General features: G+C 42.2%; 3 long non-coding RNA genes across 13 annotated transcripts; 2 read left to right on the top strand and 1 right to left on the bottom strand.

Moving 5' to 3' along the window:
• Positions 1-48352: 48352 nt before the first annotated feature.
• LOC125753638 (uncharacterized) lies at positions 48353-93169 on the bottom strand. Of its 9 annotated transcripts, XR_007405923.1 has the most exons (11): positions 92914-93169; positions 91936-92014; positions 87032-87156; positions 86583-86648; positions 73078-73614; positions 72766-72941; positions 71451-71497; positions 59627-59685; positions 58648-58811; positions 57917-58039; positions 48353-48568 (listed from the first exon to the last, which is right to left on the bottom strand). It is a non-coding gene; the product is annotated as an uncharacterized LOC125753638 (long non-coding RNA). The 9 variants fall into 9 exon arrangements; XR_007405924.1 differs by lacking the exon at positions 59627-59685; XR_007405925.1 differs by lacking the exon at positions 71451-71497.
• Positions 93170-93207: 38 nt separating this feature from the next.
• Positions 93208-119327, top strand: LOC125753639 (uncharacterized). 3 transcript variants are annotated; one of them, XR_007405931.1, is made up of 7 exons: positions 93208-93336; positions 94196-94334; positions 99335-99575; positions 112542-112581; positions 113345-113396; positions 114733-115348; positions 116030-119327. It is a non-coding gene; the product is annotated as an uncharacterized LOC125753639 (long non-coding RNA). The 3 variants fall into 3 exon arrangements; XR_007405930.1 differs by lacking the exon at positions 116030-119327 and having other exon boundaries at positions 114733-116023; XR_007405929.1 differs by lacking the exons at positions 94196-94334; positions 116030-119327 and having other exon boundaries at positions 114733-116023.
• A 10658-nt stretch (positions 119328-129985) lies between these two features.
• LOC125753677 (uncharacterized) lies at positions 129986-140233 on the top strand. Its single transcript, XR_007406045.1, has 3 exons — positions 129986-134047; positions 137270-137901; positions 139452-140233. It is a non-coding gene; the product is annotated as an uncharacterized LOC125753677 (long non-coding RNA).
• The last annotated feature ends 3946 nt before the right edge of the window (positions 140234-144179 follow it).

Genomic DNA, 144179 nt, shown 5'->3' with positions numbered 1-144179 from the left:
TCAAATATTGTAGGATATGTGGTTACATATATATGAGATTAGAAAACGTTTTTCTATCAGTGCTTCAAGTAAGATGAAAAAATCATACTTAGGCTAAATTGATAAGCTCTTATTTTTTTGCCATACGTGAAATAATAAAATATTTTCAGATGTTTCCTCATCTCAGAATAGTTACCCTGTCATACTTGTGGAGGCTGAGCTGAAGGTTTGTGGGAAAATCCGTTACTCTGTCCCAGTCACAAATCAAATGTTCTGTATCAGTTCTGGGGTTCAGACATGATTTGAATGGACAAATCATGGAAAAAGGGCCAGAGTATTGGTCATAACTGGCATGGAAAATACTCAGGATAGAAGTCAAGCTGCCCAGCAGCTTGTTTTACTAAAGTCAAAATGATTTTTTAAGTAGTCTTGTTCAGAGAGGATGATCCTCTAATTTAAACTCCAAAACATCTAAAGTCTTATTCTATATAGTCTATACTTAGGGATAAAAACCAGAATACCAAATTCATGTGGATATTATGATCTCAACTTCCTAAACTAAAAAAAAAAAATAAAAAAAAATAAGGATTCACTCCTAATGATTATAGATATTCAACACAACAGTTGGGAGTATCACAGAAGGAGAGAGTACCAGCTATTGTCTGACTCCTGATGGAATAACACACCACCACTAAGAAGTAGTTTCACCCAAAATATCAAAACAATCTCATCAAGCCTCTAAATTCATCTACCAACTTACAGGGACTCAGAAGCCACCTTAAATGACACAATGGAGGTGAAAGGAGAAAAATCCAAAATTCAAAAAAGAAACCAAACAAATAATACAGTTCCTTCAACAAATAAATTACAGAGTAGTGGAGATAAAAGAATGGAGGGGGATCCTCTGAACGACAATAATCCTAAGGGATGTACAAGGAGCCAAGGACCTGCACGTCAGACAAAGAGAGAGTAATGGGGGTGGCCTTGCTAAAATCAACAACTATAAAGCTGTCCATGGTTCAATATTTTTGGAGAAATAAAAGCTAATATAATTTTTTAAAGTAGACACTCTCTACAATAAATGCCAAATGAAGTTCTTCATGTTTGAAGGAGCTGATTCCAGAGCATGGATTTATAGGAAGAACACTGAAAATGGTAAATAAGTGTCCAATTGTATATGTGATCTTCTTCCCTTCTCTTAATTTCTTTAAAAGGCAACTCATTGTTTAAAGCAAAACTTAGGGGCATCTAGGTGACTCAGTGGTGGAGCATCTGCCTTCAGCACAGGGCATGATCCCAGGGTCCTGGGTCAAGTCCCACATCGGGCTCCCGACAGGGAGCCTGCTTCTCCCTCTGCCTATGTCTCTGCCTCTTTGTGTGTGTCTCATGAATAAATAAATAAAATCTTTTTTAAAAAAATAAATAAAGCAAAACTCACAACATAGTATTGCAGGTTTTGTAATATGTGTAGAAATAAGATACCTGATATAGTAACAGAAAGGACAGTCAGGGCAGACTGTATGTGGCGGGTGGAGGGTATGTCCACAACAGTTAGTGTCACATGTTCTTCCAGATGGTCGATGCTTCTTGCAAAAGTTGGAGTCTAATGACCTTCTCCTTGAACATGAGCAGGACTCTGGGACTTCTTTAAAAATTGGAATGTGGGGAAAACTATTGTGTTAATCACAGTTTTTATTTTATGATGTTTTGATATCTTGGGATACCTTGTTGGCTGGGGAGAGACCACTTCCCCAAGAACTAGCTAAGTCCCAAGATCATACAAAAGTCACTCAGAAACATGTACTTTGTATGTAGACCAACTGCTACTGAGACCATGTCCTGAAAAACTTTTAACCTAACTCTTTCACCTTGCCCTGGATCACCTCACGGCCAGGTACGGGGGCAAATGGAAATCACCCTGGAGCCCACTGATATTATGCAAACCATCCAATCCTAAACTCTGCCCCTAGCCTACCTTGTCTTTCCTACAGAAAACACAATAAAAGTCCGTAGCCATGCTTTCTCCTTGCTCCTGCTTCTGCCTCCTGGACAAACTTGGTGCTTCCCCCCTGTTGCCCTGAATGGCATGGCATGCTTCCTTCTCTCAGAAATTGTAAGGAATAAATTGTATTTTCAAGGGCATTGACCTCTTTACATCATCACTCAGTCACCTCTATAAATTAAAATCCTATAGATGCAATCGTTGATATGGATATGCTCCAAGACTTCCAAAGTTAAGTCATAGAAGGCAATATGCCTTTCACCAGGTTTTTTCTCTCTTGGGATGCTCACTCTTGAAACCCTTGGAACCATGTTGTAAAGAAGCCCAGGCCACCTGGAGAGCCCACATGTAAATGTTTCAACTAATAGATCCAGCTAATGTCCCAGCCAAGAACCAGCATCAACTGCCAGGCATATGAATGAATGATCTTTTAGATGTTTCCAGGCCCCAGCTTTCAAGTCCTCTGGCTGAGTTCCCAACATTGAGAAGCAAAGACCAGCCATCCCCACTGTGTCCTGTCCAAGTTCCTGACCCACAGAATTCATGAGTATAATAGGCATTGCTTTTGCTCATGCAACCAAATTAACTAGAACAGAGAGTGCCATACTTTGTAATATACAAAATAAACAAACAAATTAAACCAAAACACGTGGGAGTGGCTCTGGAATCAGTCAGTGGGTAGAAACTGGAAGGACCTTGTGGAGGGTGTTAACAAAAGTGTGAAGGGCCTCAGAAACACTGTTAGCAGAAATCTGATGACTCTTGAGAAAATATGTCAGTAAGTTTTAAAAAAAATGGAAGAAATATTATTGGAAATATTACTGGAAATTGAAGAAAAAGGACTTTGTTATATATTGGTAGAAAATTTTTCAACAGTGTTGCCTAGGGCAATGTGCAAAATATAAAGTACACCTAATAACCTGGATGCTCTTTGTAAGGAGAATTCCAGGTCAGGCATTGGAGGTGCTTCGTGGATCCTTTAATTCCCTAGAGTAAAATGAGGGAGGAGAAAGATGAACTACAAAATGAATTATTCCATTTTTAAGTGAAACTTATAGAAAATGTGAAGGATCCAAAATCTTCTAGGTTAAAAAAAAAAAATCTGGGGACATCTGTCAGTCAGTTTAGGATCTGACTCTTGATTTCAGCTCAGGTTATGCTCTCAGGGTCATGACATCAGGGCTCACAGAGGGCTCCGTGCCCAGCAGGGAATCTGCTTGAGATTCTCTCCCTGTCTCCCTGTGCCCCTCTCCCTCCTTGCACACGCATGCTCTCTCTAAAATAAATAAATAAATAAATAAATAAATAAATAAATAAATAAATAAAATCTTAAAAAAAAATCTGTTTCTCATTCCTAACATGTTCAAAATACAAAATTTAGAAAAGGTATCGGAACAAAGATCAAATCTAGTGTGCAATTACATGATCATCTATTAAGACCTCAGAAAGGTCTAAATAGTTGCCTCCAAGAACTATTCCATGAGACTAAAAGTTCTCTGAGGATACTAACTGCATGCCACAAAAATTTTCCTGTGAAATAAAGTTTTCAAGAATTTTAAGGATTTTGACCCTCTGCAACCTTATAGAAATCCCAAAAGAGAGAAGAATTTATCTCAAAGAAATTTCTGGGTACGGCTTTTGTCTAATGTGATCTCATATGAATTCATAGAAAGATCTCAAAGTTTTAAAGAGAATTGCAGTAATGAAAACACTACCAGCTTGAATAAAAGAGACAGAGACAATATGAAATAAAAAGAAGCCCTTGGACCTCCAAACTACTACCAACAGGAAGCTGCTAAAAATACTACAACTGCAAACACTGGACATTTCTTATGAAAAAGAAAGGATGACATAGAGGATAGAACAAAGAGCTGAGGGGAGGGTAGAACCAAGAGTCATGGAGAACTATTCCCAGAAAGAGGGATCAAGACCTGATCAAGGGACTGGAAACACGTATCTGACTAGATTTCAATACCATGGACCAGTTACTCTTGTGCACCTCCTGCATCCTCTCCTCTTCTGAATGTCAGTGTCTATACTCCTTATCATATGTCTGTCCCATCACCATTTGTTTGGTTGGGGGAAGCCGATAACTTCTCTCTTTAGTTTACAGGCCTTCAAATGGAAATATGATTAGCTGGATGGGAAGTGTACACTCAAGTTGCCTCATCCATTGATGGATTTGATTTAGATGATGACATCCTATAGACATTGAGACTGAGCTTGATGCCATCAAAGGATGAGACTTTGGGAAGGCATAGGGAAGAAATGAACATATTTTACATGTGAGAGGGATGTTTTACATGTGGCCAGAGGGCAGACTGTTCCCAGGTGTATTTTTTCAAAAAAGGCCAAGAAATCCTTCTGGTTCCATAGTTGCTCCTTGACACTCCTTCCAGAAAAGAGTGGAGTCTAATTCCCTTCTCCTTTAATATGGCCTGGGCTTTGCAGCAGCTGCCTTGATGAGGAGAATGTGGCAAAAGATTCACTGAGTGACTTCCAAAGCTAGGTCATAAAGGGTAGTTAGGCTTCCATCTGTCTTTCTCTCAGATGCTCCTCCTGTAATGCAGCCCTCATATTGCTACAAAGCCCCATAGAGAGGCCATGTGTAGTTCCAGCTGATAGATCAAGACAACCAGAATCAAGTGCCAGAAATAGAAATAAATGAGCCTTTGGATAATTCCTGCCCCGGGGTTCAAGTCTTTTAGCTGAGTTTCTGGATATGAACGAATAGAAACAATTCATCTGCACTGTGCTCTGTCCAAATTCCTGACCCACAGAATCCACAAGAATAATAAATGTTTGTTTATGTCACTGAATGTTGAGATCACTTGTTCAGCAGATGTAGTAACTAGAACAATCACAGCAAATGGAATTATGCTGTTGTAAGATATTTATATTTTATGTGAAATTATACAATATTAACCCTAAGTAGTCTATGATAAATGAATGATGTATATTGTAATCCCTAGAGTAACCACTAAAAATATTTAAATATACTAAACAGTATTTGTAAAAAGCCTAATAAAGAAATTTAAAATGGAGGGGGGATCCCTGGGTGGCCCAGCGGTTGAGCATCTGCCTTCGGCCCAGGGCATGATCCTGGAGTCCCCGGATGGAGTCCTGCATCAGGCTCCCAACATGGAACCTGCTTCTCCCTCTGCCTGTGTCTCTGCCTCTCTCTCTCTCTCTCTATGTCTATCATGAATAAATAAATAAAATCTTTTTTTTAAAAAAAAGAAATTAAAATGGAATACTAAACAAAATTTGATTTACTCAAAAGCAAGCAGGAAAGGAGAGATAGAGGAAAAATAAATAATAGACTGAACAAATAAAAAACAAATAATTATCTTAGATTTCAATCCATACCATGTAAATAATATCATTAAATATAAATGGATTAAATATTTCCATTAAAAAACAGATGTTGTTGGACTGGGTTTTAGAAATCAAACGAAGTACAAATTGTCTGCAAGATACATGCATTTACCTATAAACATAGAGATAGATCATATCATAATGAGATAGGTCACTTAATAATACTATTTTTTGATGTGTGACTACTGATAGATTGCAAGCCCCACTTTCTTCCTTTTGTCCCACATACAGGCAAATCTACAAGAAAGCCCACAGGTTTCCCCTTTGGCACTGCTAGAAGTCAAACCACATAAGGCCCCCACTCTGGCCTGCTCTCTAACCATACCAAAAAAACTCAAATCCACATGCCACTCACTCTCCTCTTTCACTCAAGACAGTCAGGACCTGGTTGTGTATACACTGCTTGCCCCAGAAAGTCCTATTAGGTGAGTCATAAATCCTTTCATACCCTCTTGGTGTGTATGGCATCTTTAGTCTTGACACTCAGACCTATTTTTGGTAGGATATTAATGCTATATGCTCTCTGGGGCAGCCACAGAACAATTTTGCTGGAGGTGAAAAATGGAAAAACCACTTTGAAAACAGTATGAGATTTTCTTATAAACTTCAACATACACTTTCCCTATGACAGAACTATCCCATTAGTAGATATTTATCCAAGGAAAATGAAAATATATGTCCATTGGGACACCCATGTGGCTCAGTGATTGAGCGCCTGCCTCTGGCTCAGGGCGTGAATACTGGGGTCCTGGGATTGAGTCCTGCATCGTGCTCCCCTATGGGGAGCCTGCTTCTCCCTCTGCCTATGTCTCTCCCTCTCTCTGTCTCTCATGTATATATAAATAAAATCTTTTTAAAAAAAGAAAATATATGTCCATAAAAAGACTTGCATAAAATATTTTATAGCAGCTTTAATCATGTGTAAATATTATGTGCCTATGTGTCTGTAAATTTTATGTGTATGTGTACATTTTATTCCGATATTTTAAAAATGGCATATCAACTTCGTATTATTTCTAAACTTAATGTGGATCCAGATTATTATTAAATATGTCATTTTTTAGGCAATTGAAAATTTGAATACTAACCGGATATATGGTAATACTATAGAATTACTGTTATTTACGGAAGTGATGATGGTAATGTATTTATATTTTTTAAAGATTAGTTTAATCTTTTAGAGATACAAATATTTTTAGATGAAAGAAAAAATAAAGTTGATGAGAAAGACTTTAAAGAGGGATGCCTGGGTGGCTCAGTCAGTTAAGCGTCTGCCTTCGGCTCTAGTCATGATCCCATGGTCCTAAGATCAAGCCCCGAGTCGGGCTCCCTGCTTAGCTAGGAGTCTGCTTCTCCCTTTGTCCCTCCTCCTCATTCATGCTCTCTCTCTCTCTCTTAAATAAATAAATAATTTTTTTAAAAGAAAAAGAAAAACTGTAAAGAAACACCACAAAGAAAACACTAGAAGGAATTATATCATTCTTAGGATGATATGATTGTGGGTGGTTTCTGTGCTTTTGGGTTCTTTCAAAATCATCTGTAAGAAACGCATGTTATTTTGACAAAACAAAAAATAAATATACAAAACTAAAATTTAAAAAGCAGAGGGATAGACACAATTAGAGGTCAGTAAACCTTTTTTGTAGAGATCCAGATAGCAAATACAAACAGGCTTTCTCTGTCACAATACTCAGCTCTGTTGTGCAAAAGCAGCATTGACAATATATAAAAGAATGGACACAGCTATGTTCTAATAAAACTTTTTTAAGGCAAAACTGGACAGCTGGGACATTTACAGGGATCAAGCTTAAAAATAATTAGTTAATTTAATTTAATAGAAACGGCAAGGGAAAAAAATGCCTAAATGCTGGCAGAAAAATAAAAAAAAAATTGAAAAACAGGGCAAGTTCAGGTGTGACAAAGTAAAGCATTAACATTAGAGGAATTGCAGTTACCGGTAAAAACATTTTTAGATTTAAAAAAAAGAAAAAGAAAAAAAATAAAACCAGAAAAATATATATATATTAGGAGATTGGGACATGGCAACAAAAGTTTTGGGGGAATAATGGAGATGCAGGCAGAGCAGAGTGCTTGTTCTGGGAGATTATCCAAGAAGCATCAGATGACCAGCTAGTGACTAGGACTCTTAGTCTTCCTACCACAGAGGAAGGAGCTGGTAAGAGCTAGGCAGGAAACCAGGACCATTGCCAAGACTTTTGCTTTGTATCAAAACCAAGCTTCTTTAGGGAGCTTGAAGCAGTAGGTAGCAAAACTATGGAAAATAATCCACGACAGGATCCCATGTGTGGATTAAGCCAACACTGGGAGAAAGGAATCCTGTGTAGTGGAAGTTGGGCTGGCACCCTGGGCTTGCTCCTCATAGAGTGGGTTGGATCCTAGGGGTAGAGATGTGGATACCCTTCTTGAGTTAGGCCCAGATTTAAGAATGGAAACCAGCTCCAAGTAGCTAGGAGCTAGGAAAGATAAAGTCCAGGGAAATGAGGTAGAGAATGACACCATGTATCATTTGGGTAAATGTGCATATGATAAGTTTAAAACTAAGCCTCAAGGGGTGCCTGGGTAGCTCAGTTGGTTAAGTGTCTAACTTTGGCTCAGGTCATGATTTTGGCCTCTGTCAGGCCTCTCACTTAGTGGGAAGTTTACTTCTCTTTCTCCCTCTTCCTCCGCCCCTCCCCCCACTCATGCTTGCTCTCTCTCTCTCTCTCTCTCTCTCTCAAATAAATTAATAAAATCTTAAAAAAAAAAAAGACTGAGCCTCAAGAGGAAGAAAAATGTAATTCTGGAAGGAGACACAGCATAAAGGGGAACTGGAAATGTCCATGAGAAGAAAACTTCCTCTGTGAATCCCCAGAGTCCTGGAAGAGTGAGTAATGAAGGAAGTCACAAGGCACCCAAAAGAAGAATCTAGCAGGAGAATGATCCCAGTAATTTTAGCTGGAGAACAGGAGAGAGAGAGAGAAATGAAGGACAGACATCAGAAGAAAGCACGGATCTCTCTTTAACCCTAAAAATCTCCCTCTTCTTAAGCCATCATCAGTTTGGGCACAATTCAATATGGCATTTTGAAATACGTGAGGCTTTGATTTGTTATATTCCTCCCTTTTTAAAGCAATCTCTTTCTTTTCTAATCTCTTTCAATCTCTTTCTAAAGCGTGTAATGCTACTACTTGCAAGTTGTATATTCAGTCATTGAGTGCAATGCATTTCCCAGGTGTCTGATCGGGAATTCTGGTCAAGCAAAGTATGACAGTAGATGTGGTGGCCCACCATGGTCCCGAAACAGATGTCTGCTTGGTCCATTTGCCTGGGTTTTTGGCCTAAATTCCCAGTTCCCATGCCTTTCTCCTCATTTACGTAACCCCAAGGTCCATGTCCTGCATTGAACCTAGCCTGGTTGGCTGTGTCCCCAGCACCTTTGTCAGCTCTCATCATTCCTCTGAGTGTCAAAGCTCACTGTATATGACCTGCTTTCCCTGGCTTTTGGAGGGTATTGTCATGAGTGTACGCATAATCCTCTAGCTGAAGCCATGGATGCCTGGCACCTGGAATCTCTAACTGTCATGCACCACTCCCTGGATTGGATGTCCAACTTTTGATTCTTAGAATGAAGCCTAAGCTTGCCATGCATCTAGAACCCTACAACTTACACTGCGTGCCCAGATTTGATGGAATGGCCTCTATAACTGGGCCAGTGCTCCTACCCAAATGATAACCTACAGCTGTGGAAAGGCAGAGTCTCAATACCAGCTCACCCTCACCTCTGTGGTTTTACCCACCTCCTTCCAGCATGCTTTGTTCTGGATCTCAACCAAACCATAACACAAGATTTCACTTAAATAAATGGTTTTCTTTAAAACAACTCAGGAGTCCTGATTGTTCCCAATTTTGTAGTGTCTTCTGAAAATAAAAAATATTCTCAGAATAATGAACAAATGCCACCGATAGAGCTGTGAGTTATTTTTTCTGATGCGTGGCGCTCAAGGTCAATTCAACCCAGCGCGTTGGCAAAAGAGCACCACCTAGCGGGAAATGAGCTGTGTATCAAGGAGATGCAGGAACAAAACCGAAAGGACAGAATGACACCTATTAAGGATACCAGAGATGTTTGAAAATCCCACGAGGACAAATTACCCTGCAGAAAACAGGAAATAGTGGGAGTGAATGGGTGACGGGCACTGGGTATTATTCTGTATGTTAGTAAATTGAACACCAATAAAAAAAAAAAAAAAGAAAAAAAAAGAAAACAGGAAATAAAGGGACTTGCTTGGAGACAGAAAATCATTTGTGTGAAACTATTTTGGCACCTTTTCAGAAAGAATATATGAATATGTTTTCAGAGAGACAATTAAGTACCTTGTTAGGATATTGTATCACTGAACTTTACACTCCCTGTTTTTAGACAGATGTGCAAATAACAGGTTAGGAACTAATAATAGTTCTTTACTGAAGGAAATTATATCCAATATATGCCAGAGAGTCAAAACAATTTAGACTCAATCTACTTTCTATGGCTTCTGTACAGTGAATTTAATGCTCACAGCAGTGAACTAAAGTAGTCATTCTTAGGTAGTGCACATAAGAACCACCTTTTTAAACACAGAGTGTATTTTTAAATTCCTAGTCTCTAATTCCAACAGCTCAGATTCACTGGTTTGGATTGGGGCCCAGAAATTTGCATTTTTTACAAGCACACTAAGTGATTCTAATGCACATGGTGTCTTAACAGGCTTGAAGAGATGATTGAAGACACCCTAAGATGCCACAGTTCTTCTGAATCATTAAAGAACAATGAAATTATGTGTATTCGAATATGCTTTAATGCTTGGAAAGCTAGTAACTACCCCGTGTGAGTCACAGGTAATAGCTCTTTGCAATCAACATACTTGATGATACAAAACAATTCAATACCTGAGCAGGTTAAGTAACAGGTAACTCATCCCTAAGGCTCAGAAACACCCTGGCAACTCTAGTCTGCTTTCAGTCTCTGGATTCACCTATTTTGGATATTCCATGGAAATGGAATCCTATACAGTGTGTCACTGCTTGTGCCATGACTGTTTGTCGTGGATTACCCATGTTGTAGCATATGTGGGTATCTCAATCTTTTTATAGCTGAATAATACTCCAGCGTGTGGATATACCACATCTTGTTTGTCCAGTCACCAGTTGGTGGACATTTGAGTTGTTTCCACTTTGGGGCTATTGTAAATAACGCCACTATGAACATTCATGTACAAATTCTTCCTTGAATATCTGCTTTCAAATCTTTCAGCTGTATACCTGGAAGTGGAAATCCTGGATCATGTGGTAACTTTGACTTTTGGAGGATCTGCCAAAAGTTGGAGGGGCTGCATCACGTTATATGATCCTTCTAACAATATTCTAATTCCTCCACATCCTTACCAAAACTTGTATTTCCAATTCCTTTTTTTATTACAGCATTATAGTAGGTATAAATTGATTTCCTTTGTGCTTTTGATTTGCATTTCCCTTATAATTAATGTTGGTGAGCATCTTTTCATGTTCTTGTGGGCCATTTGTCTATCTTTTTTGGAGAATTGTCCTTTCAAATCCTATGACCATTTTTTAATTGGCTGGTTTGTCCATTTGTTGTTGAGCTGTAAGAGTTCTGCATATATTCTGATGTATGATGTATGATTTGCAAATATTTTGTCCCATTCTATAGAGGGTCTTTTCATTGTCTTGATGGTGTCCTTTGACACACAGTTTTTTATTTTTGATGAAGTCTGATTTACCTATTTTTTTCCTTTCCTTCACTTTGGTTTTCATGTCATACCTAAAAATCCATTGCCAAATCTTAGGCCATAACAATTTATCCCTATGTTTTCTCCTTGGAGTTTTATCATTGTGTCTTTACATTTAGGACTTTGATCCATTTTGAATAAATTCTTGCATATGCTGGGTAAGCATTGGAATTTTTTTAATTTTGTTTAATTTTAAATTTTTTATTTTTTAACTTTTATTTATGTATTCATGAGAGACAGAGACACAGAGAGAGAGAGAGGGGGAGGGAAAAGCAGGCTCCATTCAAGGAGCCTGACATGGGACTCAATCCCAGGACACCAGGATCACACCCTGGGCTGAAGGCAGGTGCTAAACCACTAAGCCACCCAGGCTGCCCAGATTTAAATTTTTTTTTAATTTGTAATGATTCTAATGGCAGCCAAGGCTGAGGAAGAATGACTGGAGGACACCTGCATATGTTTATTTAAGGAAGTGTGATAGAATTGGGCTGAAAGGCAGGAGCTCATACTCTCCAAATTGGTCAGCTCTCTAACCTTTCATTCATTTCACAGATGTTTTTAAGTGCTTACTATGTGCCAGACAGTGTTCTAGGCCCTTGGGAAAATGGAAAATGGCGGACAAGGTTCCAGTTTGCATATGACTTAGGGGTAAAAGACAGATAAACACATTAATTTCAAATGATGATGACAGCTGTGAGGACAGCCATAGAAGATAAAGAGTAGACAATATGATAGCATTAGAGTATGGGATGGGCAGTGTGGCACAGCAATTGTATACAATGATCAGGGGCAACATTTAAGCTGGGGTCTGGGCATTAAAAAGCTGGGCAAGTGAACATCTGAGAGAAGAGCATTTCACGCTGGGGCAAGCAATGGGGAGCCACACATTCTCTGCCTCTCTTCCCATTGATAGATGGGATCTTTGACTCTAGCTGAATCCTCTGAACTATCTGGGCTCTGTGTCTGCTTTGACCAATAGAATATAGCAGGACTGATGCTCAGCCAGTTCCAGGCCATTAGAGATAGGCAGCTTCCACTTCTTGTCTCTTGGGACCCTTATTCTGGGACCCTTGAGCCACCATGGGAGAACTCAGACTCCTGAGAAAGGCTTGGCCTTCCAGAACCTTCCAGAGCCCTCCAACCATCCCTGCCCAGAGACTGACATATGAGTAAAGTTATCTTAGACCTGCCAGACCAGACCAGCCACCAGTTGAATACCAGCATAGGACTCACATCAACACCAGGAGGAACAGAACTGCCCAGATGAGCTCAGTCCAAATTTCTGACCCACAAAATCATGACAAATAATAAAATGGTGGTTGTTGTAAACTACTAAATTGCAAGGTAATCTGGTAGCAGCAACAGATAACTGGAACTCAGTCCAAGGGAATGACAGATGCAAAAGTTCTGAGGCAAGAGCAACTTTTGAAGTGTTCAAGAGACCCAAATAAAGCCAGTATGGCTGAAGCTAACACAGAGGTAGAGAAGAGTAGCAGAGGAGTTGGAAGCATTGAGAAGGGCCAGACAGCATGACGCCTGGTAGGCCATGCAGTGGACGGACACTGAAAGGATCTGAGTAGATGAGTGCTATGCTCTGTATTACAAAAGTCCTTTCTGGCTGCCATGTGGCAAATGGACCATAGTGGGGCAATAGTAGCTGGCGAGCAGCCAGTTAGGAAGCTGTTGCAATCGATGACTTTTCCTGGTTGGGAATCTGACCCAAGATGTAGAAACTTACCCTGCAACACTGTCACTGACTTCCTGATCTTTGTTCCAGTTCAAGCAACTGGACCTCTGCCTTATTTCTGTAATTTGTCCTTCACATTACATTGCACTTCTACCAATGGTGCCTCTCTCTTGCTATGTGTGTCCCCTGTTAACAGAAGCAAGAAGAAGGAGCATCTCCATCCTCCTTCTGTTGGGTCCTTCTGTGTAGAAGACCCACTTGTATGTACTTGGGGAGGAGGGTATTTATTGGGGAATAAACATGTTGAGCATACAAAACTCAGCACCCCACTGCCCACAGAACAAGTCCTCTCTACTTTCTTCTATGTGATGAAATAGTCCCATCCCCTATAGAAGAGGCCCAGGGTGGCCAAGTGTTGCTGTGACTAAGGAGTAAGTCTGCCTGATTCCAAGATTCAGTATTAGGTCGTTCCCTCCCCTACTGACATAAGCCATTCTTCAATATCAGCTTCATCAATAAGAAAGGTAATATTTTGGCCTCTGTTGGCTGATTTCCATATTTTAATTGGATTCAAACTCAAGTAGAGAAAAGGTGCCTATTTATTGAGATCCTAAGGACACCTAAGATCCTTCATCAATAATTTGCCAGGTAGTCAGGAACCTTGCTTTGCTCACTCGTGCTCCCAGGAATAACCTGTCCTAGGCTCCTCTGTCCATGACCACCCGGTTGTCTAGCTGTATTTTCACATATTTCTAGTTCTTAGACTTTTCCTTTGCCACCCATTGGCCACCTGTCCCCAAGGCCACCCATCACCTCTGGCTGGATTTCCCAAACCAAGTGGCCCACTTCCCAGTCTATCACAGGTCACCTAACTCTAGAACTGGGCACAGACTTCCCTCCATTACCATTGGCTAGGCCTGCTTCATTAGATCTGTCCCTATGTGGACTACAATAGATGTGTTTTATTCACACATCTGATCCCCAATCCCCACTGACTGAATCCACAGCCTACAGACCTAGGAGCTTCCATCTTTACGACATGGATAAGAGAGGACAAGAGTGTTGAGAGTTCTAGAGTTCTATCAGATTCTATCTGTATGTCATTTGACTAATTTCTTAATCTCTATGCCTCAGTTTCCTCATCTGTGAAATGGGGATAGTGATTATAGCATCTACCTACTCCTGTGAGAACTGAAACAATACCTGCAAATAACTGTAATAATATCATCTCTAGCACATAATAAGAACTTGCTAAATATTAACTGATCCTGGACAAACCATCTCCTCCTGCACTTCCAGAGTTGGTTTCAAATACGGGCGGAAAGAGGTGGCAGGAGAGCAAGGAGGTCAAGAATCCCTGAAGAAGAACACAAATGTCCCACTAGGACCTGAGGCAAGTTCATTGAGACCATGGGCTGATTTTTAGTTTTTGTATCTCTGATTTGTAGCTTGATGCTGAACACACAGTAGGCGCTCAATAAATAGTTGTTGAATGAGCATACACCAAATGATGGGTCATGACTAGGGAAAGTCACTTCACAAAAACTCCGGGGACATTTGGCCAGATGTGTGGGTCTTCAACTCCTCTAACCCTTCTAAGATCAATGAAGGCAGACTCAAGAACTTTCTCCAGCCCCCTGCCTCGCCTCCCCCCTCCAGGCCACTGTGGCCCTGCGTTTGCAGATCTGGGCTGGGCCCAGCCTGTGAGGCCAGCCTTCTGCCCAGGAGGCCAGCCCCATGCTGGGCACCTCCTGGGGCAGGGCAGCGCTGCAGGCCAAGCTCTGTTCCCGCACGGCTGAGGCTGGCATCGTAATGAGCGCTGGAAACCAGAGACGTGGTGAAGATACACCAGGCCTTCAAATTGGAGGAGCTGCTGCGGTGCCCACTGGGCAGCCATGGCCGTGAGAGATAAGGGCTGGAATCTGAATTGCTTTTGTGCCTCCCTCTGCAAGTATACTAGAGGTTTTTCTGTAGACTCCTCTGTAATACCAGGTGGCAATAATTATGGTGAACTCAGAATTGGTGAATAATGAAGCTCTTCCTTTCTCACTGGTTCCTGTTTAACTTGGGCTTTCCTTCCACCAATAACGTCCACCGTTTGATATCAACAGAAGCACAAATGCATGAATAGAGAACATAGTGGTGAGAGTCTCAGGCTCTGACTCCTCAATCCTACAGCCAGCCTGCTGCTGGAAGCCCTGAACAAATCGTCACTCACCCACACCTCCACCTCTGCCCTGGGGACTGACTCAGTTTCCCTCTCTTGGAACCCAGAGTTTGTAATACACCTGTCATTCCCTCTTTCTGGGTGATAGGACTTTGTGAGCATCTCAGAGACGCACAGAAGCAGGAAGCAGTCTGCCTGGGAGTGGGGGGGTGGGCGGTGCAGCAAGGATAAATTGATACCTCCTGTTTTTAGTTATGGGCCTTGTCTGCTCATCTAGATGATTTCCTCCCGAGAGCTGTACCATCCTGCCTCTCCCTCCTTACAGTGTGTGGTCCCAGAAGAGTACCTGCAGCAAGATGGTAAGATCGCCCCCAGCTGAAATCTAGCACCCTCAGCTGAGCACCAGCTTCGAGGTCCCCAAGCCATTCCCTAATGCCTCCCCCAGCGCTTGAGGTGAGCATGCTTCTTTCCCCAGCTTCACGGAGCTATAAAGAGAAACAAAACAAAAACAAAAACCCTGTATATGATTAGTGTACACAATTTGGTGAGTCGGAACATAAGTATACACTCATGTCACCATCACCACAATCAAGTTAAAAAAAAGCATACACATCACCTCCCAAAGCTTCCTCATGTCCCTTTGTTGTTGCTGTGGGGTTTTGTTTCCTTTCACTTTGTGGTAAGAACACTTAACACCAAATTTACCCTCAACAAAATTTTAAGTACACAATACCTCATTGTTAACTCTCAGCACTGTGCTGTACAGCAGGTTTCTGGAACTTGCTCCTCTTGTATAACTGTGGCTTTAAGCCCATTAAGCTACTCCCTATCCCCCCTCCTCCATCCCTCAGTAACCACCATTGTATTATTAATCTGGACTATTCTGGATACTTTGTGTAAGTGGAAGCAGGAAGTACTTGTCCTGCCACTGGCTTATGTCACTTAGCATGTCTTCTAGGTTCATCCGTGTTGTAGTATGTGACAGGCCTTCCTAAATAAGGCTGAATAATACCCCACTGTATGTATGTACCACATACATATTCCTTATCCTTTCGTGTGTCAGTGGACATTTGGATTTCTTGTCTACTCCCAAATCAACCCTGCCTCCCACCCGCCTCTCGCTGTCACCTCTGGAACTTACTCGAGTCCACGTTGCCTGGTGGGGACAAAGGCAGGAACATAGCACCTGCCCAGAGAAGGAGCAGTGCAGGGACTTTCCTTTCAAATGCTGCCAGACATGGCTGGGCATGGAGCCTGCTTGAGGTTCCCTCTCTCCCTCTGCCCCTCTGCCCCCTAAAAAGAAAATTCTACAAGACAGCAGAGTGGGCTGGAAGTCACCCTTTGCAGATCACTTTCAGAAGTTGGGGTGCAGTGTCAGAGGCACTGGCCAGGCACATAATTCTGGGGGCTCTGCTTCCACTGGGAAGTGGTGGCTGCGTTTAGAGGTCTACTCCTCTCCTATTGGTCAAGACCACAAACCAAAATCATTGGAGGAAACTCTGTAGCTTCTATTAGGACCCAAGTTTGAGGTGGAAGCTTATCTTCCCCACCAGCCCCCCACCCACCTCCACCACGGATTACTTGACGGACTTTCTTCAGTCAGAATCTAGATAAGTCAGCTCAGATTATGCTAGAACTCATCCATCTTCATAAAGACGGTTTCTTCTATGGACGCCTAAGCTCCTTCATTACATTTCTTCATTAATTTTTGTTTCATTATAAACATTGAAAGGAAACAAAAGGGCAGAAAGAAAAAAAAAAAAAGTATCCCTAATCTCACCACCGGGAAATAACTTCCCATTAGGCTCTTGTTTTTCCCTTCTTTTTGCTGGGTACATTGTTTTATTCCATTAAGATTCTGCAGTATATAAAATTATACATCTTAAATTTTAAACACCATTTTTTTTTAAGATTTTATTTATTTATTCATGAGAGACACACACACAGAGAGGTAGAGCCACAGGCAGAGGGAGAAGCAGGCTCCATGCAGGGAGCCCGATGTGGGACTCTATCCCGGGTCTCCAGGATCACGCCCTGGGTTGAAGGCAGGAGCTCAACCACTGAGCCACCCAGGCATCCCTAAACACCATTATTTTAACCAAAGAAATAATATATATTTCCTGTAATAAGAAAAAAGTTTTAAAATCTTTTAAAAGGGAAAATAGCAATCATTTGAGTTTTGTCACCCAGAACTAATCACGGTTAGCATTTTGGTTTATTCCCCTAAAATCTCTTTTTTTTCTGACCATTCCAATCAAATGTTACTCCTTCAGCTTTCCTGAATATATGTATGTATGACCACCAATACGTTTCCCATTTGTTTTTCTTTTTACCTTTTGATTTCTTTCACTCATTTCTCCCATCTGCACACTTAAAATGTATTTTAATGTTACCATATAAATTTGTTTTTCAATGGTTAATATAGGAAGATGCACAAGTCCTAAGATGGACAATAATAGAAAGAGGGGTTTAATCATGTAGAAAAATATGTATTTAAGTCCCTAAACTAAGATATAAACGGTGACCGTCTCCTGCTGGTAGGATTATGAAGTGGTTCTTACTTTCTTCTTTTCACTTGTCAAGTTTCCAAATCGTCCACAATGAATACTAATTTAGTAATAAGAGAAATAAAACAAAACTATTTAAGTGACAGTCATCTCAATTTACAGATGTGTTTTCAAGGTTTGCTTCTCTTGGTTTTCCTCACTCCTAAACCCCTTCTTTCTTCCTCTTCTTCCTCTTTTCTGGAAGTGGGTCTTTGGCCAAAGACCCTGGCAGCCTCAATATGTCTAAAGCTTGCAGGGAAAGGAGGTGAGTAGTGCCAGGAAAAGGTCCATTGTCTCAGGGATGAGTCACCCTAAAGAATCGGAAGGGCTTGATGTCTCTCCAATGACAGGCTGGGCTTTAGGGTCTGATGCTGCCTCCACACCCATACCCAGGAGGGGCCTTGGATGCTGGAAGGGCAGTAGAAGAGTCAACAAGGCCATGGCATGAGAGAACAGAGGGCATAGAGGGAGGACACCCAGGGAGAGTGAGCATTTAGAGGCCTAGGAGGAATGAGCTCCACAGGGGCAAGTGAGTGACAACACGGGATAAGCAAATCAGTGTTTTATACCCCTGAGCTCCAGCAGTCAGCAAATAGGTTAGCTATATTAAGAAAAGGAGGAACATAACGACCACCAGGTGGCATATTAATTTGTCAAAAGTAAAACAAGTTAAAATAAATTTTATCAGCAAAACAGAAGAGGATCCCAGAAAAACCCACATAAATATGATTAACTGATCTTTGACAAAGGACCAAAAACAAGGCAATAGAGCAAAGATAGGCTTTTCAACAAATGGTGCTGGAACGCTTGGACATCTATATGCAAGAAAATTAATCTAGACACAGACCTTCCGCCCTTCACAAAAGTTAACTCAAAATGGATCACAGACAGAAATGAAAACACAAAAGTATAAAGCTCCTAGAAGATGACATAAGAGAAAATCTCGATGACCCTGCATTTGGCAATGACTTTTTAGATATGATACCAAAAGCGAGATCATGAAAGGAAAAAATGATGAGCTAGACTTCACTAAAATTAAAATGTTCTGCTCTGTGAAAGACAATGTCAAAAGAATGAAAATACATGCCACAGACTGGGAGAAAATATTGCAGAAGACACATCTGATAAAGGACTGCTGCCCATAATATACAAAGAACTCTGAAAACTCAACGGTAAAAAGACAGACAATTTGACTAAATGGGTCAAAAGCCTTAACAGACACCTCGCCATAGGAGATATACAAAGGGCAAACATATATAGAAAAAGATATGCCACATCCTATGTCATCAGGGAAAACGCAAATTAAAACAACATCAAGATGCCATCACACATCTAGTACAATGGCCAAAATCCAGAACACCAACACCACCAAGCGCTGGTGAGGATGTGAAGCCACAGGAAATCTCATTCATTATTGGTGGGAATGCAAAATGGTACAGTCACTTTGGAAGACAGTTGGGCAGTTTCTTTAAACATTCTCTTACCATACAATCCAGCAATTGTGCTCCTTACTATTTACCCAAAAGAGGTGAAAACTTACCCACACGATAACCTCTACATGAATATTTATAACAGCTTTATTCATAATTGACTAAACTTGGAAGCAACCAAGATATCTCTCAGTAGGTGAAAAGATAAATCATGGTACATCTGGCAATGGAATATTAGTCAACACTAAAAAGAAATGAGCTATCAAGCCATGAAAAAACATGAAGGAAACTTAAATGCATATTTCTAAGTAAAAGAAGCCCATCTGAAAAGGCTACAAACTGTCTGATCCCAACCATATTACATTCTGGAAAAGGCAAAGCTAGAGACAGTAAAAAGATCAGGGGATGAGGGAGGGAAGGGATGAATAGGCAAAGCAAAAAGGGCAGTAAAAATACTCAGTAGGATACTATAATGGGGACACATGTCATTATATGCTTGTCCAGACCCATAAAATGTTACAACACCAAGCATGGACCCTCAGGTAAACTATGGATTTTGGGTGACTATAAAATGTTGCGGTTGGTTCAAAATTGCAACAAATGTCCCACTTCGATGGGGGATGTTGATAATGCAGGAGGCTGTGTGTGTCTAGGGACAGTAATCAATGAGAAATCTCTATATCTTCCTCTCAATTTGTGAAGCTAAGACTTCTCTTAAAAAATTAAACCTTAAATTAGAAGTCTTTAAAAATCAAAAAAAAATTTAAAATTTAAAAATCAAATTAATTAAAATACAAATTAACAACTTCTGTAATATGAGTTCTTTAGATGCAGAAAATTATTATCTTGGTCTATGCAACTTTGCCAAGAGGATATGGGGGGAAAGTGAATTTTTCCCCCAATTATCTTAGCCCAAAGTCCAAACATGCAAAATAAAGCCATTTTTAGGTAGAGTGTATCAGTTTAGGTTGTTACTTTCAGTGGTCATAGCAAAACATGCTAACCATGGGTTTCTACCCATGGATAGGAAGGAAGAAACCCATTTCCTGGCCCTGGAGAGGACTTGAAGCAGAGGAGGAATGTCTGGGGAAGAACTGGCACATTGAGCTTTGTGTCCAGCCTAGAGTACTCACCTGGAAGCATGCAGTCCAGATGGTTTCCTGAGGTCAAGCCTAAACTAAGAAAGTTCTTCACCTGGAGGTTTTGTGTTTTTGTTTTGTTTTATAGGATAACTTACGCATGCTTGAATTCTTAATTTTGATTTATGCTTAAGTTGGCAGTACTAAGCAATTTTTCTCAAGAAGAATACATGGTTAGTATATTTTGTGAGCTCTACATAACAAAGAATATCTCTATCTTACCTTCTCACATGAAGAAAATTTTACAACATACAAAATTCTCAGAATACTATTGTTGCTGATACTCTTTTTCTGACATTCCATTCTGCAAAAGAAAAGTCTGTGACCAGTCTAGTTTTATCTGGTCTAAAGACAAAACCCTTTTAAGACATCAGTTTTCGAGTCCAAAAAAATACAAGATACTTTTCATTATCATTCAAAACTTTTTCCTTGAAGTGAGATGCTGTTTTCAAAGACTCAATTTGAAACACAATTCTTTTTTATTTCAACACTTAATGGTTTTTTCTTCCAAGAAGCTTTCTTCAATTTCATCTTTGATTATTATTTTAGTTTGAATTGTTCTGTTTTTTAAGGAGTTGACATAAACCTTGGGTTGGATCTCCAAACTCTGTTATCCATATCTATTATTTTAATCATCCCTCACAGTGGTCTTTTTTCTTAGTTTCTCAAGAGCTTTTCAGATGTGTTTCCCACATCATTGCTTTAGCTTATCCACTATGCCAGCTCCATCCTCTGCTGCTTCACATGGTTTTAATGATACTCCAATTACCTTCTCGATTTTCAGCAGTCATCAAAGGCAATTATTCAAAAATTCTGACTCAGTCCAACTTACACAGTAAGAAAATCTATTATTTCACCTATCAAGGACTTCTCAGACCATCACTTGTATGATGTTACATAGCTACTAATCCAATTTTCATTTTCATCCACTCTCTTCGAAGGACTCAAATGGAATCCTCTCCCACTTCCACTGCCTATTTCTTGGATTTAATTATCAATTGAAATATATGAAAAGAGAATCCTAGAGACCTGCCACCAGGACTTCCCGACTTCGCCTGCAGGATTTCTTTGAGGGAACTTGATTGTTCTTTCCAGGATGAACCAGGATGCAGTGGGAGTTCTCCCCAACATCAACTCTTCCCCGCCCCCTGCCCCCCCCCCAATACACACACATACTTCCTATCCATCTCTGAGAGCTGCACTCATTGTATAGAGCTGTTCTGAACTGCAGTAATACAAGGCAAGGGTTGAGAATGGAATTGTGATAATGTCGTAGTTGGCTCAGAGAGCAATCTTAGAGCGATGGCTTCACCATTCTTTGGTTTGATTCAAGCCTTGAGGGGTCTTTGTTTGTTTGTTTGTTTTTTTAATTCCAGTATAGTTAACATATAGTGTTATATTAGTTTCATCTGTAGAATATAGTGATTCAACAATTCCATACAATACACAGTGCTCGGGATCCCTGAGTGGCTCAGCGGTTAAAGCATCTGCCTGTGGCTCAGGGCATGATCCCAGGGTCCTGGGATCGAGTCCTGCATAAGGCTCCCTGCATGGACCCTGCTTCTCCCTCTGCCCCTCTGCCTCTCTATCTCTCTATCTCTCTGTGTCTCTCCTGAATAAATAAATAAAATCTTTAAAAAAAAATGCACAGTGCTTATCACAAGTGCCCTCCTTAATCCCTATCACCTATTTCACCCATCCCCCCACCTTGAGTTTTTGGTCTAGAATAAGGACTAAGAGGCATGCACACTTATTTCAAGTTAGCAGCAGACTAAGCATGAGTGGTTGGTTCATTGATTTACTTTCAGTGTGATTCCTGTGACCTGTTCTTAGTAGATGCCCCTTCCAAATTCAAGCATTAGTCTGGCTGTTGATACTAGTTTACGATATTAGCCAAGTTTTGGTCCTTTCCTGTGTCCACATAGATATAGACTTTATCTTTATAAAGATATCTTTATCTTTGCCTGAACGTGCACTATTCATAAGGTATGGTACCTTTCACAAAAATATTCACCCCAAATTCCCTTTTCAAATCTAAAATTGGCTATAGGAGATTTGCATACCTAACCCAGTGAGCAGATTCATTAAGGTCGTCCTGAGTCCAGGTTACAGGATGCAGTGCATCATCACCCTCCTCACTCTCGGGATGAAGTCCTTCATGATTTCCATGTTAGATTCCCCAGGTTGAGGGCACTAACAACCTGGGCCTAATGCAGACAGAAATTTTAATGCTTTGGACATATCATTATTGACTTATCCTGCAGTATATGTCCCCTACGAGGTTTGGAGGGAAAACAAAATTAGAACTGATATAGTTCAGTAATGTCACGTATGTCCCACAAAGAGACCCACTAATTGAGTTCATTAACTATTATGCAACTGAGGCTTTACTGAGGCTTCAAAACGCTTTATTTAGATTTTTTTTTTAAGATTTTATTTATTTTATTTATTTATTTATGAGAGACTCAGAGAGGCAGAGACATAGGCAGAGGGAGAAGCAGGCTCCCTCTGGGCAGCCCGATGTAGGACTCGATCCCAGGACCCCAGGACCCCAGGATCATGCCCTGAGCCAAAGGTAGATGCCCAACCACTGAGCCACCCAAGCTCCCCTTTATCTAAAAGTCTTAACGGGGTTTTGTATAGGTGTTTAAGAGTATCTTGGCAAGTCTTTTTTAATTTTGAGAAAAAAAGATAGTTGAGGTTTTAGGTGATGAGGAAAGCACTATTACTTTTCCCTCTTAAAAAAATTAAGACTCCAACTCTCTAAAAACTTGTTAGTCAGCACATTCTCAAGAGTTAGATTTAGATACCAAGGGGTGGCTGTATTTCATTGGGAAGTTGGGAACTCTGTCAAGTGCTCCTGGCCAATGGCATTTCCCTTCCCTTGCTTGACCTGCTCTCCCTTCTCCTTTCTTCCTTCCAGACCATTGCAAATGGACGTGGCCCAATTTTTATCTCTGCAATATCTTGGAACTCTAGGGCTACATTACTGTCAACCTTTGTCTCTAATGACTGACCACAGCAGCCAGCCAATTTTTCTTCTGGTGGAGGAGTCTACAGGCCAAGCATGAGTAATAAATAATGGCGGTCTGCAGATTGCACAATGAAAAACTGAAGCAAAGCAAAGATTGGATTAGTGCCTGTGGAAAAGGAAAGACGCCCCTTGTAGTCCCTCACACCACCTTCTCTCTCCCTCTCTGATACACGCATGCACATGCACATGCACACACACACACACACACACACACATGCATGTGTTTGTCATGCTACAAACAGCAAAAAGAATTAAATAACATCAAAGAAACTAACCCATCCTCCTTCTCTTCAAATCCTCCAAGGCCTGGCAGCTAGGAAAGGTTATTCTCACAGGCATCATGTGTCAGTGATAACCGAAATGATCTCATTATTTCCTCATCAAAATAGCATTTTCTCACATAACCATTGGCAGGAATTGGCTTTAAAAAAAAAAGGAAATTGCGCTAATCTGACAATATCTGATTTATTTTTTCAATCAAATAGCTAAGCTTAGACCAAATACATTATTTTTGCAACCCCTTTTCCTTACCCCCTCCCAAAAAAAAAAATCCTGCCATTTTATTTTTAAAAAATATAGGGATATAGAAAAGTGCTTTGTTTATATATAAAACATTTATTGTCATTCATTAGCCCAGAGAATGGCAAACTACAACTTGCAGGCCAAATCTAATCCATGAACTGTTTCTGTACAGTCTGCAAGCTAAATATAGTTTTTACATTTTTAAATTGTTGGGGGGGATCAAAAGAAGAACACTTTGTGACATTTGTAAATTACATAAAATTCAAATTTTGGTATCCATATTATTAACTGGGACTCAGCTATGCCCATGCATTTATATACTGTCTATGGCTGCTTTTGCACTACGACAGCAAAATTGAATAGTTGTAACAAAGATCAAGTGGTCCACAAAACTTAAAATATTTACTATAGGTCCTTAGAAAAAAATCACCACCTCCTATGTTAGCCCATTAAAATAAGCAAAGAAAAAAAAATAAAAATGTTGCTAACATGATATTATTAGGATAAATTGCACTATTAGTGTTCAAAGTAACTGCATAGCACAGAGCATAAATGATTGTAAATAAAGAATCCAAGGAATAAGCACCCTCGTTCTTGATATTATTTACCTACAAAGGAACCCAGAGATGTCTAGCAAAAGCTGGTGAATCAAAACCTTAGAGAAATCAGAAGAAATCAATGAGGTTGAAAACTCTGTCTGGTGCACTTAGAGATGCCAGGAAAGTCTACATCTTTGTTTTCCAAAACTGTCGCTCCACCCTTCCTTGGAGTAGCAAAGGCTGGAAGCTGGTGAAGGAGTATTTAAATATATCTCAGTCTTATTTGAGTTTCTTTGATCTCTTCCAGGTAAAATCACTTTTCAAAATTTCTGGCCCCCTCCCACCACTGCCTGCCCTTCAGTTATCATAGGAAAAAGCTTTTCATGAGCTTAGCCACAAGAGGAGAATCTCAGATCAAAGTGTGGGTCCTTATACAAGAGTCAAAGTTTCTCATCCTACCCAATCTTGAGTGCTCTGCTCATATCTCTCCTCCCAACTTCTCCATCTTGGTTCTATCTGGCTCTCAATGGTGTTGCAAGCGCTCTGAATCTTGACAGTGTCCTGACCTGGCTGTCCACCCACAGCCTCTACTAGGTCCCTGCTGCCATAGGAGGTTTCATAGCAAGTCTCTTGCTCTCAATTCAGCTACTTTTTACATTTTCCACCAGGAGCATGCAAGACCATCTGGACTCACTTTTTTATGCCAGACAGGAACCTAGAAACACTTGCAGGGTGAGGGGGGCATTATCCCTGTCCTCTCTCTGTCTAGGTCCTTCATTCGGCGCTTTCTAACTCACCAAGACACCATGTTGGACTTGACATTTCCCCAGTCTAAACCTGGAAAGGCAAGGGAAGCCACTGCTCTGGGATTCACCCAAACTACCTCGATGTTTCTAACATGGCCTTCCTTCAGGGGATGGAGCCAGGACGCAAGTGTCTGATTATTTTCCTCTTCTTGTCTGGTTGGCACCCCCTTTATGAAATAAATTGCGTTCTCTCTACCTAAGGTTTATACGTCTAAATGCCAGCTTTAACTTTCCATAATATAAAGAGAGCTTTTAAAATTCAGAAAATAAACATTTTCCCTCTCCATAAAGCCTGGCTTTTACAACTGTAACTCAATATGGAATCCACAAAGTCAGCTTTTGAAAGTCAAAGCTCATCAATGGCCTTTTTATTCCGGGCACTAACCCACCCTCACCTTCCCTGCAGCTTATGGCTTCACATTCATGGTGGAAGGCTGTGGGGTTACATGATTTACAAGGGTATGAAAAGTATGTCAGTTTAATATTTCAAAATATTATTCCTGCTACCTTTGCTAAATGAAAATTCTTTCTAAACATTTTCATTCTTAAAAAAAAAGGTTATATATACCTCAGTAGAATCATACCTGTACGTGATATTATACCTTACAGTACATGACATCTTATGCCTTATCGTACATTATACCGTATATTATCCCTCAGCTTTGGACTAAGCTGTTGTATTCGTTTTCTTGGGCCACCATCACAAAATACCACAGTCTGGGTGGTTTAAACAACAGATATTTATTTTCTCACAGTGCTGGAGGCTGTAAGTCTACGATGCCAGCGGGGTTGGTTTCTCCTGAGACCTCTCCCCTTGGCTTGCAGAGAGCCATTTTCTCTGTGTCCTCACATGGTCTTTCCTCTGTGTGAGTCTATGTCTGTGTCCTAATCTCCTCTTCTTATAAGGACACCAGTCAGATTGGATCAGGGCCCACCCTGGTGATTTCATTTTGACTTCATCACCTCTTTAAAGGCCCTCTCTAAACACACTCACAACGGAGGTCAGGGCTTCCATGTATGATTTTGCCTGGGACACAGTTCCAACCATAATAGTCAGCAAAGCCAGTATCAAATAAAGATTTTATATTTTTGCTGCTGGCACGCTTTCTGCCAAAGGATTACAGAAATACAAACTTCAGTTGATGGACGCAGGTAGGTCACATGAACTTTCACTCACATGGCAGGTTCTTCATATTGTCTAAGCCCAGGGTTCTCCCCGGTGAGCGACAGTGACACAATTCACCTTAGAGCAGTGGTGCTTACCCTGGCTGCTCACTAGAATCACCTCCAGAGCTTTAAGAGCCATGACTTGTAGGAGGTAAGAAAGAAAGGAAAGAAAAAGAAAAGCCTTTATCTTGATGGCTGCTACAGAGTTCCTCTTGGAGGAGGGACCTTTCTGCTTAGGAAAACATGTTGCAATATAAAAAAGGGCAACCAGGGTAACAGCCTCCAAAGGCCAAGATTAGAGGACTGGGAGCAAAGAAGTAGCTAACTGCCATGCATGAGAAATAAGATGGAACTGGGAGACAGGAGAGAAGGGAAGAGTAGGGACAAGAAGGGAGGGGGAGGAGAAGAGCCAGATGTCAGAGGAGGAGGAGGGAGCCTGAGGTGGAAGGCATGCTGGATGGGGGACAATCCCAGTGATAAGTGGATGTATTCGTCTGAGAGGGCTGCCATGACACAGTCCCACACCCTGGGTGCCTTAAAAGAAATATATTTCTCACAGTTCTGGAGGCTACAAATCTAAGATCAAAGTGTCGGCCCGGTTGGTTCCTTCCAAGAACCATGAGGGAAAATGTTCCAGGCCCCTGTCCTTGGCTCGTAGATGGCTGTCTACATGCTCCCATGATGTTCTCTTTGTATGCATGCCTATGTCCAAATTTCTTCTTCTTATAACCACACCAGTCATATTAGATTAGGATCCACCCTAATGACCTATTTTAACTGATTACTTCATATTCTAAATGGGCTAGGATTCCAACATATCTTTTTTGGAGGAACACAGTTCAGCCCATATCAGTGGCCAAAGAATACACAGTGGTGTCTAACATTCAAGGCAGAGTTATTTGTGTTCTAAGAGTAAACCTCTATTTCTTTGGAGAGAAAACACTGGGGATAGAGAGGTTTGACAGCCAAGAGTGTCCTGCCCATGTCCACCCTCCACTGCCAGCCAAACAGTGAGGGGTGGTGATCAGAAGTAAAGCCCAAGCCTCCCACAGTTTAGCTGAGAGCCGCCCAGAAAGCACCTGCAAGGCCCAAAACATTTTTCCCCAAATAGATCATCTTGGAAAGAAGGGAGATAGCCATCAGACCTAACTACAGACAAACAATCAGGCCCAACCAGCACCACAGAATCAGAATCTGAAGAACCCAAGAGTTTCTAATCACCCCTCAAGATGATTCCAATGCCATGTTTTACAACCACTGCCATCACCTAAAGCAAAAAGGGTCAGGGTCACCCTTGTTCCATCCAGAATTATTTAGCCCTAACCTTGGCTAAATTCTACTCTCATTCCCTCTCAAGTTATAGAAATCTCCCAGGACTGATTAATATAGAGTTGACTTGACCCCATTTGCCACATGGTAGCCCTCTGTCTCTCTGAAATCACGGCTGAATTATTTGGGGGGTAGGGGGGTCATGTCTTTCAAAACCCATACCAGTCTTTCTTCTGATTGGACAGTTTCTCATAAAGTCATACCAGAGGATTCAAGCAGGTTTTAGATATCGCTAATCATTTTTGCAACATTTTGTATAACTGACAAGTGGCCAAGATCCGCCTGATATGTCATGCTGCACTCACTGATTTTTGTTTAAAGAGATGGTGCTGGAAAAGATGTAGACAAGCTGAAGAATCTTTCTATATTGGCAGGATGAACAAAGCCAGACTGAAGAGGCAGGGACAGATTTTCATCAGCAATATACCATTGCAGTAGGGAGACAAGTGCAGCATAAGTGAATTTTTATTTGTACAGAGGTGTCTGGGTGTTTTAAAGGGAGAATCAGGGGATAGGGATGAGGGTAGGGAGGGGCTTATAGAGTGGGGGAAATGAGAAGTTACTAAAAGCAGGAAGGGCAATATCTGGGTTTGCTAACTGGCACTCACACCTCCCACAGAGGCTGGGAGTGGGTCCTTATCTTTAGGTATTGGCTGGAACAAACATTAAAAAAAAAAAAAATTTGACAGTCTTGAGTTTTCTCAGGCTTTAATTTTTCTCAGATTTTAAGGAGGGTGGGGTCACCCTAGGGATGTGGCCTTGAGCTGTCAGAAACTATGTTAGTGTTTGGTCGAGCTTCTATAGGCCAAGGTTGAGGCCTGGTCAAGAAAAGGCGCTCAGGGGAGCCTGGTTAAGGTTTGGTCAGAGTCTTTGTCTCCAGCCCCTGATAACTTGTTCAGAGCCTCATGCCTGTGAACATCAGAGCAGTCAAGACTTTTTTTAAAGACCAAATTGACAGGTAAGTATTAAGGGGTAACAGGACTCAGTCTTAACCTCTCTGGTGTTTTGTTTTGTTTTGTTTTTTGAGCAGGGAGAGAGCCAGAAAGAGAGAGAGAGAGAGAGAGAGAGAGAGAGAATCTTAAGCAGGCCTCCTCACACAGAGTGGAGCCTGATGCAGGGCCTGAGATCATGACCTGAGCCAAAATCAAGAGTCAGACACCTAACCAATTGAGCCACCCAGGTGCCCCAATCTCTCTGGTGTTTTTAAGTTCACATCTAAGAGCAAGATACAGCCAGTTTGATGAACTGTGTGTATGGCTGCAGCCAAATGGGCGATGGGCAGCAGCCTTGCTCTGCTAATGGCATGGCTGTATTACTAGGAACCAAAATCAGCCTTAAAAACAACTGAACTTGCTCCTCAAGCCAGAACATTAACTTGGTTATTATAATTGCAACAATGCGAGAGAAAAATCTGTGTATGCTACTGTATATAACCTCGAAATGATAAAATCATAGAGCTAGTAGAGATTACTGGTTGTCAAAGGTTAGGGATGGTGGAGAGGGTATGACTCAGAAGAGCAGCAAGAGAAATACTGGCTCCCATGTTATCCCTTTATGGTGGGGGTGGAAATGTTCTAGATATGTCTCTGGTAGTGCTTACAGGAATCTCCACATGTGATACAATGGACCACAATCATATGCACACATTGCACCAAAGTTAATCTCCTGGTTTTCATATTGTTCTATACCCATATAGAATACACCATTAGAGTCACAAAAAGACAAATACTATGATTTCACTCACAGGAGGTACCTAGAGTGGACAAGTTCACAGAGTTGGAAAGTAGAATGGTGGCTGCCAGAAGCTGGGGGAAGGGAAATAAAGAGTTGGTTTTTAGTGGATACAGAGTTTCAGTTTTGCAAGATGAAAAGAGCTCTGGAAAAAAAAAAAAGAAAGAAAGAAAAGAGCTCTGGAGATAGGTTGCACAACTGTGGGAATGTACTGCTACTGAACTATATACACTTAAAAATAGCCAACATTTATTTTATGTGTACTTGACCTCAAAGAAAAATTGAAAAAATAATTAACTTTAGGGGCACCTGACTGGCTTCGTCAGAGGAGCACGCGCCTCTCGACCTCAGGGTCATGAGTTTGAGCCCCACATGGGTGTAGAGATTACTTAAATAAATAAAACTTTAAAAAAATAATAAAAATCATTAACTTAAAAAAATGAAATACTGGAGGAAATAGAGTGAAGATACCTTTCCATACTATCTCTGCCACTTGCTGTGAATCTATAATTATCTTTTAAATATAAAGGTAAAAAATCAATGTGTCCATATGTACTCCACATTCACCAGTGTTTGCCTATTACGTCATATACATTCTCTCTATCAACTAACTAGAGGGAGAGCTCATTTCTTCTGGTACATCACAACTTAGTGGCCCCTCAGTCAGATACTCTTCCAGGATTTTCACCAGGTTGTTTTATGGTTTGAGAGCTATTTTACTTACTTTAAAATATTTTTATCATAGGAAATGTGATAAATGTGTGTGTGTTAGTTGGTCTTATTCTACAGTTTAGAGGCAGTGAGTTAACACTCCAAGTACCCTTAATCATGCTGGCAGTTACCATGTACAGGACCCAGTAGCACATTCACTTGAACAGCTACTCCAACTATTTTTTTTTAATTTCCCTTTGCAATAGAGGGCTTATTAACTAGCATAGTGATGTTAAAAATTAATTTGGCGGTGCCTGGGTGGTTCAGTAGCTGAAGTATCCAACTCTTGATTTCAGCTCAGGTCATGAGATCCAGCCTCACATTGGGCTCTATGCTGGGTTTGGAACTTGCTTAAGATTTTCTCTCTGACCACCCCCGCCATGTGCATGCTCACTCACGTGTGCGCTCTCTCTCTCAAAAAAATATTTCTAATTTTAATTGATGAAGTATGTGGTATTCAAGACACATAGATTGGTTATATATACTGAATAGGCACCTTCACCTTTGCATGAACAGGAGGTAAGAATTTGGCTGCCCCAGAAGACTATGCCCTTTGGAATGGCACCCTGGCCTTCAAACTTTGTCAGAATCTGGGATAGACCATTAGCAGGGGGTTGTGACTCCTCATCCAACTGGAACACTGGTTGAAACATGTGACTCAAACAGCACTCCATCCCATAAACTTCATTAAAGTACAGTTGCAATGTAGGAAGGGACAGAGAGCAGCAACTTGGTCAAATTCACCCGTTACATGACTTTCTGTGCTCCTTGCTAGTAAACATCAATATGTATTGTAGAATTCAGTCTGACACGTTTTGCTGGAGCATACCACGTGACAGCAAGACTAAAGGGAGCACGCCTGTAGCTGCAACCTCCGAAGCTCCTGATCTCTACCAAAAAGACCTCATAATTGCAAGCAAGCAGGATGCCTGGGTGGCTTAGTGGCTGAGTGTCTGCCTTGGACTCAGGTCGTGATCCAGGGGTCCTGGGATTGAGTCTCGCATCGGACTCCCTGCAGGAAGCCTGCTTCTCCCTCTGCCCGTGTCTCTGCCTTTGTGTGTATGTGTCTCATGAATAAATAAATAAAATCTTTAAAAATAATAATTGCAAACAACCAAATTGGCTTATATGTATTCACAGTAGGTGCTCAGCCCTTGACATTTCTCGGCCTCAAACTGTCTTTTTCATGTTTCATGACACATGCTCTCACAGGGGTTTCAACTGAGTGTGTGTTAAAGAACTTAGTAGATTGACAGGTGTGTATAGGCCTGTGTGTGTAAATCACCCTCCACTCTCTACTCTGAGTAGCCTACCCAGAACTTTTTTGACTCAGTGTGACCATTCCTTCCTCTTCTGAGAAAACATCCATCACACTGCTTTGCCATATTTTGTTTGTCACTCTCTTCTGTTAGCTTTTGAACTCCTTGAGACCAAGGATTTTATTTATCTACGTGGAATCAGCTCCTAGCAAAGAGCCAGAAAGCATTTGAGTGAAGGAATACAGGAATAGGGATAAAATGTAATATTATCCAGGGGTCACATTATATTCTTCTCACAGTACAACAGCAGCTAAACTCCAAGGCCCCACATTACAGGTTGACATATGTCATTATTTATATAATTATAATTTCTAGAATTAATTTTAGCAACACGTTTTAGCCCATTTAAAGTCTTGTGGTATTACACACTCCCAAGACCTTGGGGCTAATCTAAGGAAGTATTAATATTAAGGGGGCAGTTGGTTAGGAAACAGTATCTATACTTTTTCTAGCCTTTTTTATTTAGAAGAAATCTAATATCTGGATGCTGTTAGCTAGATGGAGATCAGTCTGAAACAAGGATATGAATACAGCATGGCCCCCAAGTCCCACTCATGAGAGACCCAGGATTTACACTGGAATCAATCATTTTGTTGAATGCTGAAAATCCAGCTTTACTTTTGGGTGCCTGCCTAGATATGGTCTGATGACAATTTGTTTCGGATGCTCACACACAACCTTAAATCTAGGAATGGGTAATTGCAATGGCTAACGTTGATGACAGGAGCAAAATTCCCTAGCAGGCTGCACTGGCCAGACCATAGCAGTCAGTAGTGGTGACCAGTTCAGTAGTCTGAGGATTTCCTGTCTGAGGGGTGGGCTGTGTGAGGTTGAAAGCATAGGCAGTATTCGGGGTTGGTCAATAGCACTTCACTTCCAGAGATATATTCTCTCACACCTGGTCATCCGTCAGTGACTATAAGACAGAAATCCCTGATTCCCAGCCCCCACTGGGCCCAAAGCCTTCTTTTATAATAAATATTTTGTAATGGGCCCTTTACTAACCTAAAATGAAATTAAGAGTTATTTAAGCTACCAATGTATAATTGCTTAAGAAAAATAATGCCTTAACTTGGGAATAAAAAGGAGTGTAAAATATAATAAAATAATATGTACTTCAATATGTGAATGTGGGGACATAATTATATTAGGAAACATTAAAGTGTCAGATGCTTGTTGAATGTAGCTGACTGGCACATGTAAATATTTTTGATGATTCAAACACCACTCCCGGCTTTGTCACTGGTGATGGCAATTTTCCAATATGAGGAGCGACTCTTGGTAAAGTTTTTGATGAAGCAAAGGACAGAAACTACATGATTCCACTTATATGGGGTACCTAGAATAGGCAAATTCACAGAGACAAAGTAGATTTGAGGTTACAAAGGGCTCAGGGAAGGGGAGATGGGGAGCTATTGCTTAATGAGTACAGTGTCTGTTTGGGGTAATGAAAAAGTTTTGGAAATAGTGGTGACTGTTGTACAACACTGTGAATGGACTTAATGCCACAGAACTGAGCACTTAAAAATAGTTAAAAGGGGAAATTTTATGTGATGTATTCCTACCACAATAATAAAATAGGGGAACCTGTGTGACTCCGTGGTTGGGTGTCTGCCTTCTGCTCAGGTCGCAATCCCAGGGTCCTGGGATCCAGTCCTGCATCTGGCTCCTCAAAGGGAGCCTGCTTCTCCCTCTGCCTATGTCTCTGCCCCTCTCTCTGTGTCTCTCATGAATAAATAAATAAATAAAATCTTAAAAAATAATAATAAAAAAATACCTTTAAAAAAGTCTTGTTTATCCATAAAATAGAGTGAGAACTAGCTCAGATAATTAATAATAAATGTCCCTTCGCTTACACGAATGCCCTGCAAGACATTTGAAAGTCATGCAAGACCATTCTTTGTTGAGCAAGACTGTCCCACACTTTACAGGTGTCTAGCATCACCGGCCAACCTCACTAAATGCCCCCACCAAGTTCCAATTCCTCTCCTGGGAATCCCTGAGATGCAGGCAGGACAGCCGGGTAGGTGGTCTAGGCGGGGCCCAGGGGGTGCCTTGCAGCCCCGGTGGGGACTAGGGTGTTGGGCGAGGAAACCTGCAGAAACCCAGGTCTTGGATGGATCCGCGCGGAGCCTGGGGGGTGGGGGGGCGGGCGGGGGTGCTGGGGAGAAGCCTGCGGGAACTGGGAGCTGAAAGCGGGCTCCAGCTCCCCACCCTGCTCGCAGGCTCGGGGTCTCCGGGGCAGCGGGGCCATAGCCGTCCCCCCCCAGACGGTGGAGCTACCGAGCCTCGGCCGCCAGGTCAGGCAGGCGGACTCCGCCTCCGCGGACGCTGCAGCTGCAGCCGTGGGGCTCACTGTGACCCGGGCGACCGCTGCTGTTCTTTGAATCGTGTGCAAGTTCTTTACTGTCTTTTTCACGGCTTTCTTTTCTTTTTTTTTTTTTTTTTTTTTTTAGATTTTATTTATTTATTCATGATAGACATAGAGGAGGGGGTGCAGAGACACAGGCAGAGGGAGAAGCAGGCTCCACGCAGGGAGCCCGACGCGGGACTCGATCCCGGGTCTCCAGGGTCACGCCCTGGGCTGAAGGCAGGTGCCAAACCGCCGAGCCACCCGGGGCCCCCCCTCATGGCATTGTTAACACCCATTTATTACAGGTGAGAGAACGAGTGCAGCAGTCGCAAGGAGCTCAGGGAGCCGAGTCACGGGACCGAGGCAGGGGCGCGTCCCGGAGAGTCCTCCCGGACAGATGGTCCCCCTCGGCGGATCTCCAGGGGGGACCCCGGCGCCCTCTGCTCCCGCGCCCCCAACCCCCACGCCAGCGGGGTCCGCAGGTGCAGGGGCGCGGGGTCCAGCCCGGCTGCGCGAGGCGACGCGCATCCCGGTGCCCCGGGGGAGGGGGGGGCGAGGCGGGAGGCGGGGCTCCTCCCAGATGCTCCCGCCCGGGGGTCCCAGCGCCAGGAGGCTCCTCTCTGAGCCCCAGCTTGGGATCTCAGGCACAGAAGCAGGACCGGAGGCCTCCATGGCTGGAGGGGGGAGGGGGACACCTGATTCAGGGCCTCGGGGAGGACGCTTTGATGGGATCCCTCAACTTTAACCCTTTACCTGCACAGCCAGCACCTTCATTTTCTTTTCGGTGCCTGAGATCATTGTGGGCAGGGCCAGGTCTTCTATGTCCTTTTAACCTTCGCCCTGGCTCCACTGTAATTAATCAAATAATCGGGTACATAGCACTATTAATTAAGGCAACTAGCTTTTTTTTTTTTTTTTTTTTTTTTTTTCAAAACACTTTCACAGCACCTCATTTGATCCTCAGAACAACCTTGTTGGACAGATGTTATTGTTATTTCCATTCTGTGGATGGGGAAAGATGAGGCCTGAGTCACATGCCTGGAATGAGGCAGAACCAGGTCCTGAATCCAGGTCCCCTCCTTCCATGCCCGTGCCCTCAGCAGGAGAGTCATGTGCTGCTGTTGAGTCCTCTGAATGAGTGTCTGGAAAAATCGTTCTACTTGAAAGCAGTGTCCAAAGTACTTTAGCAGTTCCTTTAAAAAGTAGCAAGATTTTGTACTTGCTTGCAAAGCATTTAAATAACTTCGCACCCATGAACCACTTTAAAGCTACAGAATTTCAGTAAGACTGTAAGAGCCGGTGTTATGTTTCCTGTTCCACTGAGAGAGCAACAGAGAGGCTCATCCTTACCCATAGGTCCCATCAGGATCCCTAAGCCAGGAGGGTGATGGAGAGTCCAGCTGGGGAGGGCCCAGACCTGTTCTTGCCCCCAGTGTAGTCTTTGCAGCCAAGGGGTCATTATAAAAGGTGAGGGATACAGACTTTGGAGGCAACGTCGAAATTCAAAAAGGCAGGGCAAGGCAGGTGAGCCAAAATGCCAAGCCAAGCACACTGGAAATGATGGGGAATCAAAGTAAATCTATATATAGGACTTCCTGGAGTTAGAGGCCAGGAGTCCAGGAATTAGGCTCCAGGTGGGTGAGATTTGGTGTCCTCCAGGTCAGGCCAGCGCGGCTCCTGGACACTCTCCCCATGGTTTTGGTATTGTCAGAATAGAGAAGCAGATCCGCCAGCTTCATCACAGAAAGCAATGCCTAGAGCTAGAGGGAAAAGTCTAGAGGGAATCATGAATCCAAACAGAAAAAGCCAGGTGTGAAGGCAAACCAAAAGAAGCACCTGATTGATTTTCTCACGGGGCATGTCTATGGTGACCCAAGTGTGGATCAGTGGTTTCCCTTGCTGACGCAAAAGGAACACTAAATTCACACAACAAATAGGTGTAAGTGCCAATAAAAAAGAGTTCTAATCCCTTAACAATCAACTCAATTGCTTTCTCTTCTAGACCCCACTGATGCAGGCTGATTGGGGCAATTTATTAAGGAGGCAGCTGTCAGAATGTCCACATTCTGAATGGTTGGGGACCAATCAGAATATTGTTGGGGACACTCTATATTCAGACATTATTAGTCTTCCAATGAGTGGCACTATAGACTGGAAAGGTCTTTGGATCGCTTCTAGAATTTCGAACTGGAAATGTTCCCAGGGAGAAGATATGATCAACCCCATTTCTCTGGAAAATCCAAGCCCCCTCGCCAGAGTTCAGATGCACCTGCTGTGTGTGCAAAGAGGCTCTCAAAGCAGGAGCAAGCGTTTTCATACTTTTTACCAATAACCATTATTTTTTCTTAAATAAATGTCATTATAGATCAATTAAGGGAACACCAAGTAGAAGAAAAAATGGACCCACACTATCAACACTCCAGGCTGGACCGGTTTTTAGTTACTCAAATTTCTTTTCATTGCATAGGCATATGCCATTTTTACGTAGCTGAAATCATGGTCATGTATAATGTACCCTTTTTATCGCTTAAAATGAAGTCATAAGCACTTTTTTTTATGTTGTTATGGAGTCTTCATAATTGTTATTGACTCCATCTACCTCACACGAGGTTATACCACCTTGTTTACCAAATCACTTCCCTACCAGGGCTCTCTTAGATTGCTCTCGGCTTGCATGATCATGCCTAATGTGACGATGAACGCATTAGTGCAATACTGAGTCCAAAAGCCTAAGGGGAGATTGGGGGATAGGTGCTAGCAACTTTGCAGGCAACTCTCTGCGTGACATGATCCACAGTGGGGAGTGGGCCCGTTCTGGCTTCAGAGGGGTGGCCTTGGTGGGGGGGGGGGGTGACGGGGAAGATAAGAGAAATGGAAGATGTCTGGCCAGAGGCAATGGTTCTGATCTTTTGTAGAGACGGGGTGAATAGACAGGAACAGGACGTGTCTTTTGGATGAAAGGTTTATGAGACCCGGGAGCACCGTCACTTCCTGTTTCAGGCGTGAAAGACACAGTGACTGTCAGCCAGGGAGGCAGGGGACCTTGGCAGAGCTTGCCATGCTCTGGAAAATGGCCCAGATGCAGCCTTTTTGTCTGGATGGAACAGCTGGGGCAGGAGCACAGTGTCACCTGCCCGGGCTTACAGGTTGAGAACTTTCACAAACAGCTGGAGCAGGATGGAAGTGGATCTAGTCCTTAGCACGTGTGGGACACTTCAGGGGACTCTAAGAGCAGGGGCTTGAGATGGACCAGTTATGCACGTGGCCAGGAGTCCAAGGATGACAGACGTCAATGTTAAGGACTCATATTTGTACCCACAGACCAGACAGACAGGAAAGAATCAGGGGTTAGACACAACTTCCTTTGGGTTATTTCCTAGGAGAGCTTCCTAGAAGCAGGATGAGTGGGTTAAAGAGCACTGAAGCTTCATTTTTACCCCATGGGATAACCGGAGGCAGTTCTCAGGGCCAGCTACCATGTTCTTCTTTCCACCCTACCCCAAACCCAGGGGCTCAACCACTTATACTTTCTTTTTAGTGCCATCCCTTGTCTGCTCCCCGGGTTGATCCCCATCCAAGACCACCCCACCTCCTGCCAGCCCCCTCTTTTCTCACTGCCTCCAGAGACAAACCCATAGGTCCACTTCATTTTCAAGCATCCCTTACAAGAACACAACAACAAAATAACCAAGACAATTAAAATAAGGGAAAAAGTGCAAAAACTTTAGAAGTCTTACTAAGTTTAGTTAGTTATAAATCCTTACTTAGAATCCCTGCTTCTCTCTTGAAATAATTACCAGATACCCATTTAAGACATCAGATCCTCTCATCTGGGGACCACATTGAAGATTCAGGGGTCTAGGCCAGCCAGGGCCTGATCAGGAAAATGAAACCGCACCAGTTATTTTAACAGAGGGAAGTTAATGTAAGGAACTGATTGAGCAGGAGACAGTTTCCAACCTATGGCTGGGGATCATAGAAGCTTGCAGGATCCACAGAACTGGGACCCAGACCTCTGAGAAATCTTATAGATTTAATGGTGCTCCTCTCCCAGTATATTGAAGTCCTAACCCCAAGGACCTCTGAACATGGCCTTCTTTGGAAATGGGGTCCTTATTGGGTAATCAAGTTAAAATAAGGTCATTGGGAGGGGCCCTAATCTAATGTGATGGCATCCTTACAGAAAAGGGAGACATGGACAAACACAGACATTCAGAGGGAAGACAACGTGAAGACACACAAGAAGAAGACAGCCATGTGACTGGAGTGATGTCCCTACAAGCCAAAGAAGGCCAAAGATTGCTGTTAACACCCAAAGAGGCAAGGACGGATTCTCCCCTAGAGCTGTTGGAGGAGCACAGCCCCATGGACAACTTGACCTCAGACCTCTGACCCCCAGAACTGCAAGAGAATGAATCTCTGTTGCAGTCTCTCAGCTATAGGTACTTTGTTTGGGTAGGGAAGAAGAGGGTGCTGGCTGGAGCTATCTCTGAGGGGAGACCCTGAGGCTGATTCTGAGAGAATGGAAATAACTGGAAGCTAGAACCACGGCTACTAGAGTCACCTGCTACTGCCAGGCAGGAACACCATTGTTGGCCTGATGCTGACAGAGACAACAAGCAAACCCTAATCACATTCTCTCTCCTCCAGCTTTCCAGTCTCCCTCTTGATTGCTCCTTGGACGGTTTCTCTCAGGGAGAAACACGGTGTGCCAAACCCCAGCATTGCAGAGTTGACTCTGGCAGGTGGATGGGGAGCTGAGAGACGAGAGCTTAATAACCTGCATGGGGCATGTAAGCCCGGGTGGGAAAAACAGTCACATCTTTATTTTCATTGTCCTGTCTCTGAGAGCCAGCGTTTCCTTCTCTTATGAGTATGAGCCAAAAATAAATGGATAAAAACCACAGTAGGATGAGCAGTATCTGTAATTCCATCACCAGTGTTTTCATTGCACATTAGAGTTGCTGCAGATATTTCAAAATACCATTTATGTTTATCATCGCTTCTTCAAAATTATGGGTGTTAGACCCACTGCTAGACCTAGTAATTTCATGTGCTAATAAAGAAGCAAATATATTGCCAACATGATTTTGTTTTGTAATGTTTTCATAACTTGACTTATTATATTATTTCCTCTGTACTTTAGTAATCATGTATTAAAGAAAATTTATTTGGGGAAGATGCCCAAAGACTACATCAGACCAATGGAGGGGTCCATGGCACCATGAAAAGGTGAAGGATCATTAGAAGGAAGGAGGGATAAATAGACAGAGCACAGAGGATTTTTAGGGTAGTGAAATCATTCTGCGTGGTAGAGACATGACGTGATTCATTTGTCCAAGTGCAAAGAATGTACAACACTAATGAACTATGACTCTGGCTGACAATGATGTGTCAGTCAAGGGTCATCAACTATAACACATGTACCACTTTGTTGAGGGGTGTTGATAGTTGAGGAGGCTCTGCATGTGTGGGGTTGGGGTAAATGGACAATCTCTGTACCTTCCTCTCAATTCTCCTGTGAACCTAAAACTGCTCTAAAAAATTAAGCATATTAAATAAATAGGTAAATAAATAAATAATAAAATAAATTAAACATATTTTTAAAAATTGATGATCCTCTTGCATAGACCAATCCTTTCCCCTTTATTCCTGAAAGTAGGTCTCATACAATAGTGACACAAACATGGGATCAGTGGGTGGAGCATGGTATTCTTGTTCTAAACACAAGCACGAAGGAAGGGAATATCAGGACTAGTGGTTTGACTTCAGCTGTCTTTCGGGTGACTCCACACACAATTGCTGCTTTCTCGGGCATCCGTTAGTGGAGTGGGAGGTTTATCTTCTCACCCTTCCAGGGCTCAAATGTGGGTCACTGTTTCCAGGTAGGGCCAGCTCCACGGCTGTCTACACAGAGCTCCTCACTCCAACAGGCCTCACTTCAAAATCTGCTGCTGCTGTCTAAAATTCTGAACAATTTTAAGCAAGAGGCCCCTCATTTCCATTTTGTGTAGCCAGTCCCGCTGCTAGGAAGTGCACAGGCTGGGCTGTAGAATTCCAAATATTTAGGGTATAAGAATGTGCTTTCATTCCTCACACGAAATAATAATTCACTCCTGCTATTTACTAAAAGCCAAGCCTCATCCCCCTGACTTCCCCCCCAAAATTCTAATGATAGTTTGTTTTTCTACATAAAGAAAGGACAAATAGGTGAAGGAAGTGGGGTTATGTATTATTCAGATATGCTTGATTTCTTCACATCTTTCAGAACTCTTAATTGAGAAATGGATAATGTCTTCCAAGACAGCATTTGATATCACTCCCAAATATATGACAGATCAGAAACTTGAGACTTCTACACAATCCTCACATCCTTGTGTGGGGTCTGCTTGGCTTTTATTATTTTGGTGGAGGTTTTTGTTTTTTTTTTTTAACATTTCTGATTAGAGGTGCTATCAAAGTCCCAGAAACAGAACTTTCAAGGTATTAATGGTTCAGTCCCAAGGTCCAAGGTCCAAAGGTCTCAATCTTGTACTGTCCTCAGGAAGACCTGCCCCATGCCCACAGCAGCTTGGAAAGCTTAGTCCTATCTTCCTGCACCTGGACTGGGGGAAAAGACCAGTGGCAAGATAGCCAGAGCCCAATGGCAGCTGCTAACCCCACAAGCACAGTTTTAAAAGCTTAAAAAAAAAAAAAAAAAGTCATTGTCTTGTTTCATTGATTACTTCAACACATAACCGAGTTGCCAGCTGGAGAATAAAATCCCTCATTGGCCACATTTCTAGAGTAGCAGCGGAGGAAGATTCAAACAGCAACCACTTCCATTGTTTATGGGAAACCACAGGTGCTGGGCAGTCCCTCCTGTATCAGGGACTGTCCACCTGTTACTGAGCTGTCAGAGTTGGAGGTTGTGTGAAGCCACCAAGGAAACCCACAGGGCAGGGAACATTCCTCAGTGGGATTCTGATGTTGTGAGGTTTTTCTAACACCTGGGCTCACATGCTTCTCATTTAATCACTCAGAAGCATCGTTATGGGAGCATGTAGAGTACCTGGGAGCACGCTCTACAGCTAAGCTCTCTGGCTATACCAGCCACGAGCTCCTGAGTGAATTTTACTACACTGTGCTTTAGTTGTCTCGTTCATACAGTGTAAGTAATGGAGACACTTACCTCCCCGGGGTTGCTGGGAGGATTACCAACAGAAAGCGCTCAGAATAGAGCCCTGCATAACATAAGTACTCTGTAAGTGGTAGCTTGAAAATATGCCTGCAGTTTACCCACATCTTCTCTAGGGGCCCTGGGAAGTTCAAATCACAATCTCTGTCTTCCAGGGATATTGTATTAATATTGTGCTTCTTGGATCCTTGGAGGCTCCAGTGATGTATATTCATGATGGTTGAGAAAGGTGAAGTGTGGAGGATAGGGAACAGGCAGCCTTTAGCTCCTACCCCACTCAAGACAAGAATTTTTATCTAATGTATACATTGTGGTTTTCAGGTAAGATTTCATCTGAATAAAACATCCCAAGAAAGTCTATAAAGAGTTTGAAAACGGGTGGTGTTGGAACCAAGCTAGACCAAGGAAATGCACCCCGGAAGCGAGTAAGTAGTCCTATGTGACTGAATGTGATTAGGTTTTGTGTTGGTCAAGGTCATGGAAGGAAAGCAGTGGCACAACTCCAATGCATTGTTAGAAAAGGGCATCATGAGGAGACCGTTGGTGTAGGTAGGGTTTGGGGGAGCCATTACCACTCATAGAGACTGCTCTTAGGCAATAGGCTTGAGCAATGGAAACTTGGGCAAGCTAAAAGAGCCCACAAAGACCACTGAGCTGAATGCAAACAGGCTCATTAAATGATCCACCTCAAAAGAGCCGTAGGCCCTAACCAACCAATGGGATGCTGACAACCAGGCATAGACAGTTACCAAAAAGGAGAAAACTGCATGCTTCCCCATACTTCCTTACTCTGCCCTATAAATATAGCCCCTCATCACCACCTCATGGCACATGGTCTCTCCTTAGCTGTCCTGCCCATTATTCCCTTGCAGTGTATTCAATAAACTTCAATGCCTTTCATTCTGCTTCAGGTGAATTCTTTTGCTAACTGCACCACCAGCCCCACCCAATCAGAACATACCACAGGCCCAAAGAGAGGAAGGGAAGGAGTGTCTGGTTTCCAGAAAGGATGGACATTTAGAGAGGGTGCCTGATAGCAGTTGCTGTGTTTGTAGAGGGAGGCAGCCAACCTGTGGGAATCTGATAGGGATGGAGCCAGAAGAATTAATATTCTGACCACACTCTCTGCCCTTTCATCTGTAAGGGGCTCCCAATGGCCAAACTCAACCAGAAGTCACAGGCAAAGGAGTCTATTGATATACTGATGGAGCCGCAGTGGTGTGCTGGTAAATAAATATTAAACAACAAGCTCTGAGGTAGCTGTGTGTATGCCTATTTGTAGTGTTTGCCAATTTCCAATATGTAAATATTCCTACTATGGCCACCAAGCATGAATTAGGAAGAGATATACAAAATCAGCTTTTGCAGGCTCCCATATCACTGAAGTAGACCATATGGGTCAGCCTCCCAGGACGCAGAGCAGGTTGGGAAAGGATGGAGAGTAGACCTGGAAAGGCAAACAAGATATCCAGTGCTAGTGTCGCTGCCCATGCTGCAGCTGCCAACACCAGACCAAGGGTTCTGATATTTGGAACAAGGGCATTGGTGCCTCCATCCTCACTATCAACAGAACTGCCATCTGCAAGGCTAATAAAGAACAGTCTAATCCAATAATCATCTAGCAGGTCAATAATGTAGATGAGAGAGGGAATGAAACAGAGAATGAAAGGAGAGAGGGAGAAAGGGAGGTATAGATTCCGTTCTAGGCTGGGAAGTGTCTGCATTTCCATACATAACTATGTTGCTAATAAAGATAGAAGGAGGTGGAGGTAGGGAGTTGTACTTCTCAAACTTCGATTAACTTCACCTAATAGCTCAACCCTGTGGCCAGGTAGGCATGGATCCTGTAGGAAGGAGGAGTGATTCACTAGAAATGGGAGTCTTGGAGTGGAGCCAGGACTTAATATACCATGTGGCAGGAGCTCAAGGTCTTAGAGGTCATAGTACCATCCTGTTATCTGCTGGCAGGGGAATGGCTGCAGAGCCATTACTGACTGTTCTGAACCTCTGTTGGCCTATCTTACTGAACCATTGCTGAAGGGAGCAAGATTCTGTGATGCTTGGGCCCTTGTGTTATTCTTCTGTTAATGGCAGGCATAGCCTCAATCCTCAAGAATAGTGTGAAATAGGAGCTCAACCTCCAATCACTACCCTATCAGGAATGATCTGTCCCACCATCACCATTATCCACACCAATATATCAAGTTCTCCTTCCAGGAGGGCAACCAGGTAAAACCAGTGTGGAGGCTGGCCCAAGCAGAGAGACATGTCCCAAAGATGACTCTGTGACAAAAGAAATGATACGGAAGTGAAATCTTCCCTTCCTCTCCCCAGACCCACCTCTGCATCAACTGTTTCCATTTTCTTCCCAGAATGATGTACTGCTGGACAGATAATGTACATTTATGTTGACGATCCCTTCTCCTTATGATTTGAGAGGAGGATTCAAACAGCATCCACTTCCATTGTTTATGGGAAACCACAGGTGCTGGGCAGACTTCCCACCAGCCAGGGGGTCATTAACACCAACAAAACTGTCATGAGGCTTATGAAAATATCCTGAGACATAAAGGATGGAGAGCACAGCACAGTCTCAGCAAAGAGGAAGAACATACCCTTGAACACTGTTTAATACAGGAGACAGAAGAAAATGCTAGAAAACAGACTGTAAAACAAGATTTTAACAAAACTGAGGAAGGATAGAGATGTCAGTGACTCTGGCTAAAAGGCAGAGAAATAGAAAAGAAAATTGATGAGGCAGGGAAAATGAAAAGTGAAAAATCCTATTTAAAAAATTTAGATGCATTAGTATCAGAAATGAACAAGCACAAAGCTGCAGAAAACATAATCCAAATATAAAGAGTAAGTTTGCCAAATTCTATGATAATATAAAAGAATGACAAAATAAAAACTAGCATATATAAGAACTACATGAGAGACCTGCCATACTGACAATTGTCTTGTCTCTGAAGGAGAATCAGAAACCAAAGAAGCAAAAGCAAAATTGTAGAGATTATACAGTAAAAAAGATCTTTCTTTCCCTTGAAAAGAAATTGTATGGTACAGTGACTAAAAGCACAGACTCTATACGAGGTAGACCTAAGTTCCTATCCCAACTCTGTTGATGATCTCCTCTAAGTCCTTGAGCCTCAATTTCACCATCTGTAAATAGGGAGGGATAATAGCTGTCACCTTACAGTGTTGTCATAAAGTAATACATTACATATAGAGCACTTAGCACTGGATCTGGTGGAAGTTTCAATGTTTCAAAGGGACTCACTGAGTAAGCAAAGTTAATGACAAGAACCAACTCATAGACACATGTAATGGTATTTGTAAATATCAAGATTTGGGGGAAAAAACCTTATAAACATTCGAGGGAGAGGGAAAGGTAATCTAAAAAAGAAGAAAATTCACCTAACTTCAATATTCTCCTATAAAGCCACATTAAAATGCTAAAAGATATGTCAACTATTACAGTTTTGAGGGATTAAAATAGGTGATCAAGATTATGGACTCAGTCGAATCCTGTATAAAAACAACAAAGAAACAGTCTCAGCTGTTCAAAGACTCTGAAAACATTATCTGCTCTCTATATCTCTCCTAGACAAGTTCCAGAAGGCTTCTTACAGAAACCAAGACATTAACAACAAAGAAAGAACTCGATAAAGGCTAATTTATGTTGTAAAAGGATGAATGGTGAGCACTAACACCTGTTATATATTGAACGAAGCCTAACTAATTATTGGAAATATGATTATAAGATAGAATGCAAATGTCAAAAAAATTAATTATACCTCGATGTAATTTCAGATTATGCCAACAAGGATAAGAGTAAAAGTAAATGGAAGTAAATGCAGAGTAAGTTTTTCATCTCACTAAGGAGGGAATTAACAAATACTGTTTCATTCTTGTCATTGGTGAATATAGAACTATGAGTCAAGGGGGCACCTGGGTGTCTCAGTGGTTGAGAATCTACCTTCAGCTCAGGTCATGATTCCAGGGTCCAGAGATCAAGTCTTACAACAGGCTCTCTGCAGGAAGTCTGTTTCTCCCTCTGCCTATGTCTCTACCTCTTTCTGTGTGTCTCTCATGAAGAAAGAAATGAAATCTTAAAAGAAAAAAAAAAGGGCAGCCCAGGTGGCTCAGTGGTTTAGCACCACCTTCAGTCCAGGTCGTGATCCTGGAGACCCAGGATCGAGTCCCGTGCCGAGCTTCCTGCATGATGCCTGCTTCTCCCTCTCTCTGCCTGTGTCTCTGCCTCTCTCTCTCTCTCTCTGTGTGTCTCTCATTAATAAATAAATAAAATATTTTTTTTAAAAAGGCTCACGTAGACATAATAAAGCAAGAAATGTTGCTTAGCTGAATGCCTAAGATGAAGAGGACATGGATTCTGATGAAGACCAGCAGTTTGGTCGTCCAATTTTTGTGTTTCCTTCATCCTTCAGAGAGAAGGTACCCTCTTCCAGTATCAAAACTGTTTTAGTCAGACATCAGCCAAGAAAACAAAAAATGGTCTAGGATTTCAAATAAGGAATGCAGCAGAGAACTGGGTGCTTAAAGAATTGTTGGAAGAGTGAAGGAAATAGAGATCAGGGATATTGTGGTAGGCTGTTGGGAAATTATGATTTCTTAATGATTCTGCCCACTGAAGCATCAAAGCAAACATCATGCAAGATCTCACTGTGAAGCTGCTGCCAGCTTCATGTAACACAGAAACCAGGATGCCACAATCTGCCCACGTACCGGTCTGCCACTGGTGGTGGAGAAATAGACGTCTTCTCCTCCTCCACCTTCTTAATCTCACACGACTACTTTTCACCAGTAAAACCTAAACTGGAACCCTGATGGCAACTGATTCTGGTAAATGAGTGCTCAGAAGGGGATAAGGTGACAATGAGCTTACAGAAGACCATCTACATCATGGAGGAGAAATCCTTAGAAAACGTAGTACAGTCAAGTCTCACTATTTACAGTAGTTATGTTTTTAAAGTCATCCAAAAACAGTGAATTAGCACAATTAAGCTGCTGCTCCTAGGGCAAATATAGGGTTAGGTTCCTACAAGCTTCTGGTCATAATGTTTACATCAACTGATCAACACATGAATTTATCTTACTTGTTTCTGTTTAAAGAGACCTTTTAAATATATACTGCTGATTCATTAACATTAAACTCGCAGCCAGTAGCACCTATAACTGATGCCTGGGAATCTCTGGGTGGCTCAACGGTTTAGTGCCTGCCTTTGACCCGGGGCACGATCCTGGAGTCCCAGGATCCAGTCCCATACCCACATCGAGCTCCCTGCATGGAGCCTGCTTCTCCCTCTGCCTGTGTCTCTGCCTCTCTCTCTCTCTCTCTCTATCATAAATAAATAAATAAATAAATAAATAAATAAATAAATAAATAAATATTTTAAAAAAATAACTGATGCCTGAATGAAGCTTGTCTAACACAGTATTTTCTCAGTGAGGCACATCATAGTCTTCTTGTACTTAGAAACACCAAACATCACTTCAACATGATGCTTGGGAGTCATTTCACTTTTTTTAAGATTTTATTTATTTATTCATGAGAGAGACAGAGAGAGAGAGAGAGAGAGAGGCAGAGACACAGGCAGAGGGAGAAGCAGGTTCCATGCAGGGAACCTGACATGGGACTCCATCCAGGGTCTCCAGGATTGCACCCTGGGCTGAAGGCGGCAGTGCTAAACCGCTGAGCCACCCAAGCTGCCCTTGGGAGTCATTTCAAACAGTGAAATCACCACCAAAAGGCACAACAATGCAAAACCATGGCACGACTACATAAAATACCCTTGTTTGCAAAATGAGAACTGAAACAAGAAGCAAAGTCTCCTTGTTTGACCTCAGCTGGAAACATGTATGTCAGTTGATTCAAGTTTTTTACTGCTCTGTGCATGTTTATTTGTGACTGCAAAAATGTCTTGCATGTGGACTTTGAGATTACAAATCAATTTGCTTAGTAGATGAGTTTGCAACTACAGAACCCACAAATAATAAGGGTCATCTGTACATATAACAAAGCAGAAAGGAAAACAAAGAACTTAAATAAAAAAACAAAGATAAAATACACATTTAAAATGATCAGTGTAATCAGGAACCCCTGGGTGGCTCAGTTGGTTAAGCAGCTGACTCTTGATTTTGGCTCAAGTCATGATTTCTGGGTTCTGAGATCAAGTCCCATGTCAGGCTCCACACTCAGTGAAGAAGTCTGCTTGTCCCTCTCCCCTGCTCTCAGGCCTCCACCACCACCACCCTGCTCTCACTCTCTTAAATAAATAAATAAATAAATAAATAAATAAATAAATAAATAAATAAATAAATAACTTTTAAAAATTAAACAGAATGATCAGTGTAATGAAAGGCAAATGAAAATTACTAAAGCAAATGTTGATAGCACATGAGACAGCACTGGTCATCTATCAAATTATAAGAACAGATTAGAATTTTGGTAAACTCTAAGTGGCCACTGACTTTCTTCAGAGAAATTTTATAGTAAATATTAAAGCCTTAAAAATATTCAGACTCTGACCTAACATTGCACATCTAGAAATTTTAGCTAGATAGACAGACCTACACGTACACCAAGATTTAATTTACAATAATATTTATTTCAACAAAATATGTAATAGCAAACAAGAAAGTATAAAAACCAAAATGTCTTATAATAGAGACTGGCCAACTAAATTACAGTACCTCTATAAAATAAAATACTATGCAGCCTTTAATCATAATGTTATAGAAGGATAGTCAATGCATGGGAAGATGCTCATCATAAAAAGCTACGTCCACAGGAAAATTAGAAAACAATATATAGTGTTTGAATCCATTTTTATATCTAAAAAGGAAAAAGGAGAAACACATGTAATTTGAAGGTAAATTTCTTTTTTTTTTTTTAAGGACTTATGACAATGAGATCAAGATCTAAGCTGAGATCAAGAGTTGGACGCTTAACGACTGAGCTACCCAGGAGCCCCTAAAGGTAAATTTCTTAACAAAAATCTTAGCAAATTTGGATGGAAACAAGTATATTTAAAGAATTAAATATTCTAACACCAATATCAGCATGCAACTTGAAACTATGTCAGGGCAAAGACAAAGAAACCACTATTCGTTAAGTCTCAACAAAAAACAGAACCAAGACAGTATTTTTGAAAGGAGATAAATAGCACAACTTACACATGTTTTGTGTACCTAGAAAACCCAACAAAATAAATAAATATCTTTTAGAAATAACCCGAATTAAGGTAAATCTGTAAAGAGAAACACAATAAGCACATGAAAAGATGCTTGACATCATTGGTCATTAAAAAGTCTGAGCACACTGAGTACTAGCAAAGAATATGGAAGAACTGCAATTCTCATTTACTGCTATTGAGAATATAAGATGATATGATCATTCTGACAATAGTTTGGAAAACAGGCAACTATGAAGTTCCATCCTAGGCCCTCAAACTCTCCTGGGCTCAGCTGAGGCCCCTGTCCATGACTTCATTACAGTTCAACCCCTTGCTCTACCTGGTACCACTTCCTTCATGTCCACAGAGGTACTTCCTCTTTTTTTTTTTTTTAAGTTTTATTTACTTACGTAATCTCTACATGTCACATGGGACTTAAACTCATGGCCCTAAGATCATGAGTCACATGCTCTTCCAACTGAGCCAGCCAGGCACCCCCCAAGGGTACTTCTTGATAAACCTACTACGTACAAATCTTCTTCTCAGAGTCTGCTTCCCAGAGAACTTGACCTACAAGAAAAGGTGAGAGTATCAATTAGACCCAGATTAAAGTACAGTTGACCCTTGAACAACAAGGGGTTGGGGCACTGACTCCTCCACACAATCAAAAATCTGCACATAACTTTTGACTTCCTGCAAACTTTACTAATAGCTGATATTTTACTGATAACATAGTTGATTAACACTGTATTTTGTATATTATATGTACTATATACCGTATTCTTATAATAAAGTGAGGTAGAGAAAAGAAAATGTTATTAAAATCATAAGGGAGAGAAGCTACATTTATAGCACTGCACTATAAAAATCCTTGTATAGGCAATGTGCTTGATGGTTCCTGGATCTGTCTGTTGCTTCAAAATTGCTTGGACAGAACCAGACCCAGGGACACCCCTTCTTTCAGCCTCTGACCACCCTCTAGTCAGAACCTATAGAGGTATCTTCTCAGCCATGCTCTGCCTCCGAAACCAGCCAACACCACCTTCTGAGCTTAGCTCCTTACTGCTGATCAACCGTGAGCTCCCAGATTCATCAGAATCATTCCGCCAGGCTGGAAGCTGCCATCAACCGCCTGGTCAACATGCATCTTCAGGCCTCCTACACTTTTCTCTCTCTGGGTTTCTATTTTGACCACAGGGATCTGGCTCTGGAGGGTGTGGACCACTTCTTCCAAGAGTTGGCAGAGGAGAAAAATGAGGACACTCAGCATCCTTTGAAGATGCAAAGCTAGCCTAGGGCTGCATCCATTTCCAGAACATGCAGAAGCTACTCCAAGATGAGTGGGATAAAGCCCTGGATGCCATGGAAGCCTGGTGGTCCTGGAGAAAACCTGAAGCAGGCCCTTTTGGATCTGCATGCCTTGGGATCCAAAGACCACTCAGACCTTCATCTCTGTAGCTTCCTGGAGAATTGCTTCCTGAGTAAGCAGGTGAAACCCATCAAGAAGGTGGTGACCCCCTGGCTAACTTCTGCAGGCTGGCCCCTAGGCTGGGCTGAATGAGTATCTCTTGGAAAGCCTTGCCCTCCAGGACACCTAGGAGCATCAGGAGCCTAGCATTCTTTGAGGGGCCCCACTGGGATCCCCCTGGTGCCAGGGCCTAGGCCTGAGGTTCTCCCTGCAGCTACCCCGCAGGTTTTTTAACCACCCTGGAGGCCTCTCCCAAGCCATGGATCCAATGGAAACAATAAAACTTTTCACAGGAGAAGAAAAAAAATCCACAAGTAAGTGGACCTGTGCCATTCAAGCCTGTGTTGTTCTAAGGTCCATTATATACATTATTGCAATTTCTGTTAGAATAACAGTGAAATAATTTTACTAAGTGATAATAACTATGAAAATTTGGAGGGGAAAAAAAGAACAAAATTGGACTTCAAACACCAGAAATTAAATTTTATTCTAGAGTCATAATAATTTTCTTTTAAATATTTTATTTATTTATTCATAGAGACACACAGAGAGAGAGAGGGGCAGAGATTCAAGCAGAGGGAGAAGCAGGCTCCATGCAGAAAGCCTGACGTGGGACTCGATCCAGGGTCTCCAGGATCACACCCTGGGCTGCAGGCGGCGCTAAACCGCTGCGCCACCGGGGCTGCCCAAGTCATAATAATTTAAACAATATATTAATAACACTTAATAGAAAAAAGTCAAGGAAACCAAAAACACCATATGCAATATAAGCCATCTCCAGGATGATACTCTCTTTCTGTAATATTCTCTCTAATTCCTTGACTATTTCATTCCTGTCTCTTCCCTGAGGATATTAATTCCCTTTTCCATGGAGGCTGCTCATTCCCTTACAGGGACACCAAAGGTAGTTATCAGCATTCTCTTAAGTCTCTAATAATGCTATCAAGACATTTTTTTTTTCTCCTGTGCCAAATCCCTTTTTTCTTCAAGTCCGGCCATTTTGTTATTCTTCCTTCTACCCTTCTAATTAACAATCCACCAAAGCTAGCATCATTCTTCTATATTCATCGAGCACCTTGATACCTGATTGTCTTCCTCTCCACTTTAGATCTGTTGTCTTCTTAAATGAATTCAATTTCCACATGGGCAGCACATCTAATAACCTAGCCTCTTAGTCTCTTCACCTCAATGACAATAAACTTCAACCCTCTTCCCCCTCTACAATCTACTCCCATGTCCACAATGGCCCTTATCATCATGAGGAGCAGTTCTACCTCTGGAAACTTAAACCCCAGCATTTCAGTCTATCAACCACAGCCTCCTTTTATCTTTCTGCCTTCTCACTACCAACCTTCTAGTCTACTCTCTTAATTTCACAGACACCCCAAGACAGTCGCTTGAACTCTGAAGGCTATTAGAGTCTCCCAATCAAAATTTCATCTTCTCTTTTGAACTGGAACCCAACATTTTCAGCTCCTGGTCCTTTTGTCCTCCTATAACATTCACCCAGAAAATCCCCAACCCTAGTAATCTGACAGTTGACTGTTGCTGAAATGGCGTTTTCATGGTGACTGGCACCATGATTGATGGGGTTCCATTTTCAGGTGTACTCTCATGGCAGCTTGAAAATGCTTTTTACTCATCTTGTTTCTGTTCTCTCCACCTTTTCTTCATAGCTGTTCCAAGCCATTCTCTTGATGCTCCTTATTTGTCCTTACAACCTACTGACAATTCTTCTTGAGGACATTCTTCCTGTAGTTCCCCAGACCTCACACTCTCCAGGTTTTTCTCCTACCCATTAATTTCTCAGCACTCACATTCCTCATCTGTCCCTTAAATTTCATGTTCCAGGTGTTTGTTCTTTGTCCCCTGCTGTAAACCACAGACAAGGCTTCAACTATCACCTGTTTTCTGGTAATACAATAGCCCATTTTCCTAGCCCAGACCTCCCTCCTGAACTCTAAAATCCTATTTTTGACTTTGTAATGGACTTTACTACTTGGATTTTCTACCATCATCTCAGACTTTGCATGTCAAAAATGAAACGATTATCATCTCTCTAAATCAAGCCTGTTTCTCCCATACTTCTTCTCCAGGATATAGAAGAGGAAATTCTTGTTCCTTTTTTTCATTTGCCTCCTACTTTTCCACCCACTGCACTCAAAGTGGAAAAGTTACAAAACAGATTGGTCCTAATCCAAGACATAGACTGAAGCACATTGGCTGGTGGCATGAGATTACTGTAAACTAATTGTGTGTATCCTCCACTCTCCTACTCTTCCATCTCATTTGTGAATGTGGTTGGACAGGCAAATTGACTTGGACAGCTTTCCCCTTCTATCCCACATCTAGGTAGGATGTTCCAATATTGAGACTCAAAGGAAGAGGAGGCAGACCCTCATCTATATGTTCCAGCCCCAGTACTGGTTCCAATAGGAACAATCTTGTCACTGCTGCTTCCTTGGCAACTGCAGTAGGGAAGCAGGAAAGGGTGATTGCCAGCACCAATTTCTAACACAAGGTAGGGGGCCACAATGATCCCAATTACCCTACCCAGAAGCTTGACTGTTATCTTAAAGTTCCCTCATCCTTCCCACAACCATCCAATCGGTCATTAAGTTCTATAATTTTATTTTATTAAAAACAACTTAATTAAGATATGCTTCACATTAAGTTCTATTATTTTATAATGGTCACTGGAGTCTGTGACTTTTCTCATCCTCAATATCTTATTCAGAAATGTATTATTAGTCTGTGTCTAGACTGTTTATACAGACTTTCTCTGGAATTGCCTGCACTTCATTCTCAACAACTTCCAACTCATCTTGTAAGATGCTGCCAGAGGAGCTTGTCTAAAAGACAGATTCTCCCAAGTTGTTCCTCTGCTGAGTTATTTCCCCCCCTCAACATGAAGCACAAATGTGGGTTGGCCCAGAGTACCCATCATGATCAGGCCTCTCCCCCCTCTACTCCCTGTGTTCCAGCTAAAACAATTTGTATGATGATGTTCTATACCTTCATGACTTTGCACATACTGCTCCCCCCACTTAGAGGATCCTCTCCACATGTACCTTGTTCTTTCCAGACCTACTTCCCCAGGCAATACTAATCACTCCTGTATGAAAACTCTTCATTGTCCTTATACAAACCCAAGGCACTTAGTGCCCTGTATGGAAACTCTCAATGTCAGAATCCCCAATTAGACTGTCAATACCTCCTGTTCATGCAGATGTGAATGAAATATTCATCATTACATCACCAGGCCCATCACATAGCACGTGGCACAAAGCAGACACTGGACAAACAGGAGTGATAGCTACTCTATAGGATGGCTCTAAGGAGCAAGAGCATGAAATGCATAAGATGGTTACTGATTTGTGAGGAACACTCAATAAAATTTTGTTTCCTTCTTATATTTATTTCCTCCTTAACCTTTTCCCTCTCCTCTCCTTATCCCTGCTCTTTCTCCTCTTGGTTCTCATTTCCTTCTCTTCTCATGGCTTTGGAAATAACAACCAGAGGAAATAGATCCAACTTACTTGGACTCAACCATCGTCAGCTTTGAAGTGCTCCAACTCCCAACCCATGACTCAGCCAGTGCTCACCTCATTTTTGCTCCACCTTAATTAACAGTTGACCTTTTAGCTCATCTGCCAAGGAAAGATTACTAGAAACAAATTGAATGTACTCATCGGGGTGTGTACTAGAATATTCATAATGAGGAACTGAGAGTCTGAGTACTTCACTTAGCAAGACCTTAGCAAGGCAAAGAAGCTGTGGAATTCCTATAGCCTAACCCAACTCCATCCTTAGTAATGTCCTGACTACTGTCATGGTCACTGAAATCCAGTGCTACTTAGCATGGTACCAATGGAACAAATAGGGAGTTTCAAATTATTCTGGTGACTCAGAAGAGAAAATTGGCTGGAAACAGAAATCACCAATTTACAGACAAGATGCCTATGTCAGGGTTTCCTTGATGGTCATGGAAGAATGTAATACTACACCATAGCCCAATAGATTCTATCTTTATATAGAGACAAGGATGACATTTAAGGCTTAACATGAAAAATAGAAGAGGTAGTAAAGACAGTTACTGTTAAAACTAAACTAGTAGAGCAGGGCACAACAGAAATTAAGGATACAGTAAAGGAGGAAGAGACTTCCTTACTATCCTGCCCAGCTCCCTCCTATTCTCTAAATTAGGAATAAAAATAACAGTAGTAATGTGATTCTATAAGGAATATAATCCAACCTCCATTTTATGTATTAGAAAACTGACACTCAGAGAGAGTAAGTAATATGTCCAAAATCACACAAGCAGACATCACATCAGGTTTCTTTCTTTGTTGTTGTTGTTATTTTAAGATTCATTTATTTATTCATGAGGCACAAAGAGAGAGAGGCAGAGACATAGGCAGTGGGAGAAGCAGGCTCCATGCAGAGAGCCCGATGTTGGACTCAATCCTGGGACTCCAGAATCACGCCTTGGGCAGAAGGCGGGACTAAACCACTGAGCCACCCAGGCATCCCTCACATCAGATTTCCAAACCAGGTCCAACTCCAAAGCCCATGTCATTGCTAGTCTTTCAGGCTGTCTCAAGTAAAACCTACTAAACTTATATGAAATTAATCTGCTATGTTGAATGAAGTTTTTCTAACATTATTGGTCACCTTCTGGCAGAGAAATATTTTAGAACACCCAAAACTATCAGCAGGAGACTTTCATTTCCTGGTCCAGCATGTAAGTCACTTGGAAGTCATCAAGCTGTCTTCACAAGTAAAAAGTGAACAAACTAAAAATCAACAAGTCTTCTTAGATCCATCAGAGAATTGCGGTCAAGGGCAAAGTGCATCTCCCCAAATTGGAGAGATAGGTAGGCAGGTCCAAAGAATCACAACACACCGAGGTAGAAACCTCATCAGAAACCACTGCCCACCCCCACCCCCACCCCGCCCCCAAAAGAAAAAAACAGAACCACTGCTCAGAGAATAGGAAACCTGAACTGTAACTGATAAATTGGAGGAGGCTCAGAGTGGACAAGTCTGAGAGTAAAACTTAAGAGGGACTCTGTCATGAGAGGACCCAAGACTTTTGTGAATTTTGCCTCTGGGAGCTCTATCAGGTTCTCATTGTGAAGATCAGAAAAAATTCTTCTCTTGCTTCCAGCAGGAGAAAAGGAACATTCCATTCTTGACAAGACCTAACTTTAGGAGAAACTATTTAGCCAGAATGTAATCTGCAGGGGTTTTGTCAGAGCCTAACTGACCTTGAAGAAGGGAAATACCCAACTCCAACTGACTCTAACCACCCTATGGCACCTAAGACAAGAAGGAAAAACTGAGAAGCACGTGTGAAGTTCACAGCCCCAGGCCAGGCTCACTAAAAGCCTGCTGTAGAACGCTCCGCACACACCTCACCACCACACTAACAGCCCATCTACTGCGGCATCTTTTACCCGGTACATCATGTCCAGCTTTCAACCTAAAATTACAAGACTCTTTAAAGGCAAAAGGCAGTTAGAAGAGACCATGCAAGCATCAGAACCAGCCTCAGATACGGCAATGATGTTGGAATTATCAGAGCATCAAAAAACAACTATGATCAATTTATTAATATACTATAACTAATATAGTATAGTATTTATATTCTAATGGAAAAAGTAGACTGCATGCCACCCACGCACTGCGTCACCAAGCTCTCTGTGAGAAAAATGACACACAACTTTTCGCATTTAAGCTTGCGGCTAGATTGATTCCACCAATCACACATACCTACTTGAAAGAAGAAAGTGAAACTAACACTGGTGAGGGGCTGGCATGGGTAGTGGCAGAGGTGAGCTGAAGGGGAGCCACACCATGAGTTTTAATTTACTCATTTATCTGTACAGAGACATGCAGCCTTGATGGGCTCCCACATAAACACTGGTTGAGAGACCTCTGGCTGGCATGCTTCCGAAGGATGGACCTGGCAGTGTGGTTTTGTGGTCAGTAGCCACAGTTTCCTCAGCAGGCCGATCTGCGGTGTGGTCTGTGATGCTATTTCTGGAAGTTCAGCTTCAATCCATTTTCTCCAGAATGCCCTCAAATTCAGTAAGTCCCTTAGTCCTTTAATATATTTGTTTTCTTTTTAACAAATAACAAAACTCACTCTAGTTGTTTTACTAAGAACCAGAGCCAATGCAACTTGTATTTTAAAATGTTACCTAGAAATAGGGAGGAAAATATAGAAAAACAATAGCTAAAAGAGTTAGAAGCAATCAAGATGGGCAGCCCAGGTGGCTCAGCGTTTTAGTGCAGCCTTCAGCCCAGGGCCTGGGCCTGGAGACCCAGGATCGAGTCCCATGTCGGGCTCTCTGCATGGAGTCTGCTTCTCCCTCCGCCTGTGTCTCTGCCTCTCCCTGTGTCTCTCATGAATAAATAAATAAAATCTTTAAAAAAGAAGAAGAAGAAGAAGAAGAAGAAGAAGAAGAAGAAGAAGAAGAAGCAGCAATCAAGATAAGAAGAGATGGAGAAGAGTTGCCATTTTCTTTCTTTTTTTTTTTTTTGAGTTGCCATTTTCTATGAAAAATCTGGTAGTGGGGTGCCGGAGTGGCTCAGCCTGTTAAGCATCTGCCTTCAGCTCAGGTCATGATATCAGGGTCCTGAGATCGAGCTTATGTCGTCGTCATCATCATCATCATAATCATCATCATCATCAGACTTCCTGCTCAGCAGGGAGCCTGCTTCTCCTTCTCCCTCTGCCTGTCCCCTGCTTGCCCACACTCTCTCACTCTCAAATAAATAAATAAATAAATAAATAAATAAATAAATAAATAAATACAGTCTTTAAAGGACAATCTGTGGTGACAGTGGGAACAGAGGCAGGAAGCATAGAACAGTAGGCATTCTAAGAAATTTGACAATTAAGATTAGAGGCTGGGGGCACCTGGGTGGCTCAGTGGTTGAGCGTCTGCCTTTGACTCAGGTCGTGATCCTGGGGTCCTGGGATCAAGTCCCACATCGGGGTCCCTGCATGGAGCCTGTTTATCCTCCCTCTTCCTGTGTCTCTGCCTCCCTCTCTTTGTGTGTTTCTCATGAATAAATAAATAAAATCTTAAAAAAAAAAAAAAAGGATTAGAGGCTGTGACACCAGGAAGTACCTGTGAAGGACAAAGGACATGCTCTGTGGGTGATACAGTACCAGTTCTCTTGGCCACTTACAGGGAAAGGACTCCACTGCATCTCCCGTGAGAGGGGGTGAGAGTTAGCAGTACAATTCGACTGCAGATTACTCTATTTAGAGATGAGGAAACAGGTTTAGAAAAGTGAAGCAACTTATCCAAACCAATCAAATTGTTTAGGAAGAAAACAAACACCCTTCAAATGCTGTTGTTAGCACGATAATTTTGCAAAGGGCTGTCCTTATTCTGACTCAACAAACGTGTTGAGGATTTACTAGGTGCTAAACCCTTAGCTAACTGCTTTGCACATTTTCAAAAGCATTCATATCCTCCAACCACATAATCCCACTCCTGGGCATCATCCAAGGAAATTAATCTAACAGACTAGGAAAGTCATTTTCATGAGGAGGTTCCCCACAGCATTATCTACCTGGGAACAACTAGGAAAAACATAACCAATAAGAGAGAAATTATTGAGTAAATTAAGGCTTATCTTCTTGAGGCATCTTCTATGGTTAATAATTTTATAAAAGCTATGTAGAAAAATAATCAGAATTTCAGTGTTAACCTTAAATATAAAATAATCATATTATTCTATGACAACTGTAGAAAAATATGTATACATATATATGCAAGGTCAAGATAGAAAGTACACTAAAATGAAAATTACGTAAAATAAGTGAGTGAGCTTATATAAGATTCCTTTTTCTCTTCTTTTTCCCTTCCTCTTCCTATCCTGAACAACTCAATCCCAAAGCCATTAGATGGGGCAGGGAAGGTGATAGGATGAGGTAGGGGTGAGGGTAGAGGAGCACTTGAACAGAATTCAGAGTCCAAGCAGTCTGAGAAGTGCATACATGGAGAGGGCTGCACACTGCAGGCGCCAGAGCCCAAGCAGGATAAGGAGGGCATCTGCATAAGAAGGTCCTTTATTTGAGGTGTTAGAGCCTGGGAGAAAAGTGAATAGAGGAGGGTATCCCCATGGTATGGGCTGCCCAGTGTGAGGATCAGACCTTGAGCAAGGTGAGGAGAGTGGGCAGCCTAGTGTGGGAAGTCAGAGCCCTATAATGGTGAATTGAAATTGACAGTATCAGTGAACTCATTATTCTCAAGTTAGGTACATAGATAGACAGATGTGGGTAGATACACAGATACATGCATAGATAAAGAAGTAAACAAAACTGTGTGTGTGTGTGAATATATATATATATATGCACACGTGTTCTATGGTTTTGTCCTGAAAGGTCACAAAAGCAGGGACACCCATATAGGAATGACCATACTTACTTTCCCAATTTTGGATTGTAGATACCACTGTCCACTCAAAGCAACCAGAACTCCTTGGATAAATAGCCAATTCCAAGCCTAAAGCAGGGAAATTGCAAGATGGGCCTGGAATATCTCTTTGTGCTAAAAAAACAAGAGCCCATGTTGATAGAAAAAGTTTGAGAAGGAGTAATATACTTTCAATTTCAAAATAACTCTTCACAAAACACTTGATATTTGTAAAGGGAAAATATTTACAGAAGATAAGCCTGCCAGATACCACATTAATCAAGTGATAAAGTGAACATCACCTGGAAAAAGACAAATGGAAATCATACACTGTCTTTGCTGTAAGAGAACAAAATCTGAATATTATAGTGAAAAAATATGAGACAAATGAAAATGAAGGACTTTTTACAAAATGACTGGCCTGCAATTTTGAAAAGCACCAGTGTCACAAAACTCAAGGGAAAACTAAGGAACCACTCCAGACTGACCTAGTGAATGCAAGACGTGGTTCTCAACTGAATCCTTTACTGTAAAGGGACAACCCGTGAAACATGAATGAGAGCTAAGTATTAGATGGTAGTAATGTATCAGTATTAATTCTCTGGATTCAATGGTTGTATTGTTGGTTATATGGACAAATATTCTTGTTTGCAGGAAATGTCCACATTATATTCGTCTGCTATGCCTGCCATACAACGTACAACAGACTAGGTGGTTTAAACAGCAGAAATATATTGTCTCACAGCTCTGGAGGCTGGAAGTTCAAGATCAAGGTGTCAGCAGGTTGGTTCCTTCTGAAGGCTGTGAGGGAAGGATCTGTTCCAAGCCTTGGCTTGTAGATGGCCGGCTGTCAGTGTCTTCACATCATCTTCCCTTTGTATCATGTCTGTGTCCAAATTTCTTCTTCCTATTAGAATACCAGTCACATTGGATTAGGCCCATCCCAATCCCCTCATTTTAACTTAAATGTCTCTTTAAAGGCTCTGGTTCCTGGGGCATCTGGTTGGCTTAGTGGTTGAGTATCTGCCTTTGGCTCAGGTCGTGATCTGAGTCCTGGGATTCTGGAGACCCGGGATCGAGTCCCACATCAGGGTCCCTGCAGGGAGACTGCTTCTCCCTCTGCCTATGTCTTTGTATCTCTCATGAATGAGTAAATAATAAATAAATAAATAAATAAATAAATAAATAAATAAATAGATACCCTACCTTCTAATTCATCACAGTCTAAAGTGCCAAGAATTAGGGATTCGTAATAATTTCAAGGGGACATCATTCAGTCCATAACAAATATTAAGAGGAATGGTGGGGCATTATTTCACCAATTTACTCTCAAATGGTTTGGGAGAAACACAGTTTTTTGTACAGTTTCCCCAACTTTTCTGTAAATTTGCTCTAGTTTAAAACAAAGGAAAAATGTACTTGAAGATTGAAGACAAAATGAAGGCTACAGAGTGATTGTGTTCTATAAAGATTCAAACGGAAAAGTGTTAATTTTATCCCTGACATGATAACTTTAGTGATTTTGAAAATGCATTTCAGTGGAATACTTCATGCCTTCAAGAGAGTGGGTATGCGACATATGGCGTAACCAATATGCTTTAATGCCAAATAACACAATCACAATGAACTCATCTGTCTCAGGTCTCTGCTGGATTTCCCTTCCACAGTTAAACTCAGGCATTTTGCAGGATCAATGTGTTTATTTCCGAAGCGACATCTTACATCATTTTATGGCTCCTTCAACAGGCTACCAGCTGTGTGAGCCTCCCACAGAACCACAACTAGCAACAGAAGGAAAAGGAAGAAAAGGGCAATGTAAAGGAGAGTTTGATTTCATTTTACTGGTGTTTGCCAAATTATAACATCATGCCATATGGTGGATGTATGACGATGCTGGATCTGGAAAAAGCGGGTGGAGTTAAAGGAAGAAGATGAGAAAGGATTAAGATGGGAGACTGACACATAAATAAGCAGCAGGGAGGAATAAAGCTTATTGGTGAGCTCACTGGGAGATACCAAGATAAGATCCCAACTCAGGCCTTCGTCTACCACCTCCCTCCTCTACTCCCCCAAATGCACACCTCTGCAGAGAGACCCTTTTTTTAGTGCTCACTTACCCACTGTGATGAAGAGATTGTCTTCAGCAATAGTTTTCTGTGACCAGTATATTCCTTACAGGCGCCTTGCTCAAGGTATAATATTCCCCTATAGAGGCACGTGGGTGGCTTAGTTGGTTAAGTGGCCGACTCTTGGCTTTGGTTCAGGACATGATCTCAGGGTGGTGAGATCAAGCCCCACGTTGGGCTCTGGGCTCAGCAAGGAGTCTGCTTGGGATTCCCTCTCTCTCTCCCTCTACTCCTTCTTGCCTCCCACCCCACCCCCATCTCTCTCTCTCTCTCTCTATCTCTCTCTCTCAAATAAATAAATCTTTAAAATTCCCCTGTAAAAAAAGTAACTCTATCAGTTCCATCATTGTGTTATTAAAGTGTTCCCTTTTAAGATGTAAACATATTCAGGAAGAATCAAGTCATGTTCGTATGAATTAGTGTGTAAAACAAGACAGTACCTGCAAGACGGTACCTGAAATCACTTGGATCTGAGAGAAAGCAAAGGAAAGGGGGACCTCATGTCAGGAGAGCATGAGAAACCAGTTTAGGCATTCATTCTCTGGCATTCTTTCTCTCAGAGCCTATACCTCTACTTCCCCACTCCCACCTCAATGGTCAGAGACTTGATCGGGCACCATGTCACCAGGATCCTCTGCATTTTCCAACTCCTAATTTACTCTTTCTTCTATCTGAATTTCTCATCCTGCCCACAATCTCCAATGCACTTAAGATTTAATCTGTCCTTTAAGACTCAACTAAAATATCGCTCTGCCCTCATGTCTTCTCCCATCCTTCTTCTACTTACTACTGTTCTCTTGTTCACACTGCTCTTCTAGCACTTTTTTTCTGCCATTTATTTGTGTACTTGTAAATCCTGTTATCCAGTGGTGAACTACTTTAATGTATGCCCCATGTCTTGCTCCTCTTCTGTTCCAAGGTCCTACCACACTGCCTGGAACACACAAGTGTTTGGGTTTTTTTTTTTTTAAGATTTTATTTATTTATACATGATAGGCACAGACAGAGAGGCAGAGACACAAGCAGAGAGAGAAGCAGGCTCCATGCAGGGAGCCCGATGTGGGACTCGATCCTGGGACCGCAGGATCACTCCCTGGGCTGAAGGCAGGCACTTAACCACTGAGCCACCCAGGCATCCCACACAAGTGTTTAATATAAACATTTGCCAGATGAAATAGGCTCAGAGTTAATGAGACCTTTGATTTTCCAGAGACTTATTTACACATTATTTTCACATAACCATGAAGGAAGGCATTAAACCAAAAATGCATGAGAACAAGCCTCTTCATGCAATAAAATAAGTTTCAAAAACATTAATTAACAAGCATCCCCCATTGAAAGGGAAGAACGAATCCAAGAGCAATAACTTCATCTTCACATACCTAGGTTAGTTAACATGCATATGCTTTTGTACCATAGGTTTGAAAGTCATGAACTTGAAAATCAGTTCCCCTTAGCTTTGTGAGCTCTGGATTGCGTTTCCTTCCCCATTTGCTTAACATCAATGACACCCAGAACAATGCCAGGAAGAGCTCTGGAGGTGCCCACGATGTTATCAGTGCCTGTAGGGGAACCAGCTTGGGAGGCTGAACTGGGGCCTGGCCAGAAAAGAAAGTATGTTTCAAAGGTTTGAATTTATCACTCTCATTTGTTATTTGAACCCAGCTCTGAAAGGTTTGATTCCACGCTAAAGGGATTTTTCACACCACAACTTCAGAATTTATGAATCTAAATGACCACTAAAGTCTATATACTTATTCTATTGACATTATCATTGCTCACAAGGTGTTTGGAATTTCTCCTTGGGATTGCCTCTGATTTGTGTCAGCTAAGACTTTCTTTTGAAACTAAAATGACATTCTCAAGTAGGGTCGCTCAGTTTCTTTTACCAGCTTTCACTCCAAATGACTCGGAACTGATGTCAAAAAATGAAATCTGCTGTAAAATGACACAGAGTTATGACCACTGAGGACAGGTAAGAGGAGGTGCCTCTGACACTGACATCTACAGCAATAGTCACTTCTGCCACAAGCATTGAGCATGCCAAGAGGATGCTGTAGGAGAGAAGATACTCATTCAGATATACTTAATTCTGGCATGTTTATATAAAGGGGAGGCTCCTTGCCTTCCACTGTAAAATAAGAATGAGGATTCCATCTGTAAAAGAACAATGATCTACGGGAAGAAAATAAATGGCAATTTTGCAAAGTGATAGAAGTGATGACTAACCTTATTCTGCTAGCCATTTTGCAACATCTAAATATATAGATATATGATCATATGTATAAAATATGTACATATGAGCAAATATATATGTATGTATCAAATCATCATGTTGTACACTTTAACCTACATGATGTTATGTGCTAATTATATCTCAGCTGGAAAAAAAGAAATGGAGATTATTTTTAAAATGAAAAACAAGGGGTACCTTGGTTGCTCACTTGGTTAAGTTGTCTGCCTTCAGTTCAGGTCATCATCCGAGGGTCCTGAGATCGAGCCCAGCATCAGGTTCCCTGCTCAGTGTGGACTCTGCTTCTCCCTTTGCCCCTCCTCCCACTCATGCTCACATGTTCTCTCTTGCTCTCTCTCTTTCTCAAATAAATAAATAAAATCTTTTAAAAAATAAAATGAAATAAAATGAAATGAAAAACAATGATCTATGGAGGTTGAATAAGGAGAATGTGAAAAAGAGCAGAGCATCCTTTGTTCACTCTCATTCATTCACTCAATTCACAGGTATTAAGCACTGACTTGGAGCAAGCGCTACCCTGGGGGCAGAAGGAGGATACAGATGTATGAAACTCAGTTCTTGCTCTCTTAAAGTATTCATACACTGGATGGGGAGGGGAGAGAGACACATAGATCATTGCCATGCTATTTGAGTGCTTTCGAGGAAGCAAGCTACAGAGTTGCTGTAGGAACTTATAGGAAGGGGGGCAGCCCGGGTGGCTCAGCAGTTTAGCGCCGCCTTCAGCCCAGGGCCTGATCCTGGGGACCCAGGATCAAGTCCCACGTCAGGCTCCCCGCATGGAGCTTGCTTTTCCCTCTGCCTCTGTCTCTACCTCTCTCTCTGTCTCTGTATCTCTCATGAATAAATAAATAAAATCTTAAAAAAAAAAAAAAAAAGGAAGGGAGTTGACCCACATAAGGCCTGTTTTGTGGGAGAACACTCCCCAGGATAAGCAGGATGGGAAAACCTACCATGTAAATATAAGCACTAGGTTGCCTTAGGGGAGATCATGCTGCAACACCCTCATCCTAGTTTAAAATATCCCAACTCCCCCAGAAAGGCTATTTATAATTTATCCAAAGCCTAATAGAGCATGAAACATAATTATCCATGCAAATTGCTATTAATTTATAATTAATAAAGCCTAAATCACCATTCTTAGTATGTGACACTGTAAAATACCTCAAGCTTTCACTAGCAAAGAAACAAAGAACAAAGATGAACAATGATCATCTCTCACCGTTGTGTTAGGCTACTTCCTACCCAACCTCCCCCTTTTCCAGTCCAGCTGCTTCAGTTTGTAACGTGGGGTAAAAGAGGAAGCGGGTGTTGTGCCGTCTGAAAGTGAAGCATTGTCTCTACCTTCTAATCTACTTCCTAGTGGGGAACTACCAATTAGTCCTGTCTGGTTCCCAGCCCCTGCCACCTCCTCCTCCTAGTAAACTAGCGCTCACTGTCCTGATTCTAGTCTTGAGTCAATCCCATAACTCACCCAGGCCCCCATCCATGAGATTTCAGTTATCTCACTGTTGTCCTTGTTCTGATACTTGAGCTTCAGACTTATTCTCTAATAGAACCACCAACTCACAACACATTTCACAGCTAACAATTCCAGGATACCCCCCAGGCACCTGGGTGGCTCAGTGGTTGAGCATCTACCTTTGGCTCAGGTCGTGATCCCAGGGTCATGGGATTGAGTTCTGCATCAGACTCCCTGCAGGGAGCCTGCTTCCCCTCTGCCTGTGTCTCTGCCTCTCTCTCTGTGTCTCTCATGAATAAATAAATAAAATCTTAAAGAAAGGAACAAATAAAAATTTCAAGGTTCAGAAGAAATTAAGATATTGCCCAAGATCCCATAGTTGGACAGCTATGAAGCCGGGATTTGAACCCAGGTCTGCCCCATCCAAATGCCCCACTTTCTCCTCTATTTCACCTTGGATCCCAGTGACTCACACTATGACTCCCGAATACATTGTCCCACCTCCCTGGTCCTTATTTTCCTCATCTGTAGAAGGGACTATATCAACATTTCTAATATTACTGTCTCTTGGTATATTCATGTCCATATGTTAACAGCATAGGGCAAAAAAAGTGGTGGAGGATTCCATGGTCAAATACATCCGAAAAAACAGATTTAAATAGAGACCAAGATATTTATTGCAGAACTTCTAAAAGCCTTTAAGATAATGATATGCTTGAGGAATGTTTGAGACAGCAATATAGCCTTATATCCCTTATTTTACCATGAAACTCCATTTTCCCTAGAACACTACTGCTTCCTGGAACCAGTTTGGGAAACACTGTCCTGGATGCTACATAAAGTGCTTCCAGCTCCTACAACCTGTGCCCAGTCTCCAAAGCCTCTGATCCTCTCTCTGATACTACACAAGTTTTAAAGACCTCTAGGGAAGATGAATCCATAATATTTCTCCATGGCCTACATTGAAGCTGCCAAGAAAATCCATGAAGCTAATTAATGGAATCGTTAATTCTTTCGTTAGCACAAAGTAGGCTACCTTCTCATTTCCTCAGCGAGGACCACAGCGAAATGGAAGCTGCAGCTGCAAAGCGCTCTCATGGTTTCGCAGCACGGTCTATTCCTGGTCATCTATTTTTCCCAGAGCACTCAGACTTGGATTCATTTTCATAAACTCCAGGCTGCTATTTTGGGATTTGCTTTTGTAAGTCTAAATTGATTTAGTTCACAGTGGACTACACTTCGTTGCATCTGCCTAAAAGGAGAGCTGCCCATTTATCTGGATTTAGCCTCGATGCAGTGCTATCTGGATGAAAGAGGCTTGGCTTGTGAGGTTTACAGGGGCTCTTCAAAGCCCAGGATCCTGCAATTCCCTGATTTCTCATTCCATTCCTCATATATTTTCATCTCCTTAGGAGAGACATTGAGGATGTTTAAATTAAAAAAAAAAAGAAAAAAAAAGAAGAAGGAAGGAAAAAAGAGAGGAAGGGAAGAAGGCAACAGAAAAGAAAGGGAAAAACTCTTATTTCCCTTCTTTCCCATTGATTGCTTAATGATTCTTATCCCCTATTTATTTAAAAAAGAAAAAAAAAGTTTATCTGAGGTTGTTCAAGCCAGGGTGGCTAGCAGCAAGATGAGAATCCCTGTTTTCCCGGATAGGAAGGTGGATTCAATTCAAACTTGTACTCCATTTTCTACAAACTAATGGACAAACCACAATGGCATCTGTTTCCCCAACTATAAAATGGGATAATAATCTCTCTAACCTTTTCTTCCATTCTTAGATTGCCCCAAAGATAAATTTGATGCTGTAAAATCACTTTGAACACTTCAGTGAAAGGAGCTACAGAAACAAAAGACATAATTATAGAGCTGCTTGGTAAAGCGCTATTGCATTCTGACTACAGTGAACTCAGACCAAAAATTTTATTGGATTTTGCTGCTCTGTTTAACCATCATATAATATATGACACATCCTGTTTCCCACTGAAAGGATCACGGCTCCAGGGTTGATGTCAGATCTGGAGCATCCTGTCGTGACAAGATGGCAAGGAAATTAACAAAGACTATGGGAGTCATTTCCAAAGGACCATGGGATAACCTAAATAAGCTCCTATTGTGCAAAAAATGGAACCATTGGAGCTTCAAAAGAGTAATACCTAAGGTGGTTGAAAATATCAACATGTTTAAATTTATCAGCTTATAAAATACTTTAAAAACCTGATTCATGAGCTATATGTTCATTTTCATAATTATAGTGAGTTCCACAGATGTGTACATTTATCAAAACTCATCAAATTATACACTTTAAGTGAAATTTGCCTTCATTATACCTTAATATTCATATTAATATATAGATTAAATAATTAAATCTTTTACTATTGGATAATGCTAAAAATGCACTCATTATTTTGAATAATTAGTGAAGAAAATGAAGCATTTTTCTTTTCTAACACAAACTGTATATTTTTTTACTTATATTTTGTTAGTTATACAATGCAATATTGATTTTGGGAGCACAATTCAGTGATTCATCACTTACATACAATACCCAGTGCTCACCACAAGTACCCTCTTTAATATCTATCACCCATCTAGCTCACCCTATACCCATTTCCCTCTATCAATATTCGGTTTGTTCTCTATTGTTAAGAATCACTCATGGTTTGTTTCCCCCTCTCCCTTTTTCTTTTTCCCCCTTTCCATATATTCATCTGTTTTCTTTCTTAAATTCCACATATGAATGAAATCATATGGTATTTGTCTTTCTCTGACTGACTTATTTCACTTAGCATAATACACTCACTCTAGCTCCATCCACATCACTGCAAATGGCGGGATTTCATTTTTGAGGGCTGAATAATATTCCATTGTGTATATATATACCAATTCTGTGTCCATTCATCATTTGATGGACATTTGGGCTCTCTCCATAGTTTAGCTATTTTTCATAATTCTGCTATAAATATTGGGGTGCATGTACTCCTTTGAATCTGTATTTTTGCATCCTTTGGGTAAATACATCCTTTGGGTAGTACAGTTGCTGGCTCATAGGATAGTTCTATTTTTAACTTTTTGAGGACCCTCCAAACTGTTCTCCAAACTGCACAAGTTTGCATTCCCACCAACAGTACGAGAGGGTTCCCCTTTCTCCATATCCTCACCAACACGTATTGTTCCTTATGTTGTTAATTTTAGCCATTATAACTGGCATGAGATGGTGTCTTGTTATGGTTTTGATTCGTATTTTCTTGTTGATGAGTGATGCTGAGCATCCTTTCATGTGTCCATTAGCTATCTGTATGTCTTCTTTGGAAAGATATCTGTTCATGTCTTTTGCCATTTCTTAACTGGATTACTTGGTTTTTTGGTGTTGAGTTTGTAAGTTCTTTAAAAGTTTTAGATACTAACCTTTTATCAGATATGTTGTGTGCAAATATCTTCTCCCATTTTGTAGGCTGCCTTATAGTTTCATTGATTCATTCCTTTGCTGTGCAGAAGATTTTATCTTGATGAAATCCCAATAGTTTATTTTTGCCTTTGTTTCCCTTGCCTTTGGAGACATGTCTAGCAAGAATTTGCTGCAGCTGAGGTTATAGAGATTGCTCCCTGTGTTCTCTTCTAGGATTTTGATGAATTCTTGTCTCACATTTAATCTATTTTGAGTCTATTTTTGTGCATGGTGTAAGAAAATGGTCCAGTTTCACTCTTCTGCTTGTGACTGTCCAGTTTTCCCACACCATTTGTTGAAGAGACTATCTTTTTTCCATTGGATATTCTTTCCCACTATGTCAAAGATTAGTTGACTAAATAGTTGTGGGTCCATTTCTGGGTTCTCTATTCTGTTCCATTGATCTATATGTCTGTTTTTGTGCCAGTACCACACTGTCTTGATGATTACAGCTTTGTAATATAGATTGAAATCCAGAATCATGATGCCTCCAATTTTGTTTTTCTTTTTCAGAATTGCTTTGGCTATTCAAGGTCTTTTGTGGTTCCATACAAACTTTAGGATTGCCAAAACTGTGCTTAAAATAACCAGATAGTAGATGAAGTTTCTCTTTATAGGTATATTCCTATTAATAAACAATGAAGGAACTCCTAATACATTAATGATTGTAGACGTAGATTATCAACAACTACATACATAAAAAAAGAAACATACAACCAGACATTATTGGCCTCCTGATGGAAGAACACACCACCACCTATAAAGTTGTTTTGCCAAAAAAATTAAACCCAATTCTGGATCAACTTCTAGGTCCAACTCCCAGTTTGCAGGAAATAGGAAGAAAGGACATGTTAACTGGTAATATGAACATGTGATCAGAAAAATCCAGTCAGGGGCACCTGAGTGGCTCAGTCGTTAAGCTCAGGTCATGATCCCAGGGTCCTGGGATCCTGCTGCATATCAGGCTCCCTGTTCTGTGGGAAGCCTGCTCCTCCTTCTCCGTGTACTCCTCCATCCTGCTCATGCTCTCCTACTTATACTCTCTCTCACTATCTCTCTCTCTCAAGTAAATAAATAAAATATTTTTTAAAAAAGAAAAAAGAAAGAAAAATCTAGACAGTGAGAACTCTGCAGGACAAAACCTGATTTCTTGGGATGCCTGGGTGGCTCAGTGGGCATGATCTGCCTTTGGCTCAGGGCATGATCCTGGAGTCCCGGAATTGAGTCCCACATTGGGCTCCCTGCATGGAGCCTGCTTCTCCCTCTGCTTCTGTCTCTACTTATCTCTTTCTGTGTCTCTCATGAATAAATTTTAAAAATCTTAAAAAAAAAGTTTTAAAAAAAACCTGATTTCTTCACCAAATTAATTACAAAAAGAAAAAGAAGAACCTACAGGTTAAAAAAAAAAACTAAAAGATATCAACCAAGGCAATATGTGAGCCATACTTAGATCTTGAAATTTTATAATTTATATAAATTTTAAAACTTATGCAAGAATTGGAAATTAAAAATAGATTGAATACTTACTATTAAAAGTTATTGTCTATTGTCGATGGTGTGATACTGTTATCATGGTCATGTTTTGTTTGGTTTTTTGAGAGAGAGTAAGAGGGGGAGGGGCAGAAGGAGATGGAGACATAGAATCTCAAGCAGACGCCACACTGAGTGGGGAGCCTGATGCAAGGCTCCATCTCATGACCCTGAGATCATCACCTGAGCCAAAGCCAAGAGTTGGACACTCAACTGACTGAGCTACCCAGTCTCCTCCATGGTCATGTTTTTTTTTTAAAGAGTTCTTGTCTTTTGTAGATGCTGAAAAATGTATGGGTGAAAATGATTAATACCTGTGATTTGCATCAAAGTATCACAAGAGGGTAGAAATACATAAAATAAGATTGGCCATGACTTCATAGTTGAGTGGTAGGTACATAGATGTTCATTATACTCTTCTCTCTATTTCTCTGTGCTTAAAATATTCCATAATGAAAAGTATTTTTGAAAAATAATAATCTATACATTCTCTTGGCAAGTTAGTTAACTCTCCATCATACACTTGCCCAGCAGAGAAATAGATTCAGTAGCATCAAATGCTTGGAGCTCTTCCTGTCAATTAATGTTTAGAAAATGCTTTGAGGTTTGAAGATGAAAGGTATTATGTAATTATAAGGTATTATTACTATATTAGAATTAAATAAATTACACAGTAAATTTGGAAATCTAAATATGATCACACCTATTTTGAGATTTGGGTCATGTGGACCATATCCTTCCTAAGAAATATCCATAAAGGGTCAATGGTCAAAGATGGAGTCAAATGGAATTCTTTCCCATACAAGGCACCTGGCCAACCCCCTTAGGCAGAGCAAATCTTAGGCAAAATTACTAAGAAAATTAAGTTCACCTTAATTTTGTTTTAAGTTTCACCTTAATAGGAAGATGTCTCCCCATCTTCCTATTCAAGAACATGGTCTTCTGCCTCTCTTATTCCCTTCTCCATGCTCCTAATTAACCCATGCTAGACTTGCATACCCAAAATTACCCAAAATAATCAATATTTCATTCATTCATTCATTCATTTCACTAAAAAACATTTATTGAGAATCTACTCTGTGCTAGATATACAGTTATGAATACAGCTCATCCTGGAGGAGCTCATAAGCTATTGGGGCAGCAAGACATCTAAATAATTCATTATAATGCAACTACATGAGGTGTGGACAAAGTGGAAGCAGAACAGGAGTTACTTACTCTTTGTAAGAGGATCTGGCGAAGTATCACTAGGGTAGTGACATTTAATCTGCTTCATGAAAGATAAATAAGAGCTCAGAGGTGGAGAAAGGCATTCAAGGTGTATTAGTCAGGGTTCCCCAGAGAAACAGAACCAGTAGGATGCATAGAAATACATGGAAGAGGAGATTTATTATAGGAATTGGTTCACGCACTCATGGAAGCCAAGTCACATGATCTGCCATATGCAGGGTAGAGAACTAAGAAAGCCAGTGGTATCATTCAGTCTGAGTCCAAAGTCTGACAACCAAGCCAGAAGAAGAGGGAGGTCCCAAATCAAGCAGAAAGAGTGAATCTGCCCTTCCTCATTTTTTTGTACTATTTGGGCCCTCACTGGATTGGATGAGGCCCAGCCCCATTGGGGAAGGCTATCTGCTTTACCCAGTCTACCAATTCAAGTGCTATTCTCTTCCTGAAACACTCTCCACAGACACACCCAGAAATAATGTTTTACCAGCTGCCTTGGCATCCCTTAGCTCAGTCAAGTTGATACATAAAATTAACTATCACACAAGGCAAAGGGCATAATACAAAGTCATAAGCGAGCCTGGGGACAACTTACTTGTGGATGGAGAGATGCGTTTGGAAAAGTGGATGGAGCCAGGTCTTGAAAAGCCCTGTATACTGTGCTGGGGACCTTGAACTTGATCCTGGCACCCCTAGATGCTTTCTGATTAAAGAATGCCTCATTCAGATCTGCATCAGGACTGCATATTTCCTTGCTTGGCTTTGGACCACGTGAGACTATAAATTATCTGCCCAGGCTTGTTCTATCTTGTAACCCTTAGTCCCCAGGACAGATTTAGATCTTTTGCAAGGGTCTAACTTAAAGGCAGTAATTTCCATTTAAAAAAAAAAAAGACACAATAGCTATAAACAATGCTTTGGAAAGGAGCTTGAGGAAGAAAAAATAAATAAAAGAGAACTCCATTCCCTAAAATAAACGTAGCCTGACAATGAGTTAATGTAACCTTTTTTCCCACTTCAGAACTGGTATATCCCTCCTCACAAGTGAGCCTTGGGAGAAACTGCAAAGGGACTTATAAGTCAGTGGTCACATCCCTGGCATAAGTATTAGGATTCCTGTACAAAAGAGAGGAGGAAAATACAGGCCCTGAGTCCCCTGAAAGAAAAGTGAATGGAGCCCTCCTTGAAAGAGGAAGAACCTGTGTCCTCATTATGGGAGTTGGGCCAGCAGAGGAGGATAATTGGTGCGGCACAGAGCTGTATTTCCCCAAGGAGTCTACTTCCCAGTTCATGGGAACTTGGTCTAAGTTAGTGACAAAGGAAGCTGTATGTCTGAAAGATCAAGACTACCTCTGGGAATTTGAATGGAGCCATGAACTCTCAGCGAGCTCGGGGCTAGACCTCCCACAGACAGCAGGGAGGAAGTCCCAGCTGGAGCGGCCACCCCTGCTTGGACACAGAGAGCTCTCAGTGAATTCAGGGACCAGAGAACAGCAAGGACTTACTTGGAGGGACTGGGCTACACAGCATGCTTCTGGATGAGAAACAGCGTCTAGGAACCAGGTAGCAGACAGAGAGCTGATGAGGTCCCGGCAAAAATAGCTGGCAGTTCCACCCTGGGGGTGGGATTTCCTGCCTCTGAATCACAGCCTCCTGATGGAGGGCCTCTTGGTTGGCCCTGATGCTGGTCCCTGACCTGACCGTAGATCACATGAATGCCAACCCACAACTCACTGGATTGTTAACACTTTTCAGCCCTCCAATAATACTACTTTGTCTTAACTTACCTTTTCTTTTTTTTTTTTTTTTAAGATTTTATTTATTTGGGAGGTCTGGGTGGCTCAGCAGTTGAGCATCTGCCTTCAGCTCAGGGCGGGATCCCGAGATCCTGGGATGGAGTCCCGCATTGGGCTCCCTGCATGGGACCTACTTCTCCCTCTGCCTCTGTCTCTGCCTCTCTCTCTGTGTGTCTCTCATGAATAAACAAAATCTTTTAAAAACAAAAAAAGATTTTATTTATTTATTTATTTGGCAAAGAGAGCAAGAAAGCATAAGCCAGGAGGAGAGGCAGAGGGAGAGGGAGAAGCAGGCTCCCTGCTGAGCAGGGCACCCCATGTGGGGCTTCGGACCCTGAAATCATGATCTGAGCCAAAGACGGACTTTTAAGCAACTGAGCCACCCAAGCACCCTTAATTCATCCTTCCTCCAACTGACTTTGGATTCATTCACACTGTCCAAACTTAGCATTTGAAGCTCCTTTAGAGTTAACACAGTCTTGGGTACAGCCATACATGTAGCAAGTTTTGCTTTTCTAAAATACTCTACTTGGGTCCTTTTGACATAATTCAATTCCTATTTTCTGCCCTTTTTATCCTTCTTCTTATTCATAGACATCTTGAGAATGTATATAACCTTATTACTTTGTTAGCAATTACTAGCCATGGATAATTCATTTTCCTATTATTTCAACAGCAGCGGCAGCCTGTCATCTACACTATAGCTTAGTTTCCAACTGCTGGTGTAAACAATGCGGTGTGTGACCAACCTGGACATTTTCACCAGTTGAATCGATCTGAGGTCCAATTGGTCTAAACAGCAATCAGTGATGCACAATTGAGCACAATAATCACTTAGAAGTTCAAGTCCTGGTGCATACATTGCATGTTTTACATCACATCTGTACTGTTTAAAAATTCTATTGCTAATATATTGCAGTATTGTATTGGTGTTTCTTTTATAAATTTTAGGGGTTTTTGGTAAATGCTTAAATAAATAAAGTCAAAAGTTAAAAAAAAACCTGGGTGAGAATTGAATACAAACCTTATGCTTATGAGCAGATGTTTTTGTTGCTTTCCTGTGTGTGGTCTATGTTAGAAATATATTCAGCTCAAGGATTTGGAATTCAGTTTTCAGGTTGCTTTAGTGAACATCAACCTTTGGAAGTATCACTTGAAAGTAGTGCTTCAAAGCCTCTGGGAAAAAAGGGACGTAGAAGTCTGCGTGCGTAAGGGGGTGGGGAGGAAGGGACAGAGAATTGAAATAATCATTCAAAATAAAAAGCTTTGACTAAGAGCACAATATGTTAGTTATCTCCTCATCAATAACAAATCACACCAACGCTTGATGACTTACATGAACAACAAACAGTGTGGTACCGTGTATTGTCTCTCCGTTTCTGTGCGTCAAAAACTTGGAAGCACCTTCGTGGCTGTGCCAGCTTGTGGCTCTGGGGTCTTCCATGAAGTTCCAGTCAAGGTGACAGGCAGGTCTGTGACCATGGAAGGCTAGACGGGAACTGGAGGATCTGACTTCGAGGTTGGCAAGTTGGTGCTGGTCATTGGCAGACGTCAGCTTCTTGCCCCATGGATCTCTCCACAGGACTGCTTGTGTCCTCACAACATGACAACTGGTTTCCCTGGAGGGAAGGATCCAGGAAAGAACCTAATGGAAGTCACAATGTCTTATTCTTCCCTAGCCTCAGAAGTCACACTTCATCATTTCTGCAATAACCCACCAATCACACAGGTTGGCTCTTCAGTGTGGGAGAGGCTTGAACACCAGATGCCAAGGATCACTGGGGGCCTTCTCCAAGTGTGGCTACCACAGTGACCCGACAGATGTCGGCCCCTCAATATCTCAAGTCTTCTACATTGCTGGAGTTTTCTTGCCCTTCAAAATAGAATTAAAACTCTGCTTAAAAATGCATCCCACCCATGACAGAAAACCCAATGACCATCCCAACATCTGCATCTAGTCCCAAAGCCCCAGGGCCCTGTGTTGGACATAGAGAGGCTCAGTCCAAATCCCCTTCAAGGAAGGACCCATGGTCCCTGCTGCTGAGAATGCCATGTGACACCTCCACTCTCATCTCCTCCAGGTTGTGCCTCAACTACACCTCACCTGAGGCCACACCTTCCCAGGTAGCCCACATCCAGTGACTGACGGAGGAGAACATAGGAAGGCCCAGGCACTCAGCCCTGTCAGGGACAACCCTGACAGACCACGACAGGTCCAGACTGCCACCAGGTCCCCAGGTCCAGTTTAGTCTCTCCCTCTGTTAATCCTCCTGCCTCCCATAGTCCTGAGCCCACGGGCCTCCTTGACACACATCCTGAACTCCGTATCTGAGCACCTCCTTCCTGGAAAGCCCCAACTGCAAGATCCCTTTCACTCAGAGCTCTTTCAGAGCTTTCTCACTCCTCAAACCAAGCATTTCTGTTCATTTCTTTGGCAGAGCCGATGAACCTACTCTGATTCATACCTGGCCCTGGCCACAGAGGCTCTGGGTTCTATCTTTTCATGACCAGGTCAGTCCATCAAGGTTAAATAGACTGTTCTCTCCCCTAGGAATTCCAAGCTTAAATATTAAGGCAATGATTCTTTTTCTCCTCACTCAAGAAGGCAAGTGAAATAGGAGCATGCCTCCACTTGACTCCCAGGTTCTCCCCACCCTATCTCAACACCAGCCTGGCTAGCCTTGGCTCCCGTTATAGCCTGCCCCTGCCATCTTAGCCGGGCAGGCCACCTTTCCATAGTGCTCCCCAAGCACCTGTCTACCACCCTGCTCCCCCTTTTATGCCCCTCCTATTACCAGTTCCTCTTTCTCTGCCTCCACCCACTTCCCCACAGTGGGCTGGCTACTATTCCTCCTTGCAAACTCAGCCCTGTGCTGCTCTGAGCATAATGGGCAAAAATAAATAATAAAATAAAATAAAATAAAATAAAATAAAATAAAATAAGGCTTTAGAGCTATAGCCCCTTAGCATGAAGAATCCTTCCAGTTGCAGGATTTATGGTGTTTATGGCTAAAGAAGGCTCAACTCACAATTTTAAAACTAGTGTTCATCTTATACATCTTATATCTGAGTTCTTAGCATCAAGCCGTGCTCCCCACCCCCACCCCCAGTTCCTGCCTGAGCTCCCAGCCCTATTAGACTGGGCCATGCTTTGCTTTTGCCAGGCCCTCAGCCCAGGCGTGAAGGGAGACATGTTAGATTCCCCCCCGCACCGCCTGCCCACTTAATTGTCAAGTGGCGGCTGCCTCCTGGATCCCCCATTTCAGTGACTTATAGACCAGCTTACTCTGGACCTCCTGTGCCCTCCTAATCCACATTGCATACTGCCCTCCCCGGGCTGATGTCTCCAGACTCCTTAGCTAACCCTGCACCCAGCCCTCCAGTGTTGGCCCCCAAGAAAGAATCACAAGTGAAGACTGTTTCCGCCTCTTGTGCACTGGTGGTGGGAAGTACATAATTATATCCTTCCTTTATTTGCTTACTGCCTTGTGTGGGTCACGTCTCACCGACTAATTTGTAAACTCATTAAGCGCAGAGACTGAGTCTCTCTCCAATGCCCTGTTCCCATCAGGCTGACTCGTTCATTAATTCATCAGATATTTCGGTGATGACTCTGTCCCAGACATTGTTGTTCAAGATACTGAGATATGGGAGGCGAGGCAGTAAAAATAAACAGGATCTCTGCTTTCATGGTGGGTGGACAGACAATCAAATCATCACACAAATCAATGTAAAATCACACCAGAGAGCTACTATTGAAAACGCTATGGCTGCAGTTCCTAAAAAGTTAATAATAGAATTGCCATTCAATCCAGTAATTGCCCTTCACGGTGTGTAGTCAGGAGAATGGAAAGCTGTGTCTCAAAAAGGTATCTGAACACGCGTGTTCGTAGCAGCATTCTTCACCATTGCCAAAAGGTGGAAGCAACCCAAGTGTCCATCAAAGAATAAAAGGATAAAGAAAATGCAATCTCGCCATATAATAGAATATTATTTGGCCCTAAAAAGGAAAGAAATAAAAAAAGAAAAAAAAGGGAAGGAAATTCTGACACTTGTTCCTTGAATGAACGTTGAAGACGTGATGCTAAGTGGAATCAGCCAGTCACAACGGGACAAATACTGCATGATTCCACTCATGTGAGGCACTTAGAGTAGTAAATTTGTAGAGACAGGTAACAGAATGGAGGTTACCGGGCACCTGGGGTAACGAGGGAATAGACAGTGTTTAATGAGGACAGAGTCAGTTTGGGACAATGAAAAAGTTCTGGAGATATTGGTGGTGATGGTTGTACAACAATGTGAATGTACTTAATGCCACTGAATTGTACACTTAAAAGTGGCTAAGATGGAGGCACCTGGGTGGCTTAATTGGTTAAGTGTCTGCCTTCCGCTCAGGTCATGATCCCAGGGTCTTGGAATTGAGCCCCCCCCCTCCCCTTGCTCAGCAGGGAGGCTGCTTCTCCCTCTGCTCTGCCCCTCCCCCTGCTTGTTCTCTCTCTCTCTCTCTCTCTCTCTCCCTCTCAAATAAATAAATAAAATCTTTTTAAAAAGACCACTAAGATGATAAACTTTATGTGTATTTTAGCATAACTAAAAAATAATTTTTAAAATAACCAACAAAAAAATTACACCACATGGAAGAGCAACAAAGGCAGGGCAAGGCCGCCAGAGGCCACAATGGCCAAACCAGATTTTGCAGGATGAGGGCAAGCTATGGGGATCAGTGGTGCATCTGCCCTTGCCCACTGCTGAGGTTCTCAGATGGCATAGAACCCCAGGCTCATTCAGCGGCCCTCTATACTCAGATTTAAGAACCGCGTGCAGAAAGAGGTAAAGGAGCCTCCCACTACAACATCCTATGATAATGTCCAGAGATACACGGATTACCCTTCAGGTTTCGCACACCTGTATTTTCCAAGGACTAAACCAGTGACTCTTAGACTTCAATATATACAAGATGTATCAGAGGAGCTTGTTAAAGGCAGACTCCTAGATCCTAACCCCCTAAACCCACATACTGATTCGAGGGTTTGGCATAAGGCCTAGACATATGTATTTTAAATCATGTAGCCCCCGCCCCTCTCAAGTGACTTGAAAGACCACCTGGAGACCACACTTCTGTGAGATACTGGATTTCTGTTTATTTGATAAGCCTAAAAGTCCCAGATGAGACCATCATGACTATTCATTTGCCAGTCAATGGTTAGGAATTGACTGAAACGGTGGCTCAGTGGTTTAGCGCCTGCTTTTGGCCCAAGGCTTGATCCTGGAGTCCCAGGATCAAGTTCCACATCGGGCTCCCTGCATGGAGCCTGCTTCTCCCTCTGCCTGTGTCTCTGCCTCTCTCTCTCTCTCTCTCTCTGTGTGTCTCTCATGAATGAATAAATAAAAATCTTAAAAAAAAAAAAAAAAGGAATTGACCAAAGCAATTTTTTTCAGAATGGCCTGGCCATCCAAAGAAAACAAACAGTACAGGAAAATCCATATATCCACATGATGCCCATATCTCAAGCTATTTTACAGACTCGACACTCTCTGGGAAGCAGGGAAACATAATTTAATATGAATTCTGTAAATAAATAAATGAAGGCAGGCACAAGGCAGTGATTTGAGTTATCTAAAAGACGGGAGTTTGTCATGAAATACGGCTCTCAACCACCTTTCTACGTAGTAGATTAGGTCCAGCCCACCAGTTATTCAGAGCCTATGGCCCCAGAAGTAAGTCGATCAAAACCACTCACTTAGAGGCGTGCAGAGGGAATGAATACTGGCTTATTAGCAAGCAATTAAAATGTGTTCCCGGCGATTATTATTAGGTCGGAGCTGCTGTGTTTAGCACTCCATCAACCTGCAACCATTATTTTCCAATCATACCCTGCAGTGAGGATCCCAGCCACCCTGTGACTCTGCATGGTTCATAAGGAACAAATCTTGCTCAGCCAACAAAGGACGACCCCTCTGTTCTATATGGTTATGACATGAGCCAAACTTTACCAAATCTTATTTCCTTGAAAATTGATAACATACACATGGTAACGGGGTATTATACAAGAGCATATTTATTTTGTAAATCACTCCCCAAACATAGTTGGTTGTGGTCCAGTTGCCCTTCTGTGTTGCTGAGTGACATTCATTTCGTTGGGCTCCAGATGGGACTGGATACAAGAATGAACAACCTGCACGGAGTTTAGAAAATATGTTTCTGTCACTAAGGATAGGCCATTTCTTTGTCAAACCTAGATCTTTTACCTTTGTAGAATACCCTCCAGCCAGCTTAATTTCTGCTTTCTAAGATTTTCTTTTATATATTTCTTTAAGATTTTATTTATTTATTTGAAAGAGAGAGTGTTGGGGGGAGAGGCAAAGGGAGATTGAGAAACAGACTCCCCACTGAGCAGGGAGCCCAATGCAGAACTGGATGCTGGACTGGATCCCATGACCCCGAGATCATGCTGTGAGCCGAAGGCAGACGTTTAACTGACTGAGCCACCCAGAGGCCCCTCTAAGACTTTCCAAGAAAGCCTTCATTGACTTGACCTTTCCATTTTAGTATTCCACCTTTCTTAGCATTTCATTGATTTGTGTCTTATTTCCCCGGTGAGTCAGCAAGCAACCTAAGGAAGAGTCAGGATGAAACTCTAGGTCTCCTGATTCTTTCTACCACATGTAAAAATGTAAAAGCACATGTAAAAGTCCCCTTATCCCTGAGGAACCTGCAACTTTTTAATAATTTTATAATACGAGGCAGGTAAGTAACGTAGAAAACACATCCAGTAGCTCTTGGGTCTGATAGACCTGTGTTTGAATCTAGTTACACCAGTTGCTTTGCTTTCATCCACAAATAACAGAAACTTTCATTCAAATCCTAAGAATATATCTGTCACTTTCATGACAAAAAATCCAGAAGTAGCTGGAGTAGAGCAGCTCCAGGTGGCTGGCTGAGAATAACTGGCTGAGTTCTTTTCAGCTTTCTGCCCCACCTTACTCCAGGCCTTATGTCCAGACACAATGGCCAACAAAAAAAGACTGAATTTCTTTGAGCAAAGTTTCTTTATCTGAAAAATAGTTTTGTCATCTGTATGTACTTTATGGAACGGTAAGAATTAAACAAGATAAAATATATGCAAGCCCTAAGTGGCCCCTGGGTCGGTGCTCCATACTTGATGACTAAATGTGGTCCATTCAGAGTCTCCTGGGGGATCTAATTTAAGGGAGTAAGGATGTGGGCCTTGGATTTAAAATCTACTCAGATTTAAAACCTGGCACCACTGCTTGCTAGCTAAATGACCTTAGATAAGTTTACATAATGTTCCTAAGCCTGTTCCATCATCTATAGCATAGACAATTCTAGTACCTAGTTTTTAGGGTTGGGAGAATGTTAAATAAAATGATCTATGTAAAACACATAGTGCTGAACCGAGTACCCCAGGGATGTTCAATAAATACAATCAATTTTTTCATTATGATGATCGCTGGGGGAGCAAAGAGGACTGTAGCTTGGTGCAACAGGGTGAATTCAATGGGCCCTCCTTTGGGGAAGGAGTCCTACCAGCAAAGAAAGGACAGAGCCTCTTTCTGGGAAGGGCCCAGGGTTACCTAGATGGGGGGGAGGGGGTTGTAAAATGAGACGTGCTCTTTAGAAGGTCTTCAGTGGCCCCAGGGAAGGTTAAGCTTCTGTTATGGGAATGTGGGGAGGGGGGATTGCTCCTCCACCCAGGCCAGGCTAGCCTTGGTGGCAGGAAAGGGCCCGGCGGTGAGGCTGACTTGCCTCCCAAGCTCCGTAGGTGGCAGTGTGTGTGCAGCATTGGAGACGGAAGGCAGGCGTGGCCGACCCGGAGCCCAGCCCAGACCCCAGCCCAGCTCCACACCAGGCACCCAGGGAAACACCACAATCCGAATGCCTTCCAGCCGCCCATGCCCTGGCCGCCCCTTCTGCTCCCGGTCAACCTGCTGTGCTGGAGACAAACCCAGGATGCCCAGGGGCACCTATGCAATAAAAAACACAGCACGAAAAAGCCTCAGCTGACTTTGTAAACACCATTACCTACCCTTTACTTTCAAAAGGATTTGGGATTTCGAAGCTTGTTTTCCCTTTAACCGATTCCATGGGCGGGCTTTGGGTCTGAGAAAACCATTGTACCAGGGAGAGGTTAAAAGGAAGGATTACATGGCTTTAAGAACTAACTCAGAGTTAGGCTAATTCTTGCTCAGCATGTTTGTCATCCACACTGAAGTAAATGTTTTGCTCACTCCACCCCCTCCCCCAACAAGATGATTTTAGGTTTACAGTGTGGTTTATCCCTCAAGGCGCTGCACAAATTATCTCCTTCTGGCACCTCTGAAAAGCAGTTATTTCAGAGGCTAAGGGTACCAGCTGCCTGGAACACATACTAACAAATCCTTTGAAGGAGGCAGACATCATTCCTCCAAAACAGGCAGGTGGCTACAGTCTTAGGAAAAGAATACAGACAACAGAGTCCCAGGTCCGAGTTCCCTCCCTACCATCCACCAGAGTTAAGTTTATGCAGCTGTTCTGAGCCCCAATCTATGAAATGGCCCTACCTCAAGAATATAAATAAAAGGATGGGCAGCACCGTGACAAGCCATTTAGGAGCTGAGCCAAAGAAAGAAATCACAAACCTGAATATACTATATTTAAAATCTTGATGTTTCCCTCATCATTGATTATTTTTGCAATAATTTTTATTTTTTAAATATTGCATTGAAATCTTATTTCTCTTAATCACCGAGTTGGGTGGGGGTTTTTGGCATCCTTTTAAATTTTGCACTAGAAGCAAGCACCTCACCACCTCACCCTAATCAAAAACCCTGGGGAGTAGATAAAATAATATATATATAAACATACCAAGCACCTTGTAGACTTTTCATAGTGTTTGCTGAGGGACTGCATAGAGAATCCGGGGCTGAGTTTGGGGGTTGGAGGCCGGGTGAACCTGCTCTCGGCAATGAACCCTGCATTGGCACTTTCACAGTCTCTTGTTTAAAACCCACAACTCGAGGTGCCTGGGTGGCTCAGTCAGTTAAGTGTCTGCCTTTGGCTCAGGTCGGGTCGTGATTTCGGAGTCCTGGGATCGAGTCCTGCATTGGGCTCCCTGCTCAGCGGGGAGACTGCTTCTCCCTCTCCCTCTCCCTCTGCCCCTGCTGATCCTCCTGCTTGTGAGCTCCCTCTCTCTCTCTCCTTCAAATAAATACACAAAATCTTTAATACATAAATAAATAAAACCCACAATTCAGTTGAGCTTTAATACCTGCATCTTCCAACAAAAACTCAAGACTACAGAACAGAGCGTCTATAGGAGAGTGATGCTGCAGCCCCAGTGGCTCAGCGGTTGGGCACCTGCCTTCCGCCCAGGGTGTGATCCTGGAGTCCTAGGATCGAGTCCCACATCAGACTCCCTGCATGGAGACTCCTTCTCCCTCTGCCTGTGTCTCTGCCTCTGTGTGTGTGTGTGTGTGTGTGTGTGTGTGTGTGTGTGTGTGTTTCTCTCATGAATAAACAAATAAAATCTTAAAAAAAAAAAAAGGAGAGTGATGCTCCCTGGGTCTCCCCCAGCCCAGTCTGCAGGCCCAGTAGCATGATGCTTCTGCTCTGAATCATTTGAATTCTTCATCTTGCTGCCCCTTTTCCACACCCCCACTTGTGTGTAACACAGCAGGCAGGGCCCCCCCGCCACAGGGGGGTCGGGACAGACAGCACAGCCTGTTCCTCAAGGAGGAGCCCAGTAGCAGCCAGAGAACCCCCACAGTGGGCAGGGAGGGGATTCACTGAGCTCACCTCTGTGATCCAAGTACTTTCAAACTGTGGTCCCCACTGTCCTTGGGGGTGGGAGGAGAGAGTGGGATGAGAGGGAAGGGAAACTGATTGGCTGTGTAATGTAGTCACTCAAGTTCTTTACCTTTGTTTCCTTTTTGGAAAGTAAAATCCTATTATTAAGGTTCCAGGTTGTTGTTGTTTTTAAAGACTTTATTTATTTATCTGAGTGGAGGACGGGGAGAGGGAGAAGCAGACTGCCTGCTGAGCAGGGAGCCCAATGCAGGTCTCTATCCCAGGGCCCTGAGATCATGACCTGATCTGGCAAAGGCAAATACAACCAAATGAGCCACCCAGGTGCCCCAAGGTTCCAAGGTTTTTTTTTTTTTAAAGCTTCAGTATTGGGGCACCTGGGTAGCTCAGTGGTTGAGTGTCTGCCTTCAGCTCAGGGCGTGATCCTGGGGTCCTGGGATCGAGTCCCACATCAGGATCCCCTGCATGGAACCTGCTTCCCCCTCTGCCTATGTCTCTGCCTCTCTTTGTGTGTCTCTCAAGAATAAATAAATAAAATAATTTTTAAAAAAATAAAATAATATAAAGCTCCAGTATTATTTCTAACCTTGGAAAAAATATTTAGAGTTTGGCAGCTTAAAAAATAATTCTTCAATATGTCCTATGAGTAAGCTACATCTGCCAAACAGAGTTCATCTTAAAGTAGAATGAAACAAAGTGGAATGGGCCTCCAGAGCAGCCATGGACCTCAACCTCCTGGGTTAGTAAGAACCTACTTAAAGCAACTTCCACTTCAACTCCTCTCCTCTCCATTCTTGATCCTTTATTCTCTATTCCTCCCCTCAGGGAAAAGGAAACAAACTAGTGAATCCTTGCCCTTTGGCAGGCCCAGTGTTGGGAGGTATGTTATCTAATGGAAAGAATGGAAAGTGGTGCTGTGAAGCAGACATTCTCTTTTTTTTTTTTTTTTTTTAAGCAGACATTCTATTGACGTTTTTAAGGATGAAGACACTACCCAAGTTCACCCAGAATCCAATGGCTACACCCGGGCTGAGCCCAGCCTTCTGATCCCAACACTTCCCAACCTCACCTCAACCACCATCTTAAATTCAGACTTCACTGCTGCCAGAGCCAATGTTAGATTCGTAGATAATGGGTGTCTTCCAAAATGTTTTACCCAGAACTTGCTACACCTAGTTGTTTATTATTAATCTCCATTTTATTACGGGAAAGTTAAGAGGCAGACACTATTCTATGTTCAAAATGAGAGGACAGAAGTATCTCGGGAGAAGAGTACTCTCTGTAAACACTAAATGAAAGACTACAGGTCCAAATCCCAACAGAACCCCACTCTTCACCTGGGAGACACTAGCAAGTGGAGTGGTTTCCCGCTCTTAGAGCTGCTCCTCCTGAACCATGAACCAGAGGAAGCGCTCTGGCCCACAGCTGGCCATGGATTTCCCCAGACCAAGTGCACAAAGCCCAGTGATCACCTTCAGGATAACAATCATTTGCAGTCCAGAGGTCAGTTTTAACCTGAGCTCCGTGCGCTTAGGTGGGAGAGACACAGAGAAAGAGAGAGACAGAGAAAGAGACAGAGAGAGGATGAAACCACACGCGAGAAAAGGAGCGTGAGTGTGCACGTGGAAGAATGCTATCATTTCTTCTTTCCTTCTGGCGTAGGATGAAAAATCTCAGCATCACCACATCTGTTTCCCTCAATGTAAGATGTCAAGACATTAATGACAGCCTGTGCGTGGGGTGGCAGAAACACAGAAGGGAGAAACAGCTATGTGTCTTCTCCAGAAGGGAAGAGGTGAGAGAGATTGCAATTTGCCTGTCTTAGACCTCAGCCTTGTTTTCTTCCTTTGCGTTAGAATTCCAGTTTTCAGCTGAGCACATCACTGCCCAGCTGAAAGACTTCATTTTCCAGTCTCACATGCAGAGGTCTGGCCATGTGCCTAATTTCTCACTGAAGAGTAGAAGTGCTGTGTGGGACTTAGGAAAGTCTTTTTAAAAGGGAGAGAATGCTCTTTTCTTCTCCCCATTCTTCCATCTTGCTCCGTGGAACAGAGATGTGATGGTTGCAGGAGCATTAGCCATCACCATGGACCAGGAGACCATCGTAGGGGTGGAGCTGGAAGGGACATGGGTCTTTGAGGACTTGGTGGAGCTGTCACACAACTCCTGGAATGCCTAATTCTAGCCTTTCACATGAAAAAGAAATGGGGTTTTATCTTATCTAAGGCTAAATTGGGAAAGGAAGGATGTGTGAAAGGAGGATGTGTTTCTACCTTATGCAGATGAACCTAATCCTAACTGATAAAGAATTTATGTTGAAACAGCATAATCTTATTTTACTGGGAACTTTCTTTTCTTCATGTATAGGAAGAAACCACGGCCAGAACAAGGAAAGTTGTATAACGAAACTCAACTTCCTGCATAATCAAAACATCACACTCATTCCACAGGCCAGAATGATTGATTGAGTGAATGTATATTTACTGTGCATTATTAACGTGCCAGGCACAGGAGAGGCCCAAGGAAGTCTTGCTCCTCCTGTTTTACCGTAATGAATGAATCAAGTCAGGGCACAAGAAGCCAATCCACCACGTTTCAAAAGCTCCCATTGGCTCCCCAGCACAACAAAAGAGTAGGGCAATAATCAGCTGTCACTGGCCCTGGTGGGAGGGCTAGGTGACATGAACATATGCCCAGATTTTTTTTTTAAGATTTTATTTATTTATTCATGAGACACACACACACACACACAGAGACAGAGACACAGGCAGAGGGAGAAGCAGGCTCCATGCAGGGAGCCCGACGTGGGACTTGATCCCGGGTCTCCAGGATCACACCCCAGGCCAACGGCAGCGCCAAACCGCTAAGCCACCAGGGCTGCCTCATGTCTGGCATTTATGTGTTTGCCCCCTTGAACTTAATGGCAACCTTTATGCAATAGGTGTTATTGTCCTCCGTTTATATGTGTGTAAACTGAAATGCAGAGGTAGACCAGTGGGCCCTTGCACAGCCAGACAGTGAATATTCGGAACACTGCTTGATAAATATAAGCTGAATGAATGACTAAAAGGCCACGCTTTGATCACTAGCTTGCAGAGCATAAATGTAGAGGGGGAAAAAACGCTCATGTGTGACATCCCCATTCCTAAATGTCTTTGGACTAAATGAATATGAATGGCTGTGGTGCTTCCCTAGGGCCGGGATTGGATGAGAATGCTTATCTGCTCTGGCCTCCACACAAACGGCTCCATCAATCATCCCACTGACCAACCTTCTAGACAGCACTGCTGCTTCTCGGGTTCTTCCTGTGCTTGACTGTGGGCTAATCATGGTACCAGGCACCACGGGAAAGCATAAGACACATCTCTTGGGGCATCTGGGTGGCTCAGCGGTTCAGCATCTGCCTTCGGCTCAGGACGTGATCCGGGGTCCTGGGATTGAGTCCCGCATCAGGCCCCCCACAGGGGCCTGCTTCTCCTTCTGCCTGTGTCTCTGGCTCTCTCTGTGTGTCTCTCATGAATAAATAAATAAATAATCTTAAAAAAAAAAAAAAAGACACATCCCTTGCCCTTATCGTGGTTGGCAAGAGCAAACCTCAACCAAGGGACATTTCAGCTTTTAGGTACAGGTCCATTACAAGATGGATGACCTTAAGCGAGTACCTCAATCACTCAACCCACCCCAAGTGCCTAATTTATAAACAAAACTTTCATTTAGCAAATACAGGTGTTCAGCACGAATCTAAGTGTGGAGGATGCAGAGAGAAATATATAATTGTTGTCTATAAGGACTGGGTCCAGTGAGGGAGTTTACAGATCATGGTGTCGTTAGTGGCAAATACACTGTCCTGTCCCTGAAGTCTCTAATTTGAGGTGCACATAAAGTACTCCAGCCTGGCTCAGAAGTGGGGGTGCAAGTGCTTCTCTCCATCACCACCATCCTGCTGAATCTCCAGTCATCAAGGAGCTTACAAATCTCCTGGTGTTGTAAGGTGGTGTCCTCTCAAAATGCCCCAATTTTCATGGCACTTAATGGTGCCCTCAAAGTGGCTCTTCTCCTGGCCCCTGGAACTTCTCAGGCCATGAGACCTTGGTGATAGAGGTCCAAACACCTGTCCCCTCTCCTGGTACTGTCCCCCAAACCATCATGGGTTCTACCCACATCCTGGTCAGTCTTCATGCCCAAAGGCCTAATTTTACTTCTTTTTTTCCTAAGTGATCAGTTTCTGTGGCCTATAGCAAAAGACATTAGGACAAAATCCAAACCCCCAGGAACATAAAATGGAGAATCCAGATTTTAGAAACAGATGGTCTTCCTTCCCAATAAGAGAGAGAAAATGATTTTACTCAGGTTGGAGTGGAACCAGTAAAGACTTGCCACTGTAAGTAACATTCCAACTACACTTTGAGAATGGTGAGCTATTCTCAGATAATAAGTGACATCTCACATTTTTGAGCATTTCCAGTAGTGTGTGCCAGGCACTGAGCTAACTGCTTCACAGCTAAGTCCCTTAACCCTCTCCCTAAAAATGCTGCAGGGAAAATCTAGCATTAGCTGCACCGTACAGGTGAGAAAAGAGGTTCCAAGTCATACACCTTTTCCAGGGCTGAATTCAGCCCTTTGGCTCTAGGGCCCATACTTCTAACCACTCTTCTGGATTAGATTATGGGCCTTTTATCTATTGCCTTAAGGATCCAGCCAGATGTTCCCTCCTCTGATTGGAGAGCCCTCCTGCCTCCCCTCATCTCACCAGTGCCTCCTGCTGGGGCTACCATAACAAAATATCACAGACCAAGTGGATTAAGCAACTGAAGTTTATGTTCTCACAGTTCTGAGGGCTGAAAGTCCAAAATCAAGGTGTTGCAGGTCTAATTTCTCCGGAGGCCTCTCTCTGTTTTCTAGATAACTGCCTTCTCGCTGAGTCCTCTGTATGCACATCCCTGCATCCCTGGTGTCTTTCTGTGGTCAAATTTCCTCTTCCTATAAGGAAGAGTTGGATTAGGACTCACACTTCAGACTCATTTTAATGTACTCACCTCTTTAAAGATCCTATCTCCAAACCCAGTCACATTCTGAGGTCCTGGGGATTAAGGTTTCAGTACCTGAATTAGGGCGGGGAGGGGGGAGAGTAGAGAATTCAGCCTATAACACAGGTTAAATGTCACTTCCCAAGATAAGTCTTCTGTGATCTCCTAGGTGAGGTTAGTTCCTCCTATGACAAATGCTCCCACGGTGCCCTATACATGTTCCTACTAGCAGTTACAGCTACTATAATTAGTTACTTAAATGACTAGTCGCTCTACATCTTGCTCCCCCTCTAGATATAGGCACCATCAGGGGAGGGGTCATGTCTCCGTAGTCTTCTCTGTGTCCCATTTGCTAGCACAGTGCCTCACACCTAGAAGGTACCGTCTTAGTGCACTCGGGCTGCTATAACAGAATGCCAGGGACTGAGCAGTTTGAACAACAGAAATTTATTTCTCACAGTTCTTGGAGGCCGGGAAGTCCGAGATCAGGGCTCTTTTGAGGGCCTTCTTTCCACTTGCAGATGGCCACCTTCCGACTGTAGTAACCTCCACAGCCAAGTCAAGAGAGACACGAGAGGGGGGGCTGGGAGGGGTGGAGAGAGAGAGAGGAAGCAAGCTGTCCCAGGTCTCTTCTTATAAAGGCACTAATCCTATTCACCAGGCTCCACCCTCCTGTTCTCATTAAACCTAATTACCTCCAGATACCATCACATTGGGGATTAAGATTTCAACATATGAGTTTGGGAGGGACACAAATACTCAGTTCATAGCATGTACTCAACAAAGACTTCTAAAGTACAGTGTGGAATAAGGTAAGATATTTTTTTAATTGGAAAGCATCATGAGATATCTGGTTACTATTAAGATCTTCTACAAAACAAAAGACTATTAGAGCTCAAATGATCTTGGGAACTATTTTGTCCCCTCGCAATAATGAGATATCTTCCAGGAAAAGATCCTTAAGAAAATTGACACCGTGGCACATCATGGTTTATCTTTTTCTCGTTGGGTAGGGGGTTTGCTTAAGATTTTGTTTTATTTTAAAACAGTTCACACCAGCTCATGAGAGCTGATTTTTAAATCTTCAGGGAAGTTTCTCTCTTTATTTTTCTTGTATATTTTTTTATTGGAGTTAGATTTGCCAACATATAGTGTAACACCCAGTGCTCATCCCGTCAAGTGCCCCCCTCAAGTGTCTGTCACCCAGTCACCCCATCCCCCGCCCACCTCCTCTTCCACTACCCCTGTTTGTTTCCCAGAGTTAGGAGTCTCTCATGTGCTGTCACCCTCTCTGATATTTCCCACTCATTTTCTCTCCTTTCCCCTTTATTCCCTTTCACTGTTTTTCATATTCCCTGAATAAATAAGACCATATAATGTTTGTCCTCCTCCGATTGACTTACTTCACTCAGCATAATACCCTCCAGTTCCATCCACGTTGAAGCAAATGGTGGGTATTTGTCATTTCTAAAGGCTGAGTAATATTCCAGTGTATACATAAACCACATCTTCTTTATCCATTCATCTTTCGATGGACACGGAGGCTCCTTCCACAGTTTGGCTATTGTGGACATTGCTGCTAGAAACATCGGGGTGCAGGTGTCCCAGCGTTTCACTGCATCTGTATCTTTGGGGTAAATCCCCAGCAGTGCAATTGCTGGGTCGTAGGGCAGATCTATTTTTAACTCTTTGAGGAACCTCCTCACAGTTTTCCAGAGTGGCTGCACCAGTTCACATTCCCACCAACAGTGCAGGAGGGTTCCCCTTTCTCCACATCCTTTCCAACATTTGTTGTTTCCTGTCTTGTTAATTTTCCCCATTCTCACTGGTGTGAGGTGGTATCTCATTGTGGTTTTGATCTATATTCCCTGATGGCCAGTGATGCGGAGCATTTTCTCATGTGCTTGTTGGCCATGTGTAGGTCTTCTTTGGTGAAATTTCTGTTCATGTCTTCTGCCCATTTCATAATTGGATTGTTTGTTTCTTTGCTGTTGAGTTTAATAAGTTCTTTATAGATCTTGGATTTTAGCCCTTTATCTGATACGTCACTTGCAAATATCTTCTCTTCAGAGAAGTTTCAATTCGGCTGCTAAACACCGGTGTTATTTTTTTTTTAACACCGGTGTTATTTAAACTTAAATTCTATGAATTTATGATTCATTAAATGAGATTAAAAATGAAATATTTACGGTTCATCACTTCCTAGTTATTTTACTACATTTGTTATGGACTGAATTGTGTCCTCCCCTTATCACTCATGTGTTGAAGTCCTACCTCCCACCACTTCCAAATGTGACAGTATTTGGAGATAGGGCCTTTAAAGATGAGATAAAGTTAACATGAGGCCATTACTATGGGCCCTAACCCAATCTGACTGGTGGTCCTAGTAAGAAGAAGACATTTGGACACAAAAGAGACACAAGAGATGCATACATGCACAGAAAGACAGGACAGCCATGTGAAGAGGCAGCACAAGAAACGCTGTGTGCAAGCTGAGGAGAGAGATCTCAGAGGTCTTGCCCATACCTTGGTAAGACTTCCAGCCTTCAGAGCTGTTAGAAAATTCATGTCTGTTGTCAAAGCCACCTGGCCTGTGATAGTTTGTTATGGTAGCCCAAGCTGACTGGTCCAACATTGTACTGTTTTCCATAATCTTGAGGTGACCAACTCCTACTGTATCTGTCTGGTGGAAATGCTCTGTGATGGTGTAACATTGGGCGCCTCTCCCACGCACCATGCACAATGGGTAACACCAGGTTAGGAGCTTGAAACCCATCATGATGGGAATATTTCCACCACAGAAACTGGCAAAAATTAGAAATCAAACTTGTCCCTCCAGAGAGCCACGTGTGAAATATTGACCAGCTCAAAACTGTTTTTTAAGGTACCGAGGAAAGACAGTGGGAGAGAGGGATTGAATAGAAAACTGTAGGAATGATTTTGTCTTTTCTTTCCTTGACTCATTCACTTCAACAGACTCTGCTAGTTTCTTACCCAATCCAAATCTCTGTTTCTTCCTTGCCAGCAATACCCCAGCTTTGTTTAGGGGTGTATCATCGACTACAAATACTTGCCTTTGCAAACTCCCTGGTAGCTGGAGTTGGATTCTCTGTTGCCTGCAGCCTGCATACATTTCTAAGTGCTCACAACCTGAAACTGAGAGCCATTACCACTTGGGGGGTAATAGAAAGAACACAAGGGACAGAGAAAGCATTCCAAAAGAACAAGTGAATCATGCACTGGATGCCCACAAATCGTCTCAGCCAATGGTCAAAATCTGAGTTTCAAGAATTGGACAAACCAAAACATTAAATGAAGGATGAAACAGAAGTTGGTATTTGCAATATTAACTTAAAAGAGGCAAATTCCTCATGCTGCTTATGCACGCCATAAAACCAAGGCAAACACACTCCTCAGAAAGTCCAAACCAAAATACAAACCAATAATATCTAAATGAACATTATCAATGTAATATGCTAGATCATGTTTTGTTAAATTGCCTCACATATGTTGTTTTAAAAATAAGACCCTATAGCCCCCGGTCCATCTCTTGATTTAAACTGCTCTGTAGGGCACCTGGGTGGCTCAGTCGCTTGAACATCTACCTTCAGGTCAGGTCGTGATCCCAGGGTGCTGGGATCAAGTCCTGCACAGGGCTCTCTGCTCAGCAGGGAGCCTGCTTCTCCCTCTCTCCCTGCCTGCCACTCCCCCCGCTTATGCTCACTCTATCTCTGTCAAATAAATAAATAAAATGTTTTAAAAAAATAAAATGCCCTCTAATTTGACTTCCATAATAGAGAGGCAGAAAACCTCTATTTGCATAGTATGTTGTACAAAATGGCATTAATAATTTCAAAGCTTTGTTTGCTAGTTCAAGATAATCCGACCCCATGCTTAACCAAAACTCTGCCAGCGGGCGATTTTCAATGCCAATTTAATACGCTGTCATTTGATCTCTGCAAAGCAGTTTTGTTCATTTGAACGTGAAGTTAACATTGCAGCTTTATTGAAATCTGTACTAAATAAGTATCTAATCCAATTATTACTGGAATTGGTTACAGAAAATTTCTTCATGGCACATTTACCACTACACTTATAGCTAATGAACTGTTGCCAAGCTGGCGTGCTCAGTGATCGGCTCCACTCAGAACATCTGATTGCTCTGTCAATACAAGACTGATGTCCTGGCCCAGGGCTTTTGAGGGCATGTGTGGTGGTTTGAACTGTTCCTATTTCTTCTATTCAAACCCTGAAAACCTTTCAGTTATATTATATACGGTGACAAGCAGTATATACAGTTAGAAGCCGTATATTCTAAACTTTTTTTTTTTAAGATTTATTTATTCATGAGAGACACAGAAAGAGGCAGAGACACAGGCAGAGGGAGAAGCAGGCTCCCTGTGGGGGAACCTGATGTGGGACTCAGTCCCAGGACCCCGGGATCACGGCCTGAGCCGAAGGCAGATGCTCAACCACTGAGCCACCCAGGTGTCCCTGAAGCAGTGTGTTCTAAAGGGTTGAGATCACAACTCCAAAGTCAAAGTGACTGAGTTCATCCTTGGCTCCTTATTTTACTAGCCCCGTAGTCTTTGTTAAGTTATTCAGCTCCCTGTGCCTCAATCCTACCATCTGAAACAGAGGCACTAAGGGGTTCCTTGGTGGCTCAGTTGGTTGAGCATCAGACTCTCGATTTCACCTCAGGTCATGATCTCAGAGTTGTGGGATCTAGCCCTATTTCGGGTTCCACACTGAGTGTGACACCTATTTAAGATTCTTTCTCCCTCTCTCAACCACTCTAAAAATTTTAAATTTAAAATTAAAATAAAATAGGGGCACTAAGAATATAATCTTCATAAAGTTGCTGTCGATAATACACGGGTTCAGAAGAGTGCTTAGCACATAGGGTGTGCTTGGTATATGCTTGCTGCTGTGCTTTTATTCTCACCATTTCGCTGTCATTTGACACGAATTCAATCTTAAAACGCCTGGGTCGCTCAGTGGTCGAGCATCTGCCTTTGGTTCAGGTCATGATCCCAGGGTTCTGGGATCGAGTCCCACATCAGGATCCCCGCAGGGAGCCTGCTTCTCCTTCTGCCTATGTCTCTGCCTCTCTGTGTCTCTCATGAGTAAATAAATAAAATTAAAACAAACAAACAAACACAAGTTCAAACAGGGACACTTCTGATGATTCGCTCAAGCACCAGCACTTTCCTGAAACCCTTCCTCATGTCCTCACTCCTGTAATGCACAGAATTAACCACTCTCCTCTGAGTCCACTTGTGCCCTATGCAGTCCTCCCAAATATGGAAATGTTCTTTGCCCTCCTACGTGGGTCTCCACCAGCTAGACCATAAGTTCCTACCGTCAGAGGTGAATACTGACTCGTCTTTGCAGCCCAGTGTCTGGCATGATGTCTAGCATGGAGTTGCTGTTGGTAAATTCTGAAAGAGAAGAGGAAGAGGGTTGGAGGAGGGGAAGGAGAAAGAGAAGTAGGAAAAGGAAGAGAAGACGTAGGAGGAAGGAAGAACCTAGAAGGGAAGAGGAGGAACTCCCACACCCCAGCCTTTCTAGAGAGATTTCTGTCTTTTTTTTTTTTTAAAGGATTTTATTTGACACACAGAGAGAGAATGAGCACAAGCAGGGCGAGTGGCAGAGGCAGAGGGAGAAGCAGGCTCCCCACTAAGCAGGAAACCCCATGCAGGACTCGATCCAAGGACCCTGGGATCACGACCCAAGTCGAAGGCAGACACTTAACCGACTGAGCCACCCAGGCACCCTAATATTTCTGTCTTAAAGGAAGTCCAAACCTTATAAATAAGGCATTGATGGTAGACCAGTAACTGCATGTGGTGGGAAGGGGCTGTCTGGGGGTGCAGTGGGTGTCACAGGAGCCTGTTCACCCTGGCTCCCAAGAGCCAATTATCCTTATTCCCAGCTGGGAAGTTTAAAACTGGCAATGGGGGCGAGCGTTCATACCACCGAAACTTCCTCGAGAGCCAAGGTGCCCAGCACATCACTGGCAACAAGGTTTCCCCGTGACTATGAAAGCAATGAAATTTGGCACACCGAGTGACACAAGTGTGAGGCACAGAGGGACCCTGAAAGCAGAGTCACCACCTGCCCGGGCTGAGGCCCACCCTGGAGGGTGCCAGCCCTCCATGCCCCCCGCACACCACACATAGCCCTGGCCCCAGTCACATCTCTGGGGGGTCACACCTTCAACATCCTCATCAAAGTCATCCTGAAGGCATCCAGGGAGATTCTTGTCCTTGTTACCATTGAATGTTTCTAATCTGCTCAAAGTAGGCCAATAATAAAATGCATCATGTTAATGACTTACTCGTCATAAAGCCAAACAATCGAATGAACTATTGGCTTAATATTTTCATGAGAGAATGTGCACGTGACTCTGCAGCTCCGTGCCAGTTACATTTCTATTTACATGGAGACGGGGGGACAATTAGCACATTTATCTCACATAGTCACTAGTCTTCCTCTTCCCCCAACTCTCCTCTCCCTCTTCCCAAAAGAAATGAAAAAACGTTTTCATTATAAACTGCTATCTGTTGGTGAAAGCAGCTATTTTTAAAAAATGATGTCACAGCGTCTAGAATGCTACATTGTTCTGTTGCAGAAAGCACTCAATGGACTCTTTAGTTCTCGCTGTTTCTACATGTTAAGTGAACACTAAGTAACCTCCCCTCCTCATCTTGTATCTTTTTGCCCATTTTCAGAACTGTCGCTTGATACCAGGGAAGTTTCTGTGAGTTTATATTTCTTTCTGCCCTTCAAATAATATATATTTTCATATAGTGCGTGTGCACATAATCATCTCAATCCCTTATAGGACTTGAAGTTACCATCTTTGTAAATACTAACTCAGAATATTCCTGTTACATATATATTTGTATATTTAAGCAATATTTACTTGTTCTACGAAAACTGAGTAAGTCCCAAACACTGAATTATTTTCTATAGGATACCTCAGGAATAGAAAATGGGGGGGGGGGGGGTAACTTAATTTTTTGGATGAGAAATTTTAAAAATAACCTCTTCAACCAACAACTACAAAAGACATCAATCACATAGCAACCAATATTCATCCCCTTACCCTGTATAGAATTGCAAAAAACTTACCTTTAGAGGTCTTTATCTGAGTACATTCTTGCAAACACAGTGAAGAATACATTGTACTTTTCCAAGAACAATATTTTCTATGAGAAAAGTAAACTTCTAGTTGAATCTTAGCTGAGAAAATAACCTCAGTGTCTTGCATGAGTGTGACCCAAATGCCGTGTCTAACATGCAGGGCCTCTGTGTTTGTGAGACTCCAGTAATGTGCATATTATAGGCATGAACTACTGATAAATTGAATTAGTGCTTCTGACAGGGACTGGAGGAGTGTCCTGGAAAACTCACAAGCCAGTCAATTAACCTTGCCTGAATCCTCTTTGATGTGCTTCAGCTTTAATTTACTACCACACTTCCTCACCCAGTCCTGCACGCACACACACACACACACACACACACACCCTCCATTCCCTTTCTTTCCAAACCATTCATTGTGCCTGCCAGCGTCCCCACTTCACCGGTAACATATTTTCCTACCTTTACCCTCTTAGCTTTTTGCCTGATTGGATTCCCAGCTTCTGGCTTTAAGTAAAACCCAGCCATCTCCAAACTTCTAAGTGCAGCTGCTCATCCTGCCACACCACGAAGACCTGGAATCCAGAGATGGACCTGGGTCCCTCTCGCTAGCAGGTGTTACTTTCAAATCATTATTCCTTCACTCTTGTGTAAAATTCCTGTTTGTGGCCATCTTCCCCCACTCACTGACATCATTTGCCCACATCCTGATTATCCCTGTTTGTTCAAGACCTAGCCTGCAGCTCCTAGGAGTTCTGTCTTTATTTGGATGATTTTGCTGCCTATTGACATGACCTGACCAATGCCTCAGTTTCCTGAAATTCTCGGTTAGTGTCCATCACGTCCAGCCTACTCCAGACAGCCATTGCCATGAACCCACAACCATTCAACCTCCCAACGTTCTACTAACCTTTCCCATTCTGGTATTTTTTAGGGCCTGTATTGTTAGCTACCGTGGCAAAACCAATTACCCCAAAACATAGCAGCTTAAAACAATAAAACTTTATTAATTCTCACAGTTTCTGAGAATCAGGAATCCAGGAGCAGCTTAGCTGGATGGTTCTGGCTCACGGTCTCTTGAGAGGTTGTGGCCAAGATAATTGGCAGAGCTGAAGGGATCTTCTTCCTTCCGAGGTCATTCACTCACACACCTGGCAAGTTCATGTTGGTTGTTGCCAAGGGCCTGAGTTCCTCAACCACAGGGACCCAAGACATGCCAACTAAGCTCCCCAGAGCAAGCCATCCAAGAGAGAGCAAGCAGAAAGCCACAGTGCCTTTCTTTTTTAAATATTTTTTTGTATTTATTTGAGAGACCACAAGCACAAGTGGGGGGAGGGGCAGAGGCAAGCAGACTCCCCTCTAAGCAGGGAGGCTGAGGTGGGGCTCAATCTCTGGATCCTGAGATCATGGCCTGAGCTGAAGGCAGACACTTAACCGACTGAGCCACCCAGGTGCCCCACACAGTGCCATTTATAATCTAGCACCTTCTGCTTTTTCCCTCTATATTAGATGGGAAGCATTAGGTTCAGCCCAGGCTCAAGGAGAGGGGAATTCGACTCTGCCTTTTGAAGAGAGTCCCAAACAATTTGTAGATTCTAATTTCTCAGGCCCAGTCCATTTCTCACTACCTTCCACTTATATTCTAGATCCCAGCTGGTCCATCAGTTCATCTAGTTTCTTGCCAATACCTTCATTCTTCTGTCCTATCTTCCTTTTATTGCTTCTACCTACAGGATGGGGGATGAAAGTATGGCTCAAGTCAAGCATCCACCTGATGCCATCCCCAGGCAGTTGGGTGCTGCTGGAGGTTATCACTGTACCTGAGCAAACCGGTGCCACTCCATGGCCTCCTGTGTTCAGCAGGCCCTCAACACAACACAGCTCTTCTTCTGTTCCCCAGTCACCAGATTGGCCATTTCCTTCGTTCCCCATTCCCCCTAAACCTCCCTCAACACCAGGAATCAGGTTCATCATCTTCCCTCTCTTCCCTTTCAGTAACAGTGGGAAAGATGAAGAGGTACCTCTGAGGCCCAACCCTCCATGGAGTAGACACTCAAGGGATATGTCTTTTTTTTTTTTTTAAGATTTTATTTATTTATTCATGAAAGACACAGAGAGGCAGAGACACAAGCAGAGGAAGAAGCAGACTCCCTTCGGGGAGCCTGATGAGGAACTCGATCCTAGGACCCCAGGATTGCTCCCTGAGCCAAAGGCAGACTCTAGTCAACCACTGAGTCACCCAGGTACCCCAAGGGATATGTCTTTAGAAAAAGAAGAACCTGAACTCTGGGTCAGAAACCACCCACAGCTCAGAAACCCCATTGTTCCTCTATTCTTCAGTCCTCCCTGTATCTTCAGCTTCCAGTCTAGACTCCTTCCCACCAACCTGTACTCATACTCAAATCTTCCCATCTTATAGAAAAAGCTTCCCCTTCTAGCCCAACCCTCCTCAGGTCAACATGGTATTTCTCTTCATACTTAAAAGTTTTCAAAGGGGAACAAAGTGCTTTACACTCACCGTCTCCACTCCTGACTTCTGGAATGCACTCAGCTGTCCACTAAAGTGGCTCTCGCTAGGGTCACCTCTATAGTGCTGACACCATTTGCTCACCTCCTCATCCTCTTCAGGGTTGTCACAGCATTAACACGTGAGGCCACACCACCCTTAAAAGGCTCCCCTTCCTAGGTTTCCATGTCTTCACATTTTCCAGGCACTGCAGCCAAGCTCCATTTCCACAGGCCTGTGAATGGTGGGGATGTTCAGAGTTTTACCCATAGCCCTTTTCTCTTTTGAACCTGCAGAGCTATTCACTTCTATGGCCTTAAATAACATCTATAGGCTGATAAATTGCAAGCCTATATTCCCAACTCATATTTCTTGCTTGAGCTTCAATTTTGGAATTCCAACGACCCACTAGGCATATTCTCTTGGATACCACATAGATCCTGAACACTCAACATGGAAGCAGTATGATGCATGATTGAAAGCAAGGGCTCTGCCATAAACTGGTTCTAGTGTTAACCATGGCACTTAGTAAGTGTGAGGCTTGGAATAGGTTACTCAATCTCTCTGTGCCTCAATCTCCTCAACTGTAAAATAGAGGTTAATGCTAGTAGCTCAACTCACAAGATAACAGTGAATAAGTCAATTTATATAAAGTTCTTTGCATGGTGCCTGGTATATGGAAATAACATGGCTCAGAGATGTGAGTGCTATGAGGATTAAATAAGACAATATATGGCCCATGGGAGGTGTGGACGAAGCATTATGTGGCATGATTACATCTCAACCTGAGTAGATCTCCCTGGGCCTGTCTGTCTCCCTCAGTCAAGTCTGCTCCTCCTCCAGCATTCCCTCACTCACCAAATGGGACCTTTATCTCCCATGTCCCTGCTCCCTGTATCCAAGCAATCACCAAGCTCCAGCTATTCTAGTTTATTACTCCCTTTCTAATCAGCCCACTTCTTCCATCCCCGGTTCCATGCTACAATATCTCTTCCCGGGATTACCGCAAAGCCTCCCACCTGGTCTCCCTGCCTCCAGTCCTGCCCCTGGCTAATCCATTCTTCACACTGCAGCCAGAGCAATCAGTCCAAGATGTGCATCGAATCTTGTAATTTCCCTGAGGCCTTTGCATTGCCCTCAGGCTAAAGTCCAATGCTCTTAATTGGATTACAAAGACAGTTATTGTATGAATTTTGCTTTCCTTTCTAGAGCGAGCTCTCAAGCTCAAACTACTTTCAGTTTCTCTGCTTTCTCTAGCCTCTAGCATATTCTTCCAAAACCTCCTCATCTTGCCTAACACCTCGTGCTGGTCCTTTAGCTCTTGACTTGGATGGCATCTCATCCAGGAAATTTAGCTGACTGTCTCCAAACTAGATTAGGTGTAGCCCCCAATCTACTCTCCTAGAACCATGTAGACTCTCCAAAATTATAACTATCGTACCGTTGTAACTAGCTGTTTATATTCTCCCCAACTTGTATCATAAAGATCACCACATAATGGTTGAATGCATATACAGGTGACAAATGAAGAGCTGTCTTTTATCCTAAATGGTCTGTGACACTGATGATGACTCTCACTCCAGTGTGGATGGCCCTTTCCAACCTCTCCCTAACAACATAGGTACAATGCACTGGTGGGTCCATGCGGGAAATTGGGAGGGATGACTTTCAAGTCCCATCTGCCATTTACTAGATCTTGGTAAAGCCACTTATGCATTTAAAAAATGTGGACAATAATACCTTTCTCCTGGATTGCTGAGAAGCTCAATGTATATGAGAGTGTTGTGTAAACTCCAAATCACCACACAGTACCAATTCCAACTCTTTCCTTTTTGGGGTTCTTGGTTTGCTCTCTTTCTTGCTTGAGGTTCACTCTCTCTTTTTTTTTTTTCTTTCCCTCTCCTTCTTCTTATTCCTGCTAGAGGCACTCACCCAGATCTTGGCTGACAGTGGTTCTCAGAATACCCAGGGACAGGGAATTACCAACCATTGAGGGCAAGAATGGAAGAGCATAGAACTGGTCAACCAAGACACAGAGTTGGAGCTGATTGTAACTTTGAATAGTGTTGCCTCACCACTTGTTCACTGGAGGTCCCAGCATTCCCACCCTTTATGTGCTGGAAAGATTGTGCATAGAATTCCTATAATGGCACATTGCTTCCCAATTATAAACACACTACATCATTATCTTTCAGAGATCTCTGCAGGACTTTGCCTTCTCTGAGTTAAGTTCTTCAACAACTAATGAAATACATAAGATGAAAAAAGTTAAGGATTTGGGGATTTCTGTTAAGGCAAATACAAGAGCTTGAGGCAAAAAAACCAAAGTGCTTTTAAACATTTAATAGATGCCATGAGCATTACATATTTTTATTTCATGTACTCTTTACAACTGTGGAAGTATGTATTATTTTTCTCTTCTTATAGATGGGGAGACTATGTTTCAGGAAAGTTAAGTAACTTTCTCAAGAATATGCAGTAAGGGGCAGACCCCGTGGCTCAGCAGTTTAGCACCGCCTTCAGCCCGCGGTGTGATCCTGGAGACTCGGGATCGAGTCCCACATCAGGCTCCCTGCATGGAGCCTGCTTCTCCCTCTGCCTGTGTCTCTGCCTCTTTCCATCTCTGTGTCTCTGATGAATAAATAAATAAAATCTTAAAAAATAAAAATAAATCTAGACTTGGCTTATGACCTGTTTTGACCAAAAGAATAAAGTGGGAGTGACTTTGTGCCAGCTCTGAGCCTAGACTTCAAGCGAGTCACTCTCACTTAAGCCCTCTTGCTGCCACGTGAATAAGCCTGTGCTAGTCTGTTGCATAATGAAAAACACATAGTCTGGTTGCCCGCATTAACCCAGCCAATGGCCAGAACACTTGCAGCTGACCAAAGATGCTTAAGAGAGTCCAGGTGAGAAAAGAAAGGCCACTTATCTGGGCCTAACCGAAATTGCTGATAAGCAAAGGGGAAAGTAAATAAGTGGTTATTGTTGTTCTAAGCCTCTAACTTACAGTGTGGTTATGATGCAGATATAAGCACCATAGAGCTTCAGTTTGAGTCTTAGTTTCCTCATCTGTAAAACTGGAATCATAATCTTCCTCCCCCGCCCATAGGCATGCTGAACCACTAAGCAAATAGAAGATCTCCAATAAATGTTGCATCAGAATAAATGTCGCAACCTAAAAACCAAAACCATTCATCCATTCTGAGGGAATCCATCAGCTTCCATGCCTTCTGTCTACAGGAAGTATGGCCCTCCTGTTTCAAGCCAGACATGCCCTCAGATATTCTGCTGGGGCTGCGTGAACCACAGTCAGCATTCCCAATTATTGGATCTAATCAGTTCAGCAGCAGGTGAGTTCTGCAGCATTGAACCATTCTGTGTGCAAGCCCAAGTGAATTTTAGGATGACAGATTGATTTTTGCTTCCTGAAAACAAATTTAAATTGATGAGCCCTTAATGAATTCTTTCTCCTGTTCCTGGGGGAGGGGGAGGGTTCAGATAATGCTTTAATCACACTGTGAACAAGAACTGTTTGCCAAGCTCTCCGATTCTGAGAAGGCACTGGATTTCCCCTGCTGAAGAATTGTGTGCTTGTTCGGTGAGAGCAGTTTCAGGGTCTGATAAAAACTGTCTGTTTCCACTTTAGCTGTCAAGGACTCGCTCTTCAGCTTCTCAGAAGTCAGGCAAGCCACAAGGATTTATTCAGTCCAAGTGATCTGCACCATCCTAGGGACTTGGTGGGCAGTGAGAGAGTAGAATCCATAGCCCCTCATTCGCTGGTTCAACAAATGTTTATTGAATACCACCTCTGTTCAAAGCATTTGGAATACATTAACAAAAAACAACAACAACAACAAAACAAAACAAAAAACCTTAGGAAAAAAAAATCCCTGCCCTCCTGAGAACATTCTATTTGGAAGAGGCATATAAAAACCAATAAATCTAATGAATAAATTATATAATATATATGAGGATGCTATGGAAAAACTAGAAGGGGGCACGAAGAAAGGGAATGTAGAGTGAACTATGACCAACAGTTTTAAGTAGAGTGCTCAGGGTAGGCATCTTGCCAACTTCAGTTGATAAGCCCTCATAGACGGTGGTAGCAGCGAAGGTGGAGAGAGCAATTGTGAGTCCAGGAGATGGGGGAGTCCAAGAAAGTCTGAAGAAGGAAGAAGTGCATACTGTGTCTCTAACATGCCGTTGATAGGTCAAAGCCAACTTGTGGCGGCTTGCTAGAACCATCATGCACATTCCTTCCCAATTCAGTGTTCAGTACTGTCGTGTTGGTAGCTTACAATCAGTCGTGGTGAGAGTATTTACACCATGGAAACTGGCAAACCCTACAAATCAAGGAATTAAAAAAAATAAATAAAGTACTGACTGTTAAGCATTTCCTAGCATTCCACTGAGAGGACCCTACGTCTTAGGAGAAGAACACATGTGTGCCCCTTGATAATGAACAGAAACTTGGGTGCAATTCAGTACAAGACTTACAGGGAGAGATTACTAAGGCAAAGTTTCAGGAACAGCTCTTTGGAAGAGGGTCTCTTGGGAGGAGCTAGGTCAAGTTTGCATATTGGAGAAGAAAGAGCACAGTACATAAAAAGGGGTGATCGCAGGGGCAAGGCATGCCCACTGGGCCGACGTGGTATTACAGAAAACCTGCAATGAGTGAACACCAAACTGACACCCAATTCAGTTTCTCACAAGGTGAGATGGGATGCTTTCCAAAATCGAACTAAAATTATCTTGTCTTTCACGCCCCCACCAAAATCATTCCTAGCTCTCCGAAAGCTTTGCAAGCCTTGATGAACATGGTCCACATGTATCTTTAGGAATAGAATGTGGGCTCAGCATCTGTTTGATTGGAGTTCTCTGAATTTTTCTCCATGGAAACATGAGCTGGTAAATAGAAACTAGAAAGCCGAATGTCTGTGTTCTTTTTCCATCTCTGTGACTACTTTGCTTGGTAACATCAGGCAAGTTATCTCAATGCTCAATTTCCCCACTTTAAAATTACCAACTCACATTCTTCACTCATTAGTAGATAAAGATGAACAATATCATCTTTGGGAACTATTCCAAGCTTTTTAAAGAAAGACAAACAATTATATGCTTATGAGAAATGGAATTATTTTTATTCCAAATATGAATATAAACATCCTTGAAAAGCTCAAAAGGGAGAGAAATCCCTATTAAATATTTCTGTTGTCAGGGAAGCCTTTTTCTCTCAGAGTACTCCTCCTCCAGACCATAAATTTGCAAAAGGAATTCCCGCACAGACTGTGGTTGATTTGGACTCTAATCTGGTTCAGAAGATCAGGTGGCCCAGCAGAAGAAATATAGCAGGGGTGGAGGAAATGTTCCGTTCAAGTGCCGTGTCCCATGGGGTATGACATTCACTTTCTCAAAATCTCTTACCTCCCCAGTACTGTCCTTCTCCTATGACACTCTAACCCTGGACAGGTCCAACAATTTGCTTTGTTTCAACTTACACTGGTGCCTTGGGCTTGGCAGGAGAAAAATCACCCAACTTGGCATATCGGTGATCCTTTAAATTCTTGATCACTGACATCAAATGGGCATTCAGGATCCACTCAACCAAGTTACAATGAGTTTTACCCTCCTCACCACAGAAATGACTTCATACCTTCTCCACATCCTCCTTCACCCTCAGCTAGTAACTATCTTAGTTCAGGCTGCTTTAGCAAAAATCCCATAGTCTGGTTGACTTAAACAACAGACATTTATTTCTCAAGGTCTGAAGGCTGGAGATCAAAGGTCAAGGCACTGACAGATTCTGTTTCCGGCGGAGCCCTTTTTCTGGTTTGTAGACCACGGCCTCTGGCTGTATCCTCACATCAGGGAGAAAGAGAGAGGATGCAAGCTCTCACATCTCTTCCTCTAAGGACACTAATCCCATTATGAGGGCTCTGCCTCTCATAATTTTCTCCCAAAGGCTCCCCATCCAAATACTGTCACGTTGGTCATTAAGACTCAACTTAGGAATTTGGACTGAAAGACACAATCAGTTCATAGCACTAGCCTTGCCCTACTCCTAATTTAGAACATATAAGTCACCAAACAAAACTTTCCTCATTTTCCCACCATTAAATCTGTATTCCTACCTGCTACTACATCCATTTTTTCCTCTCTACTTGCAGCGTACCTTCTTCTCCCAGATCCAGTTCCTCCAGGTGGGTCTTTAATCCCAACTTCTCTCATTTTTTCAGAGACTCCAAACTATTGTTTATCACCTCTCTTTCCTTAATCTTCCGGGGAGAAAGGAAAAAATAGAAAGAGAGAGAGAAAGCACATGTGGCAATGTATTAAAAGTTGGTGAATATGTCAAACAAAATGATCAAGTCATGAGATGCCTGGGTGGCTCAGTCAGTTAAGTGTCTGCCTTCAACTTAGGTCATGATCTGAGGGTCCTGGGATTGAACCCCATGTCTGGCTCCCTGCTCACCAGGAATCTTGTTTCTCCTCCCTCTGCCTGCTTATACACACTTTCTCTCTCTCACTCTCTCTCTCTCTCTGTTAAATAATAAATAAAATCTTTAAAAAAAAATGACCAAGTCACTTATAGGGGAGAGAAATCAGGCTGGCCTCAGAGTTCCCTACAGCAATAGTCAATGCCGGAAGATTGTGGTGCAATATTTAAAATATCATCAAGGAAAAAAATTTTACCCAAGGATTTTATATGCAAATTATCTTTCAACTATAAAGACAACAGATAGTCCTGAATGTGAGAGAATTCAGGGAATATCAATTCTATGAGCCTTTTCTTGGGGAAACTACCAAGGAATGATCAACTAAGAGATAATCAGGGAAATTGTGAAAAAAAATATTGGCAGCAAACTTAAACACACCCTAGACTAAAATATTTCTAGGATGCCTGAGTCCGTTAAGCATCTGCCTTCAGATCAGATCATGGTCTCAAGGTCCTGGGATTGAGCCTGGTGTCAGGTTCCCTGCTCACGAGGGGAGTCTGCTTCTCCCTCTGCCCTTTCCCCTGCTTGTGCTTGCTCTCTCTCTCTAAAATTAATAAAATCTGAAAAAATATATTTAAAAATAAAAATTTTTGCGTAAAATAATTCTACACATTAGAATAATTGGAAAGGATGTAAAATTATGTTTCCTGTTGACACACAAATTATGTAATTAACAAACATTTGTAAAGGAAAAGAGAAAGTGGGTAAGAAGCAGAATAAGTTTAGTGATTTCTATGTCCATAATAATGGAAAGTCAAAACACTTTCCTTGGGGCTGGCTCAGTTGGAAGAGCACGTGACTCTTGATCTCAAGGTTGTAAGCTCAAGCCCCACATTGAGTATAGAGACTACTGAAAAAAAAAAAAAAAAAAAAAGAACATTCCTCAAAGCTAGCAAACCAACTATTAAAATAAGCATTTAAAAATATATATGATGGAGCAGATTGGGTGGCTCAGCGGTTTAGCACTGCCTTTGGCCCAGGGCCTGATCCTGGAGACCCAGGATCGAGTCCCACGTCAGGCTCCCTACATGGAGCCTGCTTCTCCCTCTGTCTGTGTCTCTTCCTCTCTTTCTGTGTGTGTCTCTCATGAATAAATAAAATTTTAAAAGAAATAAAAATTTAAAAATTAAAATATACACAAAAGAAGTTGTCAAATTTGAGTAAAGGGTATAGATTTTTGTGCCATTCTTATTATAGCTTTCCATGAAATTTGAGATTATTTCAAATGCTATTTCTTCAAAGACATCTTCCCAAACTGTCAAATCAAAAGAAGTCATCTAATATTTTCTCTCCTAGGAAGCTGTTCTTTTCATTTGTAGAACCTAGCATATCTTCTAATTCTATAGCTATGTCAGCCATCTCAGCCGTGTTTAACTGATGACACAGACATGACAAAATCCATCTGAAAGGCTGATAGGAGTGGACCCAGGACCAAGACTAGAGTGAGGCAAGTGAGGCATTCGCCTTGGGCACATAATTTTTTTTTATATCAATACGTGTTCCTTTTTATTTCTAAATATTATTCCTTTGTATGGATGTACCACAGTGTATTTATCCATTTATTCACTCAAGGGCATTTAGTTCATGTGTTTTCTTTTTTTTTTTTTCTCTTTTTTTCAAATTTTTACTCAAATTCTTGTTAATTAACATGTAGTGTAATACTGGTTTCAGGAGTAGAATTTAGTGATTCGTCACTTACATACAACACACAGTTTTCACAACAGGTGCACCCCTTAATACCCATCTAGTCCATTCCCCACTCACCTCTCTCCATCAAGGCACATAACTTACAGGGCACCAAAACCTCAGAAATCAAGATAAACAATGTTTTAAGATGTTAAAATTCAAAATTAAGGCAAAAATCCATGACAGACAATACATCACAATTTTAAATAAAGACAAGATCCAAACCTGTACTTTCATAACCCTGCCTCACTGACCTTATCCTAATCCTGATGTTGGTTCCAATAAAACTCTACTTATAAAGTCAGGCACTGCCTATAACCCATAATTTATCACTATTTTCAAAAACACATATTAATCTCAATTACTAAAGCTTTTGTAACCCCTAAAAATTTGCTTCATCTTAGTCCCAACCCAAGGGAAACCTCCTACTGCTAGAAATCATCCAGGAAATGAGCAGAGAGGTACATTATTTGTTCAAAGATAATGGACTAGACTCAGAGAGGAGGGACAGTTCAGAATTCAGCACAGATGGTGGCTGTCTGTCTTTGTCACTCAGATTGTTGTTTGTCCTGGCTAATTTACCAGCCCCTCTTTTGTGGTTCCCTAGCACTCCATGTATGCTTTGCAAGCTGCATAATCATGTATTACACTTTATTGAAACTATTTATTTATAGTCTGTGTGCTCCTTGAAAGCCAGATTGTGTCTTTTATCTTGAACTGATTTATAGATGAAATGGGGTACCTGGGGATTCAGAACCTAGCATTTTTATATGTGTGACAGGCTGCCAATCTGTGGGCTGAATGGACTTGAGTCCACTGAATGCTCCTCAGTCTGCAAAGCTATTTGGTAGTTGTTCTTATTTCAGGGGTCTAAGAGGAGACGAAATGAATAAATCCACAAAGAGTTTAAGCTTTCTTTTGGGAGCAAGCAAATGGACTGAGACCCCAATTCTTTTCTTATTGGAGTTCAACATTATTAGAAACTATCTGATGAAGTTGATGCTGGCAAGGAAACTCTCAGAGGTGGACTACCTACCATAGGGAGGGGAATCTGAACTGGTGGCCTAGATCCACCTTTCTGGGGGAGAGCTTCCTAGAAGAATAGGTAATGCTATGAAGTTAACCTCCTTGGCAACAGGGTCGTGCTTTGGAGTAATGCCTAAGTATGCAAGTGTTAATTAAAAGAGTTCTAAACTTGGAGTCCGAAGTTGAGGTACTACTACCACTAATGGGGGGGTCTGGATAAGCCATGCACCATCAGCATAATGGATGAGCATCCATAGGTATGAGTGGGACCAGTTTAACAGCAATAGGGGGGCTGTTAAAGAAGCAATGTTAGCAGTACACTGATTTAACTACTGTTCTCCCTGCTGGCAGAACCAGAACTAGTCTAGCATTTTATTTTTTTTATTTTTATTTTTTTTTAGTCTAGCATTTTAGACTGATCTAATGCTCTTGGACAAATCAGAGACGCCTCAAGAGGAAGAAGATGTACTTCCTGTTACATTGGGCATATGTGATCTTGCATGATTAATTGGAAAAATAGAAGAGATGTGATCATACTTATACACCTAAGCTGCTGACCAGGCCATGCTAGCTAGCTTTAGTAGATAGTCAACAAACGTTTGATGAATGAATGCAGGCTGTAATCTCTTCTACCCCGTTGTCTGGGCCCACCTTTTACCCTAGAGGATACCAGTTAATTAGAGGAAAATCGGCTAGATGACGAGAAGCAATGAGAAGGTCACTAGGAACTGTGATGATTATATTTACCAGCTACTAGCTTCCCTTGGGTAAAAAAAGAAAAGAAAAAAAAGTTCCCTATCTTCTCACAGGAAACACTGTATATTTACACACCATCTTTCCTCAAATCAGCAAATATTTATTGTGCACTTGTGCTAAGTACACCTTTCTTCCAAAAAATTTGCCTATTAAAGTGTTTAGAATTCACTCTTAGTCGGCTTCATTACTATGCAGAATGACTCATAGATCTGCCTCTCTCTGTGGTATCAAGTAGAGGTTACAGTAGAATAGAGACTACATATTTGAATATCTAGATTTTCTTCCTTATTTAGACACACAAAGATCCTTTCACATCCAATAACACTTCTGATACCATAAATAAGCAACATCAAGGAGGGCAGTTCCAGGTTTTATAAAGTCTTATGCTAGTATAATTTAGGGGAACTACTTTCAAAGAAAAAGAATAAAATTAAAATTGGACATGAAAATAAATATTTCATGAAAACAAGAAAATAAACCACAACAAACAGCAATTTTTAAAAGTGGATGCATCTAGAAAAGCTGACCCAAAAAAATCCAGAGAGAGTAATAATATGTTTTTGTCAATTTTCTGCCTAATATCCCTCTATAATGCATCTTTCCTCTATTTTTTACTGCCTTATCTTTGATCGTTTCTTGATCTGAAAATGACTTTGTAATATAATTTATAGAGAGAAGAGAAAGATAAACCCCTCCTTTTTTTCCTGACATTTCCTGAAATTTCTTTGAAATTTGTTTTTTTATTATTGATAATCCTAATTTCTAGAGCTGTCATTAAATTTTTAAGGTCCTTTATCAAATTCCTTTCATATGAGCTATAGAATGTGGAAGAATTTTCCACAGACTTAATTTTGACTTTATATTTCAAGGTTTGTTTCTCTTCCACTCTCCTCCCACATCTGGAGGGACACATCTGCAGTGGGTGTAGTGGGACACATCTGTACACTGATAAGTCTTCTAACTGCACACCTTCATGTCACCATACCTGGTGGCCAGCAGTAACTTAGTAGAAGTGGAAGTGACTGTGAACCACAGAAGTCTATTCCATTAAACCCAGATTACACTCACAAGTCAATTCCCCCTTAACCAAGTCCCCAAAATGCCCACAGCCATCCCAATACTACCAACACTACCAACAGGGAAATATGACTGAGAGCAAGAACAAGCCCATGGACAGCAGCCCTAGTCAACCGGAGCCAACATGCCTTAATTTTGAAAGTTGTATTAGCATGTAATGTCCATGGGACGCCTGGGTGGCTCAGAGGTTGAGCGTCTGCCTTTGGCTCAAGTCTTGATCCCGGGTCCCGGAATCAAGTCCCACATCGGTAGTCTGCTTCTCCCTCTGCCTATGTCTCTGACTCTCTCTTTCTGTGTATTTCTCACGAATAAATGAATAAAAGAGAAAAAAAAAGAAAAGAAAATCTCCCTTAAAAAAAAAAAAAAAAAAACATGTAATATTCCTGTGAAACACATTTCCAGGCCCTTCCCCCTCACCAAAGGGTGTTGGAAGAGGACTAAGTAAGGGAGAGGCCCCAAAGCCTAAGATTCATTGGCTTGACTATAAATCTTCCTCTGTGCTTGTATATCATCAGCCTATACCCTAAAGGGTGTTCTTTTGTGTTCTCATGTCCCTAGAGGCTGTTTTGCTACCAATGGGACCCACAAATGATCTCCACTGTGCTGGTCTCTCCCACATCCCTGGCCCAGGGGGGCTTCTGCTTTGTCTCTGCCCTCTATCGTACTCTAGATGGTTCTTTTTTCCAGAGCCTTGACTGCTCACTAATAAAGAACCCTAGCATGATGGTGGGTTCACTCTCTTACAGAAAGGCCTATTGGCCCAGGATGATCATGACTGCCCTGCTGGCCTCTGAGAACCAGCTGTCCCAGACTCTCCCCTCAAGCTGTACTTGGCTTAATAGATTATGACTCAGCTGTCTCCTATTAGAAAAACTCTGAAACACTGTTTGAGGGAAGGAGAAGCATGCCATACTCTTTGAGCTCTGCACTTTGGACTCAGGTCCTTGGAGCTAAATCCTCAGATATCCCCAACCATAGATTTTATTCTTGGCCTGATTTCTGAGCCAGTCACAATGATGGAGCAGAAGTAGTTCAGATAATGTCAGCTCGATTCCACTTCCCACTGTCCCTGAGGAAAGAGTTAACCTAAGTTACTTCTCCCTCCCTCTTCCACTCACTTGCAAATTTGTTTCTAACGAACTTCACTTTCCACTCCAGTAGGCCCATTATCTTAAAAGTTTCCCAATTATGACACTCAACATATTAATTAACTAGTGACATTCGACTCATGTCTTCTTAAATTTCTAGAATACAAAAACTTTTGACTGCTGTCTCTCAAAATTCCTTCCCTTGGTTGCCATACTACCTGAATCCTCACCCACCCCTCAGTTGTCTTCCTTAGTTTCTTTCCCCCATTATTGCTTAAATTTAGGCCTTCTCCATTGATCTGCTTCTTGGTCCTCTTCTTCCAAACAATCACCCTTAGCTTTATACAATCTCTGTAGATGACTTAAATCTGCATCTCTGGCTCTGGTAGTCTCCCAAACTCCAGGCTGTATTTTCCAACTGCTTTTTAGACACCCCACGTGTATGTCCCTGCCTGGTTTCAAGGTCCACACACCAAAGCTGAACTCCTAATCTCCACCTGTCTGTCAAAAGCTTCTCTCTTGTGTGCCCTATCTCCATTAATAGCCTAACCACTCAGTCTAGGCTAGAAATCTCTCATTTTCTCCCCCCTCCCTTCAACAAACCTATTAGATCAAATCATGTGGGATCCAGCTCCACCACAGCTCAGACCCTTCCCTGTCCATCCCTTCTCTGTGGCCATCTCCTCCATCCAGGAAGACTTTCATGCAGACTGCCACCATGATCCCCTAACTGATTATCCTGTCTCTAAGCCTGCCCTTGTCCAATCTTTCCTGCATACCGTTGACTTTCATTCTTCTGCAACACAGGTTAGTTCATGTCACTTTCCTGTTCAAAAACACGTTCATACTTAACAAAGAAAGTTCAGACTTGTGGATGTGGCCTTGAACATCTCTGTACTATGTGCACAACCTAGCCTCCCTGCCTATCTCCTACATAAGTCCCACGCACTTCAAGCTCCGGCCACCTAACCACACTGGCTGTCCCCATGCCTTGACCATGCTGTCTTGACAGCTCCATGCTCCCCACCTCCTCCCAAACCACCCTCTGCTCCTTCAAAAAAGCTATCTTCTTAACTCTCAAGAATCAACCTCTCCTCAGGGCCACGGCACTGGTCTGGAATGACATAGGTCAGGATGACTGTCTTATGGTTCATGTATACTCAAATGGAGACTTTCTACCTATTAAGCAGTGAGCTTTACAAAAGCATGTAGTGGGTCTTCCTCCTACTTGTTTTTCTCCATTCTTGGCACTATGCCTTTGCTTGGTAAACTCAAGGTTGTTGTGAAGGCCATGGTGTAAAATCCTCAGGGACAGCGTGACTCACTGTGGCAAGGCCAAGCTGCTCTGTAGAAAGGGCCCTGGGTTTGCCATCAAAGGGACCCCAGACTCCAGTGCAAACTACATCATTCATTAATAGTACAGCTTTGAGCAAATTCCTTATATACCTCTGGCCACAGCTTCCTCATCAGTAAAATTGGAATAATCAGAACTTCATAAAGATTAAATGGTGTAATAGGCACAGGGATGCTTGGGCCTGGGAGATTCTTAAATATTGATTGGATCTCATCCATGAAGCTCCTGCCAATTCCACCTTGACCTTTTGCTTTTGTTTTTTCTTTCTTCCTTTCTCTCTTTCCTTCCTTCTTTCTTTTTTTTTTTTTTAAGATTGTATTCATTTATTTGACAGAAGGAGTGAGAAAGGATGAACAGGGGGAGGGGCAGAGGAAGAGGGAGAAGCAGACTCCCCATTGAGCAGGGAGCCTGATGCAGGGTTCAACATCAGGACCTTGAGATCCTGACTTGAGCTGAAGGTAGATGCTTAACCGACTGAGCCACCCAGGTGCCCTTGTTTTTTCCTTGTTTAACCTGGGAAACATATCATAGCCTGAAAATTTACTCTAGAATGAAGAACACTTCAAAAATCTCTTTTAAAATTCACAGGGAGGTAATAAAACTAGTGGCTAACACAGGAAAGTGATGAGCGTCATAAAACCCTTATTATGGTGCCTACCACATTACATTATAATAATTTATTGGCTGTGTGTCTCCTGTGAGCTTGTCAAGGAAAAGGACTGTGACCTTTTATCCCAAGCACCCAGCACAATGCTGAGCACAGAGAGAGCTTTCGGTATACATTTCTTGTCTGGTTAGAGAATAACTTCACAATCTTTCAAAAATTAAACTGCACGTACCTTTTGACCTAAATATTCCGCTTCTAGGAATTTATTTAACAAACAAAGTTACATAAGTGTAAACAGATTAATCTCCAAAAATGAGTTTTGTGGTTTTGTTCATAGTAACAAACCAAGAAAACAAACAAAGAAACAAAAAACACCTCAAACGTCCAGAATCAGAAGGCCAAATAAATAAATAATGTACACGCTCACCAAGGAACACTATGTAACATAAAAAACATGAAGTAGATTTCTAGGCTCTGGTGTGAAAAGGTGTCCAATATACATCACTAAGTGAAAAAAGCCCCTGTATGGTGCAAATATATATACACATGCACACAAAATACACATATACACATTGGCTTATATGTGCAAGAACAGTTTCTTGAAGGATATAAAGGAAACTGTTTATAGTGGTAACCTCTACAGAATGGGACGAAGGAATTGGGAGAAAGAGAAAGAATTTTCATGTTTTACTGTTGGCCCTCCGAAACAATTTCCACTTTTTACCATCAGCAGGAACTAATTCAAATCTTTTCAAAATAATAAAAAATAAGCGTGTGTTGAACAATTCTACTTTGACCTTGTCTGGGCAGAATTTGTTTGATTATTAATTTTCATCAGCAAGATAAAGAAAATGATCATGCACAGACTCCCTTCTTTTCCCTTGACATGAGTTCAAAGACCATAGGAACAATTTCCGGAACATTCAGTTGCAAAGCTGGCGTCTCTGGTGGTTTATCAATGTCACTAAGAGCTCCAGATGCATTTAAAATCCCACCCGTAAGAGTCAGTTGTGGCTTGTTCTCTGTGAGCAATTACCAGCCCCGTCTTACTCTCTTAGTGGAAGACACATCCTCCCTGGGACAAAAGAGAGAATGGAGAGAATCAGCTTGTGGATTGTCTGTGCAGACTTCACGCTCTTTCCCTGGAAGCCATGTGGCTGCCTTAACAGTTGTCCCCAAGCTGGCACTGCATAAAGGAGAGGGATCTCTAGCAGCAAGTGGTGGTGATTAATTTTAAGCTGTCATGGAAAATGTTTTTTGCACTTTAATGTCAGAGATCTGAATTATTATTATAGGTCTGATGCTCCCTTGCCAAAGCTGTGTGTTTGCTCCCCAGATACAAAATGAACACAGAAAGCTTTCTGGTTGGCTCCCAGGAGCATCTTTTGGAGAAAAGACAAAAGGAATGCCGCCAAGCCAGCCAAGTCCCCCTGGGGCCCTCAGCGGGAGTGCCAGGCCCTCCTCCACCTGCTCTGCCTCCCTGCCCTAGGCTGGAGGAAACCCTAACTACTCCCCTCTGCCCTTACATTGTCTGCATGGATCTCTGGTTTACCCTTGTGGGCCATTTGGAAACCCCAGAGGGTGATGGACACCTCAGAGGAGAAAAGGTTTAGGGAAGGTCAAGATTCACTACAGGGAAGAGAAGTTGCTGACAGTGCAGAAACAGGTTGGAAGAGAGCATGCTGGCCAAGATCAAGCCATACAGGGAGGTCTTTCAGATTCGTGCCAACTGGATCTGAGTCAGAAACAAAACCTTACCCACTTCTATGCCTACTACCCTTCCTCACTCCCCACACGCAAGGGTGGGGAGGAAAGTGGTGCAAAAACTGACTGACTAGCTTTTGCATTTCAATAAAATATTTATTTCTTGCATAATCTGCCAGCAAATTAGATCAAATTGCTGTCAGTTTGAAATCACCCAATTCATTAAGGGAACAAACCTAAAATATACTTAGTCTAAAATAACATTTACCAAGAGGCAGGATTGATGTATGTCGCTAGAACAGATCTAGGAACTAGAAGAGAGTACAAAAAAGCAGAGAATCAGAACATTTGCTCTCTGGCACTGCATCAAATCTCTTTTTGAAAACTTAAGATCGTCATATTAATAATGACAACTGCTATTTATCGAGATCCTACCCTGCACCCAGCAGGCGCTTTACATGGTTTTTATCTGTAATCTACCATATGGAAAATGTATTTATTCAGTTATTCTCATTTTTCAGATGAGAGTCAGAACTTGCTAAGAACACACAGCAGTAAGTGGTGAGTGCCACCCTGTCTGTCCACCTGTCTGTCCACTTATCTGTCCGCGGAACCAGACTGCTTCCTGGTACTTGCTACTGAGAGGGAAACATGTTATGGCTATGCAGGCTGCATTTTAAGCTAGTCTTGCATTCAAATATTTCTTTTTCTTTGCATCTTATTTGACCCTGGACAGAAGACAGCTCCTAATTTGAGCTTAAAAAATATGGTCTTTGAAGTTATTCAAATACTGGCTTTAATACGCCAATAGGAGAAATTGACCTTGGGTGCTTGACTCAGGACATACTGCTATATTTCTGTTTGAGTCTGCTGGAAGGGGGCTGAAAGCCAATCTTGCATATATTATATGGCTGTATTCCATAGATTTTTTTTAACAGCTTCATTGAGATAAAATCCATATCTCATATAATTTACTCACTGAAAGTGTGTAGTTCCTTGGTTTTAGTATATCAACAGACCTGTCCGACCATCAGCAATCAATTTTAGAATATCCTCGTCACCTTAAAGGAAACTCCATACCCACTAGTAGTCACTCCCTATTTCTCACCAACTTCCCCTAGTTCCATCTATATACATTTACCTATTCTACAATTTTATAGAAATGGAATCGCACAATATGTAGTGTTTTGACTGACTCCTTTCACGTAGCAAAGCATCTTCCAGATTCATCTACATTGTAACATGCATCTGTACTTTGTTCCTTTTGTTATGGCTGAATACTATTCCGTCATGGTTACACCACCTTTGTTTATCTGTTCACTAGGTTGTTCCTACCTTTTACCTAGTATGAATAATGCTCCTATGAACATTTACGTGTAAGTTTTTGCATGGATATATATTTTTGCTTCTCCCGGCTAGACATGAGTGAAATTGTTGGGCCACATATAACTTCTTTATCAAATTAACTTTTTAAGAAACTGCCAAGCTGTTTTCTTTTTTTTTTTTTTTTTCCAAGCTGTTTTCTAAAGTAGCTAACCCCAGATATTTTCAAATCCAAATTGTTTAATGGGGTTTATAAAGCCCTTCCTAATCTGGTTACAGCCTACCTTTCCATTCTCATCTCCATCTGTACCCTAATTCAAACTGCTTACTACTTTGATTGTATCTACTTTGTATTCCCTAAAAAAAAAAAAAAAAAAAAAAAAAAAAAAAAATTCCTCTGGCTCAGTTGGCTTCTGTAAACATTGTTTCCCATGCTTGGATGATTCCTCCACGTTAATGCCCACTGGTCCTTAGGCCTCAGTTTCTGTGACACTTCTCCCCAGAGCCCCCAACAAGACTGGCATTAATCTGCTCCCCCATGTGGAATTTATTGCTCGAGCAGTGCTTGTCACACTACCTTATCATTGCCTGTTTGCTGGACTGGATCCTTTACTAAACTGTAAGCTCCCTGAGGGTAAGGATTATTCCTTTTGTCCTCAGCCCAGAACAGTTCCTGATATCTTGAAGGTTCCCAATAAATAGTCGATAAATATATAAAGCCCCTGGCATATAGTAGTAAGAATTGAGGCTGTGGTGCAGTGGTCCAGATCTCCCTTCACCCAAAGGAAATCGTTCACACATCATCTTGGAAATGCACAGTCTAATTTTTGAAACAAAACATTTGTGGTTCCTTCCTAATTCTGTTTTGCTTGGGCTAATAATAAAATGAGTTGGCATTTCTTGGGTATATATCAACTGACAGTAGAGGGAGCCAAGCCAAGAATGTGTTAGGTGGCGGGTAGGAATCTGTATGTGATTAAAAATAGGCCATGTGTAATAATGAAAACCTGAAAATTACTCAAATGACCAACAATTAGGAAATAATGAAATTGATTATGATAGTAGGTAGATAGATGAAGAATACTGCCATTAAAACTGTAAATATGGAAAGGTGGGTTGTAAATAATCTTAAAAATAAAACTGGAACACCAGCTAGTATACACACATTGATATGCAACATGGTGTGTGTATAATGACAATGACCAGAATAGGTCATGTCATGTAACCATATGGTGGATGTTTTCCAGTGAAATTTAGAATTGTACTTTTTCAAAGTTTTTTTAGCTTTCACTATAAAGATCTATAACAAATAATTGCCATGTATTGTCCCAAAAGCGTGTATCACATATTGGACCTACTGAGCTTTTCTTTTTTTTTTTTTTTTTAAAGGTTTTATTTATTTATTCACGAGAGACACAGAGAGAGGCAGAGACACAGGCAGAGGGAGAAGCAGGCTCCATGCCGGGAGCCTGATGCAGGACTCCATCCGGGGATCATGCCCTGGGCCGAAGGCAGATGATCAACCGCTGGGCCACCCAGGTGTCCCCTGAGCTTTTCTAAGATTATTCAGGGCACTGTTTAAAATTTGATGGCTGTATATGATACACTGCACACTTAACTTAAAAATCTATGTGTATGTACACATTACACACATATATTGTATACACATATCTTAAAGAAGGCAAAATATTGTCACCCTGTGATTGCCTCCAATACCTTTGGGAGTCAGACAAAATAAGCACTATGGTATTATCCCCCTCTTTATCAATTTAACGTTATACCTAATTCGAAACTGAGATTTGTGAGATGACTTGCTCAAGGTTGCACAGCTAGCAGGAATCAGAACCAAGATTAGAACTCAGGTGTCTTGACACAAATGCGGCTCCTTAACTCTGCCCAGAAACTGGAGGCAACATGAGACCAGCAAAGGCCCACAAGTACTCAGGACCTGCAGAGTTCTTTACTGAAGAATCTCACACAGCATCCTACACTAAGAGATGCTCAGGTACTGTCTGTTCAAAGGATCAATGGATTGATGGGTCCATTGATAGGCAGGAAGTTAAAAGGTCAACACTGTTCAGCAAAAATTCTTTGGTACTCCATGCAGTTCGTCTTCACCAGAACTTCACTACTACTTCCAACTTTTCCTCTATACAAAAATTCCATCTTTTCATGTATTCATTCAGCAATTAATTATTGCTTCTTAATTATTAGGCAGCTACTATGTGCAAAATGCTGTGTTCATAGCTTAGGAAGTTAGAGAAATAAGGTCTTATTCTTACCTTTAATATACTTATAATCTAAGAGAATGAGATTTGTTTTTTGGGTTTTTTTTGTGGGGTTTTTTTTTTTTTTTTTTGAGATTTGGGTTTTTTTTTTAATCACTGAAATTCCTGGCAATATATGAGGTTAAGAGAAGATAAACACTGTTTGGAGGATCTAGAGGAAAGAGATACGGTGCTTAGTTGAAAGAATAGAGGCAAACGTCATGGAAATGTGGCATTTCAGCGGGCCATTGAATGACAGGTACAGTTTCACAAGAAGAGATGGGGGAGGACGTTTCAGGAGAAGCAAAGCATTTTAACAAAGGCATGAGGTAAAAATTTCACAAAGGCGGGGATCTAAGAAACAGTCAGTTTCCTTAGAGAAATGCATTTCTGCTGAACTGTCTTCTTTTCTTCCACAGGTCCCTTCATCTAAAATGAGCTAGATGGTCCCCCAGTCACCTCACCTGCCTCATGCAGATGCAGGCACTCAGGCCCCAGCTATATAAGAATGTGCTCTATGAACTTGTCTATTCATTTCCTTTCTTATGAGCAAGGTAGAAAGTATTATTAGCCCTGGTTTACAGTGGAGTGTGAAACAAAGGTGCAGAGAGACGGGGAACTTTCTCAAGGTCACAGGATGAGTCAGCTGGAAAGAAACCCTAGAACAAGGGTGTACCTCTCCAAAGGAGGCTGCATAGGCATGTCTGCATGAGAGCACGGTGTGTTCCCATCCCCTACCCGCTGCATCCAAGTAGAGCCTCCTACCTAGGAGCTCGGGCGTGTGCTGCAGACATTATTTACTTCATTCTCTGGGCACCACTGTGGTTGAAGTAGGGTGAAGTCATGTTTACCTTCTTTTCTCAAATAGACAAACCAAAGTCCACAAGGAATCTGAAGCAGTTTATCTGATAGCATGTCATATGTGCTCGCATTAAGCCAGCTATTGGCCCCGGAGCAACGTTCCATGTGGCTCTTGGGTTGAGACCACAGGTTGGTTGGAGAGGTGATGGGTTGAGTCATGGGCCGGGCATTTGAAGACCTGACTTGTGAACCCGGCTCCGTCATTCGCCTACTGTTCCTTTTTTTTTTTTTTTTAAGATTTTATTGATTTATTCATGAGAGACACAGAGAGAGAGAGAAGCAGAGACACAGGCAGAGGGAGAAGCAGGCTCCATGCAGGGAGCCCAATGCAGGACTCGATCCTGGGACTCCAGGTTCACACCCTGGGCCAAAGGCAGGCACTAAACCACTGAGCCACCCAGGGATCCCCTCGCCTACTGTTCTATCTTGGACAATTGCTCAACCTCTTTGAACCTCTGTCCTTATCTGTAAATGGGAGTAACATGATATATTTGTACCTGTTGTACCTGTCCTCAACACATATTTTTAAATGCTAAGGAACACATCTGAGAGAATACCCACAAATCTATTAAAAATGGTTACTTTGGGGGAAGAAAGTGGAAATGGCTGGCTTCTATTTGTTCTTGATGTACTTCTACTTCATCCGGGATTGCTTGTAAAGACCTAACAAATAAAGGATACAAACAATAACCATCTCATAAATTACCACACAGAAAGTACCTAGCACAGTGATTGACAAGTACTTCCTTCTCTCTCTCTTTTTTTTTTATTTAAAAAAATATTATTTGAGAGAGAGAGAGAGAGCACAAGCAGGAGGGAAAGGCAGAGAAGAGGGAGAAGCAGACTCCCCGCTGAACGGGGAGCCAGACAAGGGACTTGATCCCGAGACCCCGGGATCATGACCCCAGCCAAAGGCAGACACTTCACTAACTGAGCCACCCAGGTGCCCCGAGTACTGTCTTCTCAATAAAAGTTAGTTTTATTTTTGCAAATTAATCATTGTGCTCTGTGGTGCAGAAGATATGGAAGGCAAGACAGGAAAATCAAAGAATAATAAAAGAGTAACACAAAGTGTCTAATCAAGAGCTAAATTCCTTGAGAGAGAATGAATGAAGGAGAAAAAGCACAAACTCTAGCTTTGAAAAACAGACCTGATTTTTAATCCATTGCCGCCACACATCCATTCTGTGACATGGCGAAAGTCACAGCCTCTCTAGGCCTCAGTTTCCTTACTTGTAAACGGATATAAAAATTCTCACCTCATAGGCTGTGAGGATTATGTGAGAAAAACATGTAGGGTACTTTAGAAGGCACTGAACATTACACATAGTATGGGCCATAGAAATAAAAACTGTGCATACCTACGAAGCTCCTCTTTTACCTGCTTCTGGCACAGATTGTTCCACAGTGTCTACAGGACCATATCATCATATTTATGGCTTCAGCCATAAATTATTCTTTTAAAAATATTTTGTACGGGGGATCCTTGGGTGGCTCAGCAGTTTAGGGCCTGCCTTTGGCCCAGGGAGTGATCCTGGAGTCCCGGGATCAAGTCCCACATCAGGCTCCCTGCATGGAGCCTGCTTCTCCCTCCCTCTGCCTGTGTCTCTGCCTCTTTCTCCCTCTATGTCTATCATGAATAAATGAATAAAATCTTTAAAAAAAATTTTTGTACTGTACACTTGAAAGTGCCTGTAAGTATAGAGCATTAATGTTCTTCTCGTAACAACAAAATGGTAATTATGCGATGGTAAACATGTGTTCTCTGACCTTACTGAGGTAAACATTTTGCAATGTATGTGTGTACTGAGCTATCACATCTCACACCTTAAACTTCCACAATGTTACATGTCAACTGCATCTCAATAAGTTCAGAAAACAACAACAACAACAAAGAAGACATTTAATCCATATAAACTAAAGCCAAGAAAGTACATTGAAGACCAGTCACAGTGGATCTACTTTTTGGTCTTTCTGATCAAGACAGGCTCTTCAAGCTCACATAGTTGTGGTCAAGTGCTGGCCTCAGTGATCTCCCAGGACTTCCTGGACATGTTGTGTTTACCCTCCTGCAGCCTTTGGTAGCAGATGTGTTTAAAGAGCCATAAACTCAAGAAAGTTTAAAAAAAAAAAGAGAGAGAGAGAGAGAGAGAGAGAGAGAGAGCCATAAACTCAGTGATGATAGATAGGAACATGCTTGCTTTCTTCTGGCCTTCCTTGTTCTGATTCAAAGAGTTTTCTCTGGGTAGGAGCCTGGCATAGGTGCTTTTGGTGTACCTAGCTGAGGGATATTTTTATAGGAAGCTCTAAATAGAGATTATCTTTGTCCACTTCAACTCAGAGCAGTTGGTGTTCTGTGTCTTCACCTGTGAAATGCAGCAGCCTTGTTGTCATGACAGCCTGACATCATGGCTTGTTGTGAGATTTAAATGAGACACTATATGTGACAGTGTTTTGCAAACTGGGAGTAATAAACCATCTGGGGGAAAGACACACAAGGGGACCTGAGGTCCCAAACTCTAGAACTGTGGCACCAATTTTCCTGCCTAAGGCAAGATTTATTGAAAGCATTCCTAAAGTTCAGTGGAAAAGGAACATTTTGCTTTTGAATTTTATAGATTTCTTTTTTCCCTAAAATCTCCCACTTCTTGTGCCCTTACTCTCAAAGTGATGCTTTGGATCTTGCTTCAGTGAGTCAGCCTGTGTGTTTGGAGCTTTGATTCTCTCTCTCCCCTCCACTCCCTTCCTCTTTGCTACCGTGGGCTTTTTCAGGCAAAGGTGGGCCTGGTGCTTCTGCCCTGTGAGGTGGGGGGAGCTATATAGCTCCAAGGAAACACAGGGGAAGGTAGTGGCTGGCTCGGGTCATGATCCCGGGGTTCTGGGATCAAGTCCCACAACGGGCTTCCTGCAGGGAGCCTGCTTCTCCCTCTGTGTCTCTACCTCTGTGTGTGTGTGTGTGTGTGTGTGTGTGTGTGTGATGAATAAATAAATCTTAAAAAAAAAAAAAAAAAAAGAAGAGAAAAGAAAACCTGGCTAACTCCTTCCTGCCTTTCAAGACTCAGCTCAAGAGACATCTTTGCTGAGAAATCCTCACTGACATCCCCAAGCTGTCATCTAGGTTCAAGACCTCATCTAGGTTCCCACAGTCCCAACACGATATATTTTTTATATTCCCATTTCAGCTTTACTTGTGTGTCTCCCTCATAACACAGCAAGCAACCTGAGCACAAGTTCATGTGCTTTCCCAATGCTTAACCAGTGCCTGGTACCGGGCTAGAGTTGGCCCTCTGGACTTGTCTGTTGAATGAATAAGCGGATTAATATATAATGAATACATGAACAGCAACAAAATCTGCACAAAGAACAACCCTACCCTGGTCCTTACTTCTTGTACCCACATCCATATCGACATAGCCAACAAAGTAGCATTAAATCAATTCAACGATGATTTATTGTGTTGTAGGGTGGTATAGCAGAGTGCTGGCACTTTGCACCAGAATATCTTAGAAGTAGGAGCCCTGGGCATAGATTTCTTGTCTGTAAAAGGAGTATAATAATCATACCTTTATCACAGGACTACATGGGGTCAGACCATAGAAAAGATATAAAAGCACTTTCAAAATTGTGAAGTGATACACAAATGTGGGTGGTTGTTATTTTGCTGTTATTATTATGTACAAAGCAGTGTCGTCAGGCCCCAGAGGAAGACCAAAGATGAGTAAGCTACTGTCCACAGGACACTGGCCACATAATGAAGCACTCAAAAGACTATGAAATAAGTCAGAAGTTCAAAGACCTAGAGGGGCTCGAAGGAGGGAGAAGTCAAGGGGCAGGGGGCAGGGGTTAAGGGTCAGGACAGCCCATTTGTCTAAGGCTGTGGGAACCGTAAGGGAGGTTTAACCACGAGGTCGCCCTCTCAAGCCGTTTATGGTCATAGACAGTGTCATGAGCAACTGGAATATGTGGCATTTGAGGCATATTTGGAATATGTGGCATTTCAAGGTCCTGAAGAGTGTGGTCAGTGAAAGCTTCAGAGACCTGGGCTGGATCTCAAAGAGTGGGTTTGGACTTGAGTTGGGGGAGAAAAGGCAAGGGGTTCCTTGTAGGCCTGAGGATGGGAACAATGGCAGGCTGGAGCTTGGAGGGGCTGCGAGGCAGAGGAATGACGAGGGGAGAGCCAAGGCTCATGGTGCTCCATTGCAGCCTCATCCCATGACCCCCGGCAAGGCATCAAAACCTTAAAGTGCCATGCTGGGTGGATCAATAGTTCATTCAGTACTCTAGATTTGAACCAGAGCTCCAGGGTATATTTTGGGAGAGCCTCTGGTTGTACTATTTGGATGACTCTTAAGTGATTAGGAAGACAAATTATGGGGATCCCTGGGTGGCTCAGCGGTTTAGCACCTGCCTTCGGCCCAGGGCGCAATCCTGGAGTCCTGGGATCGAGTCCCACATCGGGCTCCTGGCATGGAGCCTGCTTCTCCCTCCTCCTGTGTCTCTGCCTCTCTCTCTCTCTCTCTCTCTCTCCCTCCCTATCACAAATAAATAAATAAATCTTAAAAAAAAAAAAAAGGAAGACAAATTATATAATAACCCATTCTGGAACAATCATTCATGAGTTATTATTAACTCTATCTGCATCTATAGGCAAAAATTCAAAAAAAAAAATTCAAAGCTGAAAAGGCTGTCTTAAAGGAATGTTCTATAATACAAAGCTGTTTCATGGGTTCTCAGATGGCTGATAAGGAAAAAAAATTATATAAAAAGCAACCCTTTTTAAAAAAATCCCAAAATTATAGAGATGGAAAGCAGATCAGAGGTTGCCTAGAGCTGGAGGTGGAAATGAGGATTAATTGTGCAAATTGTGCAAATTGTGCATGTTGGCACAAGAGAATCTTTGGGGGATGGAAGTATTTGAAATGAGTTTTATGGTATGTGTACTACATCTCACAAAATGTAACTTAAAAAAAAACCGTATAAATGCTTTCTTCAGTCATTATCCATAAAATATTCTTCCTCATAAAGAAAGAAATTGCAAGGGCATAAATGAGAATGAGAGGAGACCAAAAGGCATGAGAAATGTTGCAAGGACCTGAGGATGTTCAAGCTAGAAAGGTGAGGGGAAGGGAAGACAGGAAGCCTGGGGGGCGGGGTGTCCTGGGTGGGTGAGGGATTAGCAGTGAGGTTCTATGTACCCCAGTGGAGGCTGAACTAGCTGAGGTGGATGAAGGTATAGTTTGCTCTGAGAAGTCGGGAACCGGCCAGCACTGGTTCCATCCTAGGCCCCATGCCCTGCTTTTGATGTTGCAGGTTTTTAAACAATGGGTGAGGGTGTGGTGTATGAGGACTGTAAGGCCCTTTCTTTCCCTTAGAGTCTGTGATTATATAAACTTGGCAACACGTGAGCTTGCCTCATACATTTGGAGAACTGACTAAGCATACAAGACTTATGCTCCTTTCTTTCTGGAAGGATCTGACTACAAAACTGGGCAAAAAGATTCAGCAATAGGAGGGGGTACTGGATGTCAACCTTCCCCCAAAGTTGTATTTCTTTACAGTACCTAGAGGCTGAGAGTCAATTCTGTTGTCTTGAGGGCCTCAGCTTCATCTAGAAGCTTCCAACCATAGAACTCTGAGCTCCCTTCTCAGCCTGACTTCAGTGATGCCTGCTGTAAATCATCTGTGCCAGGTGAGCTGACCAACACATAGCCCCCCAGAGACCTTTCACATTTTCTATTCTGCACTCTTCTTCAGATCATAGTCCCTGCATGAAATGCATGAAATGCCCTATTGTGATCAGCACACCTGCCTAAGCCTTAACCTACCCATAGGGCCAACTCTGGTTGCTTCCTGCCACTGCCTCACAGGAGAGATGGTCGTTGAGGTGTGTCCTGGGAGTACCTCACTGGGAGCTGTCTACCAGCAAAGGCCAAAGGTGGTCATTAGGGGGCTGAGGTGATAAGAGGCCCGGGGTGAACTGGGGATCTAAATAGATCAAAGTGAAAGGGATATTAACAGGATTGGGGATCCAATCAGAACAGTGATCCAGTGGGGGTTTTTTTCCTTTCAAAGTTTTAACTTATGGGGATCCCTGGGTGGCGCAGCGGTTTGGCGCCTGCCTTTGGCCCAGGGCGCGATCCTGGAGACCCGGGATCGAATCCCACGTCGGGCTCCCGGTGCATGGAGCCTGCTTCTCCCTCTGCCTATGTCTCTGCCTCTCTCTCTCTCTCTCTGTGACTATCATAAATAAATAAAAATTAAAAAAAAAAAGATACAAAGTTTTAACTTCTGTATATTTCATATGTAACACTAAGAGAGTCAATCTTGAAACAGAATAAAATGATATTATCACCATTTAAATAGTTTGCTTACACAATTGACAGTTAAGTTCCAAGATGTATTCTGTATTTACTCTTTTTTTATTATTATTTAACTGATCTCTATACCCAATGAGATCAGGAGTCACATGCTCGTCCAATGGAGCCAGCCAATCACCTCTCTGTAATTAATCTTTATTAAAATGATGCTCTTGTTGAAAAATGTAATGGTCACTGAAACATCATTTCTCATTTTTTGACAAGTCAGAAAGGAATAAGTATCACTTCTTTGTACAAAGCTTTTTAAGAACCAACTTACTGAGTATTCTCCAAAAGGTATCCTCTTGGCCTTTAATGATCTCTATTTTCAAACTTAACAGGAAAAATTGAAAATGAAAAGACTATGTGCTGGCAGGGTTCTCAAAACTGAAAAATGTTATAAAAATTTCAGTTTATATTTTTGGTGATGTATTGGATAGCTTGTTATATTCAAGCTGATTATATCCTTGGAAGAAACAATTGTATCCTTTGGAGTAGTTTCCTGGAAATTTCTCGGTAATCAAGGTGGGATAACCAAGGCCCACAAATTGTCTCCTCTCATCTCACCTCCCAAATTGTTTACACACCAAGAGAAAGGGTTTGTAGATTAGTGGATTGAAAACAGCAGCAGGAATCTTTTCCAGAATCAGAGAAGCCCAGACAATGTGTGCTCTTGGGATCATTTGACTGTGGGTTGAAATCTCTGATTAACCAGCACTTGTCATCTTTAGAAAAACTTGCCTCCTGGCTCCAATTTCACAAGTGAATAAACCTAACCTAACCTTCCTGATAGCTCAGGAAGCTTCCACCAAAAGCACCCACCTTTAAAGAAAAAGATTTTTCTTCTAATTATGGTGATAGTATCAACATTCAAATTGGGGCCACGGGTGGCTGGTTCCATAGTGTAAGGACGTGACACAGGTTGTTGCTTTTATGAGTGTCCTTAGAGACTGAATGTCATAGACATCATTAGAGAGTCAAAGTCTGTTGAAGTCAACATAACTATAGAGAGAGAACATGAGAGCCTTTGGATCTTTGGAATAGCCAAGCTCATGAGCAACAAGGAGAAACAACTTTATGCCTTTGGTGTATTTAATTTTGATTTCAGCCTCATCAAAATGCAAATCCCTTCCAATACCATCTCTGCATCCATAAGCATGGGTAATGGTCCAACCTCTGCCATCAAAAGGATTGGAGTCCCTGTGAACTCCATGTGTGAAATATATCAGAATGTCAGCCTCACCCGGTCTAATCTGTCTAGATTTCAGGGAGTCAGATCACTCCATACTTGAAAAGCCTTCTAGATGGCATAGTCAGTACCCTTCTACACCATGTCAGGGGTGTAATTCTTGATTCCATTGTTGATATGACGTTTTGTCCATACTGGCTTCCCCATCATCATCCTGGATAGGTGAACACTGGACCCTTCACAATGAGGTGTGTACATCATTGCAAGAAGAAATGCATTCAGGCATATTTAGCCCCAAGACCTGTTGAATGGTCTGGATTTTACCCACCACCGAGTTGCTAATGACTCTCATTTTGAGCACTGGAGTTCTTTCCATTGACATCTGGAGGCCATAAAATTGTCCAGGTACCTTTGTGCAGACATCACATCATCTTCTTCTAGACTTGTACTACTAGTCATAGGAACAGCTCCAGAAACAGCAGCTTGAAGGATCAGACTTAAGAAACTTCTAACTTCTCTTGAATTGTTCAACCCAATTACTTTACTTTGTTCTTTTTCAATCCCTAGCTGGCTTTTCTTCTTGTCTTATATATATGCAGATATATCCACCCCCATCATTCCTCTACCTCTGTGACACCAGATCTCAGGGAGCACTCCCACCTATAAATTCCTTAATACCTGTACTTCCTATTTAATAATACCTTATATTATTACTTAGCTTTTCATAAAAATGATCTGATTCACCAACTGTACTGTAAGACCCTTGAGGGCACACAAGCCAACCTGGGTTTCCAAATGCATTATTATTGTTGTTATTTATTTGTTACCTTTTATTTTTTAAGTTGACATCTCCCTTCTACTTCTCACTGTCTCCTTTTATCCTGAATCTTCAACTTTAGATCAAAAATGTTTTCACAGGTGCATTCAAATGAAAGTGAGGTAAGGAACATATTGCTGCTCTCTAGCTAGAGGGGAAGGAAGCCCCAGCATTCAGGATCAACGCCCACAAATGATGGCATCATAAAAACCTACAATCAAGCTTGATTTTTTAAAAAAGATTTTCTTTATTTGATAGAGAGAGAAGTGAAAGAGCAAGCAAGCACAAGCAAGGGGGAGCAGCAGAGGGAGAGGGAGAAGCAACTCCCTCCTGAGCAGGGAGCCTGACATGGGGCTCAATTCCAGGACCCTGGGATCATGACCTGAGCTGAAGGCAAACACCCAACCAGCTGAGCTACCCAGGCGATCCCAAGCCTGGTTTTTAAAATTAGGACTCTATATCTGTATCTACAACTTTTAGGCTTTTTTAAGTCTTGCTTTGTTGTTAAAGCCAACAAACGCTATTGTGGGGGATCCAGCATGCATGTAATGGGTTTTCTCAGAATGAAAGGACTTAATTTAAGACATTCTCTGAGTCCTATTGTGGTTTTTACTTGCCTCCTAAATGGGCATTGGCTGAACATTTCCAAGCCCCTTTTATTAGTGAGAGGACAATACACTTGTTTATAAATAATGCTAAGTATAAGTGAAGGTGGTTAGTACCACCTATGCACATCCACCTGCCATGGAAGTCCTGGAGTGGGGAGATTGCTTTACCATTTATTCCAATGACTTGCTCTTGCTTTAGGCATAGAATTGTGCTTAAAAGGGCCCTTCAAGATGATATGGCTCAAACTCCCAGCAAATTCTGGGATTTGCTTTCACATCTGGCCTGTGTCAGACCACTCCCAGTGTTGGCAGATAACTCTTGTGTGAGGCAGTCCCACCCACTGTGCCCAGCTAAAGTAGTCAGGAATCTTCCCACAGTGGGGATGGATCTTCTTAATTTTTGTATGAAATTGCCCTCTGTCTGCCTCCTTCACTGAGCAGGGTATGGACATACATACAGGTGTTGTATGCCTGAATAGCAAAGTGGATGTTAGAATATGTAGGGTAGTATATCCTCTTTCTTGTTTCTTTCCACCATTATTTCAGATAAGTTAAATTTAGAAAGTTATATAATTCTTAAGTGTATGAAAGACCTCAAAGTTCATCTAGATCATGAATTTGCAGCATAAGCAAAAAAATCTGACTCTTTTTGATGCATAAAGTATAGATGTACATACAACACATAAAGAGATATACATTATATCCAGTGGTGGTAAATTTTTATGGAAGAGGGCAATTAGGAAAATATATCTTTAAAAAGGACCTTAGGGTAGAAACAATGAAAACAAAACGTTGAAAAACACCAATAAGCCAGTGTCTTCAGATCAATGAAGTCTGAATCTATGAGGAGTGGGATCCAAACAACACAATTTTTTTTAAGATTTTATTTATTTATTCATGACAGACACAGACAGAGAGAGAGAGAGAGAGAGAGAAAGAGAAGCAGAGACACAGGCAGAGGGAAAAGCAGGCTCCATGCAGGGAGCCCAACGTGGGACTCAATCCCAGGTCTCCAGGATCACCCCCTGGGCTGAAGGCGGCGCTAAACCGCTGGGCCACCGGGGCTGCCCCAAACACACAATTCTTTTGATGCTGTTTTTCTGCTATATAGCCAGGACTGAGCACCAGTGACCTACATGAACCAAAAAAGAGACATCACCTGTCGAGATGAGCAAACTAGACAGAGATAGAGTCCCTCCTGACTGCTATTAGAATAACATTGTTTACACCAAGCCATGATGCCTTTTTCAACTTTTATTCTACACAATTTTGTTATGCTTTATAACATGTTAGCCTGTTGACAATTTGGTCCATGTGTTTAGACCAAACTTTATCCTGACAGCTTGAGTAATGATGTACAGCTCTTTGTGAAAGTGCTATATGCACATGGTTTTGAAAATTCAAATATAAAAAGTATATTCTATTTCTCAACTCCGACACCAGTCTGCCAGTCACTGACTCCCTCCCCCAGATGTGTGCTTTGTGCCAAGTGTCTTGAGTATCTGTCCAACAAAATTCTGTGCCTCCTTCAGGAGCTTTTAAATAATGAAATCACTTGATAATTAAGCAGAAAACGATAGTGCTCAAATCAGAGCTCCCAAGTCGTTTTATTCCCAGCTTCACTGTATCTTCCTTGGGGTTTGGTAACAAGTACACACTCTTCTCCAGGGGTGAAATAACATCACTTTGAGCAACACTACTATTATGTTTTCATTTTATACCGAACCTGCCTATACTGAAAATATCCCTGTAAGATACAATCACAACAGGATGTCTCATTGTCCTGTTAGATGGCAGCAGGAGTGGTAAGTTATCCAGCACTTCACAGAACAAGCTAGAAAACCTGGCCTTTCTCAGACTTCCCCATTTTTGCTTTGCTTTGCTCCCCCCCCCCCCCCCTTTTCACTGTAAAAACAAATCGCTTTAAGAAAAAATTGATCAAAATCCTGTATAACTGATATATTTCATAAACTGTAAAAGTCCTAGTGGCCTTTCCAAATGCATGTAATCTTATATTATCCTTGTTGGATAATCTGGATAACTTGGATAGTTTGATTATTGATTCTTCTCATTTGTAATGAAATTTTAAAAATAAAACATTCTTCAAAAAATAAAAAATAAAAAAAGAACATCTATCTATCTTTCTTAACAAGATATTCCTGATGTCCCAAAAGATGACCTGAGGTTGTGACAATCCATCATCTATAGACTTGGATACTAGGCTAATAACTAATCTCCAAAATTCTACTCCTCTTCCCCATCCAACCTCAACACCGAAGTCTTACCCTAAGGAGAAAAACAATTTTATTTCTCCAGGAAGATAAATTTTTAAAACTGTTCTCTTGGAATTTATCCCTACCCCGAACATGCTGACATAGAAGTGATAACAGTTAAATTTAGAAAGTTCTTTCTCAAATCAAAGAATACTCAAGCTGAGAGGAAAAACAGAGCTCATTCTACCCTGTTATTTCACTTAACAGAAAGAAAATGGAAGGCTAGAAAGGTTAACTGGTTTGTCCAAGGTCATGTGGGAAAATTCACTCTTACTAGGTCATTATTGAGTGTCTACCACGTGTCCAGCATGTCCCAGGCCCTGGGGTACAGCCACCAGTGGGTTTCTACCAAGAACATGTGTGGCAGTGCCAGGGATAGGATCCAAGTTTTCTGTTCTCTCCCATCACCCTCCACTACAGTCCCCTCTGGGGGACCTCTGCCATTGCTGTCTCAGAGGATTAGCATTCAGAGTGATAAAAATAAAACAATTTCCAGGAAGATGGAGCCTCATTTTTCTTAGTCCCTTCTGGCAGGAATTGAAGGATATTTGGGAGGAAGCCAGGGACGTGAATGTGTCCTTATTTGTAGAGATGATGTCACTGTCCCAAACCCCACGGGACACGGCCTTGACTAGTTTTATAGTTAGCCCTCTCATGGTTATGCACCCGCTTGTGAATCAAGAGGGTGGTGGGTGCTCGATGGGTGCTGTCACCCTGAGACACACACCACCAGAAACCTGACTCACTCAGGGATCACAACCAAGACTTATCTCCCCTAGAACAGTGCTAGAGCCAGTTGAGCCATAAACAGAACAGCCCTGGAATCTGACTTTCCACCAACGACTTACTGTTCCTGAAATGTCTATATATTTTGGCTTCATGACTTAACAGGAATAGTGTGAAGTAAAATGACGTGAATCACCTAAAGCCTTTCAGATGGTGAAGTACCAGCCCTTGCTAGAAAATAAAACAAGCCACACAGATAGGCACAAAAGCACACGCATGTGCAAATGCACATGTTCACATGCCACATACGCACACAGAAGTAGAGACTTATCCCTGCAAAAATAAAATCTAACAATAAGAAACTCCAAGGAACAGTGACTCTGGAATATCTCTATGAATGAATATTCATTTTGTTTAAAAAATTCAAATAGATGGATGAACCTGGAGAACATCATGCTAAGTAAAATCAGCCAGTCACAAAAAGGCAAATACTATATGATTCCACTCATATGAGGTATCTAGAGCAGTGGAAGGAACAGACGCAAAAAGTAGAATGGTGGTTGCCAGAGTCTTGGGGGGAGGGAAGAATGAGAAGTTGTTGCTTAATGGATACAGTTTCAGTTTTGCAAGATGAAAATGTTCTGAGGATTGGTTGCACCATATGTGAATATACTTAATAATGCTGAATTATACTCTTAAAATGGATTCTGGTAGTCAATTTTATATTATATGCATTTTATCATAATTTTTTAAAGATTTTATTTATTTATTCCTGAGAGACACACAGAAAGAGGCAGAGACCTAGGCAGAGGAAGAAGCAGGCTCACTGCGGATGGGGAATCTAATGCAGGACTGGATCCCAGGACGCCAGGATCATGACCTAAGCCAAAGGCAGCCGCCCAGCCGCAGAGCCACCCAGGTGCCCCGTATTTTATCATAATTTAAGAAAAATTTTTAAATGGAAATGAAGTATAATACATGTTCTCCATCAGGAGTTTTCCATCATATATGAATCATATAGGTGTCACAGGGGGAAAAGTCTTTCCTCTCTACCCTCTTGGGTTTAAGACTGGGGCTTGTGAATTAAATTGCCAAAAGCCAGATTGGTGAGAGAAAAGCAATTTTTATTTATTTAGGTATTTGGGAGCTTAGAAAGAAAGTGGCTCAGCTCAACGGCTAAAATTAAGGATTTACGTACCTAACTTAACAGAGGAAAAGGCAAGGGTAGGAAAAGGCTCCTATGGGAAGAACAAATGGTTTCTTTAGGAAAAACAAACAGGCTTTTAGCAGAAAAAAAAATGGGAGATAAGAGAGTTTGTGACAATAATTGTTTATGAAAGTGTGAGTGGTCTTCTTTAACTTCTTTGGGGCCTGAAACTTCCCCCTGGAGAGGAGATTTATGATCATTTCACCTTAGGTATCCTTCCTGGGAGTGCAACTGCCCAGAAGAGGGGAATTATGACTGTCTCATTCCCAGGAGTTTCTGCTTTTAGCAAGATAAGTGTGTGGGGAATGGGGGTGGGAGGGCGGGCAGTCAGACAAAGCTTCTTTCTGCATCTGTTGATTCTCAAATGTCTTCAGCTCAAAATAATTTTTATGCCACTGTCGTGTAATTTGGACTACTTCGTAAGTGTCCTGGCAAATATTAAAAAAGGTCCTGTTTGTAATATTTCCCGAAACTTTAGTTAAAAATATGTACACCAAATTAGCCTCTTCCCTCCTTGCAAGGGGCGCCAAATTATGAATTATGCATATATATATATATATGCACACACATACACAAATTTGCAAAAACTTTACCTGTAAGTTCAATTTTAGTCCACCAAAAGCTGAGACTAAAAGGTCGAAAGATTTTTGAGATCAACTGTCATCGGCAAAAGGCTGTGAAGGCAATTGGGGGCTGTATGTCGGTACAAAAGTGTGATTTTACACCTGGGAGACACCAGCTGTGGGGGACCCAGAGGATTTTATTTTTGCTCTAGATTCTAGAGCCCAGAAGAAATGATACTATAAGAACATGGCCTCTTGAGGGAATGCTTCCTGGTGCTCAGAAGCAGAGATGCTGGTCTGAGTTACTTTTAGAATGCACATTTGTCTATTTCAGGGCATTTTTTAATATTGTTTTCATTCTTAAAATTCTACGTACTTTACTGCCTCATTGCAAGTGTTTGAAATAAATGTAAGGTGTTTTCCGGGCAGGGTAGAAATCTGCAGAACCTTGATACTCCAAGTGTAGTCCTGGACCTGCAGCATGTGGGACCCAGTTAGAATGGAGTCTCAGGTCCCATCCCTGACCTACAGACTAGAATCTGCATTTCAACAAGATCTCCAGGGGATTGCTATGCTCTTTAACAGCCAATTGGAAATGTGGAGTTCTGGGTTCCACTTCAGCCAAACTTTCCTAACGTCTGAGACCCCTTGGCTTAAAAGTTTCAAGTTACTTACATGAACATAAGAAATTTCATATCTAATGAATTTCTATGATAACAGTAATTGCTTCTCGTGGAGAGTGCTGAGGAGGGGAAACTTTCATGTCCTTTGTATGGCTTGAATTTTTTTAAATTATGTATGTATATTATCTTTATTACGATAAAGTAGACACTACTTTGCAATAGAAGAGTACAATTTACAAATTACCTTCCAAAACATGATTTCACAAATGCTCCAAACATCCATGAACCAAGAAGTGATAACATTCGGGTGTCTCTAGGCTACAGATGAAGATTTTGAAGTATAAAGGTCACAAAGGAAACACTGAAAATTAGAGCCAAAAATAGGATCCAAGGGTTTAAAATATTTTTTATTATGAAAAATCCAAACATTTATAAAGTAAAGAGAATATTATAATGGACTCCCACGTAATATCAGTACCTATCAGTACCATGCACTATCACCCCCCCATTCCATTATTTCATATACCAATATCTCTATATACGTTGTAAGGTAAAATGTGCATACATTGAAATGAACAAGCCTTATCCAAATCCCTTTTTTCTCTTAATTCCAATCTTGTTTGGCAAAAATCTGGCTCAATTGCCTCCCAAATGTAAATGCTATTGACGGATTTCCTGCTGTTTCCTACACTGAGTTGAATCATCCTTCCCTCAATTTAGGTTCGGCCAGAAGTGGAATGCCTTTGTTCTCTGTTAGAAAGCATATGGGATATTAAGTCTGATTGCTGCATTGTTACCCACGCACAAGTGAAACCCGGGCATGCCCCCTTCCAACTGTCCTTCTTGCCAGCAAGCCTCCCCACAAATTGAAAGCTCAGAGCCCCTCGGTTGTGCGGTAGCCAGAGCTAGCCTTGCACCCCATCACACCCCAGTGCCCACTACTCTGAGCCAGCTATTTGGGCTATCATAAATACACTCGATGCTCATTTATTTAGTTTTATGTGCCAGCTGTTGCCCCTACTTGATCTCGTCTCAGAGCAATCTGAACTCAGAAGGCTCCCATTTCCCTTTAAAATCTGGAAAAGAAAATATAAGCTTGCCTTCCATCTCATTGCAGGAGATGAGTCAGCAGAACAGGAAATTCTCCTTGCACAAGCCCTTCTGATCCCGTGGGTGGGGTGTGTGTGGCATCGAGCGAGGGCTGGGAAGGGAACCGGCTTCTCCCCTGGAACCACTTGGATAGGTGAACAATGTAAGCTGGCTGGTGAGTTCAGCAGTGTTGACACACACCTTGCCAATTAGAATTGCCCCAACATGTTTTGGGGAAAGCTCAGCTGCTTCCAAATAAGGAACAAGGCAAATAGAAAAATCAGTGTTTGCCAACATCTAGGTGGCTTCAGAGGTGGAGAGGTGAGTGGAGCTGCTGCTGGTGAAACTCGCTGTGCATCTGAGCGGCAAGCCTGGCTTTCAAGGATGTTGGAGGAAAGAAGTGATTTAAGGTGGGGTGAAAGAAAGTCCTTTAAAGCCACAAAAGCCCTAGTGGTGCAATTATGCACACGTAGTGAATTACAGGAGCTGCGGGCACTGGAAACATCTCTGTGGGGAAGCCACCTCTGGCCCAATCTGTAGTGACAGTGCCAAGTCCACGGGGGGGCATTCAAGGGGTGGCCCGGGTTCTGCTCCTAACCAGCTGGGAGGCTTGGAGTAAGTCCTCCCATCCCATTCTCGCCTGCAGAAAGACAGTTAGACACGATAAGCGCTTCCATCTCTAAAGTGCAGCTCCTCCTCGACTTATGATGGGGTGACGTCCAGGTAAACCCATCACGAATTGAAGACATCACGAAGTCGAAATGCATTCGATGCTCCTAACCTACCCACCATCAGAGCTCAGCCTTAAACGGCACAGAACAGCAACATTAGCCTACAGTTGGGCAAAATCATCTCACGCAAAGCCTATTTGATAATAGTGTTGACTAGCTCATGTAATTGATTGACTACTGTACTGAAAGCAAAAAACAGGATGGCTCTCCGGGTGTAGAAGGGTTGGAAGTAAATCAGTCATTCACCCTCTCGATGGATGGATGGATGGCGGGGCCGACCGGGAGCTGCGGCTGGCTGCCACTGCTCCGCATCACAAGATAGGATCGTGTGGCACGTTGCTAGCCCGGGAAAAGATCCAAATTCAAAATTCGAAGTATGGTTTCTACTGCATACATATCGCTTTCGCAGCATCATACGGTGGAAAAATGTTAAGTCGCACCCTGGTTAAGTCGGGGGCCGTCTGTACCGTAGCTCCACTGCAAACTCAAATTGGATTAGCATTAACCCCACATTTTCCTCTCCTTCCATGACTTTTCCAATGAGACACTAAGAAAGAAATAACTGAGTGTGGCTGTGAGCGAGGCCAGGACTCTTTAAAATAACTATTCTGTGGGAATCAGGCACTGGGTGCTGTGTGTGTGTGTGTGTGTGTGTGTGTGTGTGTGTACATTTCTACTGGGTGGGGCTGTGTGGAGGGGAAAAAGCATTCAGCCGCTCTGAATGCTTCAGCTTTGCAGAAAAATAGATGCAGCAAAGATTGAGGAGTGAGATTTTTGCATAGAAGGTGGGGGAGGAGTAAATGTGCTGAGATTAAAAAAAGAATGAGGACACAGAAGGGTAGGCTGAGAATGAGCCAAGAAGTAAAAATATGCTGGGGCTTTTAAAAAGGGTGTAGCCAGAGCCGGTTAAAGCCTACCCTTCCACTCGGCCTGGCCTTCCCCTCACCCCGCCTGGACCCATTCTAAATTCTTTCGAGGCGCGGGGCCCTCCCCCCTCCTCCCCCGCGGAGAAAGGATCTAGGAGCCGGGAGGAAGTGACACATTTTCCTGCTTGAATGGAGCAGGCCCCTGCAGCAGCTTCTCAGCAGTCGTCAGCAATCTTATCTCACCCCGGCCATCCATCGAGGGCGCCTGGTTCCTCAAACAATGCTTTCCTCTGGCTGAATGAACCCTGGGCGAGGACTAGAAGGCCCAGGCGGCTCCGTGTTTAGAGGTTCAGGGTAACCTGTGTGCTTCATGTTCCTTTCTAGTGCACCATCCAATGAATAATCAAGCTCTGAGGGTAGCACTCACTTAGACTTTTGTTCCTCCAGAAAAGGGGTCTCATTCCTGCCCCTGCATCTCGGGAATGCCGTGCAGGGGGCCCCAGAGCTGTGAAGTAGGAGAATCCTAAGGTAGGTAGCCCTGAAGGCCTGAACTTGCGCTGTGTGACCTTGGGCAACTTATGCAGCCTCTCTGACCTTCTGTATCTTCCTCTATAAAGGGAGGCAGTGGGTTGGAAATAATAACTGCCTTGTAGGTTCCAATGAGGACTTAATAAGGTAGCAGGTGTGAAGTGCTTAGAGTGTTGTAAATATGTAAAGAAGTCCATTTTCCTACCCACCCACCCACCCCAACCCACCCCCCCAGGTCCAACCCACACTACCATTTGCCAGCCCCTTAATGGCACTTTTTATCAGTACCTTACCAGCTTAGCATTTAATTTTATGCAGTTATATTATAGTTTAATCATACAGGCCTCATTCCCTCAGTCATGCCAAAAACATAAATCAGCATTCCAGGCGAACATCTTATTAGCGGCTCCCAAATGACTAACTAAATGCTGTACTAACAGAATAATAAAACTGCATAAAAATAGAGAGTGGAGTGAAACACAACACAGGCACAAATGGCCTCCAGACCTCTCTGTTCCCACGACTGGTTTTATCCTGCCTGGTGTGTATCTCTACTATGGAAGATTTTTCTTATTATGTGGTAATGACCTGGTTCCATACTTGTTTCTTGCTAGTTTAGAAGCTCCTTGAAGGCAGGGACAATGCTGCTTTTATCTCTGTATTTCTAGAACTTAGCTTAACAAAGTACATTATAGGTACATAATAACTGTTTCATCAGTTACTTTGAACAAGCCATGAACTAGTAGATTTTGGTCTCTTCTATTCACTGGTGTAGCCTCTACACATGGAATAATGCCTGGCACATAGCAGGCGCTCACTAGACATGTGTAGAGTGATTGCCTTGAGGCCTTCTTGGGCTGCACATTCTTCATCAGTATGAGGCTGGTTCACTGGGGTCAGTGGACTAAATTAGCAGTTCTCAAATCCTGGTTCTCCAATGGCCCACACCAGAATTGCACTGGAATTTTATTTTATTTTAAGATTTTATTTATTTATTCATGAGAGACACAGGGAGAGAGGCAGAGACATAGGCAGAGGGAGAAGCAGGCTCCATGCAAGGAGCCCATTGTGGAACTTGATCCCAGGTCTTGGGATGACGACCAGAGCCGAAGGCAGAAGCTCAACCACTGAGCCACCCAGGCATCCCTGCACTGGGATTTTAACAGACACGAATTCCCTTCCCAGACTCCACTCTTGAATGATTCAATAGGTCTGAGCTAGGATCCATACATTTGTAGCTTAAAAAAAGAGGAAATCTTTCCAGATGAATCTGGTCAGGACAAAATGTAGGCCTCACTAAATGTATTAGATATTCCTAACAGTTCTCATGTAGAATGATTTGGTATATCACTGTTTCAAAAGACTGCAGATCATCATAGGAGTTTACAAGGCTGATAAAAAGTGAATGTATAGAGCTTTATTTAAACAAAGAGTGCCTCAGGCAAAGTAGTCATCACGCACCCTTTAAACTGATATATTTTTTTTGACAGGTGCTTAGAGAAGTTAGAGAGGAACACATTTTTTTAAAGAAATAAATATGTATTACATACCTCTTTCTGTTCAAAATAAGAGATTTTTGACATGTATGTTTTTCTGATTTCTGAACCAGACAACTTCTTAGGAGGCAGATAGCACAGTTTCAAACTTAAGTAAAAATAAGTTGTTTCAGGTAAACAACACAATGTCATTCATCACTTGTCAACCATTAGCTGGCTGCTGTCAGGGTTGGGGCAGGCCCTGAATAAAGCAGCCCCTGGACCTTATACACATGTGCCACAAAATGCTAAAGTTACTAAAGGTACCAAAACTAGGAAGGGTTTTATATATTTTTTAAATTAATTTATTTATCTTGAGAGAGAAAGTGCACAAGAGAGCACATGAGCTCACAAGTGAAGGGGGCGGGGGGGGGGTTGGGGAGGCAGGGGAAAGGAGACAGACAAGCAGACTGCACTGAGCTGGGAGCCTGACATGGGCTCCATCCTACGACCCTGAGTCCATGACCTGAGCTGAAACCAAGAGTCAGATGCTTTTTTATTTTTTAAAGATTTTATTTAGTTATTCATGAGAGACATAGAGAGAGAGAGAGAGAGAGGCAGAGACACAGGCAGAGGGAGAAGCAGGCTCCATGAAGGGAAGCCTGACATGGGATTCGATCCTGGGTCTCCAGGATCATACCCTGGGCCGAAGGTGGCGCTAAACCGCTGAGCCACCTGAGCTGCCCAAGAGTCAGATGCTTAACCAACTGAACCACCCAGGCAGTTCAGGGTTTTGTATTTCTTCCAGGGCACACTCTACTTTGGTGATGGCAGGACCAATTTATATTTCACCAATTGGGTATTCTCTCTTGGTTGGGATTATTCGACTTTACTCCAGTGATGGTTGAACACCCCTTTTAGATTGATGCTGACTGGCTGGCCCATAGTCCTCTTCCCATTTGAGGCATGCTAATCAAATGGCAAAAGATCACTTCTATACCACCATAAAGATTTTTTTCCCTTTCTCCCAAATCAAAGATTTGGTCTTCATCTGTTATATAATGGTACAGGTGGGGGATGAGGAGGCTGGGGTGGAAGAGAGAAGCAGGACTGTTTAAACTGGGTCAAGTTCCCTCCTGTTCAATAGCCCAGCATTCCCTAAGAAGCCAGGTACCTGGGGGAAGAATCCAAGGGAACCCTCTAGTGATTCAGCATCTCTTAGCAGCCAAGTAAGGATGGGACAACGAAGGTGCTGTGGTCGTCTGTTGAATTACACCAATGTGCTTATAGTTAGTTACTCTTTGTTATTTGTTTTTTTTTTTTCTGTTTTGAAGAAAAATTTTGCAGTTTTTACATTGTTACTGAAAAACAAAAAACTTGTGACATTTCACAACACCTAGGCCATTCAGTCAACATTTGACAGTTCTATCATGTTTCTGACACAGAAACATATTCAACTCCTCAGGGATGGTTAAGAACGTCACATGTCTGCCTTTCTAATTCCCTGTGCTTTGTTTATGTCACTATGTGACTTCTGGTCACACTGGCAGATAAGGTCAGTAATATAGTTGCACAGTCCCCAAGGATATTCTGTGTGGTGACAGAGGAGGGCATTTTCTCAACACTGTTGCCCACAGGGATACCGGGGAGAGGTCTTCTGGTGAGTCACTGGCCAAGCAAGTGCATGCTATTAAGTTTCGCAAGAAACTTCAGGATGTATTTATTTTTATTATTATTATTTTTAAAGATTTTGTTTATTCATGGAGACACACAGAAAGAGCGAGACAGAGACACAGGCAGAGGGAGAAGCAGGCTGTCTGCAAGGAGCCTGATGTGGGACTTGATCCCAGACCCCAGGATCACACCCTGAGCTGAAGGCAGATGCTCAACCGCTGACCCATCCAGGCATCCCAAGTTCAGGATTTAATAGGAAAATTCCAGACTACAAACTTTTAGTTGACTAAGAAAAAAACAAACAAACAAAAAAAGTGAAAGAGACATGCACAAAGACCATAGCACTTTTCATCAATTTTTAGGAACTAGAGTGACAAAATGGAGGTCATCAACATTTTGGATTTGGCCACAGAGTTGATTTCTCTGGAAGGACTAGAAACTCACACTGAAGGGCACCCAAGTTCTTCCTTTGAGATCCAAAGCTATGAAGAAAGTCTCCAAGCATGACCTGGGAGAAGTTGCTCCTCTGGTAACCAGTAGGATTTGTATTGAGCATGGAATCATTTAAGGAGCGTTGGCTGATGGAGGTGGCATACAAAGGCATGTATTTCAGGACTGTACTCTCAGACTTTCTGCAGAGGGATGAAGAAGACTGGGGATGACTCTTCCATGTAAAACCAAAGTAGCCTGCATGTCATCTGCAAGGTTTGTAATAACCATTCTGCCTTTCTTCAAAAACATATCTCTTGTGAGCAGTTGAGAGAAATGTCATGTTCTTAGCAACAACTTTTGAGTGAGTGGAAACTCTTTGTAAATAAATGGAAATAGATCACATCTTATTTCATTGTACTCTAGTTCCCTCAACTCTAGTATTGTGATCCTCAGACATCCTATTGTATTTTGTGGCCTTGCGTTTCTAGCTCAGTATTAATGGGAAGGCGGATGAAAAGCCACACTTGTTCTGCACTAGTGATATTTTTCCAAAACATTTGTTGCTAATTCTTGGACAGAACATGTGGTATTCACCTCCATTTCATCAGGGTATAAGGTCTAATAAAAAGACAACATTTGATTGTGATACTTTTTTAACCAACAGCACTGATTCACGGGGAATAATTGTAAAGGGCCTGTAATCTACCAGCATAAGGACATTTACTATTTAGTATGAATCATCCCATAAGACCTTCCCCCCAATAAATCAATGGTTCTTAATATTATGGGCCATGGGCCCCTTTAAAAAACTGATGAAAACTATGGAACCTCTGCTTAGAACAGAGCACATACTCATTTGCATAGAATATTTTTCATGACTAATCATGGGATTTATTCACCTCAAGTTAGAATTCCCTTTCTTTTCTTTTTTTTTTTTTTTTAAAGATTTTATTTATTCATGAGAGACAGAGAGGAAGAGACAGGTAGAGGGAGAAGCAGGCCCCATGCAGGGAGCCCAACCTGGGATTCGATCCCGGGTCTCCAAGATCACACCCTGGTCTGAAGGCGGCGCTAAACCGCTGAGCACCCCGGCTGCCCTTAGAATTCCCTTTCTATAGACATAGGAGAAATAGAAAAAGAAAATTCTGGAATGGATCTTCTTTCCAAAATTCCTTGAGGCCCATCTCCATGATGAGCATTTAAAATTCCAGGTTCTAGGACCGTATCTTTAAACGGTGAAACTTGGGATCCCTGGGTGGCGCAGCGGTTTGGCGCCTGCCTTTGGCCCAGGGCGCGATCCTGGAGACACAGGATCGAATCACACGTCGGGCTCCCGGTGCATGGAGCCTGCTTCTCCCTCTGCGTGTGTTGTGTCTCTGCCTCTCTCTCTCTCTGTGACTATCATAAGTAAATAAAAAAAAAAAAAAATGGTGAAACTTGAGGTCCAGTTATTTCTGCCACCATTTTTAATCTCTCTTCTTGCAATAGTTCTCCGCCTTGCCCTAGGTTAGAATCATATGTAGAATTTTTTAAAATCCCAATGTGTGGCCAAAACCACATCCCAGATCAATTAAATCAATTTCTGGAAGGTGGGAGCAAGGGATCAATAGTATTTCAAGCTCCTGGATAATTTGGATATTAAACTGAGGTTGAGAAACACTGCTTTTCTGCCTCTCCATACTTACAAGAACAATTCTGTTAGTCTGGGCATTCCAGCCCCTGCAAACTCCTGTGTCTTTCTGTGACATTTTCAGTGTCTTTTCTGTGTGGGGTATAACAATTCCCTCTTTAAGCTAATAATTGCCTTTCACCTCGTTATTTAGGATGTCACTAAGAAATGTATTGTTCAGCTACCACTTAAGAAAGATTTCATTTGACTCAGAGGTTATGATGGGGAGAACAAGAAGCAGAAGAAAACAAAAGCTACCCTGGATTATTAAACTCCATCCAATCTCATGGATATGCTTTACTGAAAGAACAGAAGACAAAGAGGAGGTGGTGGCCAAAAAAAAAATCCCTGAAGCTGATTTTGAAGAGGTAGATGACTCAGTTAAATCTGCATGAGTGAAGAAGTCCAGAAACAAGGCAGAAACATCTAAGAAGTGATGTGCCTTTCATCAGAAGAGGTGAAGAGTAAGATGAAGACTGAGTAGGTGGGATTAAGTAGGCAGGGGGAAAGAAAGTTCCTATAAAGTCATAAGTTGAGAGCTAGAAGGGACCACTGAGATACTCTAGTGCTATGTCTTTCATCTTATAGATGAAAAGCAACCCAGGTTGGTGATGTCCCTGCCTGAAGCCTCAGCTGGTATTAAGGGGGAGCAGGCATGGGCTCACACCTCCTGAATGCAGAGAGTTCTCTCATCTTCCATGTCTGGGGCTCCTTAAATAGGGTGACCACACACTTTGTTATCTAAACCTAAACTTTTGGGGCACCTGAGTGGCTCAGTGGTTGAGCGTCCGCCTTTAGCTCAGAGCATGATCCCAGGATCCAGGATCAAGTCCCACATCAGGCTCCTTGCAAGGAGCTTGCTTCTCCCTCTGCCTAGGTCTCTGCCTCTCTTTCCGTGTGTCTTTCATGAATAAATAAATAAAATCTTAAAAAATAATAATAAATAAATAAACCTAAACTTTTTTTAGAGAGATTTATGTATTTATTTTAGAGAAAGAGAGCATGCACGCAAGCGGAGGGAGGGGCAGATGGAGAGGGAGAAAGTGAATCTCAAGCAGACTCTCTGCCGAATCAGAGCCCACTGTGGGGCTCTGGGGCTCAATCCCACCACCGTGAGATCATGAACTGAGTGGAAATCAAGAGTTGGATGCTTAACCGACAAACCCACCCATGCGCCCTTAAACCTAGACATTTTTTTTTTTTTTCTTATGATAGTCACACGGAGGGAGAGAGAGAGAGAGGCAGAGACATAGGCAGAGGGAGAAGCAGGCTCCATGCACCGGGAGCCCGACGTGGGATTCGATCCCGGGTCTCCAGGATCGCGCCCTGGGCCAAAGGCAGGCGCTAAACCACTGCGCCACCCAGGGATCCCAACCTAGACATTTTTGAGAGTAAAAGGGGACAAAAACAGGCAAGCCTAGGACTTTTTTTTCTTTTTAAAACTTATTTGTCATCTATCTTATTTTGCATTACCTGTCGTCTTCTTGATAATTGTTTTGGTTTTTTTTTTAAGATTTTATTTATTTATTCATGAGAGACACAGAGAGAGAGAGAGGCGGAGACATAGGCAGAGGGATAAGCAGGCTCCATGAAGGGATCCTGACCTGGGACTCGATCCCGGGACTCTAGGATCACACCCTGAGCTGATCCACCCTTCTTCCTCTTCTTGATAATTGTACCATCAGTCATCCTATTGGAAAGTTGCTTTTAGCAGTTTTTCAATGACCTCCAACTCATCTCCCAGCTCTTCCAGTTAAGAACACTGAGCTGTCAATCAAAAGAAAATTTGGCTGATATTTCTTTTTTCTGGGAAAGCATGCATGCGTATGCACGCATATGTGAGCAGAGCATGGGCAGAGAGAGAGAGAGAGAGAGAGAGAATCTTAAGCAGGCTCCATGCCCAGCACATGGGGTTTGATCTTACAACTCTGAGATCATGACCCATAAGATCATGACCTGAACAGAAACCAAAAGTCAGATGTTTAACCGACTAAGCCACTCTGATGCTCCTAGGCTGGATTTAAATATCTGCTGCATATTGGTCAGTGATGACAATGGCACCTCGAGTCGGTTTTCTGTAGGTACCGCTCTTATGTCAGGCTGTTAAAAATTTACTCTTTTGGGACCTTCCAAGAACGGAGTGCATTTCCTTATGTGAGAGTAATGCTGTTTCCAAATGGCTAATTATATATGTCTCCTTCACCATCTGTTTTTATTTCTAAAAGGATCCAAGGTAGTTACCAGACTCTGAGATACTTGGTAAACCCCTTTGTAATCACCCTGTACTGATATAGAGTGAATTCCTATTATAAAACTTGACATAGGCTTTTGGGACTCCATTTTTAATAAACCTTAGGACCAATCAGGAGCAGGACTCTGTCAAGTTTACACAATCCTTATAACACATAGATTTCAGCCAATGTCCACCCAGCTGTTGTGGTCTCATTTTCAGATTTCTTTACACAGCAGCTGGTTAACTCAATTATCTTAATTTTCAGTGGCTTACCTCTGATAGTCCTCGGTTTGCTGTTAACAGTAGACTTTTGCTCTACGGAAGTAGCTTAAGCCCATTTATTCCTGGATGTGTCAGGATTTTAGCTGAGGAACTACCTTCCAACTTTAATGGAACTGTCACTGTATGATTATGTTGTCTTGATTTTATTAGCCTCCTTCAGACATGGCTTTACTTTCCCTTGGATGATTTGCTTGGGGCCATGAAGCCTACACTGATGTGAGAGGTTCAATTGCAGAGGTGGGTACCTGTGCTAGAGGGAAGTCTTCTCAGATTGGAAAGCGGGGAACATAGGTGGACACTCAATAGCATTCTCATGTGACCTTCAAAAAAATCACACATTTTTCCTTCTGCAAGTTGGTGGGGAAGGTGAACTTCGCTGGGGTGGAGGAGGTTAGATCGTGGAGGTGGGTGCTTCAAATAGCATTTGCAGAATGGTGTCTTATCTAATTTCCCTTGCTGAAAGCAATTTTGAAGTTTAACTTCTGTTGTAGCTTTATTGCCTTCCAAATTAAGAAGTTATTAAATTGAAATTTTGATTGCAAAGCTACCAACATACCCTCTCAGAGAGGTTTTTGCAGGTCTATTAGTATAAGCCGGATTTGATTCATTAAGCTTTCCATTTTTTCCAAAGCCATTGTCAAGTGTTTTTGGAAGCCTTTCTCAGGCAGTGGAAGTCTGTCTAAGGATGAGGCATACAGTCATACCAGGCCACATTTGGGGGCTTTGTTCATATGTTTTACCAACTAGGGGGTTTTCCTCGGCCATTTATAGTTTGATTGTCTTCAAAATATATTTGAGGATCTATCCTCTATAAGTGCTCTGGGTCAAGGGATATGAATGTACTGAGATAATCAGTAGTTTGGTGGGATAATGGAAGAAAAATTAGATCAAATGAGCCAAAAACTGGCTCCTAGTTCCCAGACTCTCCACAAACTAGCTGGGTGACCTCAAGCAAGCCACCAGTATTTAATAACAAATACCTTAATCTCTTAGAACCCCAGAGTTCCCATTTCTCTCAGTAAAGGTCTCTGTGAGATAGCAAACATGACAAATAAAGCTAGTATGTTTTCCCAGTGCAGAAAACCATCGTTGATCTTACTGTCATGCATAATGACATGAAATATGAAATGTGTAAAAACTGAAATGGGCAGACCTGTGGCTCACTCAAAAATTTGGAAGGTAAACCCAGGAAGACCTGCATACACCTTCCCCCATACACTTCCAGCGTTCCAGGCAGACTCAGTGTGGCACCAGGCTTCAAATTCAGAAGTGCTATTGTAAAACATTTGAAGTGTATGTTGCTATCAAAGGCTATTTTCTGAATGATTACAAGACAATTGAACCTTTTGTTGCTCTGAAGGGCCTAGAAGCAATGTGGCTGGACTTGAATATGGTAGACCAAGATCCAGTAATCAATATTAGAGGACCTCTAGGTTCTTGAATGTATTCAGACTCAATAGCTTACCTGAATAGTTAGTGCAAAACTGATGAATAGAAGGTCTGGTGGAAACACGTCAAAGGATTTGGTATTTTGAGTTGAATATTCCATGGCTAAGAATGTATGTAAGGAAGGAAATGTGTGTAATGACGACTCATGGAAGTACCGTCTCATCACTGTTGTCAATGAGTCCAGAAGAATAATGAAGGAAAATGCAGGATGTCTAGTCAGGAGGCTTGGAAGAACTATTAGCACTGAAGAGTTTCTCGTGGCTTGCTACAGAATGCCTTGAACTAGATATGAATAGGGAGTAGGCAATGGCAAGCTCCAATAAACCTAATATAATGCATGTCCAAAATGAGGTTAACGCACAGAAACAACAGCTTAAGCCCAAAAGTGCATTATCACACATTGGGGCAAAGTTGTGTACTGACTTCTGGGAAGAAATACAGGAGTGATACTGGCTGAGAGAATAGTTAGAAACGAATAAGGAATAGCTTCTAGTACACACAAATTGATCTTTATTGCAACAACAACCTTTATTTGTAAGCATAGATTTCTTTTGATGTTGGTTGGTTGGTTGGTCATCAGTCATGACAACACACATTCTAACATGTCTGTTTCACCATCTCAATAAAAAAAGAGATTTACTTATGTGGAAGTCACTGAATCTGTGAGTGGTGATGTGCTAATAAATGTCTGACCACTAACTCTCTGGTGAGGGCAGGAAGGGGTGGAGGGGGGTGAAGGGGATGGGCTAATTTCTAGCTCTTGCTGTTTTCTGAGGTATGAATATCCCCATCATGACCAATTTTTTAAAGATTTTATTTATTTATTCATGAGAGACACACAGAGAGAGGCAGAGACAGAGGGAGAAGCAGGCTCCCCACAAGGAGCTCGATGTGGGACTCGATCCCGGTACCCGGGAT

Source organism: Canis lupus, chromosome 25, assembly GCF_003254725.2.
Source record: "Canis lupus dingo isolate Sandy chromosome 25, ASM325472v2, whole genome shotgun sequence".
Classification (NCBI taxonomy): domain Eukaryota; kingdom Metazoa; phylum Chordata; class Mammalia; order Carnivora; family Canidae; genus Canis; species Canis lupus.
This window is presented reverse-complemented; position numbering and strand designations above follow the sequence as displayed.